The 144,179-nt window shown below is 47.2% G+C and overlaps 1 protein-coding gene across 5 annotated transcripts; it reads left to right on the top strand.

Moving 5' to 3' along the window:
* Positions 1–48,616: 48,616 nt before the first annotated feature.
* On the top strand, positions 48,617–142,071 carry HGH1 (HGH1 homolog). Of its 5 annotated transcripts, none has more exons than XM_069221048.1 (8): positions 49,265–49,375; positions 90,448–90,660; positions 94,550–95,127; positions 119,192–119,292; positions 124,506–124,604; positions 133,855–133,946; positions 135,747–135,869; positions 141,170–142,071. In XM_069221048.1, the coding sequence occupies exons 3-8, from the start codon at positions 94,589–94,591 to the stop codon at positions 141,380–141,382; spliced, it is 1,167 nt and encodes a 388-aa protein (XP_069077149.1). In that variant the 5' UTR covers positions 49,265–49,375; positions 90,448–90,660; positions 94,550–94,588; the 3' UTR covers positions 141,383–142,071. The 5 variants fall into 5 exon arrangements, with proteins under 5 accessions (XP_069077148.1, XP_069077149.1, XP_069077146.1 ...); XM_069221049.1 differs by lacking the exon at positions 90,448–90,660 and adding an exon at positions 91,831–91,884 and having other exon boundaries at positions 49,320–49,375; XM_069221047.1 differs by lacking the exons at positions 49,265–49,375; positions 90,448–90,660 and adding an exon at positions 48,617–48,989.
* The last annotated feature ends 2,108 nt before the right edge of the window (positions 142,072–144,179 follow it).

The following is a 144,179-nucleotide window of genomic DNA, read 5'->3' as shown; positions in this document are numbered from 1 at the left end:
AAAAATAGCTTTTCTTAGTTTATTTTAAGAACCACAGGTTCAAGATTTACATCAAACACTTTAAATGCAAGGTACTTCACATAGATACTTTAGGAACTTTGAATAAACACAATATCATGTACAGTTTTTGTAGAAATGGCAATAAGCTATTTTAAGTGGACACAGTGCAAAAATCAACAGTTCCTGGGGGAGGTAAGTAAAGGTTAGTTTTGGAGATAAGACAGACACTTACAAGTCTCAAGTTTGGGGCATAGGCAGCCCACCATTGCGGTTTCAAGGCAACCCCAAAGTTACCACACCAGCAGCTCAGGGCTAGTCACGTGCACAGGAAAGAGGTATCCAAAACACATAGGCGTCTATGGGGAACAGGGGTGCTCCGGTTCCAGTCTGCCAGCAGGTAAGTACCTGCGTCCTCTGGGGGGGCAGACCACGGGGGTTTTGTAGAGCACCGGGGGGGGGGGGGACACGAGAAGGCACACAAGGTACACCCTCAGCGGCACAGGGGCGGCCGGGTGCAGTGAGTAAAGCAGGCATCGGGTTTTAGGTTGAAAACAATGGAGGAACCGGGGGGGGTCACTCTAGCGTTGCAGGCAGGCACAGCAGGGGCTTCTCGGGACAGCCACCACCTGGGTGGGCTCGGCAGAGGGTCACCTGGGAGTCGCTCCTGCACTGAGGTTAGATTCCTTCAGGTCCTGGGGGCTGCGCGTGCAGTGTTGGTTCCAGGCGTCTGGTCCCTTGTTACAGGCAGTTGTGGTCAGAGGGAGCCTCTGTATTCTCTCTGCAGGGGTCACTGTGGGGGCTCAGGGGGGTCGTCTCTGGCTACTCACAGGTTTGCATTTGCCGGGGAGTCCTCTCTGTGGTGTTGGTTCTCTGCATCTCGAGCCGGGGACGTCTGGTCCAGAGTGTAGTGTCTCACGCTTCCGGCAGGAAATGTGCAATCTTTGGAAGTTGTTTCTTTGTTGCAAATAAGTAGCTGGTTTTGAACAGGGCTCCTGTTCACAGGAGGTTCTTGGTCCTTAGGTTCAGGGCAGTCCTCTGAGGCTTCAGAGGTCGCTGGTCCCTGTCGGATGCGTCGCTGTTGCAGTTTTCTTTGAGTCAGGCGACAGGCCGGTAGGGCTGGGTCGAACGCAGTTGTCGTCTCCGTCTTGTCTGCAGGGCTTCAGGTCAGCAGTCCTTCTTGGTTTAGGTTGCAGGAATCTAGTTTCCTAGGTTCTGGGGAGCCCCTAAATACTGAATTTAGGGGTGTGTTTAGGTCTGGGAGGGCAGTAGCCAATGGCTACTGTCCTGGAGGGTGGCTACACCCTCTTTGTGCCTCCTCGCAGTGGGGAGGAGGGCACATCCCTAATCCTATTGGGGAATCCTCCAAACTCAAGATGGAGGATTTCTAAAGGCAGGAGTCACCTCAGCTCAGGACACCTTAGGGGCTGTCCTGACTGGTGGGTGGCTCCTCCTTGTTTTCCTCATTATCTCCTCCAGCCTTGCCGCCAAAAGTAGGGGCAGTGGCCGGAGGGGCGGGCATCTCCACTAGTTGGGATGCCCTGTGGTGCTGTAACAAAAGGGGTGAGCCTTTGAGGCTCACCTCCAGGTGTTAACAGTTCCTGCAGGGGGAAGTGAGAAGCACTTCCACCCAGTACAGGCTTTGTTCCTGGCCAGCAACATGTCTGGTCTGTCGCAGGCTGGCAAAAACTAGTCCGCCTACACTAGAATTCTGCTTGGCATTCAGGGGGCATCTCTAAGATGCCCTCTGGGTGTATGTTACAATAAATTGCACACTGGCATCAGTGTGCATTTATTGTGCTGATAAGTTTGATACCAAACTTCCCAGATTTCAGTGTAACCATTATGGAACTGTGGAGTTCATGTTTGACCAACTCCCAGACCATATACTCTTATGGCTACCCTGCACTTAGAATGTCTAAGGTTTTGCTTGGCCACTGTATGGGCATAGTACTTATGCCCTCACCTGTGGTAGAGTGCACCCTGCCTTAGGGCTGTAAGGCCTGATAGAGGGGTGACTTACCTATGCCACAGGCAGTGGGAGGTAGGCATGGCACTCTGAGGGGAGTCCTATGTCGACTTAGTCATTTTCTCCCCACCAGCACACAAGCTGTGAAGCAATGGGCATTAGGGGCAATAGGATTAGGGATGTGCCCTCCTCCCCACAGGCAGGAGGCACAAAGAGGGTGTAGCCACCCTCCAGGACAGTAGCCATCGGCTACTGCCCTCCCAGACCTAAACACACCCCTAAATTTAGTATTTAGGGGCACTCCAGAACCTAGGAAACTAGATTCCTGCAACCTGAAGAAACGAGGAGGACCGCTGACCTACAAGCCTGCAGAGAAGACTGGCGACCACAACTGCTTTATCCCCAGTCCTACCGGCCTGTCTCCAACTTCGAAAACCTACAACCAGCGGCGCATCCATCAGGAACCAGCGACCTCTGAAGCCTCAAAGGACTGCCCTGGATTAAAGGACCAAGACACTCCCTTGAACAACTGCCCTGTTCAAAACCAGCTACTTCTTTGCAACAAAGAAGCAACTTTCAAAGACTTCACATTTCCCGCCGGAAGTGTAAGACTTCACACTCTGCACCCGACGCCCCCGGCTCAAGATCCAGAGAACAAAAACTACAGGGAGGACTACCCAGTGTCTGCGAGCCAGTGAGTGACAAGAGACGACCCCTCCCTGAGCCCCCACAGCGATGCCTGCAGAGAATCCAGAAGCGCCCCCTGACCGCGACCTCCAACAAGGGTCCGGCGCCTGGAACCAACACTGCACCCTCAGCACCCAGGACCTGAAGGAACCAAACTTCAGCGCAGGAGTGACCCCCAGGTGACCCTCTCCCTTGTCTAGGTGGTGGCTGTCCCAAGAACCACCCCCTGTGCCTGCCTGCACCACTAGAGTGACCCCCAGGTCCCTCCATTGAAACCAGACGCCTGCTTTGCACACTGCACCCGGCTGGCCCTGTGCTGCCGAGGGTGTATTTTGTATGCCTACTTGTGCGCCCAATCCTCCCTCCCTTCCCTCCCTCCATCCCCTCCCCCCCAGTCTGCCCCTAAGGACGCAGGTACTAAATTGCTGGCAGACTGGAACCGGAGCACCCCTGTTCTCCATAGGCACCTATGTGTTTTGGGCACCACTTTGACCTCTGCACCTGACTGGCCCTGAGCTGCTGGTGTGGTAACTTTGGGGTTGCCTTGAACCCCCCAACGGTGGGCTGCCTATGCCCCAGAACTGAGACTTGAAAGTGTTTTACTTTCCTCCTAATCTAACCTTTACTTACCTCCCCCAGGAACTGTTGATTTTTGCACTGTCCATTTTGAAAATAGCTTATTGCCATTTTTGCAAACACTGTATATGATGGTGCTTTTATTCAAAGTTCCTAAAGTATCTAAGTGAAGTACCTTACATTTAAAGTGTTAACTGTAAATCTTGAAACTGTGGTTCTTAAAATAAACTAAGAAAATATTTTTCAATATAAAAACCTATTGGACTGGAGTAAGTCTTTGTTCCTCATTTATTGCCTGTGTGTGTACAACAAATGCTTAGGAGTACTCTCTGATAAGCCTACTGCTCGACCACACTTCCACAAATAGTGCATTAGTATTATCTGATTTTGCCACCATCTTACCTGTAAGGGGAAACCTTGGAATTTGTGCAGACTATTTCATACTTTGAAATAGTATACACAGAGCCAACTTCCTACACATGGCCCCAGAGGTTCACACTCCTACTAAAGTCTTCTGCCCACCTCAAGGACCGATAGGTTTTGTGAATCCTAAGGACTTGCGGTTCTTACTCCCTATCAGTTGGTGGATACTGCTCAGAACTCCGAGGCTACAGCTCACTGTTAGGTGCCTTTGGATTCCAGCTCATCTTCTGATCACCTGATTTCATTGGACGGACTGGATAAGAACCAGTTTTTTCATCCATACAATGTGAGTCATAAAACTTCTTGGTACTAGAAATTGTTTATCCTCCAAATCCAGAGGGTAAAGTACATTGCGTATTTTGTTCCTCATCAGACAACCACATGAAGTCTTGTGTTTTTCCTTCACTTTCTTTTGCCTGTTATTGAAAGTCTTACTGTTACAGAAGCGGCAGCCTCCACTTCATATGTTCTGGAGAACGTAGCAAGGGTGAAAAGGACACTTTGTGATTTCATACCTGAAATGCCCAAAAAAGGCTCAACCATGTTGTGCTTCTAAAGTCTGACCTAAGCAGGGGAAAAGGCTGTAGAGTGTTGTTTGCTGCCCCCAGTTCCCATCTCAACCAGACCTGTATTTTCCTACTTGTATCTTGTTGTATCATACAAAAGTTAAGTACTTCGAAATTGACTGAGGTTTACCTTCCATTAGAGAAACCTTTCAAAAGTCTGTGTATGGATACCTACCTTCCATAAGCCACTACTTTGCCATGCAATCATCCACAACATTTTAGTTCCACTACTTGAGGAAATCGGCGTAGTGACGTCCGTTCTTTTCTGTGCCACACGCTGATGTGGAGAAGAGATACCCTGTTAATTTTTTAAGTGTATTGAACCCTTTTGTCTGTTTTTTGTGTTGACCCTTGGTGCCTCATGATGTCCCCGAAGAACGGGTTCAAGCCTTGCGAGGCCTGTCACCATATGATGTCGGGGACAGATCGGCATCCAGTCCGTTTGTGTTTGTAGTGCAACCCGAAGTTGTGCTTTGAGTGCCAGGCCATGCACCCGAAGGCTTTGAGGGAGCGGTCCCTAAAGCTCATGAAGGCCCGACGCTCGACTCTGCATCGTTCATGGTGTCACTCATGAGGAGTGTCTTGAGACTGTTCGCGGAGTCACCACCACTCATCATCATAATATTCATGTCATTCAGGTCAGAGAAAGAAGTCGTCAAAGAAGGCCAGGCGTTTTCCAACTTCACCGCATCGCTCAGCCGATGCGACGTGGGAGGAGTGTCCTTGCTGTGCTCCGCACCTCCCCAGTTTTCCGTGAGCCAGGGCGACCCTTGCCAAACTCAATGTGTTTTGAGACCATGCGCCTCATATTTGGTCATTCTGACCCTTTTGTGGCACCTTCGAGGCCTAGGGGTTCATATGAGGGCCCTTTTGGTTCCACGCCAGCGTCTTTGGCCTCTGCCCCCAGTGGTCTCTCCGGATCCTTGCTGACCCTGGTCGTGCCATCGCGACCTTCCCCGACACCAGCTAGGTCATCAGTGCTTCTGACATTGGTGGTGCACACGATCGACGTTGACCCAATTCTTACCCACGATGACCCGGAGAAAGAACGGCGCCTGCCGACGCTGCTTCTGACTTCGATGTGGTTCTCACCCCAGATTGGGTTTGGACCCTTATTACTATGGGTACAAATACAAGGAAGGATAGGAGGGGACGCTGGACCCTTTAGAATACCAGCTAGATAACCCTGATTTGGACTGGGCACAGGAATAGGGTGAAGCTAATGGTCTGGATACTTCTCCAGATGCTGGCATGCATTCTCCTCCTACCGTGGCTACGGCGGAGGGAACCTCTTATTCTGTTGTGGTCAGTAGGGTGGCTGAGGTCATTGACATGGAGCTGTCCACTGTAGCGGTCAGGACGAATCTCCTGACGGAGGTGCTTCAAGCTGGGGCTTCTACCGCCGAGCCTCCCCTTCAATGAAGCCCTTATTGATGTCCTTCCGGGTACTTGGTCCAGACCCAGAACATGGGCTCCTGTAAACAGTAGAATTGCTCGCCCCCATCAGCCTGCTCCAAACGACCCTAAATTCCTGGCCCAACACCCCTCACCTGAGAGCCTTTTCATCCAGGCATCATTGTCATCTGGTGCATTACTTTCCACTCCCCCGGATAGAGAATCAAAGACCAACTTGGTAAGAAGATGAGGTTTTCTTCCTCCAGTCTGGCGTTGCGGTCGGTGAGCACTGCATGCCTTTTGTGCTGCTTTAACCACTGCTTGTGGGATACGGTCGTGCAAGTTCTGCCGCAGATCCTGGAGAAGACCCGGGCTAACATCTCCCAAGCCTTTGCTGATGGGAGAGATGCAGCTAAGTTCACCATTCCCTGTGAAATGGACACAACCAATTCTACAGGTAAATGGGATGCGTTGACGGTGGCCTTGAGGAGCCATGCCTGGTTGAGGGCATCTGTTTTTCCAGGAAATGTCCAACAGACCCTCATGGACATGCCCTTTGATGGCACCTGTCTCTTTGGGGACAAGGCGGACTCAGCGCATGAGAGGTTTGAGTGCCGGGCTATGGCTCGATCCCTTGGCCTCTCTGTTTCACCTCACCACCAACAGTCCATATTTTGCCCCTTTCGTGGCAACGGAACGGGCTTCCTGTTGGGTCCCTTTTACAGCCACTGGGGATGCAGAATCCTGCAGGTCTATGGGACAGGAAAACACAGGTTTGCCCACTCCACCCTGGTGCAGCCTCCAAACGTTCCTAGTCAGTACCCAACCTCATATACCAGTTGGTGGCAGGATTCGCATTCACCTGCCCCACTAGGAGACCATCACGACAGACAGGTGGGTTTTGCATATCATACAAAGGGGGTAATCCCCACCGGCCATGCCTCCATCTTACGGCCCCTTACCAGATGATCATCTGGCAATTCTCTGCTAGAAAGTCACGGCTCTCTTCGCCAAAGGTGCCATAGAGAGGGTCCCTGTGCCAGAAGTAGGTTGTAGTTGTTGTTCCTGCTACTTTCTGGTGCCCAAAAAAGGCAAAGACTTATGTCCTATCCTAGACCTTCGGGCCCTCATTCTGTTCTGCAAGAAGAAGTTCAAAATGCTCACTCTGGCTCAAGTCTTGTCTGCCTTAGACCCAGGAGACTGGATGGTAGTGTTATACTTGCAGGGTGCTTGTTTCCATATTCCCATCCTGCCTGCCCACGGGTACTGTCTACGATTCCTAGTAGATCACGAGCACTTTCAATTTACTGTGATCCCTTTGGGCCTTACCAGCACCCCTCGGGTGTTCACGAAAGTGATGGCGGTGGTTGCAGCTCATCTGTGCAGGTTAGGGGTTTCGGTCTTCCCCTATCTCGATGACTGGCTGTTGAAGGAAGACACGCCCCAGAAAGTTGTCTCCCACCTTCAGACTAAGGCGAACCTCCTGCATACATTGAGGTTCACTATAAACATGCCAAAGTCATACCTGACTTCCTATCAGATGCTCCGTTTAATCGGGGCTGTTCTGGACACAGTGCAGTTTCGGACCTATCCTCCCAAAAAGCAAATCAAGAATATTCATGCTATGATTCTGATGTTTCAGCCTCTATCCTGGCTTTCGGTGAAAACAACTCAGAGGCTGCAGGGCCTCATGGCGTCCTGCATCCTGCTAGTGACACATGCCAGATGGCATATGCGGGCTCTTCAATGGGACTTAAGTTCCAGTGGGCACAGCATCAGTGTAATCTCTCCGACATGGTCTAGATCTCAGAGGGGACTGTGAAAGATATGCTGTGGTGGCTTTGGAATCTGGAACTCTTGCTTCCCCCAACCAGATATCTCAGTAGTGACAGATGCCTCACTACTGGGATTGGGCGGCCACATAGGAGAGTCGTAGATCATAGGCCTCTGGTCTCATGCGGATTCTGGGCCCAACATCAACCTTCTGGAGCTCCAGGGAATCACGCTTGCATTGAAATCCTTCCCTCTCTCAAAGGGAAAGTAGTGCAAGTGTTCACAGACGGCACTACTGGCATGTGGTACTGCAACAAACAGGGTGGAGTAGGGTCCTAGACCCTTTATAAAGAGGCTCTGTGATTCTGGACATGGCTGGCACATCAGGGCATATCGCTGGTGGTTCAACATCTGGTGTGATCCCCAAGCGTCAGAGCAGACAAATGCAGTCATTGAGTCAGTCGATCTAGAATGGCGTCTACATCTAGAAAAGGTGCAAGGTCTCTTTCACAAATGGGGAGAGCTTTGGTTATCTGTTCGGCTCTGTAGAGAGCACTCAATGTCAGCTGTTTTGCATGTTGAAGTTTTCATGACTGCACTCGCTCTGCAACGCTTTTAGCCTTGAGTGGATCTCGGGCTTCCTTTACGCCTTCCTGCCAATACCACTTCTGGCCCAAGTAATCTTTGTGGCTCCAGACTGGGCACGGAGAGTACGGTATCCAGAGCTATTGAGCATGGCCACCGATCTTCCAGTCAGACTGCAAATTAGGGAGGCACTTCTGGTGCAGCAGCAGGGGATGGTTCTCCATCTGAAGCTGTCCAATCTTCGCCTTCCATGTGGCGCTAGAGCGGCGGCAGTTGACGGCTTTTGACCTTCCACACGAAGTCTGTGAGTTTATCTTGGCAACCAGGAGTCCCTCCACCAAAATGGTATACGCTTGTCGGCATCAATTTGTGTCATGGTGTAGAAGCAAGTCTCTTGATTTCCTCCACCGACCCTTTTCTGTTACCTGTATCATTAGCTCTTCGGAAGGTATGTATTTCCAGGATGTCGGCTCTGAAAAAGTCGGGGTTCAAGCCTTGCAGGGAATGTGGAGGTTGCATGTCTGTGACTGATCCGCACAACGATTGTCTTTGGTGCCTCAGTTCCGATCACGACTTCCAAGAAGGCGGATCCTGCCAAAAGATGAATACGAAGGCATTGAAGGAACGCGAGGCAAAGCTTTTCTTGGCAAGGTCCAAGAAGGAGAGGAAGCGGCACCATCGGTCCTCTTCTGGAAAGTCATCCCATAAGAAGTGACGTCATTGTGACTCCCGACGTCAGTCCAGAAGTCGGTCGAGGTCTCCATCGTCCCGGCATCAAAGGTCTTGGGAAGTGAGTCTGACTGTGTCCTCCTCAACCTGCGACGCCGCAAACGTCCCCGGCCCTGTCAGTCTTTGAAGTTGTGGATCCTCAGTCATCTGGCTTCGCCGGTGCATCCTTAACCTGAAGAGTCCAGCCCGGCACCGGCCCCACAGGCTTATCCTTCGTTTCCGGGTACGGATCCTGCGGCATTCCTTAATGCCATGTTCCAGATTTTTCAAAATCTCCACGGGAGGTGGTGCGCCGGCTGGCCCCACTGGTCCCCTGGCTTTCAATCTCGTTCCAGCTCCATATAAACCGATGCCGTTTATACCATTTTGTTTGGCTGGAGATTCAAGTCAGGCCCCTCTGCCGACAGTGCAGCCCTCGACGTCGAAGGAGAGACCTTTGATGCTGGTGTTGGAGGTGATGGGGTCAGATGTCGGCATCGGATGTGGGTGCCTTCTCCATGGCGCTTATGGATCCATCTGCGGCGTCGGTGGATCCGGAGAACCTGTCATGACGCCTTCCCGGCGCCATTCACCGACGTTGCTCTGCTCCATGACTTAGACTTTTAGAGGAGAGGGAATATCAGCAGCAATTCCTCGACGAAGGGGAGATCACTGACCCCCAGGGTGATTTCCCTGGGTTGGACACAGCAAGTGGTCTTGAAACCTCTCAAATATGATCTGCCATCCCCTGATGAATATACAGAGGAGGCAGCCTCTTACCAATCTTATTAGGAAGGCCGCAGCATTTCTGGATCTTCCTATACCGACGGCGCAGGTGAAGACCAACCTTTCGACTGAGGATTTGCATTCTGCTACAGCCGTGGTGGATCCTCTTTTACCATTTAATGAAGCGCTGATGGATCCGATCGAAGAGGTTTGGAAGAAGCCTGTTTTTTTCTTTGGCTGATAGTAGGTCGGTGGCCAGGCATTATAGATCTGCGCCTGGGGACCCGGAGTTTTTATCCAAACACCCTTCACCAGAGAGCTTGGTGGTGCAAGCATCCTGCTCTTCGAGGTCGGCCCCTGGTTCGTTTCCGTGAGTACCCTCGGACCGGGAATCCAAATGGATGGACCAATCGGCCAGGAAGGTGTGTTCTTTTTGCAGCATGGCTCTAAAATTGCCAATGCAACATGTATTCTGGGCTGGTATATCCATGCCATAATGGATGCGACGAAGACTGTACTTCCGGACATGTGCCAGGACTTGTGTAGTCTTCTTTCGGACGCTCGGGTGGCGGCTACACAGGTTATTCAGACAGGGCTGGATACCACGGACTCTATTGCAAGAGCCATGGGGACTTCCGTTGCCTCCAGACGGCATGCGTGGTTACGCACTTCCGGATTTTCGACAGACGTCCAGTCTATGTTGCTGGATCTGCCCTTTGATGGGGCAAAACTGTTTGGTTCAAAAGCGGACTCTTCGCTAGAGCGCTTTAAAGAATGTAGGGCCACAGCTAGATCTTTGGGTCTGCAGGCTGCTGCTACCCCATTTCGATCTCTTAGACGGCTGCATGTTTTTGGAAGAGGTTCTTCCTTTCGTGGGAGATCGCAGTAGTCCTCCAGCCTCCCTTATCGCTCATACAGGGGGCGGGGTAGAGTCGGCACAAGAAGTGCCACCCAGCAGCAGCACCCTTCCTCTTCCGCTGGAGGGTTACCTCAAGGAAAGAAGCCCTAGTCCTCTCACCATTGTTTCTTATACCTCTCCGGTAGGGGGAGGCTTTCACTCTTTCTTCCCATATGGGAGTCCATAACAACAGACTTCATCAGTTTGGTGAGAAGAGGTTACGCCCTTCCCTTTCGGGAGATTCCGCCTCACTTCCCTCCCCGTCTTTCCTTTTTGTTCAGAAGATCATCTCTTGCTGTTACAACAGGAGGTTCTCTCCCTATTATTGAAAGGTGCAGTGGGGTTGGTTCCAGAGTAAGAAAGGGGTCAGGGCTGTTATTCCAGGTACTTCCTGATCCCCAAGAAGGATGGTCATCTGAGGCCTATTTTGGACCTGAGGATTTTGAATTGGTTCCTCAAACAGGAGAAATTAAAAATGCTGACTCTATCACAGGTGCTTTGGTGTTGGACAAGGAGGATTGGATGGTGTCGGTCGGCTTGCAGGATGCTTATTTTCACATTCCCATTCTCAAGTCGCACAGGAAGTATCTCCGGTTTGTGGTAGGATCGCAGCACTACCAGTTTGCGGTCCTTCCTTTTGGTCTTACTTCCGCACCACGGGTCTTCACAAAGGTGATTGCAGTTGTTGCAGCACACCTCACGAGAAAGGGAGTAGCAGTATTCCCTTACCTGGACGATTGGTTGATCAAAGCTGAGTCTCCGGGGCTTGTGCTGCGTCATCTGCAGCTGACAACCCAGTTGTTGTTCAGTCTGTGTTTTCCAATAAATGTGCCCAAGTCTCACCTAGAGCCCTCTCAACGTCTCCTGTTCATAGGGGCACTACTGGACACAACATTGAATCGAGCCTTTCCTCTGCCACAGCGGATACGGGACATTCAGGCGCTGGTTCCAATGTTTCAAGAAGGAGCAGTAGTTCCGGTCCTCAAGGTCCTTTGTTTGCTCGGTCTGTTCGCTTCTTGCATTCTGTTGGTCACGCATGCACACTGGCATATGAGGGCTCTTCAGTGGTGCTTCCGCAAGCAGTGGCTTCAGCACAGAGGAGATCTCGGGGAATCGATAAGGGTCTCCAGAGACACTGCAGCGGATCTCCGATGGTGGGCTGTGGAAGGCAACCTTTCTCAAGAGAAGCCGTTCTCGCAGCCAACTCTGGTGGCCACAGTGATAACGGATGCCTCCACCGTAGGGTGGGGAGCTCATCTGGAGGATCTGGAGATCAAGGATCGTTGGTCTCCAGTAGAGCAGAGGTTTCATATTAATCTGCTGGAACTGCGGGCGATTCGTTTGGCCCTCAAGGCCTTCCTCCCTTCCCTTTGCGGTCACTCAGTTCAGATTCTGATGGACAACACAACTGCGATTTGGTATATCAACAAACAGGGGGGTGTAGGGTCGTTCCTTCTTTGCAGAGAGGCTCTGCGACTCTGGTCCCGGGTGCGGGACCATCGGCTTTGTGTAGTGGCAAACCATTTGGCCGGGGTCCTAAACGTACATGCGGACAAGCTCAGTCGCTTCTTCTCGGACAACCACGAGTGGTGTCTGCATCCGGATCTAGTTCTTTACATCTTTCGGATGGGGGTTTTTCCCTTAATAGACCTCTTTGCCACTCGAGAATGCGCATTGTCAGTCGTTATGCAGCCTCCAGTATCCGATGCAAGGAGCGTTGGGGGGCGCGTTTCAGATGTCCTGGTGCGACCAGTTGCTTTACGCGTTTCCTCCCATACCCTTGATTCCTCGGGTTTTGAGGAAGATTCGGCAAGACCGGGCCCAAGTCATTCTGAAAGCTCTGGATTGGCCATGAAGGGTGTGGTATGCAGACCTTCTCCGACTCACTGTACCCTCCGCTCCGTCTCCCTCTCAGGGCAGACCTCCTTTCGCAGGGGCAGGTTCGACACACCACCTCCAAAGCCTGCAGCTTCATGCCTGGTGATCGAACGGGGCAACCGGAGTTCCTTTTCTCTCCCACCGAAGGTGGTGGACGTTCTTTTATCAGCCAGACGACACTCCACCAAGTTGGTCTAATTTTGTTCGTTGGTGTGGGGAGAAGAAAATGTATCCCTTAAGTGCCCATCTTTCTGATGTTTTGTTGTTCGCGTTGTCATTGGCTCTGCGTGGTTGTGCTTTGCCCACGGTTAAGGGCTATCTTTCGGCCCTTTCGACTTTTTTTATATCTTCCAGATCAGCCCTCCCTATTCAGATCTCCTTTGGTTGTTCGATTTTTGAGGGGGCTTACTAATAAATTTCCTCCCAGGCCTTTTATTATGCCGCAGTGGGACTTGAATTTGGTGTTGACTTCCTTGCTGCCCATTAGGATATTTGTTTTTCAAAACGGTGGCCATCACTTCGGCTAGACGTGTTAGCAAACTGCAGGCTCTTTCTGCTCACCCGCCTTTCACCACTTTTTATAAGGATTAGGTGGTTTTGAGGACCAGGGTGGCTTTCCTCCCCAAGGTGGTGTCTCCATTTCACTTGGGACAATCAATAACTCTCTTGACGTTCTACCCTCCTCCGCATCCATCTAAGGAGGAGGAAAGACTCCATCGTCTGGACCCTAAGAGGGCTCTCAGTTTTTATGTCGACAGGACGAGAGAGTTCCGGTTGGATGAACAACTCTATTGGATACGTGAGGAAGGGGAAGGCCGTCCACAAGAGAGCGATCTCCAGGTGGGCCGTTCTTTGTATTAAAATATGTTACTCATTGGCAAAGAAGGATTCTCCTGAGGGGATCAGGGCTCATTCCACCAGGGCCAAGTCAACCTCATCGGCTTTGGCCAGAGGTGTTCTGATGGTGGACATCTGCAAGGCTGTGACTTGGTCTTCCCTCTACACCTTTGTGAAGCATTATTGTTTGGATGCAGAGGTGCGAATGGATGGCAATTTTGCGCGGTCGGTGCTGCAGGATTTCCTGGTTTGACCAGACAGACACCCTCCGAGGTGGTACTGCTTTGGGACTCTATTCATTAGGTGAGGAATCCACAGGTAGTTGTATCCATCAGAAGAGCAAGTTACTTACCTTCGGTAACGCTTTTTCTGGTGGATATATTAGCTACCTGTGGATTCCTCACGGTCCCTCCCGCCTCCCCGTTGTCTGTCTGGTCATACCAGGATCGGCATGGGTGTGAAGAGACGAAGAAAGGGAAGGCGGTGCAGAAGTGTAACATCTCACGATGGGTGCTTCTTTGCATCAAAAAGTGCTACGCTTTGGCTAAGAAGTTTTTTTTTTTTTAAAATATGTATTTATTTTTATTTATATTTTTGCCAACTTCATAGGGATTCGAGAGGTACCCATAGTTTGTGGGTTCCCCTGGAGGAGAACAAGAATTTATCCCAGACGACTCGGAGAGGCATCGGTCGACTGCACCATCGGCTTCAATGGGGCCTATTCACCCAAGGTCTGATTCGGACCCTTTTTCCTATGGGGAGGAATTGGATGGATCCCTGGACCATTATGAATACCAGGATGACCATGCTGTGGACTGGGAACAGGATTTGGTTGAAGCCAGTGGTCTGGATACTTCTCCTGACGCTGGCATGCTGTCTCCTCCTAGTGTGGCTACGGCGGAGGAAGCAACTTACAGTATGGTGGTCAGTAGGGCAGCTGAGGTCCTCAGCCTTGAGCTACCTACTGTGGAAGTCAGGTCTAATCTCCTGACTGAGGTGCTTCAGCCTGGGGCTTCTACTTCAGAACCCCTTCTCTCATTCAATGAGGCCCTCACCGATGTCCTTTTGGGTACATGGTCCAAACCCAACACAGGGGCTCCTGTGAACAGGACTATTGCTAGCCGCCATTGGCCTGCACCGACCGACCGACCCAAAATTCCTGTCCCAACACCCCACTCCTGAGAGTCGTGTTATCCAGGCTTCCACTTCTTCAGGCGCATTCCCTTCCGTACCCCAGGATAGTGAATCCAAAAGGCTGGAACAATTTGCCAAGAAGTTGTTTTCTTCCTGCAGCCTCGCACTGCGGTCTGTGAACACTGCATGTTTTTTGTGACGTTATACCCACTCCCTGTGGGTTACAGTTGCGCAAGTCCTGCCACAGATACCGGAGGAGGCCCGTTCTATCGTCTCCCAAGCAGTGAAAGATGGGAGAGATGCAGAAAAGTTCACTATCCGTTGTGGGCGGAATACGAGAGACTTTCTGGGCAGATCGGTTGCAACAACAGTGGTCTTACGGCGCCATGCCTGGTTACGCACTTGTGGCTTCTCGGGGGATGTCAAACAGTCACTCATGGACATGCCCTTTGATGGCTACCGTCTCTTTGGAGACAAAGCGGACTCTGCCTTGGAGAGATTCAATGATTCTCAGTCTACGGCTCAGACCCTTGGTCTTTCCTCCGCCACTCGCCCACCGCATTCAGCTTTTCATCCATTTCGTGGAACACGGAAGGGGCACCCTGTCATGTCCTCAACCCAGCCATCGTGCCACGCACGCTGGGCAGCCTATGCATGGCCGAGGTCGTGGAATTCCACGTGGCTGTGAGACAGGGAACCATAGGTCTGTCCATTCCACCTCTGCCCCCCCCCGCTGCAGTCTCCAAACCCTCCTAGTCCGTGCCGTCACTCCTACCCAGTTAGGGGCAGGATCCGCCATCACCTGCCCCTCTGGGAACTTATCACCACTGATGGGTGGGTTTTGCAGATCATTCGGAAGGGCTACTCCTCCCCACCCTCCTTTGGAATCTGCAGCACCACACATGCCACCATCCTTCCATCATCTTCCGGAGGATCATTTTGTGCTTCTCCACCAGGAAGTCATGGCTCTCTTGGCCAAGGGAGCTATAGAAAGAGTCCCTGTGCCAGAAGTGGGTTGTGATTGTTATTCCTGCTACTTTCTTATACCAACGAAGGACAAGGGCTTACATCCAATCCTAGACTTTCGGGTCCTGAACTACTTCCTCAAGAAGGAGAAATTAAAAATGGTCACCCTGGCTCAGGTTCTTTCTGCCTTAGACCCATGAGACTGGATGGTAGCGTTGGACTTGCAGGACGCTTATTTTCACATCCCCATCCTGCCTGCCCACAGACGTTACCTACGATTCATGGTAGGTCACGAGCACTTTCAGTTTACCATGCTCCTTTTCGGCCTTACCACCGCCCCTCTGGTGTTCACAAAAATGATGGCGGTGGTTGCAGCTCATCTGTGCAGGTTAGGGGTCTCAGTTTTCCCCTACCTCAATGACTGGCTGTTGAAGGCGCCTTCTCCCCAGACAGTCGTCTCTCACCTTCAGACTATGGCGAACCTCCTGCACAAGCTGGGGTTCACTATAAACGTGCCGAAGTCACACCTGACTCCCTCTCAGACGCTCACTTTCATTGGAGCTGTTCTGGATACAGTGCAATTTCTCGCTTATTCTCCAGACAAGCGAGTCCAAGACCTTCAGGCTATGATTCAGATCTTTCTTTCAGCCTCGGTCTTGGGTTTCGGTGAGTGTGAGCCTGCTGGGCCTAATGGCCTCCTGTCTCCTGCTAGTACACATGCCAGATGGCATATGCACACTCTGCAGTGGGACCTAAAGTTCCAGTGGGCGTAGCATCAGGGAAATCGCTCAGACATGGTCCATATCTCGGAGGGGACTGCGAAAGACCTGCAGTGGTGGCTTTAGAATCCAAATTGTGTCAACAGCAGATCCCTCTCCCTTCCCCAACCAGATCTCTCTATAGTGACAGATGCGTCACTTGTGGGTTGGTGTGGCCACATGGGAGAAGCAGAGATCAGAGGCCCCTGGTTTCCGGCGGAGTCGGGCTCCACATAAAAATGCTGGAGCTCCGGGCTCCGGGCAATCAGGCTTAGGTCAAAAACATTCCTTCCCTCTCTCAAAGGGAAAGTGGTGCAGGTGTTCACAGACAACACTACCGCCATGTGGTACTCCAACAGACAATGCGGGGTAGGGTCCTGGACCCTTTGTCAGGAAGCACTACGCCTCTGGACATGGCTGGAATATCAGGGCATTACGCTGATGGTTGAACATCTGGCAGGCTCTCAACGCGAGAGCAGACAAACTCAGCCACCGACGCACAGTTGATCACGAATGGCGTCTCTGTCTGGAGGTGACGCAAGGTCTCAAGTGGGGAGAGCCTTGGTTAGATCTGTTTGCCTCCGCAGAGAACACGCAATGTCAGCTGTTTTGCACGTTGGAATTTTCGAAGACGGCACTCGCTCGGAGACGCTTTTCATCTCGAGTGGAGCTCCAGCCTCCTGTACGCCTTCCCGTCTAGCCCTCTTCTACCCAGAGTTCTCAAGAAAATCAAGTACGACCGGGCCCAAGTTATTTTGGTGGCTCCGGACTGGGCTTGAAGAGTGTGGTATCCAGAGCTATTGAGCATGTCCATCCATCCTCCACTCAGACTGCCACTTTGGGCGAATCTTCTGTCACAGCAGCAGGAGACGGTTCTCCACCAGCACCTGTCCAACCTCCACCTTCATGCGTGGAGATTGAGCTGCAACAGTTGAATGTATTTGCCCTTCCACCCAAAGTCTGCAATGTTTCTTGGCAGCCAGGCATCCATCGACTAAAACTGTATATGCCTGTCGTTGGAATAAATCTTGTGGCATGGTGTACCAACAAATCTGTTGATCACATTTGTGCCCCTCTGTCAGAGGTTCTTCTGTTCATTATTTAGCCCAGCAGGGCTCTGCTTTGGGCACCCTTAAAGGTTACCTGATCAGCCCTCACTCTTTAAATCTCCTATTGTCAGTAGGTTCTTAAAAGGGCTCACCCACTTATTATCTCCCACTCCATTTATTATGCCTCAGTGGGATCTTAATCTTGTACTTACTTATTTAATGTGTACCCCCTTTGAGCCAATGCATAATTGTCCCTTGCGGATCCTCGCATTCAAACTGTCTTTCTTTGTCGCTATCACCTCTGCTTGCAGGGTGAGTGAGCTCCAGGTGCTTTCTTCAATGCCTCAAAACTTGTCTGTACACCCTGACAAAGTGGTGTTACGCATTAGAGCTTCATTCCTTCCTAAGGTATTTACACCATTTTATGTAGGCCAGTCCATCACTTTGCCTACCTTCTACACACTCCCACACCCTTCCCATGAGAAGGGGAGAGACTCCACTGTCTGGACCCAAAAAGAGTGTTGGTGTTCTACCTCCATTGTACTAAAGATTTCCAGGTGGACAATCAACTCTTTGGCTATGTGGGTGCTAAGAAAGGGAAGGCGGTGCAAAAGCATATCATCTCTCGATGGGTGCTTCTTTGCATCAAAATGTGCTACACTTTGGCTAAAAAGCAACCTCCTGAAGGCTTGCGTGCTCATTCCAACAGAGAAATTGCAGCTTCCACTGCGTTAGCACGCGGAGTTCCTGTCCTGGATATCTGTCGGGCAGCTACATGGGCATCCCTGCACACGTTTGATAAGCATTACTGCCTGGATAGTCAGGTCCGTCGAGGCGGCTACTTTGGTCGTTCAGTCCTGCAAGACTTTCTAGTATGATCTTTGTTCGCAGCCCACCACATAGGATGGCATTGCTTGGGTATCAATTCTAAGGTAAGGAATCTGCAACTAGAAGTCTATCAAATGTACAGGTTAGTTGCCTTCGGTATTTGAAATATCTGGTGGGAGACACATTCTAGTTGCAGCTTCCTTACCGCCCACCCATCCTCCCCGCTTTGCGAAATTATTTCTGGGGACAGGTGTTCCACCCTTTAAGGTCCTTAGCTCTGTCACACCAATCTCAGTGTTCTTAGCGGCTCTGCGCTCTGGCGTGGAAAGTCGTTAAAAGAAACTGACATCACTGCGGGAGGGCGGCGTCAGTGTACTACTCCAGACGTCATCAAGGCATCAGTCGATGCCTGCGGAGTCGAACAACGCCACCTACAGACGCCCAAGGGTATTGCTCGAAGAAAAATCTCCAGATACAGTCTAACGCCTGGGGGGAAATTCTAAGGTAAGGAATCTGCAACTAGAATATGTGTCTACCAGATATTTCATTACCGAAGGTAAGTAATTTGTACTTTAGGCCATTTGGGAGCTTGCATAAGGGGTCGCACCCCTTATCAGTATAAAGGTTTAAAAAAAAAACCCTGGTTTCTAGTGGCTTCTGCACCCCACCCCCTGCCAAAAGGGGCAGATCGGCCTAATTAATAAAGGCCAATCTGCCCCCTGGGGGGGGCAGAAATGATCTTTTAAAAAAATTGCTTGAGGGGGGAACAACCCTTGCCTAAGGGGTCACTCCTGTTCTCAATATAAATAAAAGCATCCCTGGTGCCTAATGGCTTCTGCCCTCCCTGGGGGCAGATCAGCCTATTTCTGATGGATAAAACTACCTGTGGATTCCTCACCTAATGAATACTCCCATTGCGCCAGCGTTCAACGGAAATCTTCTTCCTAGCTTCTGCACGTCGACGAGGACGTCACAGTTGCCCACGCGACGCTGTCTGACGTCATACAGGCAATAAGAGGTCCTCGCCGACGTCAGTTCACTTTTTTCCGTGCCATTCGAAACGGTTATCTTAGAGGGAGCTACTGTTGCTGTTCGACAGTTACAGTGTGTTTTTTGGATCTATTTTTTTCTTTGAGATTACAATGTCGCAAAGAAAGTCAGGATTCAAGCCCTGCCGTGAGTGTGGGGGCAAAATGTCGGTAACTAACTAAGACTGTTTGTGGTGTCTTAGTTCCGATCATGATGTTGGCCTTCAACATGGGTGCTCCGGCTCCGCTTCGACCGGCACCCTTTATGCCCTTTCTCCCCCTGGGGAACGTGGGCTCGGCGCCGGTATCGGCTCCGGTGGCTCCTAAGACTTTGGCTCCGGCGGCTTCGATGTTTCAACCAGTGGCGCCGTCTAGACCTCCTGCAACTCCGAAGCAGTCTTCTCTCCATGCGACTCCTCGATCGGCGTCGTTCTTCAACATCAGCTGACGCCATGTCGACGCCGAGGATAGAGGAGAGGCTGCACTCGAGGAGGCTTGCTCTCCGCCTCCTTGAAGAGCAGGAGTACCAGAGACAAAACATGGAGGAAGGAGAGATTGAGGACTCTTGTGAGGGTCTCCATGGGCTGGACACTGCTAGTGGCCTAGATACTTCCCCCGAGTGGGACTTGTCATCTCCTGGGGAGTATACAGAAGAGGCAGCCACTTTTTATTCTGTTATCAGGAAGGCAGCTAGCTTCTTGGATCTTCCTTTGCCGGTAACTGAAGGCAAGCAGAATTTGTTGACAGAGGTGTTGCACCCGGCCTCTACATCGGCAGAACCACTTTTGCCGTTCAATGAGGCTTTGCTGGACCCTGTTTTGGAAGTCTGGAAGAAGCCGGGGTCTTCTTCAGCTGTCAATAGATCTGTGGCTAGGAGGTATCGGGCTGCACCGGCTGACCCTGGTTTTCTTACCAGACATCCAACACCTGAAAGCTTGGTGGTCCAGGCTTCCTGCTCGGCAAGGTCTGCTCCTGGCTCTTTTCCATCTGTGCCCTCGGATAGAGACTCCAAGAAGATGGACATGGCATCCAAAAAAGGTGTTCTCTTCATGTAGCATGGCATTGAAGTCCACCAATGCTACATGTATTTTAGGAAGATACATTTATGCCCTGATGGACGAGATTGCATCAACGCATACGGAGGTCCCTCAGGGGCTGTTAAATCTAGTATTGGACGCTCAGGCAGCTGCAACTCTGGTTATCCAATCTGGGTTGGATACAACTGACTCCATTGCTAGGGCAATGGGCACTGCTGTAGTTACGAGGAGGCAGGCTTGGCTTCGTAACTCATGATTTTCCTCTGATGTGCAGTCGACCCTACTGGACCTTCCTTTTGTTGGGGACAAGCTCTTTGGTGCCAAGGCGGATTCGGCCTTCGAGAGGTTCAAGGAGAGCAGGGCCACGACCAAGTCGCTGGGCTTGCAGGCCACTTCTTCTGCCTCCTCCAGATTTTTTAGGAGGTTTTGAGGATTTGATTGTGGCTCCTCCTCCTCCTCCTCCTTTCGAGGGAAATTCCAGAAGCCTACCTCTGCTCTCTCCTATAGATCTTTTAGAGGGAGGGGTAGGGTCCGTACCAGGGGAGCCTCTCAGCAGCACTCTGCCTCTTCCTCTTCCTCTGGAGGGGTGCAGCAGGGGAAGCAGCCTTAGGCTTCCACCAATTCCCACTCACTCCACTCCTATAGGGGGGAGGTTACTGAATTTTCTCCACAAGTGGGAGGTCATAACTTCAGACTCCTGGGTTACCAGCATTGTGAGAAAAGGCTACACCCTTCCCTTTTGGGAGTTTCCGCCCCCCATCCCGCCCCGCCCATCTTCTTGTTCAGAAGAACACCTCCTGTTGTTGGAACAGGAGGTTCAAGTCCTCCTTTCAAAGGGCTCGGTGGAGTTGGTTCCAGAGCAGGAAAGGGGTCAAGGTTGTTATTCAAGGTACTTCCTGATTCCCAAGAAGGATGGTCTTTTGAGACCAATCCTGGACCTAAGGATCTTGAATTGGTTCCTCAAGCAGGAAAAGTTCAAGATGCTGACCCTAGCTCAGGTGCTTTTGGCGCTGAACAATGGAGATTGGATGGTGTCTGTCGACTTGCAGGATGCTTACTTTAATATCCCGATACTCAGGTCGCACAGGAAGTATCTCCGTTTTGTGGTGGGGTCGCAGCACTATCAGTTTGCGGTCCTCCCGTTTGGTCTTACTTCAGCACCTCGAGTCTTCACGAAGGTGATGTCGGTGGTTGCGGCAGAGCTCAGAAGGAATGGGATAGCAGTATTTCCTTATCTAGACGAGTGGTTGATCAGAGCCAGGTCTCCGGAGCTCGTGTTGCATCCCCTGCAGTCGACAACCCAGTTGTTGTTCGACCTGGGCTTTTGGGTGAACATGCCCAAATCTCACCTAGAGCCCTCTCAGCGCCCCCTGTTCATAGGGGCAGTACTGGATACAACATTGAACCGAGCCTTTCCTCCGCCTCAGCGGATTTAGGACATTCAGGCGTTGGTTCCAATGTTTCAAAGTGGAGCAGTCATTCCAGTCCTCAAGGTCGTACATCTGCTCGGTCTGTTTGCTTCTTGCATACTGTTGGTCATGCATGTTCGCTGGCACATGAGGGCTCTTCAGTGGTGCCTCTGAAGGCAGTGATCTCAACACAAAGGGGATCTCGAAGGCTCGGTGAGAATCTCCAGAGATGCTGCCATGGATTTGAAATGGTGGATTGCGGACAGCAATCTTTCCAGAGGAAGGCCGTTCTCGCAAGCTACGCCTGTGGCCACAGTAATAACGGATGCTTCCACTCTAGGGTGGGGAGCTCATCTGTGGGACCTGGAGATCAAGGGACTTTGGTCTCCAGTAGAACAGGTGTTTCATATCAATCTGTTGGAGTTATGGGCTGTACGTCTGGCTCTCAAGGCCTTCCTCCCGTCCCTTCGTGGTCAGTCGGTTCAGGTCCTGACGGACAACACTACTGCGATGTGGTATATAAACAAACAGGGAGGGGTAGGGTCGTACCTTTTCTGCAGAGAAGCTCTACGGCTATGGTCCTGGGCAAAGGACCATCAGATTTGCTTGGTAGCAAATCATCTGGCCGGAGTCTTGAACGTACGTGCGGACAATCTCAGTCGCCATTTCTCGGCCGATCACGAGTGGCGTCTCCATCCAGATCAAGTCTGGTTAATCTTCCAGATGTGGGGGTTTCCTCGGATAGATCTGTTTGCCACCCGGGAGAACTCGCACTGCCCGTTATTCTGCAGCCTCCAGTATCCGGTACAAGGAGCTTTGGGGGATGCGTTTCAGATGACCTGGTGCGACCAGTTGCTTTACGCGTTTCCCCCCATACCCTTGATTCCTTGTGTGTTGAGTAAAATTCGCCAAGACCGGGCTCAAGTCATCTTAATTGCTCCGGATTGGCCAAGGAGGGTGTGGTACTCGGACCTTCTCCAACTCTCACTGTGCCCTCCGCTCTGTCTCCCTCTCAGGGCAGACCTCCTCTCGCAGTCGCAGGGGCAGGTTTTACACCCCCACCTCCAGAGCCTGCACCTTCATGCCTGGAGATTGAACGGGGCAACCTGAGTTCTTTCTCTCTCCTGCCTGATGTAGTGGATGTTATCTTATCGGCCAGGCGACACTCCACTAAATCTATCTACACTAATAGGTGGTCTAAATTTGTGGTTTGGTGTGGAGAGAGGCAGATTGATCCATTACGTGCTCATTTGTCAGATGTTTTATCTTTTGCTTTGTCTTTAGCACAGAGGGGTTGTGCAGTGGCTACTGTTAAGGGTTACTTGTCTGCCTTGTCAGCCTTTCTTTGTCTTCCAGACCAGCCTTCTTTATTTAAATCACCAATAGTACTTAGATTCTTGAAGGGCCTTATGAATAAAATCCCTCCAACTCCTTTCGTTATGGCTCAATGGGATTTGACTGTGGTTCTAACTTTCCTTATGGGGGTCCCCTTTTGAGCCTATGCATTCTTGCCCCATAAGATTATTGGTTCTTAAAACGGTTTTCCTGGTTGCAATTACCTCTGCAAGGAGAGTGAGTGAGTTGCAGGCTCTATCGGTAAAACCCCCTTATACATCTTTTTATGGGGATAAGGTGGTGTTGAGGACGAAGGCTGCTTTCCTTCCGAAGGTTGTTTCACCCTTTCATTTGGCCCAGACAATTACTCTATCCACGTTTTATCCTCCGCCTCATCCGTCAAAGGAAGAAGAGAGACTACACCGCTTGGACCCAAAGAGGGCGCTAAGCTTTTATATAGACAGGACAAAGGATTTCAGGCTGGAGGATCAGCTTTTCATCGGATACGTGGGAAAGAGGAGAGGAAAGGCAGTCCACAAGAGAACACTCTCCAGGTGGGTTGCTCTTTGCATTAAAATGTGTTGCTCTTTAGCAAAGAAGGATCCTCCTGATGGTATAAGAGCTCATTCCACCAGAGCTAAGTCGGCCTCTTCGACCTTGGCTAGGGGTGTTCCTGTGGTCGACATCTGCAAGGCCGCAACTTGGTCATCCCTTCATACTTTTGCGAAGCATTACTGCTTGGACTCTGAGGTCAGAAGGGATGGCCATTTTGCACGGTCAGTGCTGCAGGATTTCTTGGTTTGACCATTCAGGCACCCACCACCGAGTGCGGTACTGCTTTGGGACTCTATTCATTAGTTGAGGAATCCACAGATAGTTGTATCCATCAGAAGAATGAGTTACTTACCTTCGGTAGCGACTTTTCTGGTGGATACATTAGCTACCTGTGGATTCCTCGCAGTCCCACCAGCCTCCCCGTTGCCTGTTTGGTCTAACCAAGTAATTCTTGAGTGTGCTCCTCTTGGTTTTGAGGATTTGTATATATTATGTATATATGTTTATATCTATATATATAGTTAATATATTTATTTACTTGTTTAAAACAAAAAAATGGTAGGTTGAATTCTCAGACTGATGTGTTTGTTTGGAATATCATTAAATATTACTATTGTTCTTTCATCTCAATGGCCTATTATTCTCAGGCACGTAAAAAGTTTTGGTACTGACGTCGGCACGTCGGTGAGGACCTCTTATTGCCTGTATGACGTCAGACGGCATCGCGTGGGCAACTGCTCGTCGACGTGCAGAAGCTAGGAAGAAGATTTCCGCTGAATGCTGGCGCAATGGGAGTATTCATTAGGTGAGGAATCCACAGGAAGCTAATGTATCCACCAGAAAAGTCGCTACCAAAGGTAAGTAACTCGTTCTTTAATAGCATTATGTCCATGGCAGTGAAGGGGTTAAGGACATGAAGACAACACCCGCTTTAGCAAGAGGTTTCTGTTGACCCGGTGACAAAGTTGATGCAGGATACATTTGGGACTTTCCTATGGTAGTAGTATGACTATTTTGCCATTATCATGCTTTTGAATACTGTATTTGAGATTTAAGGTGACATTGCTATTTGCGTGCCCTCCACTTGAACGTCATATTGGTTCTGCATGGAATAGTTACAAGGTGTATTTTCTCTTCTAGGGAATGACGGCTCCAAACGGGAATGAACAAGAAGGAACTGACCATTTTTATCTCACGAAGAAAGAGGGGACATAAATATGGACTATGTTATGAATTTAGAGTTTGATAGGTTATGTGGAATACCCCTTCCCTAAGATGTCTGTGAAATAAAGGTTTTTTTTTCTAATTGTAAAGGCTGCTGATTAATAAAATGGACAAAGGAAATGCATAATCCATGGCTCCGGTTTTGAGATTGAATCATAGTTCATAATTTCAATAATTATCAAAAGTAAATGTGCTTTGCTAATGTGTCCCTCATTAGTGCTGACCTACCATTAGTATTTTTTAGTGAAAGCTAACTACCCAACTGCATCTCCAATAACTTTTTTTTCACCAGTTTTAAATTGCATTTTCAATATCACAATCTTGAATAAATTACATCTATGAAAGTTACATCATCATTAGTAAAATCCGCAATCCAGCTACATCGTCATTAATAAAATAGTTTCACATCAGTATCAGCAGGAGTCCTTGGTTCAGTCCTTAAACAGCAACATTGGAAAAAACAAGTCATGTGTTGATGTTAACTCACATTCTGCCATTACCATAAGTGCTATTCAATCTTCCTATCTCAAGCAGGTACTGCAAACATTGAAAATCAACAGTGACATCCATGAAGCTATAATGGCCACTAGGAAGCTATTCGGGGACATCAAAGGGTGTAACAGAAGGGTGTTGTCACTCACCCATGGACAGGCTGGAAGGGGTTATGATGGAGGTGTGGGAATGTGGATAAAAGGGGATGGGGGAGGAGGGGGTTATGTCCCCGCCAGGGTAGGTTTAAGTACGGGCCACCAACTCTTGAATGTGTGCAAGTCAAGTAATAGTGCTTCCCATTCCACATTTCTGGGGTATTTGCGTAGTCCTCATATTTCTTGCCTCCTGAGCTCCTCTCCCTGTCCCCACTTCAGTATTGCCGCACACCAGTGGGCTATATCTAACAATACCTGGGCTTTCCAGTGCATGGCAATTAGTCTGCATGCTATCAGCAATGCTTGGTTTATAAACCGGTTTGCAGCTTTATCTGTTTTTGAGCACCTGAACAATCCCAACAATCCCAACAGTGCAACTTCCATTGTGAACACATCCAGTCACCTCTCAGCAAGTTGGACACTGACACCCATAAGGTTACAGACTGAGCAACTCCAGAATACGTGCATCGTGTCAGCACCTGCATGTTGGCATCTCGGGCAAACAGAGGAGGACCCAAACATTTAGGACAGAGTTGCAGGAGTGAGGTAAGCTATATGAAATATATTATGCAGGATCTACTGAACTTGGTATTCTGCATCATCCTGGGGTATGTAAGTACTGTTTCCAGTATTTCCTTGTCGACTCGCCACCTAAGCCCCACTCCCTAAGGACTACATTTAACAGGTTGTGTGCGGTGTATGCTAGTGCACAAACAAACCAGGTGACAAGTCTACAGCCTCAACCCATTATATACAGTGTGTGTATGAGAGGGTGTTTATGGGGTTGCCATGGAGCCAAAGATGGCAGCCGTGGAGTAACTTTGCTCCAGGACCTGAATGCCGCAATCAACATTAATCCTGTCATTACACACACGACACACACAGAGACAGACACAGTGCTGCATCAAACTGTCGACTGGCCAGAACCAACCTTGCATACCATACCGGGGCATGCCCGGCACAGGGGGAGGGGGAGGGTGTAGGGAGCTGGCTACTACAAAGACCACAGCTGACACTAGCAGACTTTTACCCCACGGAACATTATTTTAGTCATCCTGCATACAGTGATCCAGCAACGTATTGGCGCGGTAGACTGGGAACACACCATGGGTAAACCGAAATCACCAAAACCTCACCCCCGTCCACCCTATCCCACACTCCATCATGGGGAGGAGCCTTGACACGGGGCAAAGACCTCCAGCTCTCCACAGGATGAAAAACAGGCCACCATCCTACTTACCAATAAATCCTCTTGCTCATCAGTAGAAGCGCACATAAAGGAGATATGTGTGGAATTTGGTCTCCTTCAGAAGGACCTGCGAAAATTGGCTTCCCGGTTCACCAACACAGAACGTAATATCACAGAGATGGTACCACAGCTGAAGACCCAAAAACAGACCACCCAAGACCTTCTGGACAAAGTGCACTTGTTAGGTACATGCTGAGTCATGCCAGGCTAACGCCAAGTGAAGCATGCCAATGAAACTCATGACCAGGTTGTGACCCTGCCATTAGCAGACAACCTGTAAAAACCAAAGACCATGGGCCAGCCCATCCACTTCTTTCTTCAACACTGTAGGCGCCTTTTTAATCAGTCTGCTCCACACTATTAACGAGGGCTTCCTGAGGCACCGTACTGCAGTATCTCTCGGATTGCCAGCCTAACTCTAGCAAATACACAGCTCAAATCCACTCATAAGGGGACAAACCTTGATAACTGCTGGTGTGGTGGTCCCCTACAAGAACAGAAATGACCCTGCCTACAGGCTGGATATTACAATTGCAATCTGCCATTCTTCAGTATGTATCACTCTGACCTACACAGCTAACTGGCCACCCCTATAATATCCGTCGCCTATTCAGTGTAATAGACCAGGCATCCCCACTATATACTAGATCAGCCTAATAGTCTGTATTGATTGACTCTTATGGAGCACCTGTTTGCGACCCTATCATCCTTCGTTCTAGGTCCATGCCTCCTAGCTTACAACAAGCTACTAAACATAAACCTCTCTTCAAGGGTCCAAGAGGGCTGCCTAATATTGCCCCCCTTTCCTGTTGGTCGTGGTTAAACAGGGTTGTCCCATCTCCCCAATCCTGTTCTCCATATCCATGTAGCCAATGGCGCACTGCCTCAGTTGGAAGAGCCCCGTTTGTGGGGGGAGGGGGGGAATACAGCAGCACGGAGGAACTTAGTGTTCCTTTACGCAAATTATGTTCTACTTTACATCTGAGACATGAAAATCGACACCTCGTGTTCGACATCTGCCTTTCAGGACTTCGAAGCGGTGACTGGGCTCCAAGTTAACTAGGGAAAATTCTATACTTGTTCCGAGGTGAAACCCCACACCGCCAACATTGCCCCTACACTCTTAGCTTGGAAGTCCACAGCCTTCCGTTACCTGGGGTTCCACTTCACCACTTGCAGGAAGACAAATTTGAGGGCAACTCTGTCAGCAGCTCCCCAGAGCCCTCACCGGCAAGATTGCATTCTCAAAGATGATAATCCTTCCCCAATTGCAGTATTTTGTCAACGTACCAGCCTTTCCACCATACCACTTCTGTGATCTAGATCATTTGATGGGGGATACAATGTGGAATGATGGGTTGATAGTGGTTCAGGGAGGTTTGAGGGGACCCATGTTTCGAGTCTTACTACCTGGTGGCACAGCTTGATTGGGTGGCTCGATGGCTGGTGGGCAAAAACACATTCAAGATCACCACTGATGATGCCCTGCTCCTTTCCTGGATGGTTGTCGTGGAAATGTCTAACCAGAAACTTTCGCCTAACAAACAAACCAGATTGTTCCATATGCCCCTAACATTGCAATACAGGGCCTCACCAGCGTGTAGGGCTCATTGACAAGAGAGCAGCTACCAGACTGGCAGGCACACTCATTTGACACAGTGGAAGACCTCTTCCGGGACGGCCAGCTTTTGACCAGGACTATGCCATCTCCCAGGACAATTCATCACATACTGATGCCTGCTGCCTCAATGGACTCCCTATGGTAAATTCTTACAGAAAAAACTAGACACAAAGTTGTTTGTATAATATATCAAATGGTACACAGGTGACATCTTATCATTTGGCTTTGTAAAGCCATTGGAACACTTCGACATACCCCTGATGCAACTTAGGCAGTTCTGTACGGAGAACCACAGGAGGCATTTTCATGATCATCAATATGCCAGGGCCCTGGAATCACATAAGATGGTAAGACATAAAGCATGCTACAAGAATAACCAATAAGTGCTTCTACATAAGGGCAACCTCAACCCCTCCCCCCCCCCTTAACAGAATATTCCTAGTGGCACACCTCACCTGCCTGAGATGCTGTTTCCCAGTGGTGCACCATCAACACATGCTCTAGTTCTGCTCCACATTGGCACACTTTTGGGACAAGCTGCATAGCACTTTGGCCACAGTCCCATAACTTAATGCCACCGCACTAGGATTATTCCCATTGATGGAACTAACACAAAGTACAAGCCAAATTTGATAAGCTGGCCCTCTTATTGGCCAAATGCCTCCTCTCTTTGTATTGAAAGGCCCCGCAACCGCATCGCAGGCCCATGGCAATTGGCAGTGTCCTGCTAGGATGAGGCAGATAGGCTTGCACTACACTGGTTGTAGGCCGGCTGTATCAGACAGTGCCCCATCGCAGCAGCATGGGATGTGATGTTGCTACAATATAAGGCCCTTACAGCAGGTGCTTCCCCTTGAAAAACCCATAACTCACTAAACCACAGCCTTACCCAATGACAAAGTGGAACCTTACCCATGCCAACGGGAGGCCCCATATTGATGAAGGCATCACGATTTCATCAGTTTACCCACACAACACCTCTCAATTCCCCAGTCAGATGAGAACTTCTCTTGCAATGCCCCTATGCAGGTGTACACATCACAAAGGAGAACCGCCACCTTTCTCCTCAATCCACCCATCCCCTCCTGTTAAAGCAACCTCTCATGTAATTACCCTTTATGTGCTCACTGTCACCAGGAACTTCATACAATTAAGAGGCCTGAAGGACAACCGACACATGGCCAAAGTTTGCCTTTCTGCTCCCAATTAGAGAGTTCAGCTCTTTTCAAAATAATTATTTTTGTTTATTTCCCAACACAGCACTTATTACATACAGCGTAACTCTGAGTGCTCCTGAATTCCTTGACCAGCAGCCTTCCACCATAGTTAGCCGCCCTCAAATTGCAAATCGTACCAGGCAATTTCCACTGCCCCAACCAGACAGCCCTCACAATGCAGTGCACATGATACCCCAAGCTGGAGTACGGCCACCCTCGAGTGACGTTCCCATGCACACGAGATTGCAAGGTACCTACATAGCTGATAGCTATGTATTGCATGATGTAATTCACTGCCAAATTTCCTTTTCCACTGTATAAACTATGTGTAATGTGTTGTTTGTCGCTGTACTGGCATATTGTCTGTGATGGCCCAGAGTATTTCTACGGTGGCCCAGCAAGCGCCCGTATGCCAAGAAATGACCTGCTGGAAGGGCATGTTCCTCCTGTAAGCATTTATAAGAAAATAATGTACCCCCCTGATACAAAGCAACTAGTGTACTTATGCCTGCCTCTACCCAGGCCCTTGTGGCCACGCTACCAAACATTTTGCTGAATGAGGTTATGTAGCTCAGTGGTATCTCAAGCAAAGAATCTGCGTGATGTATCGCAAGCTCTGATTAAAACTCTCATGTGATCAGCAATAATCCATTAGCATCATGTGAAACCTTGTCCTGGGGGAGGAAGATCCGCTAGACCACAAAGTGTGCTCGGGCTGCTGTGGGAGATTCAAGTTCTTCTGTGTGATGACCTGACAAACAACTTGCCGACCAATGCACCTGGGCCGCCAACTAGTAATGTTCAAAATCTGGAGCCCCAAATACCCCTTAGTCTAGGGACAACTGTAGTTTACGGAGTGCAATGTGGCAACTCCCCTTGTTTTGAATGAAACTCCTTATGGCCAAGTGTAATGGATGGGATGTGCCTCTGGGTGACAGACCAGGAGGTTATAGGAAAAGTAAAGTAGCAGAGGGAGCATTACCATCTTAGATAGGGACACTCTACCTTGCAAAGTGCTCCAAAAAGCCATGTGGGGATGCGGGTTGCTATGCTTCTTATAAGGTTGTCATCTATTAGATACTTTGTCTCGTGATAGATGTTTATGCCAAGGTATCAAAACGTGCGGGGCTCCTAACACAAAGGATTGGAATCCACAATGAAATGCTGCTGGGGACAGTTCGGGTGCAGCATAAACAGGCATGATTTGGCACAGGTCACCCCCAGGCCAGAAGCAACATGAAACTCCAGGGGTATGTCTTGGATATCAGCTATGCCCTACTGTATGTTTCGGATGTAGAATAATGCATCATCTGCATATAACAAGACTACATGGATCTCCCCAGACAATGGGATACTCCAGGAACGCCCCTGCTGTTGGAGCCTCAGGGATAAGGGCTCCATTGCGAGGGCAAAGAGCAGAGGGGACAGCGGACAGACTTGCCACATTCCTCTGCTCACTCAGAAACAGGGGAAGATACACTGGCCAATATTCACCCGCACTGTGCGTTCAATGTATATGAGTAAAATTAACGCATCTAGTCATCCCTTGATGCCAAAAGTAGTCATGGTCAAAAACGGGCAATTTCAATCCACTATATCAAATGCTTCATGCAAGTCCAGCACCAAGCATGCAGCAAATGGCAACTGGACCAGAGGAAGCTTCATTACCCTGTGCAGAAGGTGTATATTTAAAGTGGTGGTGGACCTACCTGTGTGCACCAGACGTGGCATGTGTTCACACAGCCTGCCCGCTATAACCTTGTTCAGGATTTTATAATCAGACCTCAACATAGAATGCGGGTATTAAGAGGCAAGCTCCATGGGGTCTTTCACAGGCTTGGAAAAGGATACTAAGATTTGCGGAGGGTGGGCAGAAGTCAACCGTCCGTTTGGAACTCTTGTTAAGGTTTGAGGAGTTTCAGGGCTAAAAGGTGCTTGTAGGCTTTGTAGAATTAGATTTGGAATTCATACCCAGTGTTTTATGAGTTGCTGTGCCCCGCCTGACACCGTCTCTTTCTCTCATGAAAGGGGTGCGTTAAGATCTTCCCTATCTAGTGGACGACGGACTACTAAGTTGACAGACGCAAGAAAGTGACATATTGCAACCTGACTGTCCATAATAGAGGGTCATATGCGGTCTGATAATGCATAGTAAATGCCTTGTGAATCTGACTGATTTGTGACAATTGCTGGTGAATCCCTGATTATCGTGATCTGTGTGGGCAGGTTCATGCTGCGCAGGAGCCAGGACAATAAACATCTGCATACTGCTTCGCATGGTACGCACGGATGTCGAGGTGTTGTAGTTGCTCACTCATTTGAGCATGTCTATGCAGTGCCTTAATCATTGCACCCAGCATTGTACAGTCAGCTTGGGCCGTAGTTTGCAGTGCACCCAGGGATGTCTAAATACAGGACATGTCACTGTGTGGGCCTGCCTTCACCCCTACAACCGCATGGATGCAGTGACCTCTGAGGATAACTTTCATCGCTTCCCAGTCAATTACCTTGGACACAGATGTTCCCCAGTTGTCGAGTAGGCTATGGGAGAGTGTCTCTGCTGTTGTGTCACAGAATACCTTATCTCCAAGCATGGTGGGCTGTAAATGCCTAGTGGGAACCTGTGACTATGACACACCCCACTAAAACTACCTGGAGTGGGTCTTCCCCCAGATATTCTGCCCTTGATGCCAATAGCCTAGTAGCTGTGACACAGAGTATCCAATCGAATCAGATACGCAAAGCATGTGGGGGGGGGGGGCGGGAGAATTAAAGGAACATTCCCTAGAGTCTGAGTTCAGCAATCTCCTTCAGTCCAACAAAGTCCAGTGTTGAAGCCTACACCGGGGAGTATGGGAGTTGTAGGTGGGATCAATCACGCTGTGGGTCAACTAAACACCTAAAGTCAATGATACAGGGGATGTGGGCCCATTTAGTGAATATGGAGAACAAACGTGAGAAGTAGGCCTGCTATGTTGAATGGAGGGCCCTAAAAACAAGACCGTCCTCCCATCTAGTTGCCCCTCGACCAGCATGGGACCGCCCTTCAGGTCAATTTTGATTACTGTGAGCCTTAAGAGAACACCTGGTCTAAGCAAGATTATGGCTCTGCAAGCAAAGCCAGACTATGTGGTACAAAACATTTCCTTAAAGCATTTTTTAAAACGGGTACCCTCCCCTCCCATGATATGAGTCTCTTATAGCAGTGCAATTTGAACACCCCATCACCTAAGATACTGCTGAACCGCATGTCTGTTACGTGTGGAGCCCATACCATGGACATTCTACCAGATTATGCTAAGTTTAGACATGTCAGTATCCTAAGTGGGGAGAGTGTGGGCTCTGTAGCGGATCATAAGCCACATCAAAAAAAAATCCCTAACGTGGATAGCCCTCAAACATTATGATCACCTAAACAGTAAAAAAAAAAAAAAAAAAGGCCCATGGATGAAAAGGTCCTGCATGTTACCAGCATGCATCATGTTTGCTAGGCAAGGGGGGTAGCCCGGCTGTCTTCAGTTTCCACAGTGTGTAAGCAGTCTGCAGTTCTACTCTCTCTGGGTCAGTTGGGACGACCTGTTACTACAATCTGATGAATACAGATTACTTCACCTGAGGTTCTTGTTGTGATATAAGCTCCTCTGCTGTTTCCCTTGTCAGCTCCTGCAGGGTTGCTGAGACCATGCTTTGACATCGGCTATGCCATCGTCTGAACAGTAAACAAGGGGTGAATGCAGTCTGCCCACAATGTAACCTCCAACCTCAAGTCTGGGTTTGTCCCTCCATTGCCTGTTCTGGGGTAGATGCCCCTTTGAATCCAGCACCACCATGTTTGCGTGCCCAGTGCTTCTGGCGATGCGATGTTTGTGCCTCATGTTGTCGGCATGGCAGTGAAGGGAAAGCGGATGTCTCAACCCAGTCCCAGGCATCCATGGGCTTGGTAAAGCAGTAACTTTTAATTCAAACCATGGCCTTCAGTTTAACTTGAAAAAGGAGGGAATAGTGGAGGTCAGCCTGCCTCAATCTGCACGTCACCCCCAAAAAGGGAGCCCTGCGGCACTGCACTGATATAATCCGGGAAGAGGAATACTGGCATTTTTGTAACGGAATGGCTTTGCTGTTCTAGCTGAGAGCCTGTGCACACCACTTGACCAGCAGCAATGTCAGCCCCTGCTGCACTCTACACCCAGTAATATATGTTGTAAGACCCGAATTACCCCACGTAGCAGAGGGGGACAGGCAGTCCCAGTGCTGCACTGGCAAATACTCAAGTGTGGTCACTATAGGCCCTGGGGAAAAAATGGGTGGTAGCCCACACCCACTTTCAGTCTGCACTCCTTCGTGAAGCCCGCAGTGGGGTTGTTGGTCGAAGTTCAGGCCCACTGGGTAGCCGGGATTCTCAGTAACTGGTATCAACCAAAGTCTGTTCACTGATGTGTGGTGCAAGCTCCTATGCTACGGCAGTTCAATGTAAGATGCTATCTAAGGTCGCCTATGCCCTGAACTCCCCCGGTATCAGGCCTTGCTGTGGCCAAGAGTTTTGTGGTGGCGGGTGGGTCGCAAAAGGGAAGCGGCCTGCTTGGTCAGTTAGCATGACACCAGCACACTCTGATCCCCAAACATTCCAATTCCTGCTTGGGGGTCAACAGCAGATTTGTCAATAATCTCCCACAACTAGTCTGCTTTACCAGCAGAAAAAAGATGTGGAGAGGTAAGCCAGTGTATAATACCATTGAAAGTGGGATAAGCTTTCTTAAGTTTTAGGTATGTCTCGCCAAAGGGGTTCCAATTGCTTAGACAAAATGCCATCTGCAGTGGTAGTCTGCCTGGAAGTTTGAAATGTGTGGGTTTGAAGAGGTGTAGAGTGTTGAATGGTCCGGTATGTATTGGAGATTAGTCCTTTAGACCCGTCATATGCGCTCACTAATTTTTCAAGTCAGTATAGGATATGGTAGCCCCAGAATAATTGGAGGGGTGCAATGCCCAATGATGCAGCTGGCAGTACTGTAGCCTTGTTGTTTCAGGGAGAGAGTAATAAGCCTTACACTGTTCTAATGACTTAATGGAGGCTCCCGCAAAGAGGTCTGTTAATTTCCTACACTCCTCTGCCTCCAAGCTAGTAAATAATGGAGGCAGTAGCACAAGAGTGAAATCCGGGTTGCGTGCAATTGGAGTGTTGGAGGAGGGGAAGGTAGTAAGCCCTCACCTGAATCCCAATCTGTCTCATATGTCAAGTGCTGTCCTAATGGGGGGTAGCTATGTAGGTGCTGAACAATGAAACGTGCTTGGGTAGCCAGCCTAGAACCAAGAGGGGCTAGCAGTCCACTGACAAATCCATGTGGAACCAGTGTTGCGGCCAACTGGCCTGCGTCCAAGGTGGCAGTGTGGGAGTTAGGTTAATACCCCAATATCTTATTGTGTTAAGAGCCCATTGGATCTACTAGGGCTTGCATATCAGGGAGGTCCTTGGGTATAGTTAAATTGAGCAGTATTCCATGTAGGGGGTGTGCATGGATCCAGCCCCCCTCCATATACGCAAGACTCCATGTTCTCATAATTTACTCAATGATGGGTTGGCCACTAATTAAACCGGGCACTTAGTTGAGTGAAACAAGTCCAGTGCAGAGTTTCTTAGCAACATAAAAACTCCAGTTGTCTGCACATAGGATTTATTCTGCAATCTCATTTTGCACTTATCAGATACAATCTGTGACAGATGACTAGCCCTATAATAAAAACACATTTTAGGAGACGCAGGCCTTCAGCCTCTGTGTGAGCCTACAGTTTAGTCCTCCGGGTCCTAGGTTTAGTTGACCCCCAATACGAATTGTTTTATCATTCTTTCAACACTCGTCAATAAAGATTTAGCAATTGTAAGCCACAGCATACCATGGACATAACTGAACCTTGATGAAAAGGTAATTTTTATAATCCTTCCATGAGTTATTCTTTCCGGGGGGAGGGGGGCGGTCTTGATTTCTCTTTGCCATGTTCTAGCAACAGGGCATCAAAAACTCAACCTAGACCTTTTCTGCCAGAGCGTCCATGTAATGTTAGGTAATAGGACGTTTGAGTATTGCAGATTTAGAATTTCAGAGGGCTCACACAATAAGGCTCTGTAATGTACCCTGGCAGTCAGACTCACCGAAGAACAAAATAGCCATCTGACATGACATCATCATGTCAGAAATATTTTACAGATTGCCCGAAAAAGTGAGGCCTATTAATATAGGATGGACATAATATGTATATCTCCACGGACTTTCAAATTGGTTAACTTCTACTGTAACCTGGCAATATCTGTACCCCAATCAGGCGGTTGACTATAGACATGATATATTTCATCTATACTTTTATTAGTGTTATCTACATGTTGATGAATAAAAATCAGTTCTAATATGAAATATTTTACATTGGGTGCCATGTCTAGTAGAGTAGTGTTAAAGGTTGAGATCTTCATATATAATTAACTTCCTTAAGAATCGTGGCAAGTGTGTCTGTTTCTGCCCTTGAAAACACTAGACCACCTTCAGCCATATTTCCAACACCTGTATTGACGTATGAAAGTTTACGGTTAGCCTCTAATCTGACATGTATATTTTGCTCCACAACAAGTTAAACTCTGATTTAACTTAAAAAGAGAACAAATAAAAACATTTAAAATGATATGACGCAAACACATGTTCACCAATAAATGAAAATTAATACACAGTCTCAGCATCAGTTGCTGCGAATACAGTTATCAATGATATTGGAGGATTACCCACAGTCCAACCGTCATGATCTCTGGAGGTGGGGGCATGAGGGGTGGTTAAAAACCCATTGCACTCAAAGATGTATCTAAAAATATGAAAGTAAAATATGTTTGGAGACCGCCCGCCTCAGACCAGAATTCCAGCCCCTTGGACTCTAATGGTCCTTCTCACTCACCCATGGGAAAGACTGGAAGATCTGCCCTCATTATACCTCCAGGGAACACAAAGATTACGGGACGCCAAAGGTGTTGCAAAACAAGCATTGGCAAAATCAATCGATCTCACATATGCAGGGGTGGAACCTCTGTTAGGTCGGAGGAGCATCGTCCCCGCCAGCAGCGGCAGCTGCCAAACCTCTACAATACAGCAATAATGAACTATGTTTATTATTGTTGTATTGTAGAAGGGGTGGGGCCACGGGCCCTGACGAGCACAGAGGGGGAATACTCAGTACTCCCCCTCAGTACGCATGTATGTTAGCCGGCCGTCTCAGGCTGGGCAAACATACATGCGCACTAAGCTCTGTCCAATCCAGCAATGCAGTGCTGGGTTGGAGAGAACAGGCAGACTCTCACAGTCTGCCTAGGAGCACCCTGGCTTGGCACTCCCCCAAATCTGAACACTTGTGTCATGATGGTAACATTTAGATTGGCCGCAGGGCAGGCTGGGAGCCTGTGCCTGTTGCCAAGGAAAGAGGTGATGCTTGGTGGTGGTGATGGCGGCAGCGCATTCAGGTAAGTTTTTTTTCTTCAATTATTAATTTTTCTTCACCCCCGCACCAGCCGCCCCCGCCACGCACCTCTCCTGCACATATGTAAACTATATTGATTTAGAAGGAGTGGAGTGGCATTGTGTTGCATGGCACTGTGTGGAGTGGAGTGTAGAGGAGTGAAATTTTATTAAGTGGACTTATGTTATGTTGCAATAAGTATAGTGCACTGACTGAAGTGGAGTGCCTTGGCTTGGGGGAAGTGTCATTTTGTGGCCTGGAGTGTAGTGTATTGCCATTTAGTGGACTGGCATGGTTTGAAGTAGCATTGTGCAACATGTAAAAGAGTAGCATTGTGTGGATTAGAGTAGTGTGGTACATTGTGGGATGGAGTGGCACTGTGTGGCTTGGAGTGTACTGGAGTGGCATTAAGTAGTGTGAAGTTGCACTTAGAGGAGTGAAGTACGGAGCCATTGTGTATAACAGGGGGCCTTTAAACTGGGAGGTGGGTTCCCCTGGGGGGGCCTCAAATGATCCCAGGGAGGTGAGGCACCAGGCTATGGCCAAGAGAAGCATTATGGTGAGAACCGTGCTGTGTCTTAAGCTGAAGAAAATGAGCAGTACATGCCTGACCAGAATAGTATGGTTGGCATCATGTATTTGATTGCATTTTTTATAACAGTAACACAAGTTATCTGCAATATTTAAAAAAGTTTAAACATTGCACATTTAATAGAATAATTGTGAAAAATTTGGTGTGGGTGTGTGTGTCTGTGTGGGTGTATGTGTCTGTGTGGGCCTGGGGTTAAAAAGTTTGAAGATCAGTGGTGGAGGGTGGAGTGGCTTAGTGCTGGTGGAGTGGAGTTGGTATTGTGTGGTGTGGTATTAAGAGCGGTGTAATTGTGTGGTGTAGGGTGGCATTGTGTGGCTTGGAGTATAGTGGCATGGAGTGTAGTCATTATGTGGTGTGAGGTGTGAAGTGGTGAGGCACTGAGTATAGTGAAGTGGCACTGTGTGGCTTGCAGTTGCATTGAGTGGAGTGGAGCCATACTGGAACCCACAGATATACATGGACTTATGAGAAAAAGAGGAATAGCAATATTCCGGCCATAGACACAGAGGAGTACACCAAGTACAAAAGAGGACTACATGTTGGAATTTGAATAAGACACTATTAAGTCAATGCAGTAGCAGTAGGACAACAATAAAAGGGCAAAATAAAATGCAAAGAGTGCAAAAGAAACACACAGACCCACCAGCCAAGACATAACCGACAACAAGCATCGAGTAACAGTGCCTAGGGGCCGAGCTGAGCAATGAAAAGAGCAACTGCAGACCAAAAACGGTGCTAGGAGATGGTGGGGCAGAGAAGGAACCCTGCTAAACAACAAATAACAAGGCGTCAACTGGACTAGCAAGAACAGCTAAGGTCACACAACCAAGGGCAAAAAGAGGCCTACCTCTCTATGTCAAGAAAGTTACATAAACACAAACCAGGCTTGGCTACTATTGAGTCTCCAACAAGGTAAGTGCAAGAAATGCATCCCTGCAAGAGTGAGCTACACACTAATGAAATATACTATCATGAGGTGTGAATAAACTGTCATACAGCATGAGCATTGATACATTAAGACAACAGCTCAGCTATATAAGTAAAGATAGATGCAAATGAAGCACCTTGCAGCTGATGCACGTCTCAAAGGAATAAGTCTGTGTTGATTGCGGTAGATAGGATTGAGGTATATCCGGGTAGGCTGCAGTAGAGTGGACTGAGATACACTGGAATGGGGTAAATTGGGGAATAGTGGATTGGGGTATACTGGAGTAGATTGGAGTGGAGTAGTTTGAAGTGGGTTAGATTATAGTGGAATAGTGTAGGTTGGAGTGGAGAAGAATAGGGTATAGTGGAGTAGATTGAGGTGAAGTAGATTGTAGTGGAGTATACTGCACTAGACTGTAATGCCGTAGATTGGGGTGGAGTGGGTTAGATTGCAGTGGTGTGTGGTACATTTTTAGTGGGATTGATTGGAGTGAAGTGGGGTAGATTGGGGTTAAATACAGAGTGGTAAAGGGGATTAGAGTGGAGTGGGCTAAACTGTAGTGGAGTACAGTGGGGTGGATTGGACTGAAGTAGAGTGGGGGTAGGTTAACATGGAGTGTGATACACTGGAGCAGAGTAGATTGGGTAATTTAGAGTATGGTAGATTGAAATGGAAGGTTTGAGTGGAGTGGCATAGATTGTAGTGCAGTGGAGTGGGGTAGATTGGGTTGTATTGAATTGGAGTGGAGTGGGGTAGAATGGAGTATAGCGGTGTGGAGTGGAGTGGCGAGCCGTGTCATAGAAAGTCTTACAGTGGAGTGTCTTGGAGTGGAGTAGCACGGTATGAAGTGAGGCTTGCATGGAGTAGAAGGGCATAGAGTGGAGCAGAGTGTTGCAGAGTGAAGTGATGTAGAGTGTTGTAGGGAGGAGTAGTGTAAAGTGGAGTGGTGTGGTGTTGCCCTACGTAGGAAGCTTATGCCCAGATGTTTATCCTGTGGTCACTGTGCCACTGAATTCAAGCTAGCCTGGCCCATAGGTGGTAATACCCTAAAAACGGTCCCAGAATGCTTGTTTATGGTCCAGGGAGGATCTGGCCTGGCATTTCAGGCTGGACTGTTCCTTGAGCAGTAGGGTAAAAACTGCTTTGCATATGGCAGGTTCCAAACTGGGGTGATATGGTGGCATGGTGGGCAAAAGAAATGTTGTAATGGGATGCTGCCCGAGCAATTTCCATGGGCCGGGATTTATTCAAGCATTCCATCCATCACCTTGTCGTTTTTGCGTCCGGTCCAACAGCAAGCAATGAATAGGCTACAAACCCCAAAAGGTAAGCTGTATATATTGCAGAGGCAGTAAATGCACTGTGGGTAGTGCAGACCTAAGAATGGAGAGGAGGTGACCCCTAAGACATCAGACGTACGTACACTCCTAAATCCCATACATTCTTCCAGGCACCTGTGGAATTCAGCTTCCCAGAGTCCCAATAAAAACATAAAAAGAAAATGTAACGGGATATGTATAGTCTAACACACTAGCTTTGGTCCAGGGGTCCCCCTGGGACCCCACCAGGGCTTAAAGGTATTTTGTTTTTAAATATCTGCAAAATCTGCGGCTGGATCAGTAGATTTTGCAGAGGTTTAAAAAAATGGTCTCCCAAGTTTCACAGTTATTTTGCCCGAGGGTTGGCCAGGTCCTCAGGGCATTATGGCTTAAAAATAGGATGGGGGCACACAGGATCCCCCCTACTAGTGCTTTTAGAAGCCCCAGAGACCACCACCTCCCCAGGGCTAAGCTTAGTAACTATGCAAGGGATGCGCCTAGCCCCCACACCCTGGAGACCACCACTTCCGCAGGGCTAAAAGTAAAATAATATGATAGAGGTTAAATATAACTTGTGCACTCGCCGTGCGCTGATAATTAACCCATATATTAGAGCACTCATTACATCTGTTATAACAAAATTGATGTGTAGCCATAACATTTGTAGGAAAATATTCGATGACATAACTGCATGGCGGGCAGAGGTTCTAGTTACTGTAGCACGGCTGGGTGCGTCGCGCTGACTGTGGACTGTACGGCCTAATGGGGGAACAAAACCTTGTTGCAGCAAGCTGTACAGTTAACTAGTGCGCCAATACCGCGCAGGCCGGGCACCTCTTTATTTTATAACCTCCGCCCCGGACAACGTATGGTGTCACAGAGCAGGCAACAATGTAGGGGAGAGCCCGGGTGATTGTCTACTTCCCCCACATGTTTTAGTGAACTACTACAAAAACATTCACCCTCGAACAAGGCATATGAATAACAATAACAACCAGAGATACAAAAGAAAAGAGAGAGAAAGGAAAAGAAGATAACAGCAGGAGTTATTGGCTGTACATGCACACCAGTCACTTTTCTTTTAAACACATGAAGTCTCTTAAGACTTTGGATGGGTTCAGGGTTGGGCAGCAGGTCGTACCTTTCACTTCTCCCGCTCTGCTTCAGCCCTCGTGCGGGTCCCCGATATGGGGAACAGGACCCTTCGAGATCTCTGCTGGGACCTCCGTCACTTCCTGGTCAGCATTCATCTGGAGAACTTGGCTGTGAAACGTAGCCTCCTTCAAGCTCTTCGCCACTCTCCTCCAGCGGGTCAGCTCCTGAATCGCCATCCCGAGGCTCCACCCTCAAGAACCAAGACACATTCCGGGTCTCCTGACGCCCCACTTTTGTGGCAGCAGCGATGGCCCCAGCGTTCTTCTCGACTATCTAGATGTCAGGTTCAAAAGGGGTACGGAACTTCCAACCTGGGTGGCGATCCTTCAGAATGACGGATTCCCCCACTTTTAGGTCAGAATGTTTCGCCCTTCTCCTCTTGCTGGGCTAGACATTGGTCTGTTTTCGCTTCTCCTGCGTCTTGAGTATATCCAATTCAGTAGGTTGCCACTGCTCATCAGCGTATCTGCAGTCCTGTGGTGGCGAACGAAACATCAACGCTGCCGGGGCACACCCCGTCGTGCTATGGGGTGTCTGCCGGTATACCCTCAGGAACGCATGCAGGCATATCTTGGCGTTCTCTTGTTGACTTACTCCAGTTCGTAAAGCAGGGTTCAAGGTCCACATGAAGTGCTCAACATCCCCGTTTGCCTGGGGATATTGAGGGGTAATTCACCAGTGTGATATGGCGAACAAAACCTGAAACTCCTGGCCGTGAAATGGAGGACCATTGTCCATTGTTATGTCCTCCAGCAGACCCAGGAGAGCGAAAACCTTCTCCAAGACAGGATGGACATGCTCAAATGCCGTGGACGTCACCAGTTCCACCATCGGGAACCGGGCGCACAAGTCAGTCATGACAGCCGTCAGCCATCCATCAGGAAAACTACCAAAATCCAGGCTTACCCGGGGCCATGGTCGAGTGCTGGGAGGTTTGGTCATCACTGGAGCAAGGACGGGATCTCGAGCGGTGATCGCACAGGGATCACCTGTTGGTATCAGGTCATCTACCATGGCGTTCATCCTGGGGAACCACACCTTCTCACGCAAACAGTCTTCGCTGTCCCCTGATGACCCTGGTAAGCTAATTCTACAACTCTAAGGTGTAGACTGCGGGGTATTACTAAGCACTGGCCCTGGAGAGGAAGACCTTCTGGACTCACAGAGAGCTCCAGCCCTCACATTCCAAATCCACTGCATCGTCTTGCGCTCCTCAGAGTCAAAATCGTACTTCTTGTCAAGGAAACATTTCCATGACCGATTGGCTCAGCCGATGACTGCATCTCGGATTGAGGCATCAATGATCTCCGTCACCATCAGCGCTGTGGGACATGCTAGGTTCACAATCATGTTTACGAAACTCTCTGTCCGTCCATCCTCCTCCTCTTCTTCTACCTGCGAGCGTGGCCGCAACGGATGGCGTGATAAGTAATCTGCAGGATTGTTGACTACAGGCCAGTAGACAATGTAAAACCGGTAGGGCTGGAGGAGCACCGCCCACCTTTCAATTCTTGGCGGGGCAATTCGGGCCGTGCCCGCAAAGAGGGATACCAGTGGTTTGTGGTTGGTAACCATCATAAATTTGTGCCCTCAAAAATACAAGTTGAAATGCTGACAGGCCCGTCGTATGGCCAGCGCTTCCAGCTCAATTTGCGCATACCGGGCATCCGTTGCCGAGAGGGCCATGTTGGCATACGCCACTGGCGTCCACTGCTGGTGGCTCTGTCCTGCAGCAATACGGCTCCGAGCCCAATGGGGCTGTAGTCCACCATGACTTCCGTTTTCTTGTGCGGGTGGAAGTATACCATGACCACAGAGTCCAACAGTGAACTTTTGACTGCTTGGAACGCCTTGTCCACTTCTATGCCCCACTCCCACGGGGTGTTGGCCTTCGTGAGCTGTCGAAGAGGTTCGGAAAGTGTGGCCAGATTGGGGATGAACCTCCCATAGTACGTTGCCATACCGAGGAAGCTCCTGACTTCAGTGGCGTTGCGAGGTAAGGCTGCTCCTTGGATGGCCTCTACTTTCTTGGGTCAACCTTCAGAAGTTCCCTTGAAAAGATGTAACCAAAAAAATTCAATGGAGTTGTGGTACAAGGCGCATTTCTTCCGGTGCAACGTTAGTCCTGCTTCTGCTAACCTCTGGAGAGTGGCTCTCAGCTGTTTTTGATGTTCCTCTAACATGTTGGAGAAAATTAAGATGTCGATTAATGACGCGGTCAAACCGGACAGTGTCTCCCGTATGGCATTGTGGAAGATATGCACGGCCGAAGAGCCCCCAAAGCTAAGGCACTTGTAACATCGCAGCACCACCTGGTTTGAGAATGTGGTGACGTTACGGCTTTCTGGGGTTAGCTCCCGCTGATGGTATCCCGAGTATAGGTCCAACTTAGAGAACCACTGGGCCCTGTTAAGATCCACAACAATATCATCCATGGTGGGTGTGATGTGGCGTTCTCAATTTATGGCAATGTTGGGAAGGCGCATGTCCACACACAGGCGAATGGTGTCAGGCTGCTTAGGCTTTGGGGCGATGACGAGTGGCGACACCCAGGGCGTCGGGCCGGTCACCTTCTCTATGACCCCCACTCCTCAATTGTCTGTAGTTCACTCTCCACCTGGGGTCGTAAGTGGAAAGTCACCCGCCGGTGCCTTAGGGCAATGGGTCATACTGCAGGATCAACATGTAACTGGAACTACTTTCCTTTCAGTTTTCCTAGCCCCTGAAACAACTCCGGGAAATGGGCCAGCACCGCCTCAGCCAGGGAGTCGTGGACTTGCCAGGCGAAAAACACTAGCTCCAGGTCTTCCACCGTGTGGCATCGGAGAAGAGTTCCTTTCTTGCCTTCCAACACATGGCATTTGGCATGTGTCGAACGGCGCTCACTACTAACAGTAACCTCTATCGCCCCTCACCGGGGTAAAGGGTCCACGCCCCTATGGGCATATATCTTGGTCCAGCATGGTGTGAGCTCTGGTGGGGGAGATATCTTGCTGTATTGTTCCACATGCATAACGTTTACTGACGCCCCAGTGTCTATGAGCACTGTCGTGCCATTTACCGTTAGGTACACATGGGGGGTGGTCTCCACCTCTGGTCCAACCTGTCAGCAAACGAAACAACAAATATCTCCTTATCTTCATCATCCTCGTAGGGTTTTTTGCCTGGGTATGCATCAACCGCCACCATCCCAGTGCCATCGTCTGGCGTAACTTGCTTTATTGCCGCCTTCCGGGCCAACATGGTCACGGATCTGGGCCACCTCCCTCGGAAAACTTTGGCAAAATCGTTGGGCTTATCACATTTGGAGAAGTTCTTTCCCTTGGCAGGGCATATTCCTGGTATCCTGTGCTCTAGACCACAGCTACCGTACCTCTTTTCCTCCAGTCTCGGTGGTCGAGCCACATGCGGCTGATTGTAGCATCCTTGGACGGCGTCAACCCGTTCTTCCTTTACTGGGCCCAATTTGGCCTGGCCTGGTGCCGGAGCAGATCGCGCTAGGGCAGCATCCATGTCCTCTGCGACTATTGGACAGATTGTGTGACCTTGCAAGGATAAGTATTTCATCCAGCGATAAGCCTGTATAACATCACGTTTGGGGAGGCACCGACAGACGTACAAGCTCAAACATACAGGCAGCAGCGGTATTCCTGAGCACCCTCTGACATCAGGGGGAGCGAAGACAGACGGGGATGCGCAGACAGACGGGAATGCGCAGACAGCTAGAACACCGGAAGAGAAATGCTTTTGCATTTCTCTTCCGACCGGGAGGTGGGGCGGGAGGGACAAGAAAGGAAAGGAAAGACCTTACCTTTCTTGTCTCTCACAGCATTTCTGCTGTTTGATCGCAATGCGATTGGGCAGCCGAAATGACCACTAGACACCAGGGAATTTTTATTTTAGGTACTGTCAATAAGGGGAGCAGCCCCTTGGGAAAGGATCGCTCCCTAGGGGTCCATATTATTTTGAGGGCATTTCTGCCGCCCCTGGTGGCAGACAGATCTAATATAATTAGGCCGATCTGCCCCCGGGGGCAGAAAGCCCCTAGACACCAGGGATAATTATTTTTTTTATTTTATTTTTTTATGTGTGGGGAGCAACCCCTTAGGCAAGGGTCACTCCCCGGGAGCCAAATTATTTTTAGGCCAATTCTGCCCCACCTGGGGGCAGAAACCACTAGACACCAGGGAATTTTATTTTTTTAGCATGCTGACACATAAGGGGAGCGGCCCCTTGGGCAAGGGTCGCTCCCTAGGGGCCCGTAATATTTTTAGGCCATTTCTGCCCAGTCCCACCAACCCCATGGGGGCAGATCGGCCTAATATAAGCCCCTAGACACCAGGGATATATATATTTTTTTTTTTTTTTTTTTTTTTTTATATGTGGGGAGTGACTCCTTAGGCAAGGGTCACCCCCTGGGGGGGGGGGGGGAATTATTTTTAGGCCATTACTGCCCACAGGGAGGCAGAAACCACTAGACACCAGGGAATTTTTATTGTTTTTATAGTTACTCAGAAGGGGAGTGGCCCCTTGGGCAAGAGCCGCTCCCAAGGAGGGGCAAAACATTTGTAGGCCATTTCTGCCCCCACGGTGGCAGATCGGCCTAATATAATTAGGACGATCTGCCCCCAGGGTGGGCAGAAAACCCCTAGAGACCAGGGATAACTTATTTTTGTGTTTCTTTTTTACTTTTTATATGTGGGGAGCCACGCCTTAGTCAAGGGTCACTCCCGGTGGGGCCTAATTACTTTTAGGCCATTCCTGCCCCCCCCCCCCAATTATTTTGGGTCTTGGTTTTACGTTTGGGCCATGAGAGCTTGGTAACTCTCAAAAGTGTGCCACTTGGAATGTTGAGGGCTGCGCTTTTTGGACTTTGGGACGCTGCCATTTAGAAACATCCACAACACCTAGACACATCTGAAAACTTAACATCTAGTTGATTCCAGGATAGTGTGCTTCACATACACCCCACACCATTTTCTTTCCCACAATGCCTTGCAAACCTCCAACTTTGCTGGGAATCACACATTTCTACTACATTTTTGTGATGGAACCTTCCGGAATCTGCAGGAATACACAAACCTCCTACCTCTCAACATTGTCTCATCTATACCGATAAAAATTATGCTGCATTTGTCAGACAACATTTTTTTTATTTCAAACTGCCTTTTTGGACCCGCTTTGTTTCCCCCTCGATTTCCACATGTTTTTGGCTCTTCCCTATAACAGGCACTTGGCCCACCTACACAAGTGAGGTATCATTTTTAACGAGAGACTGAGGGGAACATTGGGTGGTAGGAAATTTGTCCCTGTGGGGTGATCCCAAACAGAAATGTTGGAAAATTTAGATTTTTTAGCTAAATGTGAGGTTTGCTGAGGATTCTGGATAAGAAAACATTGGAGGATCCACGCAAGTCAAACCTCCCTGCACTCCCTCTAGTGTCTATTTTTCAGAAATGTCTGGGTTTGGTAGGTTTTCCTAGATGGCTGCTGAATCCAGGAACAAAAACGCAGGTGCCCCCCTCCCCACCAAAACAGGTAGTTTTGTATTTAATAATTTTGATGTGTCCAGATAGTGTTTTGTGGCTTTTTCTGTCGCAAGACCTAGGAGTACCCACACAAGTGAGGTACCATTTTTATCGGGAGACTTGGGGGAAATGCACAGGTTTGGTAGGCTTCCCTAGGTGCCGGCTGAGCTTGAAGACAAAATCCACAGCTAGGCACTTTGCTAAAAACAGCTCTGTTTGCTTTAGGAAAATGTGAAGTGTCCACGTTGTGTTTTGGGGCATTTCCTGTTGCAGGTGCTAGGCCTACTCACACAAGTGAAGTACCATTTTTATCAGGACACTTGGGGGAACGCTGGGTGGAAGGAAATTTGTGTCTCCTCTCAGATTACAGAACTTTCTGTCACTGAAATGAGAGGAAAATGTTTTTTTTGGGACAAATTGTGAGGTTTGCAAAGGATTCTGGGTAAAGGAACTTGGTGAGTGCCCCACAAGCCAACCCATTCTGTAATCCCATAGGTGTCTAGTTTTAAGAAATGTCCTGGTTTGCTAGGTTTTCTTAGGTGCTGAATGAGGTAGGGGCCCAAATCCACAAGTAGGCACTTTGCAAAAAAGACGTCAAATTTCAATGTAAAAATGTGATGTGTCCATGTTACGTTTCCTGTCGCAGGCACTTGGCCTACCCACGCAAGTGAGGTACCATTTTTATCAGGAGACTTGTGGGAAAACAGAATAGAAGAACAAGTGTTATTGGCCTTTGTCTTATTCAACATTTTTTCTTTCCAAATGTAAGACAGTGTGTAAAAAAGACATCTATTTGAGAAATGACCTGTAATTCACATGCTAGTATGGGACCCCGGAATTCAGAGATGTGCAAATAACCACTGCTTCTCAACACCTTATCTTGTGCCCATTTTGGAAATACAAAGGTTTTCTTGAATCCTATCTTTCAATCTTTATATTTCAGCAAATGAATTGATGTACGACCGGAATAGAATGAAAACCCATTGCAAGGTGCAGCTCATTTATTGGCTCTGGGTACCTAGGGTTATTGATGAACCGACAAGCCCAATATATCCCCGCAACCAGAAGAGTCCAGCAGACGTAACAGTATATTGCTTTAAAAAATCTAATTTCGCAGAAAAAAGTTACAGAGTAAAACGTGGAGAAAAACAGTTGGGTTTTTTTTAAGTCAATTTTATTATTTTTTATTTATGTTGTTATTTCAGTAGGAAAACACTGTAGGATCTACACAAATGACCCCTTGGTGAATAATAAATTTTGTCTACATTAAAATGGGGTATGTCCCAGTAAAATGCCAAAATTGGGTTGAAAAACTGCGTTTTCTGATTCAAGTCTGCCCATTCCTGAAAGCTGGGAAGATGGTTATTTTAGCACCGCGAACCCTTTCTTGATGCCATTTTCAAGGAAAAAACACGAGCCCTCATCTTCAGCCCTTTTTTCCCTTGTTTGAAAAAACGAAATTTTTGCTGCATTTTGGCAAATTTCTTTGTCTCCTTCAGGGGAACCCACAAAGTCTGGGAACCTGTAGAATCCCTGGGATGTGGGGAAAAAAGGACTACAATTTGGCTTGCGTAGCTTATGTGGACAAAAAGTTATAAGGGCCTAAAAGCGAAGATCCCCAAATAGACCAAAAAATCCCTGGCGCCTGAGAAGGAAAAGTCCTGGCAGCGACGGGGTTAAACATTGGCAGCGAAGGGGTTAAACATTGGCAGCGAAGGGGTTAAACATTGGCAGCGAAGGGGTTAAACATTGGCAGCGAAGGGGTTAAACATTGGCAGCGACGGGGTTAAACATTGGCAGCGACGGGGTTAAACATTGGCAGCGAAGGGGTTAAACATTGGCAGCGACGGGGTTAAACATTGGCAGCGACGGGGTTAAACATTGGCAGCGAAGGGGTTAAACATTGGCAGCGAAGGGGTTAAACATTGGCAGCGACGGGGTGAAACATTGGCAGCGACGGGGTTAAACATTGGCAGCGACGGGGTTAAACATTGGCAGCGAAGGGGTGAAACATTGGCAGCGACGGGGTGAAACATTGGCAGCGACGGGGTTAAACATTGGCAGCGAAGGGGTGAAACATTGGCAGCGACGGGGTGAAACATTGGCAGCGACGGGGTTAAACATTGGCAGCGAAGGGGTGAAACATTGGCAGCGAAGGGGTGAAACATTGGCAGCGAAGGGGTTAAACATTGGCAGCGAAGGGGTTAAACATTGGCAGCGACGGGGTGAAACATTGGCAGCGAAGGGGTTAAACATTGGCAGCGACGGGGTTAAACATTGGCAGCGAAGGGGTTAAACAATGGCAGCGAAGGGGTTAAACATTGGCAGCGACGGGGTTAAACATTGGCAGCGAAGGGGTTAAACATTGGCAGCGACGGGGTTAAACATTGGCAGCGAAGGGGTTAAACTCCTCGTTTGAATCTGTGTTGCTGTGAGCCCTCGCGCATGCGCAACATCGCGCTGGGGGAGCGGAGACGGGCACCTGAGCTGAAACATTCAGAAAGCAGCTGAATGAACAAGCCCCCTCTGACGTAGGGGGGGCAGATTCGGACGGGGGAGCGTCAAGCGTCAGAACACCGGCCGCAGTCACACGGCAGCTCGTAAACAACTTGTTGCGGTCTTCCTGCCGGGAGGTGCAAGTACTCACTCAAGATGCCAGTTTAGCCTTAGTTGTATATAGTGAAGCAAAGGTTGGAGCCGGTTTTTGTTGGTATTTATTGGTGCGGTTTTATCATAATAATAACCTGTTCGGGTGCCTGCAGCTCGCGCGCTGCCTACGTGACGTCATCTGACAGGCTGTCCCGCCCTCCGGGCTGGGCCTCGTGCAACTAGGGAAGCACGTGGGATACGACCCTTCCGAAAAGAAACAGCCGCTGTGAGAGAACACAGGCGTACAGATAATTTCACGTGAGTGTTAAAATAATAAAAACGAATTTAAGATTCTTATTTTCTGTGGTTTCTTTATATGAAGCATAGATATATATGCTTATATTAACTGTACATAAAATATTACTTCAAAATGCGTATGTCTTTTACAAATAAAAAGACTTTTAAAAACATTTCTTAGAAAATCGGTTGACGAGCCTCTCCAAACAGTTACAAAAGACGTCCTTCAATCATGGCCGTCAGGCGCCCCGGCGCCGCGCCGTTAGTCCTTTCTCAGTCTCCGCCGCTGTCACTCGGCGCGCGTCACGTGACCCGGACGTGTTCTGGGCTCGCGAGCCAGTGGCTCGGCTGTTTGAAGGGTGGCGGCGGCGGCAGATGCGGGAGCGCGTGACCCGCGGAGGAGCGAGGTGAGCGGCGGCGGCGGACGGGGACGGGGGCGGAGGTGGCACCGGAGGGGGGAGTTATGTGAGAGTGTCAATCAGGGGAGGGACTGCTCAAACGGAGGAGGGCGACCATGTAGTCGAAGAGGTAGAGAGACGGGAGGGGAGAGGTATCTTAACCCCTTCGCTGCCAGGCCTTTCCCCCCCCAGTGCTGAGCCCTTTTTTGGCTATTTGGGGCAGTTCGCGCTTAGGCCCTCATAACTTTCTGTTCACATAAGCTAACCACGCCAAATTTGCGTCCTTTTTTTCCAACATCCTAGGGATTCTAGAGGTACCCAGACTTTGTGGGTCCCCCTGAAGGAGGCCAAGAAATTGGCCAAAATACAGTGAAAATGTTGTTTTTTCAAACAAATTGGAAATAAGGGCTGCAGAAGGCAGCTCGTGGTTTTTCCTCTGAAAATGGCACCAACAATGGGTTTGTGGTGGCAAGATTACCATCTTCCCAGCTTTCAGGAACAGGCAGACTTGAATCAGAAAACCCAATTTTTCAACACAATTTTTACATTTTACTGGGACATTCCCCATTTTCACTATTTTTTGTGCTTTCAGCCTCCTTCAAGTTGGTGACCAAAATGGGTGAGAAACCAATCCTGGATCCCAGAAAGCTAAAATAAACATTTCTGTAAAGTAGACAAAATTCTGATTTCAGCAAGGGGTCATTTGTGTAGATCCTACAAGTGTTTCCTACAGAAAATAACTGAAATAAAAACATATTGAAATTGAGGTGAAAAAAACAGCCATTTTTATCCACGTTTTACTCTGTAACTTTTTCCTGCGATCTCAGATTTTTGAAAGCAATATACCGTTACGTCTGCTGGACTCTTCTGGTTGCGGGGATATATAGAGATTGTAGGTTCATCAAGAACCCTAGGTAAATGAGCTGCACCCTGCAGTTGGTTTTCATTCTATACTGGGTATACAGCAATTCATTTGCTGAAATATAAAAAGTGAAAAATAGGTATCAAGAAAACCTTTGTATTTCCAAAATGGCCACAAGATAAGGTGTTGAGTAGCAGTGGTTATTTGCACATCTCTGAATTTCGGGGTGCCCATACTAGCATGTGAATTACAGGGCATTTCTCAAATAGACGTCTTTTTTACACACTATCTTACATTTGGAAGGAAAAAATGTAGAGAAAGACAAGGGGCAATAACACTTGTTTTGCTATTCTGTGTTTTTTCCCCACATCTCCCAATAAAAATAGTACCTCACTTGCGTGGGTAGGCCTAGCACCCGCGACAGGAAATGCCCCAAAACATAACGTGGACACATCACATTTTCACAAAGAAAACGGAGGTGTTTTTTGCAGAGTGCCTAGCTGTGGATTTTGGCCTCTATCTCAGCCGGCACCTAGGGAAACCTAGCAAACCTGCGCAGTTTTGAAAACTAGACACCTAGGGGAATCCAAGATGGGGTGACTTGTGTGGCTCTGACCAGGTTCTGTTACCCAGAATCCTTTGCAAACCTCAAAATTTGGCCGAAAAACACCTTTTCCTCTCATTCCGGTGACAGAAAGTTCTGGAATCTGAGAGGAGCCACAAATTTCCTTCCACCCAGCGTTCCCCCAAGTCTCCCGATAAAAATTGTACCTCACTTGTGGGGGTGGGCCAGGTGCCTGCAACAGAAAAAGGCCAAAAACTTGTAGAGATTGAGGGGATAGCACAGCGAGTTGATAAGCAAATATTTTTCTTTTATACATCTTTTAGGCTGACTCTGCTTTAGGGACCCATGCAAGTGAGGTATCATTTTACTTGGGGGACTGAGGGGGAATGCTGGGTGGTAGGAAATGTGTGCCGCAGCAGTGATCCTACAAAGAAAAGTGAGGAAAAAAATGTTTTTTTTAATGCAGATTGTGAGGTTTTCCGAGAAGTCTGGGTAAGAAAATGTTGGGGGATCCAGGCAAGCCACACCTCCTTGGACTCCTTGGGGTGTCTATTTTTAAAACATGTCTGGGTTTGGTAGGTTTCCCAAGATGAAGGCCGCACCCGGGACCAAAACCATAGGTCCCCCCCCCCCCTCCTCCCCCAAAACATAGGTAGTTTTACAATAGATCATTTTGGTGTGTCCACATACTTATGTGATGTTCCAAACACTAAAATTGTAAAAAGAAACAGACTTAGGTTATGTTAAAAAGACCCCTCACCCACCAACTAAGTTGGTGGCATGCTTCATCATCGGGGTCCCACCCGAGGCACCTAGCGTGTCACAGGTGTGCTGTGACGCCTGATTGCAGAGGAGCAGGTTTTGTCATTTTTACCACACATACTGGTTGGATTTGGCACGAGGGTGAGTGATGGTTCAGTGGATCAAATGTTATTAACAAGAGATTTCGCAAAAATGAAATGCACTGTTAATAACTGGAAGGCCAAAAAACTGAACCAATGACTCACAGTTCGTGAGCTGTAAAGCCACGGCAAGGCACCAACCGCTTTACAGTCCATTCACACACCTTTCATACATGACATGCACAAGACCATTCATGCCGCCAGCCACGGGCCCAGCACATTTCAACACTCGCATCGACAGACAGCGCCACTCAAGGGCCCATCACTTACATACGCCCACATGCCTGATACAGCTATCACACCAGCTGATGGGAGTGTGTGGACTGGTGTTTGGCTGGCAGTGTGTTATAGTAGCCAACAGCAAGTCAATATGTACACCGTCAGCCAAGCGCCACTCCACACACAATGGCATCTCTTTTTTTTTAATTTTTATTAAACAAAGAAACCACTAACTAATTAGAAATAATTACAAAACTACAAACACAAAAGCTCTAACTAAGTACATGACAGAAATGCCAACCATGAAACTGAACACATGAAAATACAAAACGGGCATTTTACACTCATGGTTGTTCCCAGTAATTCTTCTGGGTGTGGTAATTCTTGAAACAACCACACACAGCCCAGGCTTTGAAGCGCGCTCTCTCTCTCTCTCTCTCTCTCTCTCTCTCTCTCTCTCTCTCTCTCTCTCTCTCTCTCTCTCTCTCTCTCTCCATGGCCAACAGTTCGATGCCCCCCTCGGCGGGGGGCCGCCCTTTGCCCAAGGGGACACCCCCCACATAAATAAACATTCACAAAAAAATCCCTGGCGTTCTAGTGGTTTCTGCCCCCCTTGGGGGCAGATCAGCCTAAAAATAATAGGCTGATCTGCCCCCAAGGGGGGGCAGAAATGGCCACAGGTAACATGCCCCCAAAGTGGTAGTGACCCTTGCCCAAGAGGCCGTTCCCCGACGCAAAACATTAGAAATATACACAAAACAAAAATCCCTGGCGTGTAGTGGATTCTGCCCCCCTTGGGGGAAGATTGGCCTAAAAATGATAGACCGATCTGCTCCCAAGGGGGGCAGAAATGGCCACAACAAACATGCCCCCAAATGGGAGCGACCCTTGCCCAAATCAAATCAAATCATTAACATTTATAAAGCGCGCTACTCACCCGTGCGGGTCTCAAGGCGCTAGGGGGGAAAGGGGGGGTTATCGCTGCTCGAACAGCCAAGTCTTTAGGAGTCTCCAGAAAGCGGAGTGGTCCTGAGGCTGGTGGGGAGGGAGTTCCAGGTCTTGGCCGCCAGGAAGGAGAAGGATCTCCCACCCGCCGTGGAGCGGCGGGTGCGAGGGACGGCAGCAAGTGCGAGGCCAGCGGAGCGGAGGGGGCGGGTGGGGACGTAGAAGCTGAGGCGTCTGTTGAGGTATTCCGGTCCCTTGTTGTGGAGGGCTTTGTGTGCGTGGGTGAGAAGACGGAAGGTGATCCTTTTGCTGACTGGGAGCCAATGCAGGTGTCTCAGGTGTGCGGAGATGTGGCTGTTGCGGGGTACGTCGAGGATGAGGCGGGCCGAGGCGTTTTGGATGCGTTGCAGACGGTTTTGGAGTTTGGCGGTGGTCCCGGCGTAGAGGGTGTTGCCGTAGTCCAGGCGACTCGTGACAAGGGCGTGGGTCACGGTTTTTCTGGTGTCGGCGGGGATCCAGCGGAAGATCTTGCGGAGCATGCGGAGAGTGAGGAAGCAGGCGGAGGACACGGCGTTGACTTGCTTGGTCATGGTGAGAAGAGGGTCCAAGATGAAGCCGAGGTTGCGGGCGTGGTCTGCGGGGGTCGGTGCGGTGCCGAGGGCCGTGGGCCACCAGGAGTCGTCCCAGGCGGACGGGGTGTTGCCGAGGATGAGGACTTCCGTTTTTTCAGAGTTCAGCTTTAGGCGGCTGAGCCTCATCCAATCTGCGACGTCCTTCATACCCTCTTGTAGGTTGGTCTTGGCGCTGGCGGGGTCCTTGGTGAGGGAGAGTACAAGTTGGGTGTCGTCGGCGTAGGAGGTGATGATGATGTCGTGCTTGCGTACGATGTCGGCGAGGGGGCTCATGTAGACATTGAAGAGTGTCGGGCTGAGCGATGAGCCTTGAGGTACGCCGCAGATGATCTTGGTGGGTTCTGAGCGAAACGGAGGGAGGTAAACTCTTTGGGAGCGGTTAGCGAGGAAGGAGGCGATCCAGTCCAGGGCCTGGCCTTGGATCCCGGTGGAGCGTAGGCGGGTGATTAGGGTGCGGTGACAGACGGTGTCAAAGGCAGCCGAGAGGTCGAGGAGAATGAGGGCGACTGTTTCACCGTTGTCCATCAGGGTTCTGATGTCGTCTGTGACTGAGATGAGGGCGGTTTCCGTGCTGTGGTTGGTTCGGAATCCGGTTTGTGAAGGGTCGAGCAGGTTGTTGTCTTCCAGGAAGGTGGTCAGCTGTTTGTTGACGGTCTTTTCTATTACCTTGGCTGGGAAAGGTAGAAGAGAGATGGGGCGGAAGTTTTTCAGGTCGCTTGGGTCAGCCGTAGGTTTCTTTAGTAGGGCGTTGACTTCAGCGTGCTTCCAGCATTCGGGGAAGGTAGCAGAAGAAAAAGAAGAGTTGATGACGGTCTGGAGGTGCGGGGCGATGATGTCGTCGGCTTTGTTAAAGATGAAGTGCGGGCAGGGGTCCGAAGGGGCGCCGGAGTGGATAGAGTTCATGATGGATTTGGTTTCTTCCGTGTTGATGTGGGTCCAGTTGTTGAGGGTGATGTCCGGGGAAGCGGGTTCAGTGGTGTATGGTTGGGTCTGGCGTCCGAAGCTGTCGTGGAGGTCGCTGATCTTGCGATGGAAGAAAGGGGCCCAAGGGGCTGCTCCCCGATGCAAAACATAAGAAATATAAAAAAATAATAAACCCGGGCGTCTAGTGGATCCTGCCCCCCTTGGGGGCAGATCAGCCTAAAAATAATAGGCCGATCTGCCCCCAAGGGGGGCAGAAATGGCCACAACAAACATGCCCCCAAATGGGAGCGACCCTTGCCCAAGGGGCCGCTCCCCGAAGCAAAACATAAGAAATATAAAAAAAAATAAAATAATCCCTGACATCTAGTGGGCATTCCTGCTGCCCCATCGCAATGCAATGGGACAGCAGGAATACTCAGAGACACCAGGGGAAAGGAAATGCCTTTCCTTTCCCCGGTGCCTCTTTGTTCCAAACCCCCCACCCTCCAGCAGAGAAACTCACCTGTTTCTCTCTACTCGCACTGGAAGCGCGCTGATGTCACTACGTGGGGGGTTGGGGTGGCAGGGGAAGGACTTCCCCTTCCATCCCTACCTTGGGGGGGGTAGCGCTCCGTCTGGGCTCTGTGTCCAGGACGTAATGGGTACTTCTTGGGCACACGAGCACTGTGCCGCAGGATGTAACCATTACGTCCACTGCACAGAAGGGGTTAAAGAGCAGAGGGTGCCGGTTTGATTGAGGCATTAAGTGCATCTGAAAAAAGAGTGCCTTTCAGCAGAGGTGTGGCCCTAGGACACTGGTTCTTAAACCCCGGGGGTCTGTGAAACCTTATGAGGGGGTTTGTGGCTGCTTAGAAAAATAAATAACAAGTTAATTAAGTGCATTTAAATAAAAAAAGCAAAACGTAAAATCAATACACTTAAAACTTTCTTTAAACGTGAAGGAGTTTGAAACTGGAGGCTATACATTGTTAGCATCCTCAGATTAATGGGAGCAGTGCAAGTACTTCAGACAGAATATAGAACCGAGTGTCCTCAATTGAATTTAGAAACGCTCCAACCCTCCCATTAAGATTTAGATTTAATTATTTGTTTGTGAAATAAGTAAAATATTTCGTTGCATATTTGACGAATGCTTGTTTTTATATGTTTATTGTTTAGTGTGTGTGGCCGGGGAAATGGAGGAGAATTGCATCATTGAAGCAATCCACTAAAGCCAGTCCTGCTTCATTGTCTGGTCTTAGTCTACCTTCGTGACTCGCCCCAATTCATCCTACCTGCTTCTGGTGGTAGAGGAAAACAAAATATGATCGAGTGCTAGGTGGAGCATAGTTGAGGCAAGATGGATATGGGGTGAAAGGGGAACCTGTTGTGTAATTTTAAGCTTTGATAGTCAGAATCAAGAATTGTCATTGGGGATTAATCTGTCTCTGCTCCCTTGCTGGCATGCGTTCATTTGGTTTGCTCTTTTGACATTCTGAAGAGTAAGTGAAGAATATAATGAAACAGAGGTTTATGTTCAGTTTCTCAGAAATGCTGTATTATGACTACCAGAGAAAGCTGCAATAAACATGGCTAGAGAAAGACTTATTAGGATTATTTAGAAGTTGTCTATTATATTGTAGTGTTTGCTTCTGTTGACATTTTCAGCTTTCCTTTTCATTCAGTGCTTTGCATTTGATAGATGTTTTACAGGCTACTTGTTCATAAAGCCTCACATTTTTGTTTTCCTTAGAAAATGTAAACTCTTGTTTTTCTATTAATTTCACTAACTTGGCTTTAATGATTGCAAAGAGTATCTCAGAGGTGGGAGAAGCTTGTCTCCCTCTGCCCGTGCAGTGCGCTGCCCGGTGTATCGAGCCTGGAGTGCGGACGTGCCTGCATGTTTGCTGGAGCTCAGGGGCCAGTCGAGTGGAGGGGCATAGCCCGGCCGAGCTTGGAGCTCCCCGGGTTCTGCGGCGGAGGATGCAGTGCGCCAGGGCCCCTGAGGTGAGCGTGATAGGGGCAGACCCTGGCTTTGGGGCCTGAAGATTGACGAGGGCCCTAAGCTGAGGCAGGGCTGGCCCTCAGGACCTGGAGCTTGGAACGCTTCCAGGAGCGGACACTGAAGGTGACTGGATTTAATCTAGGGTGCCTCCGTGTGGTGTGGCATTACTGACAGTGGAGAGGGGACACTGGGCCCTGAAGGTGTGCTGGGACCCGGGTCCCCGATAGACCCCATGAAAGGTGGAAGAGTCCTTGTTAGACTAGAGCTGAGTGGGTGAAACTACGTGACTTGGCCCAGGGTACAAGGTATCTTTTTCTAATATGGTCGTAAGCGCCCCAGGAACCTCCCTCAAAACTCGGTCAGCGTCAGGCATGTCCACAGCATATGTAGCAAGTTCGCATGAAGTTCTCCACAACGCTGACAGGCTGCATCAGTTACCTGAAAATATCTATGGATGCGCTCAGGGGTTAGATCTGCTCAGTGTAATATTTAAAAGTTTATTAGTTTAAACATGTGTTCCTTGACACTTTAGGGTTTATATGCACTACCTTGTTCCTATCACTCCTGCATATCGGATCGCCCAAGTTGTCTCCCCATCTATTTCTCCAGAGGATGGTGTACTTCTGCTCCAATGGCTCTGTAGAGGCATGTAACCGTCTCAAAGGCTCCAAAGGAAAGGACTATATATCAGCAACTGGTAAAAGGCGGAGGTTCAACTGTGCCATTTTGACAGTGTTTTCAGATTGCTGCTGAAATCCCTGTATGCATCAGGAAGTGCCCTTGGGGCAGTCCGAATTCATCCCAGAATTCCTCAAAGGGGAAAAGTTCCCTAGCACGATAGAGGTGGCCGACAGTGGTCACCCAGCAGCCCCCCACTCCTCCAGGGCCCTGCAGTCGCCACCGTGAGGGAGTTCCACTTATTCAGCATGGGGCAAGTTGGGCAAATAAGGAGTCTTGGCATTTGTTTTGCACAGGCAACGTTTCCAGCACTGTGTAACCCCTCTGAGAACCGATGGCTTTATCTGCCAAGGCTGTTTCACTTGGAGCAACACCTGCACAAGCTCCCTACACGTTCGCCCAAAGGGTCCACTTCCTGCCCGGGTATGCGCCTACAAGCCAGCCAGACTAGACCACCAACCACTGGAGTTGCAATGCTAAATAATATGAGTTGAAGTTCGGCACCACCAGGCCGCATTCCAGCACTGGGTGCCTCAAAGTGCTGATAGCAACTCTGCGGCGACCCGAACCCCAGATGAGGGCAGTTGACAAAGTGGCAAGGTCCCTGAAGACTGCCCAGGGGTGCCAAGATGAGGAGCCTCCCAAAGAAATATAGGAGCTGCAGAAGGGTCATTATCTTCAATAAGGCTATTCTGTCCATCACCGACAACAACGGTGTCTTCCAAAAGTAAATGCAGCTTCTTAGAGACCGAATTGCTGCTCCAACATTCCCTTCCAGGATGTCTGATCAATCATGACAGATTTGGACTCCTAAGTAGGGCAGACATCTTGGCTCCCACTGAAGTAGCCAGGTATCCCCTGGAGGACGACCCTCCGTGGCCAGGAGGAAGAGACGGGATTTCTGCCAATTTTCTCGGAGGCCCAACATGGAGCCAAACCGCTCCATCATTGCCCTAGCCCTGTCCAGATCCTCCCATCTGTTCTGCAGAAACACCAGTAGGTCATCCCCATATAGGGAGATTCAATGCCAGTGCTCGACATCACTGATGCTCCAATAAGCATTGTCTGCCTCCGATGCCAGTGGCTCTATAGCCAAGGCAAAAAGCAAAGGGGACAAAGGGCACCCCTGTCGGGTTCCCCTTGCTACCAGAGATGTATCAGAGATCATGTGGCCCGTTCTGACCCATGCCCTGGGGTTGGTATAGAGCAACTTGTTCCACTTAAGGAAATTCGGCCCCAACTTCATATGGTACAGAACTTCATAGCGATACCCCTGCTCCAGACTGTCAAAGGCCTTCTCGAAGTCAACCACGAACACTGTACCTGTTGTCGGATCTTATGCCCATATTTCCATGAGTTAGCAATCTCCTTGTATTAAGGGCTGTGTTACGCTCCGGAATGAAGCCAGCTTGATCAGCATGAACAAGCTTCTTCATGTGTGGGAGGAGGCTGGTTACCAAGATCTTACTTAGAATTTTGTAGTCCACGTTCAACATGGACAGTTCTGGCTTCAGCAAGGGGATGATAACTGCCTCAGTTGTTGAGAGTGGAGGGCTTCTGACGCCCTTGCAGCATTGTACAAGGTCTCCAGCTTTGAGGCTAATTCATTTGGGTAGGTGGCATAGAATTTGGCTGGGAGGCCCCCCCGACCCCCCAAAAGCTCATCCACCTCCTCCAGAGATAAGCTTGGTATTGGTAAACCAGATAGGAAGGCCTGGACCCGCAGCAGGTTTACCATTACCCGCCCTGAGTACTATCGGTAAAACACATTGTTGACTCCATCCTGGCTATATATGCAATTATCCTCTCCGTCCCCATCTCCAGTATGGGAGTCCCACGCTTTATTGGGTTTGCCAGCCAGGCCAACAGTGAGCCTGCACGATCCTGCTTGGCATGTGTGCTGACCATATAGCCCCAGTAATCAAAGCATTGCAGGTTCTCTACTTGGACTGCTACCTCCTCTCTCTGCACCAGTAGAGACTGGTGCAGATCAGGATGGTTGGGGCGGCGCCTTACAAGGTCTCGAAGATGCAATTCTGCCATCAGGATTTCGATCAACAAGATCTGCCTAATTCCCATTGAGCACACCATGCAGTGTCCCCGTATCACTATTTTAAAGGCACCCCATTCTAGTTGTAAGGATGAATCAGTTCCTGTGTTTTCCGCAAAATGCTGCACTGTCTATGTCCGGTTGCCCTCTCTACTTGGAAATCCTGGTTAGGGGCTGATACCAGGTTAAGTTTAGAAGAAATTGATTATGGTCGGAGATCGTGCTGCCAGATATTCAGAGTATGAGACCTGTGTTTGCACACCTGGGAAAGTGTCCAGTCTAACATGTAGCTCGTGAAGCAAGAGTATTCTCTATCTCGTGGTTGCGTCTTCTCAAGGTGTTTACTAGTACCCATTGTGTCTGCCACTCTAAGACCGCATTAACCAGACTAAACGTTGATGAGTCAAGTAATGGGGGATGAGATCTATCTAGGTGTGGATCCACTATGCAACTAAAGTCCCCTCCGATTTAATGTTGACTGTGTGAAGTATGGCTCAAAAGTGCCTAAGAGGCCTGCAAGAAAGGACCTCTGATCAGAGTTAAGTGCATAGACATTAATTATGGTAAGGTCCTGACCCTCCAGCCTACCCGTTATTCGTACATATCGACCTTCAGGGTCAGTCAGTTGTTTGGTTAACTGAAAGGGTACGCCTACTCTTACCCAGATGAGGACCCCACTGGCAAAGGCCAAATACTTAGTATTATAAAGCTGGCCTCACCAACGCCTTTGCAGGGCCTGTCCTTCTTTTTCTGTTAAATGGGTCCCTTAAAGGAGTGCCAGTTGTATGCGTTGCATATTAAGGTAGGCTAGCACTTTATACCTTTTAAACATGGTATGCATTCCCCTAATGTTCTATTAGAGGAATCTAGATGTGTAGGTGCCGGCATTAGCAGTGTTTCGTAAGTAGTGGCCCCCTCCCATTCACGTCTCCATATCTGGTAGGGTGCTTAGATAGGACTATTTGTACGATACTTAAATGGCTGTGACTCTCTGGGTCTCCACTATAACTATAGTCCAACTTTCAATGCCCAGGACAAGCGGAATTCGTCCCCTCATCAGAACATCAAAAGAAATTAAAAAAATCTTCTGCAGGTGTCCTACAGAGTATTACACAGTCGAGGCAAGTTCAGGTGGTGTGAGAACGTCTGCCTTCAGGCCTCCCGCCCAGCCCTTTCAATGAAGTTGGTAACCCAGGTACCACAGGGTGCCTATCCACTTACTTTGTTTACCCCCGATGCTCAGTGATTATCTTGCTAAGCCTATATCTCCCACTGGAGTCCCCTGCCTACCCCCCCCCCCCCCAAATATAAGTTAGATAATATCATCTGATGTCCCAGGTGTAACGTGGGGTCATTGCAGGATGGGCGTTTTCGAGTCGCTAGGGAGGCTGTCCTAGTCGGAGCCTTCTGCAGGCCCATGATCCAGATGGGATGACTGGGCCGTGCCGGAGCCACTGTGGGAAGCCACCCCCTCCATCACTCGTCTTCATTCTAGTTGGGCTTTTTCATGGGTTGGGGCGGCTGAATTGGTAAACTTCTTGCTGCAGTCTCTTGGGTCTGCGATTTTTTTTTTTTTTTTTTTTTTTTTGGGTGGACTGCGTTCACTTTTTGGGCCTGGCTGTTGGTGGAGGTCAAGCCGTTCCTAGACCTCTTGTGTGTAGTTGAAAAAGCAGGTGCCTTCTACAGTGACCTGTACTGTATTTCACTGAAGAAGTCTGGGTATATGTGCACCTCGCTGTTGTTCACCAACTTGGCCCCTTTCTTGCGTGCTTGGCCCGGGATGTAGTCTCTGACTTCATCGAAAAGTACTCTGGCTATCACCATTTGACCGGGGTGGGGGGGTGATGATCATCCTGGAGTAGGTTCAAATCCACCCTAGTGAGTCAATTTTGGTTCAAGGACTTCACAAGTAGCTGTTATGGCTTGGAAAATGTCCTGGAGTGTTGGATGCCTGGGCGGGCCCAGGGTGGCACCCAGGGAGGCGTATCCATGCAGTCTCTCCAAGGAGTTACCCCCGCACTAGCAGCTGTTACTTGCAGCCTCCTTATCCCGCTTCTTCCCAGCTTTGCCCATGATAAATTTCCTCATCTAGTTGGTCAGTGTGGGCATTGTTTGCTCTGGTGCCGCAGGACGTTCCCAGTAGCTTCACAGGGATGGTAGTGTCCCACAGTGGAATGTCGCCATATATGGGTGTGTGGTATGGCCCCAAAGCGGACACCGCCCAGTTTTCGTACCCTTGCAGTGGCCTGGAGAGGAGGGGCCCTATCAGTGCCTCTCGCCCATCAGGCCCCACCAGCCTCCAAATGATCTGCTCAGTGAAAGAGGGGCGTCACTCTCCGGGGTGGGGGTTTGAGCCAGCCCTTATGAAGCCACCTCTTGGACCATTCCCCAACCTGGTTGCAGGTGTGTTCTGCCGGGGCTGGCAGGCAGAGATTCCTGTGGTGCAATTAGGTGTCTCTGCGGTGCCAGCAGGGCGTATCCGTTAAGGCCGGGACATGGAGCGCTTGTCTGCCATCTTACCGAACCACGCAGGCTCCAAGCCTCATCAACTCTGCATCTTCTCGGACCTTGATGAGTGCTGTTCACTTATATATGTTGCTTCAGGGGTTTATGTGCATACTATTTCCCCCCTGGTTTTGGTGTTTGGGCGACAGGATAGGGCTGGATAGGTTCGAGGTGCGCAGAGCTGTCCTCTGCTGCCTACTCCATTGTGTGCAAGGCACGCCCCCCCTTGTATTTTCATCCCTTGATGATCCAAACAACTGGAAATATTTATTTAGTGAGCTAAAAATACAATATGCCACCATTGCATTAGTGGAAAACTGCCTAATTCAAGATGACCATTCTAAATCGATGTGTCTGCAGAGTACCCAAACAAGAACCTTGGGCAGCATTTTAGCATGAAAAGCATGTCCTAGTTAAGCAATAGTGTATCCAGGTATTATCTTAATCCCAGACATTAACATTAAACGAAGGATTACGATTATAGAGTAGGACAATATAGGTAACTGCTTCCGAGAAAACTGTGGGAAGAATAACCTCATTACTGTCCTTTTGGAATGGCTGTGTCTTTACTGACTAGTTAACTCTTTACAGTTGAATATTTGGAAATGTGCACAAGACCAAAGATGTTTCTGCTTGTCTCGGGCTCTGTTAGAATGTGCACCGAGGAATATGCCCATTGAAGTGAAGCAGAATCTTTTAAAATAACCTGAACTGTGAAAATCCAAATCAGATGCCAAGAATAGGGCATGACAAGCAATATGAATTGCTGTTCCATCCAACACTTTTACTCCTGCCACCAAAAACGCTTTCACTATTCATTTGGCCAGACCTAATACTTTTCTTATTATTGTTCATATTTTGTTGTTATCCGTGAACAATAATTTTCATTTCCCTACTTTACCTCCCTGTTCGTTCACCCAGTTGTTAACCCCGGTTTGTGCAGTAATGTCAACTGCATGATGTACAGTTGTGTCACCTGCACTAGGTGCCATAACTGTGAGAATCTGTGATCCTGTTTTTGGATTCTGGCCTCGTGGCACACTAATCTAGTATGTGCGCAAAGCTTTAGGCCTGCTCTTGATTATGGTAGGTTCTGGACTTGTTTTAAAACTGGAGGGGCGCACAAAGCGACTTTTCATAATGACAGAAGGGCTACTGTTCTGGTCACAGGCTCCACATCTGCACTATGGTGGTGGAAGCATACAGTGCTTTTTAAATGGTTATACTGATCTTGCCTTTTTACTGGAGTCCTGTGAATGTGAGGCTACTGGCCCATTGATCTTAAAGTTTCACTGCCCCCAGTAAACCTAAAACCCCAACCCCGAGATACTGAGCATGTGCTAGTATGCAGTGTGTGTTCCTGAGCCAGAGTGATACAGGCCTGTGAGTTCCATTTTGGAATCCCCTTGCCAGGCCATGATACAAGAAGAAGGTGGGGTTGCTTTCTCCAGACAACCTGAAGTTTGTTGCTGACATTAATGGGGCAGAAGGGGTGATAATCGAAAACTTCAGTGAGGGAAGAGGACATAGACGTTCTCTTAGAAGTTGTTTACGGTCAGTACTGATATTTGGTGGGTGGTAAGACAGGTGAATGAGGAGGACTGTGCAGTGTCTGTTATCAGGGAGAAAGGCTTCCTTTGAAGGGAGCCACCCTTTGTTCCTGATCTCTTTTGGGGGGTGGTTGTAAATAACCACAGTTCAGCCTGTTCGCACCTATTTTGTTCCTCAGTGGTTGGTGTTCTACCTGGAGAATGCCCTGCTGTGAAAAGCATCGCTTGATATAAAAACTGGGTCAGGTTGATTGGCTTGACTGGGACACATGAAAGAGAAATCAATCCAAAAAAGTTCCATAAAACTAGCTTTGGATTCCACACCCTCCGTGAAAAACATTTAAAAGTGGGTTCTGCTGATCCCCTTTTTTTAGTTCTAAGTTATCTTTGACCACGGATGGGGTATTCCGCGGAGTATTTGGAGGACTACTGCACAACCAAAGGTTGGTGTCTGCATGAAAGCCAGCTCCTCACATGTGAGGGAACATCACCTAGATTCTGATCTGAAGAAGTAATTGCTGAACCTGTCCTTGGAATCATGGAGTACTTCCTGTGTGAGAGTAGAGGAAAGGAAGTGGCACTGCAGGACGGGAAGCAGTAATTGACCGTGCAGTGAGGGTTTAGTCAGCAGAGTCTCCATCTCTACTGGGAGTGCCGATCTGTCTATGCAGGTTCATCAAAGGAACCCCATTTCTGTAGAAGTGTGTAGGGCGGTCTCACATGATCTCTGCCAAGGCACCAAGAGCCGTGTGCCCGATTGGTAGGCCCAGCAGAAGCTAGGGTAAGAGCCTGGCTGTGGCACTTGCTATGTGTGTCCTCAACATGGATAGTGTGAACATGGCACTGCCAGTCTGTACTTTGTGGTCCCAACCTATTCCTCAGAAGCAAAGACTACCTGTCCTGAAGGGACCTGTAATGAGTAGAGTACGCTGTATTATCCAGAAGTGTCACAGGACGATGATGCAAAGTCATCTCCCCGTGGCACTACGTTCTGAAGACTACAGTGCCCAGTTAGGAGACTGTTGTCTTATCTGAGGACTGTACCTGGAAGTATCACTATGTCTGAAATCCTACACCAGCAGAAGAGAACTTCTAGCTGTCTCTAACTGGGGAGTCCTTAATGCAGCTGATCCCAAGACTCACCAGAATGCCGGGACTGGACCAACTGAAGCCTTGGGCCTGCCCACATTGACCAACATACACACCTGTAAGCATCTGCTTCTGCTGCGGCCTTCCCGAGGACATCTTGCTCCACTGGCAGCTGCTCTCATCCAGCTGAATTGTCATGTACTGTGTGGGGAAGGCCCTGCCTAATGCCAGTGAGCCCCACCAGTACCACGTGCTGCTCCAACCAAGGACAGGTGCAAGAGACTCCAGTGGACCCCGTGTCCTGGAGACTGTGTGTGCTAAGAGTAGTGGGAAGGTGCGTGCTGCACCTTATTAGAAGCTAAACCACAAACCCTGAGGTAGAGACAGAGGTAGAATGGGATGTAGCACGTAGAGGGTGTAGATCCACTCAATCAGCTAGGACTCACCCCCATGTCAGGCATTTTACCTTTGTGTGCAATAAAGTTCTTGTCTTTTCCTCTGAGGAGCATTGGGCTGGAAATCTTTCTAAATCTGCTGCTGGGGAGCACTGGGCTGGACATTGATCTTATTGTGCTGCTATGCGTGATGTTAAGTGCTAACCCAGAGCAGTCCCACACAATCCTTCCTGAGAAGCATGTGGCTGCTCACCATCTCTACCACTAAGTCAAGTATTGAAGAGGTTGTAGGTGGCCTAGTTTGCAGAACCATAATAGGACAGGCCGCAGGACATTAGAGGCAAATGACCCCAAGGCTATAGCCCAGTGACTCCTGCCTTGTGTGTTTTCTCCAGAACAGAGTCTGTAATCTTTAAAGCTACAGACCCTGTACCTAGTATATTTTTGTATTATAGTTTACCGCAAAGACTAGTGTGCTGGAACAAAACTTGAGCTTAACTTGAGGAAAGAGAGATCATAATCTTTATGGAGCTCAATGAGTCTGTTAACCTTTTGTTCTTTATGGTTGGCACACCCTCACTCTAGCTATATTTCTCTACTGCCTGAATTTTCAGGTTGAGCATAGTGATCATATTGCATTTTCCCTGAAAGTTTCACAAAGACCATGATGCATACCACAGTTCCTTCCTGCTTAGACCAAGAAATATTTCTCAAATTTAGTCTGCCTATGTAGGAAGCTGTCTCTCTATATAGTGCACTAAAATGAAGTACAAAGTGCAGAGAGTCCAATTGGTATTGCAGAGGCAAAAGTAAATAGGGCTAATGCTCTATATTGTGATAGTGTGGGCGAGCAGTTAGGCTTATCAGAGGGTAGAGCTAAGCATTTGTTGTACTCGCAGAGGCAATAAATGAGACACACACTCAAAGAATAAATCCAAGACCAATTTAGAAAAATAACACTTCTTTTTATATGTTTCAAAGCCAGGAACTTTGTAATCAGTTATGTAGACGTTTAAGCATAAATACTTTGCAGTTTCAGAAATAGACACTTAGTGCAATTTTCAGAGTTCTCTCAATGGTATCCTATAGGGGAAAACACTGTTCAGGGTTACAACAACTTAAGAAGACAATCTCCGAGAGTTAAGGTACGTATTGGGCACTGATCAGAACAACACCAACCGGTCACACAGGGCAGCACTGGGGCGGCCGGGTGCAGAGGTGCAGTGAGGCGATTGGTGCCCAATGGCTTTCTATGGAAGTTTGGTCCTAAATGCTTTGGCTAGCCAGTCGGGGACAACACAGGTAGGTAGTAGACGTGGGGTGCACGGGGACATGGATTCACCTTTGGTTCTCTTCTCCTGTGCCCAGGGGTGACAGATGCAGAGGTCTCTTTAGGCATTGGGTTTTCACATCCAGGAGCACTCACCGTCTGGGCGTCCTGTGTGTTGAGGCTGCAAGTGTTGTGGGGGAGTCCAGCAGGGTTGGAGCCAGGGTGGACTCGAGCTCTTAGGAGCCCGGGAATTTGTTAGCACCGGTGACCCACCTCAGCTGGGGTTGCTGGAGATGTCGGATATTCTATCTCCACAAGCCTCTGGGTGAGGGGCCTGCGTGCAGAGGCTGTAGGCATCTCTGGAGAGTCCAAGATAGGTGAGACCACACTGGACTTGGTCTCTGAGGAGCTGGGGACCTATGTTGATACCGTTAGTTAGCTTCACCTCAGGTCGTGGATATCTGGGGAAAGTGGTCACTTCTGGTGTCTGGTTTCTGGGAATCCAGTAGCTGCAGAGTCTTTTCTTTGGAGTTTCTTTTTAAAAGACAAGTCTGCTGCCCATAGGAGACGTGAGTCCTTATTAAAGGCTGGACGAGTGCAGGATCCTTTGAGGTTAGCAGGCAGGCCAGAGGTCAGCTGCTGCTTCTTTTCCTCTTCTGCAGGTGCAGCTTTTGTTTGTCCAGGTCTTCTTAGGTTGTTGAACTTTGATTTCAAGGGTTCAGGGTTGCCATCTAAATACTCTATTTAGGGGTGTTACAGGGAGTGCAAGGTGGTAGCCGATAGGCTGGCCACCTTTAGGGTGACTACACCCTTCTTATGAGCACGTTCGCTGGAATGTGGGCATAACCTTAACCCTAGCGGCATAATTCCTTCCAAGAAAAATGGAGGAATTTGAAAAGTAGCGTCCACTTCAGCTCGCCCACCTTAGGGGTGAGACTGGCATGAAATGGGCGCTCCTCCTAATTTAATTAATTTTCCCGCCTGTGGTGCCGGTAACCATGGGGTCAGGACAGGGGAGTTTGCAATCTCTGACATTTGGAGAGGCCTGGGTTTTATTACATAAGTGCCAAGCCCTTTGAAGGTACCTCCTGGAATGTCCATCCTACCTGGGCGAGGAGGTCACACCTCTGCCCAGAGCAGGCTTTTGTCTCAGGCCCTTGAGAGCGCTGGCTCTCACCTTGGAAGGCCAGAAACGCATCTGTGGTGAACTGGTCAGGAAAAGTCAGTCAACACACATAGTTGGTAGGTTTTCAAGGGGCACCTCTAAGGTGCCCTCTGTGTGCATTTATTAATAAATACATCACTGAGATCAGTGTGGGTTTATTATTCTGAGATGTTTGATACCAAACATCCCAGGATTCAGAGAGCTGGGGAACTCGTAATGACCAGTGTCCACCACATGTATTTAAAATGGCTACCCTGTGCACTTACTATGTCTCAGAATAGAAGAATATAGCAGGGGCAGATCTGCTCATGTGTATATATGCCCTCCCATGTGCCTGGATGCACCCTGATTTAAGGGTGACTTACACCTGGCACATTCAGTGATAGGGGGCCTGGCACACAAGGGTGTGTGATAGGTCGTGTTTTCAATTTAGCCTGCACTAGCACATGCAGTCTGCACTGGTGAGGGGTACCGGAGGGTCTCACAATTGGTGCTGCAGCCTTTAGAGACTTCCTTAGTACCCCGGGCGCTAGGTACCAGGGGTACCATTTACTAGGGACTTACAGTGGTAGCTAGAGAGTTTGACAATTGTGCAAAACAGCTGTGCAGTTTTGGGTGAAGAGATCTGGCCCTGGGGACCTAATTAGCAAGCCCAGTGCACAAACAGTCAAAGCGACTTTATAAACCAGACCAAATGTGGGGGCTATCCATGTAAAAAAGGATGCTTTCCTACAGCCTACGTATCTGATTTGGCAACTTAATGTGCAGCCTGGTTAGTTATGGGTTGAAGATGCCAGTTGTGGGAAAAGCTGAACATCCCCTTTTCAGAAATTAATCCTTTGCACTGTGCTCTTTGAGTTCGGCATCCTTTCCCTTTTCCAGGTGTTAGGAAGCTAAGAGGATGCTCATTTTGGTAGTTTCTGGTTAAAATATGCAATTGTGTGGTTTTTTTGTTTGTTTTTTTTTTATCTTGGACAATACTTGAATTTGCAAAGGGCAAAAAAAAAAAAAACGTTTTCCTCCGTTCCTGATCTTCTTTGTTTCTGGCCTTCAGTGTTTCACAAGTTATGTGGTTTTATTAGTGCCAGGTAATAGTTATGGGCATCTGCATGCTTTACGAACTTGTCACAGTGACTTAAGTTGAAGCTAGACAGTCTCTTCGTTTTATGCATAAACATTTAATCAGATTGCACCCCCTTAAGATATAGTTTCTGCACCTTCTGTTCTTCATGCATAGTGTCTCAAGGTAGAATGCTTGTATAGAGAGGAACGTATCAGAGTATTTAGGGGTGGTTCAGTTGTTATTCCCTTTTTTGTTTGTTTATTTTACAAGTACCTCTTTCAAGTGAAAGTATTACTCGTGCTGTTCCATGAGCTAGGCCTATACTGTTATTTAACCTGTCTGTGCACCCTAGATTATGTGAAAAAGGAAAACCGCCTGTTCAAAGAAATCGTACACTGTGAAGCTTTTTGTACTGTAATTTAGGATGTTCTGCTAGATTTTTATGTTTTTTTTTTATTAGATGATGCAGGTGACATCATGGAGATTACATTGTTCTAAGCTTTTTTTAATCAATGAAGAGTCCGAGATCACAGTTGCACATTTTCGACAGTGAGCTCTACTTTTTCAGATTTACTTGCCTTCACCCCTTTACCCCACTCAGAACCAGGGATGTTGATGTGAGCTGACCTGCAATCTTAAGGCTCTTTCATGTTAGTAACCATGATTTTTTTTTCTTGCATCCTTCCTATTTTGTTGGAACAGGCTAAAAGTTACACAGTGCGGTAAACAACTTCAGTGGTATTTCATCTGATGTTTGAAGGCTGTGTGCCACTAATTGAACTAGGATATGCATTCCAGTATCTTATTTGTATGTGTAATTTCATATCCATATTACCACGTGTAGCTCACCCCAGACCATGGCCAGAGATATACCCACCATGTATTGTTGACTCTCCGGAAAAGTCTTTACAAAATGTCTGTCCACCCCAGTTACTGTCCCGTCCTTTCCCTCCAACCTGCTGATTTGAGGATGTGTATTCTGTTACTCCAATAATTATATTCATAAGCATGCGCTGTAATGCATGATGTCAGTCTTTGTATTACCAACCCAAAACACAGGCTATTCTCTATTAAGTAAGAACTGTCCTTCCTCCACTACACCCCCCGCCCCCATGAGTGTCTGAGCTGTTGTCCTACCTTTAATTTTCCTGTAGAGTGTGTTGCCATTTCACACATGCCACAGCCTTGTCCTCTGCGCTTCACAATCTACTTTCCTGGTTAGGAGGTGTGGATCTGTTTGTTAGTTGCATGTTTGTTTTTTATTTTTTGTATTTAAAAAAAAAAAAATGTACACATAGCATTTTCAGGTCGGTGAGTAGTTCTCTACTTTTCTGCACACTTTAGGAACATTCCACAGCTTTGGATTCTAGGGTCTCTGTTTACTGTTCCTGTCACCTTCTGCTACCCCATATCTGTTCCTAGGGTGGTAACGTTAGTCGCCATATAGTGAACCCCCATGCCTTCTATAAATGGGCAGCTCCTTCCACTATAGCAGGGTCAGCATGGCTGTCACTGTCGAATGCCTTTCTTAATGCTATCACTCCTCTCAGATCTGTGTAATTCTGGCCCCTGGTTGTTAGATTAGCAGTATTACCAACCTCTCCATTGCTCAAGATCCTGTCTGTGGTCACACGTGTTTCATCTGACTGCTTGAGAAAGCATCACGTCACTTGATCTGCTGAACTGTGCTGTGGCTCTAGAGCTAAAGTGAGTGAAATTAGCGAAAGATCTAGCATGTGCCAATGACGTGGCACACTCGTGCCAACTCTGTACATTTAGAAGGAGGGCTTCCTCCTCTTTTAGGCAAAATTGTAGTATTTCTTTTTCACTTCACCCATTAGAAGTCTCACTTTTTGCAATTCATCAGTGACCTTTTCAGTCTTTTGCTGCTGAATTTCCCTTTTGCATGTTTCCAAATGTCAGTTTTGTCTTGCCACTGTAGTGTTGTTAAATAATGTTTATTCCTCTATAATGCTCTTCTCTACCATCTGTAGGTTCTGTGAAACACCATTTTGAATTTGGTAATGTGTTTTCTACTCATTTTTGCAAGGTGCTATTTCTTAATCTTAGTGCCATATTAATTCATCACTCTGCCGTTAGACATGGATCATTCAGGGGTTGCATCTGTTAACTCTTTAGAAGCTGAGGAACTTTGTCTGTTTTGCTCCTCCAGCGTGTGCTCTAAGGAAATGCTTGGACACAGGCCATGTAACTTTCATTATAGATTCTTTTTAGATAACGCAGTTATCTCATGGTCTTCTCTTTTATGCCTGAACCTACATGGTCAGGTTTTAAGCAATGGGGTAGTTCTGAACATTCACTAGTGTAAAATTGTTCTGAGGCGTGGCCAAGGACCCGGAGATGGCGCACGCCGGAATTTCTCGCTCCGGAGGGGCCGGCGAGAAAATGTCCAAAAGCGCGCCTTCTCCGGGCCTGTCGAGATCCGAGCGGAGGGGCTGAGCCGGAGGAAGTGGCCGAGCGAGTGTGGGCCCACGCGGCGACCCCAGAGAGTGCCGGGGGGCGAAATCGGCCCGTTGGTGAGCTCGGGAGCCGGAGGCCTGGGCATGCGGCCGAGGCCGCGGCCTCGCGTCGGGCCGCGATCTGACGCGGCATGAGGGCAGACGGATTAGGGCGGCGGGGGACCCCGGACGAGCCCCCCCCCCCGTGGCTGCGGAAGTGCCGGAAGGAGCCCGAGAGTGGTTGCGCCCAGTCGGGGTGCGGCGAGGCAGCGCTCCTGGAGGCGGGCGACCCCAGGAGAATACGGGAGCTGGCCCGCGATCGAGGTCGTGGCTCCGGGCGGGGCTGCGGACCGAGGCGGCTCGAGGGCGGTCGGCCCGAGGACAGCGGGGGACGCCAGAGGAGTCCCCCCCGCTGCAGCGGAGTTGCCGGTTGGGGGCCGCGATCCGACACGGCGTGAGGGCAGATGGAGCGGGCGGCGGGGGACCCCGGACGAGTCCCCCCGCGGCTGCGGAAGTGCCGGAAGGGGCCCGAGAGTGGTTGCGCCCAGTCGGGGTGCGGCGAGGCAGCGCTCCTGGAGGCGGGCGGCCCCAGGAGAATACGGGGGCCAGCCCGCGATCGGGGTTGTGGCCCCGGGCGGGGCTGCGGACCGAGGCGGCTCGAGGGCGGTCGGCCCGAGGACAGCGGGGGACGCCAGAGGAGTCCCGCCGCTGCGGCGGAGTTGCCGGTTGGGGCCCCATGGCCCAACTGTAGACACGTCCTGTGGTGCTATTCTTGGACACGGGCGTGGCCCCCCTGAAAGGATTGGGGACGGCGCGACGCCGGGGTGAGGGTGAGTCCCGGGAGCAAACCGCGAGGCTGTTTGATTGGAGGTGGAGCTCTGGGCCCTGGCAAACACGGAAGAAGCGGAGTGAGTAGAGGAAAACGTACCCTGGTGAACCCCTGTAGACTTTGGTGAGACTGTAGAGGGACTGATGGTCCGTTGGAGTTGGGTGCCGGAGTGGAGCGGCCCTGGTCTGCGCCGACCTGAGACCCCTGGGTGCTGTATTGGAGTCCGGGGCAGGTGGATATAACTGACAGGAGCAAGCCAGCGGGGCAAAAGGATCAGTCGGTGGAACCGGTGAGTGGCAGATGGCGCCCTGGAGAGCCGGAGACCCCTAAACGAGTAGGACTGGGAACAGTCCAAGGGGAATAGCCCCAGAGGGGTGACTTAGGGTGCCCAGAAGTGTCTTTGGTGCAACAAGGAAAGCAAGTGGGAGGCAAAACGGAGCCACGAAGAAGGGTGACAGACGCGAGCCTACGACGTACTATAGAGCCCGGAGCTGAAGAGACTAGTAGCTAAACAGAAAGTGTCGTCGCGGAGCCCCCGGCGCCACGGCCCGAAAACTGCGGGTCCTGATAGGGTGCAGGGATGCAGCTGAGGATCAACCGGGAACAAAGGTGCGGCCAATGGTGAGTGGGGAGTGACGTCCCGGAGAGGAACTATAGACACCGCTGTGGCCGCTGCCGGGACCCCTGGGGCGAGGCCCGCTGCCGGTCTGATGTCCCCCAAGAGCCGCCACAAGACCAGAATCATGGACACGGCGGCTCCGGCGGGGAGCCGGGCACACAGGACCACACGCAGGTCAAAGTCCAGGACACTCTAGATAAAATACTCGGAGCGATTGAGGACACAAAAGCAATGTTGCAGCGGGAGATCAGCCAGGTCGCGGTTGAGGTGAGCCTACTGAGAGCGGACCACCACAAACTGGTAGACAGAGTCAAAGAGACAGAAACCGCACTGGCGGACATTGCACCAAAACAGAAAGACCTGGCGGCCGAAGTGACCTCCCTGGTTGACAGAGTGACGCGCCTCGAAAAGAGAGCTGAAGACGCGGAGGGGAGGAATAGAAGGAACAATGTACGCGTGGTGGGCCTCCCGGAGGGGGCCGAGGGGGCGAACATTGTTGAATTCCTGGAAAGGTGGTTCAGTACGACAGTGGCGCCCGGGCGCCTGACTCCTTTCTACACGCTGGAGCGGGCACACCGGGTGCCGGCGAGACCCCTTGCTCCGGGCAGGCCCCCCCGGGCCGTGATAGCTAAACTGTTACACTACAGAGACAGGGACACCCTCCTGCAGAGGGCCAGGGAATCGGGCCCATTGAAAGTCGCAAACGGGGAGGTGACACTATTCCCGGACTTCACCATGGAGGTACAAAATAAACGAGCTTCGTTTCTGACAGTCAAAAGAGCCCTAAGGGAAGAAGGAATCCAGTACTCGCTACTCTACCCAGCCAGATTAAGGGTGATGCTGGAAGGGAAGAGAACGTTCCTCCAATCCCCTGAGGAGGCGTGGGAATGGCTGGAGTCACATAGCTCCCAGGCGGGAGACACGTTGACATGAAGACAATCAGCTGATGACCCATACATCAAATAATCCTGTAGTCTCAAAACACCTTCGATCTCTTTCAAATTAGGTCACTACCAAAACAAATATCAGCCATAGTTATTATATCAGATTACCCTCAGCAGATTTCTGAACGGCTTCGAGAGCTCCTCTTAATTAAATTGTGACTGCCACACAAATGTTGACTTTACAAAAGCACCAGTCAGACCTACATCTACAGAATATGTACCCCTGTGATAGTGTGATTCACGGACACACAGAACAGCCACCTGAGTGCTAACCTACATTCATCAGAGGAGGTCTGCCCCAGACTGTGATTGTTGTATCAGCAGTGCAAACGAGGAAGAGCAAGCATCTGATTACTGTGGGGAGCAAAGAATGTTGTCAAACCAGTCTTGCTTTGTGGTATCCGGCACCACTGTACTCTTTGGAGGTGCAGCAGATCCTCATTAGAGCTTATTTTAACTAATTTCAGAGGTCCTGAACTGATGAAGGTTACCTGCGTCTAACCAAATGATCACCTCTGTGGCTTTTATGTTTTATAAATATTGACATGGACTTACAAATAATGAGTGTTTCATTTATCAGACCTGTACCTTTGGCACCTCATATGGAGAAGGAGATGCATAGCAGGTTAGAAGCCTAGGTACTGACGTAGGGGGTTCTCGAGCTGAAAAATAAGAATTCAGGGTCCATTCTAGACCACGGGACACAGTGCCAGCCTCAACAGAGGTTTTAACCTCCTTAATAGTAACATAAAGATCCACAGAAACACAATCCTACCAGTGAGCAGGACTGTCAAGAGATTGGGAAGGCCAACAGCCATTGACCTCAGCAGGGAAGTCCCCTGCCCTAACATGTCAGTGACACTCCCCTTTTCTGTATTTCACTTGAGTAGCAAGAGGTATCACATAATAGTGCAGAATGGCAAAACATAACCAGATATATACACATGAAAGTGGCAAAACGTACCAAGAGATATACAGGTGTTGGAATGGTGTCACCTGGCTAATCCTTATGCCTGAAGAAGTCACTGTGCTTCCACCAAATAAAGGAGGACAGTGCTTGAATTCCATCTCGAGCCTTTAAGTGCAGAAACCTACACTCTTCTGCAGAAGCAGGCCATTCAGATTGAAAGACTGCAAACTAATGAACAAGGAATGAAAATTGTGGGGTGTTGCCTTTACATCAGATACATTTCCAACTTCTTTTGAGAGATTGGGTATGTGCCATATTCTGTGGAACACATATTTTCACATCTTGATAGCAAATAAGCACAAACTGTTCCTGAGATTTTTGGTAGTTAAATCCAACTATCAGTGCAAAGTCCTTCAATCTGCCTTCAATGAGACTAACCTTTCCCAAGAGAGTCTTCATTTTCTAAGTGGAAGAACCTGGAAAGGCCATCTGCATTGGCATGGGCAGTCCCAGGTCTGTGTTCCACTATAAAGTCCATTCCCTGTAGGGAGGTGGACCACCTCAACAGTTTTGGATTTTCACCTTTCATTTGCATCAGCCATCTGAGAGGTCTGTGGTCAGTTTGAACTAGGAAGTGAGTACCAAAGAGGTATGGTCTCAACTTCTTCAGGGACCAAACCACATCAAAGGCCTCCCTCTCAATGGCACTCCAACGCTGCTCCCTGGGGAGTAACCTCCTGCTAATGAAAGCAACAGGCTGGTCAAGGCCATCATCATTTGTTTGGGACAAAACTGCCCCTATCCCATGTTCAGAGGCATCTGTTTGCACAATGAATTGCTTGGAGTAATCTGGAGCTTTTAGAACTGGTGCTGTGCACATAGCTTGCTTCAGGGTGTCAAAGGCCTGTTGGCATTCTACAGTCCAGTTTACTTTCTTGGGCATTTTCTTGGAGGTGAGTTCTGTGAGGGCTGTCACAATGGATCCATATCCCTTCACAAACCTCCTATAGTACCCAGTCAAGCCAACGAATGCCCTGACTTGAGTCTGGGTTTTTGGAGCTACCCAGTCCAGAATAGTCTGGATCTTGGGTTGGAGTGGCTGAACTTGGCCTCCACCTACAAGGTGTCCCAAGTAAACCACAGTTCCCTGCCCTATCTGGCATTTGGATGCCTTGATAGAGAGGCCTGCAGATTGCAGGGCCTTCAAAACCTTCAGGTGGACCAGGTGATCCTGCCAGGTGGAGCTGAAGACATTAATGTCATCAAGATAAGCTGCACTAAAGGATTCCAACCCAGCAAGGACTTGATTCACCAACCTTTGGAAGGTGGCAGGGGCATTCTTTAAACCAAAGGGCATAACAGTGAACTGATAATGCCCATCAGGTGTGGAGAATGCTGTCTTTTCTTTTGCGCCAGGGGCCATTTTGATTTGCCAGTACCCTGCTGTTAAGTCAAAGGTACTTAAGAATTTGGCAGCCCCTAATTTGTCTATTAGCTCATCAGCTCTAGGAATGGGATGAGCATCTGTCTTGGTGACAGAGTTGAGACCTCTGTAGTCCACACAAAACCTCATCTCTCTCTTTCCTTCTTTGGTGTGAGGTTTGGGGACTTAAGACCACTGGGCTAGCCCAGGGGCTGTCAGAGTACTCAATTACTCCCAATTCCAGCATCTTGTGGACTTCCACCTTGATGCTTTCCTTAACTTGGTCAGACTGTCTAAATATTTTTTTTTTGACAGGCATGCTGTCTCCTGTGTCCACATCATGGGTACACAGGTGTGTCTGACCAGGGGTTAGGGAAAAGAGTTCAGCAAACTGCTGCAGGACCTTCCTACAGTCAGCCTGCTGTTGGCTAGAGAGGGTGTCTGAGTAGATCACTCCATCCACTGAGCCATCTTTAGGGTCTGATGAGAGGAGATCAGGGAGAGGTTCACTCTCAGCTTCCTGGTCCTCATCTGTTACCATCAACAGATTTACATCAGCCCTGTCATGGAAGAGCTTAAGGCGGTTCACATGGATCACCCTCTTGGGGCTCCTGCTTGTGCCCAGGTCTACCAAGTAGGTGACCTGACTCTTCCTCTCTAGTACTGGGTAAGGGCCACTCCATTTGTCCTGAAGTGCCCTGGGAGCCACAGGCTCCAGAACCCAGACTTTCTGCCCTGGTTGAAATTCAACCAGTGCAGCCTTTTGGTCATACCACAACTTCTGGAGTTGTTGGTTGGCCTCAAGGTTTTTACTTGCCTTTTCCATGTACTCTGCCATCCTTGAGCGAAGGCCAAGTACATAGTCCACTATGTCTTGTTTAGGCTCATGAAGAGGTCTCTCCCAGCCTTCTTTAACAAGAGCAAGTGGTCCCCTTACAGGGTGGCCAAACAGAAGTTCAAAGGGTGAGAATCCTACTCCCTTCTGAGGCACCTCTCTGTAAGCGAAAAGCAGACATGGCAGGAGGACATCCCATCTCCTTTTGAGTTTTTCTGGGAGCCCCATGATCATGCCCTTTAATGTCTTGTTGAATCTCTCAACAAGGCCATTAGTTTGTGGATGATATGGTGTAGTGAACTTATAAGTCACTCCACACTCATTCCACATGTGTTTTAGGTATGCTGACATGAAGTTGGTACCTCTGTCAGACACCACCTCCTTAGGGAAGCCCACTCTGGTAAAGATACCAATGAGGGCCTTGGCTACTGCAGGGGCAGTAGTCGACCTAAGGGGAATAGCTTCAGGATACCTAGTAGCATGATCCACTACTACTAGGATGTACATATTTCCTGAGGCTGTGGGAGGTTCTAGTGGACCAACTATGTCCACACCCACTCTTTCAAAGGGGACCCCCACCACTGGAAGTGGAATGAGGGGGGCCTTTGGATGCCCACCTGTCTTACCACTGGCTTGACAGGTGGGGCAGGAGAGGCAAAACTCCTTAACCTTCTGGGACATATTGGGCCAGTAGAAGTGGTTGACTAACCTCTCCCACGTCTTGGTTTGTCCCAAATGCCCAGCAAGGGGAATATCATGGGCTAAGGTCAGAATAAACTCTCTGAAACCCTGAGGCACTACCACTCTCCTAGTGGCACCAGGTTTGGGATCTCTTGCCTCAGTGTACAGGAGTCCATCTTCCCAATAGACCCTATGTGTTCCATTTTTCTTGCCTTTGGACTCTTCAGCAGCTTGCTGCCTAAGGCCTTCAAGAGAGGGACAGGTTTCTTGTCCCTTACACAAATCTTCCCTTGAGGGTCCCCCTGGGCCCAAGAGATCAACCTGATAAGGTTCCAGCTCCATAGGCTCAGTTCCCTCAGAGGGCAGAACTTCTTCCTGAGAAGAGAGGTTCTCTTTTTGGTGTTGTGTTGCAGCTGGTTTCCCAGCTGACTTTCCTTTTCTCTTGGTAGGCTGGGCCATTTTTCCAGACTCCATCTTCACCCTGAGCCTTGCACTGTGCCCTTGTCTTGACACACACCAGCTCAGGGATACCCAGCATGGCTGCATGGGTTTTCAGTTCTACCTCAGCCCATGCTGAGGACTCCAGGTCATTTCCAAGCAAACAGTCTACTGGGATATTTGAGGAGACCACCACCTGTTTCAGGCCATTGACCCCTCCCCACTCTAAAGTTACCATTGCCATGGGATGTACTTTAGTTTGATTGTCAGCATTGGTGACTGGATAGGTTTGTCCAGTCAGGTATTGGCCAGGGGAAACCAGTTTCTCTGTCACCATGGTGACACTGGCACCTGTATCCCTCAGGCCCTCTACACTTGTCCCATTAATTAAGAGCTGCTGCCTGTATTTTTGCATGTTAGGGGGCCGGGCAGCCAGTGTGGCTAAATCCACCCCACCCTCAGAGACTAATGTAGCTTCAGTGTGACACCTGATTTGCTCTGGGCACACTGTTGATCCCACTTGGAGACTGGCCATTCCAGTTTTAGCTGGATGGGAGTTAGAAGTGGTATCGTTCTTGGGACAGGCCTTGTCTCCAGTTTGGTGTCCAGACTGACTACAGCTACGACACCAGGCCTTTTTGGGATCAAAGTTTTTACCCTTGTACCCAGAATTGTTTTGTGAAGAGGCTCTGGGCCCACCCTCCTGTGCAGGTTTTTGGGGGCCTGTAGAAGACTCTTTACTATTTTTGTTTTTGGCTGTCTCACCACCTTTCCCCTGGGGAGGTTTTGTGACCCCTTTCTTTTGGTCACCCCCTGTGGAAGTTTTGGACACCCTAGTCTTGACCCAATGGTCCGCCGCCTTTCCCAATTCTTGGGGAAAAATTGGTCCTAGGTCCACCAGATGCTGATGCAGTTTATCATTGAAACAATTACTTAACAGGTGTTCTTTCACAAATAAATTGTGCAGCCCATCATAATTACTTACACCACTGCCTTGAATCCAACCATCTAGTGTTTTTACTGAGTAGTCTACAAAGTCAACCCAGGTCTGGCTCGAGGATTTTTGAGCCCCCCTGAATCTAATCCTATACTCCTCAGTGGAGAATCCAAAGCCCTCAATCAGGGTACCCTTCATGAGGTCATAAGATTCTGCATCTTTTCCAGAGAGTGTGAGGAGTCTATCCCTACACTTTCCTGTGAACATTTCCCAAAGGAGAGCACCCCAGTGAGATTTGTTCACTTTTCTGGTTACACAAGCCCTCTCAAAAGCTGTGAACCATTTGGTGATGTCATCACCATCTTCATATTTTGTTACAATCCCTTTGGGGATTTTCAACATGTCAGGAGAATCTCTGACCCTATTTATGTTGCTGCCACCATTGATGGGTCCTAGGCCCATCTCTTGTCTTTCCCTTTCTATGGCCAGGATCTGTCTTTCCAAAGCCAATCTTTTGGCCATCCTGGCTAACTGGATGTCCTCTTCACTGGAGTTATCCTCAGTGATTTCAGAGACGTTGGTCCCTCCTGTGAGGGAACCAGCATCTCTGACTAGTATTTGTGGAGTCAGGGCTTGAGAGGCCCTGTCCTCCCTAGATAGGACTGGTAGGGGGGAATCTTCCTCCAAGTCACTATCCTCATCCTCTGTGTTGCCATCCTCAGAGGGGTTGGCCTTTTCAAACTCTGCCAACAGCGCCTGGAGCTGTAGTTTGGAAGGTCTGGGGCCCATTACTATTTTCTTTATTTTACAGAGTGACCTTAGCTCCCTCATCTTAAGATGGAGGTAAGGTGTGGTGTCGAGTTCCACCACATTCATCTCTGCACTAGACATTATGCTTCTAAAAGTTGGAATACTTTTTAAGAATCTAAAACTAGTTCTAGAATCTAATTCAAACTTTTAACAAACTTTTAAACTCTAAAAGAAATGCTAACAGGGACTAACACAAGGCCCTAGCAGGACTTTAAAGAATTTAGAAAAATTTCAAATTGCAAAAATCTATTTCTAATGACAATTTTTGGAATTTGTCGTGTGATCAGGTATTGGCTGAGTAGTCCAGCAAATGCAAAGTCTTGTACCCCACCGCTGATCCACCAATGTAGGAAGTTGGCTCTGTATGTGCTATTTCAAAGTAAGGAATAGCATGCACAGAGTCCAAGGGTTCCCCTTAGAGGTAAGATAGTGGCAAAAAGAGATAATACTAATGCTCTATTTTGTGGTAGTGTGGTCGAGCAGTAGGCTTATCCAAAGAGTAGTGTTAAGCATTTGTTGTACATACACATAGACAATAAATGAGGTACACACACTCAGAGACCAATCCAGCCAATAGGTTTTGTTATAGAAAAATATATTTTCTTAGTTTATTTTAAGAACCACAGGTTCAAATTTTACATGTAATATCTCATTTGGAAGGTATTGCAGGTAAGTACTCTAGGAACTTTGAATCATTACTTTAGCATGTATACTTTTCACATAAAACACAATAAGCTGTTTTAAAAGTGGACACAGTGCAATTTTCACAGTTCCTGGGGGAGGTAAGTTTTTGTTAGTTTTGTCAGGTAAGTAAATCACTTACAAGTCTCAGGTTTGGGTCCAAGGTAGCCCACCGTTGGGGGTTCAGAGCAACCCCAAAGTTATCACACCAGCAGCTCAGGGCCGGTCAGGTGCAAAGGTCAAAGAGGTGCCCAAAACACATAGTCTTCAATGGAGAGAAGGGGGTGCCCCGGTTCCAGTCTGCCAGCAGGTAAGTACCCGCGTCTTCGGAGGGCAGACCAGGGGGGTTTTGTAAGGCACCGGGGGGGGGACACAAGTCAGCACAAAAAGTACACCCTCAGCAGCGCGGGGGCGGCCGGGTGCAGTGTGCAAACACGCGTCGGGTTTTCAATGGAAGTCAATGAGAGTTCAAGGGATCTCTTCAGTGTTGCAGGCAGGCAAGGGGGGGGCTCCTCGGGGTAGCCACCACCTGGGCAAGGGAGAGGGCTTCCTGGCGGTCACTCCTGCACTGGAGTTCCGTTTCTTTAGGTGCTGGGGGCTGCGGGTGCAGGGTCTTTTCCAGCCGTCGGGAAATGGAGTTCAGACAGTCGCGGTCAGGGGGAGCCTGGGGATTCCCTCTGCAGGCGTCGCTGTGGGGGATCAGGGGGGACAACTTTGGTTACTCACAGTCGTAGAGTCGCCGGAGGGTCCTCCCTGAGTTGTTTGTTCTCCACCAGTCGAGTCGGGGTCGCCGGGTGCAGTGTTGCAAGTCTCACGCTTCTTGCGGGGAGTTGCAGGGGTCTTTAAATCTGCTCCTTGTAACAAAGTTGCAGTTCTTTTGGAGCAGTGCCGCTGTCCTCAGGAGTTTCTTGTCTTTTTCGAAGCAGGGCATTCCTCAGAGGATTCAGAGGTCGCTGGTCCCTTGGAAAGCGTCGCTGGAGCAGGTTTCTTTGGAAGGCAGGAGACAGGCCGGTAAGTCTGGGGCCAAGGCAGTTGGGGTCTTCTGTTCTTCCTCTGCAGGGGTTTTTCAGCTCAGCAGTCCTTCTTCTTGTTAGTTGTAGGAATCTGTTTTTCTAGGTTCAGGGGAGCCCTTAAATACTAAATTTAAGGGCGTGTTTAGGTCTGGGGGGGTAGTAGCCAATGGCTACTAGCCCTGAGGGTGAGTACACCCTCTTTGTGCCTCCTCCCAAGGGGAGGGGGCCACATCCCTAATCCTATTGGGGGAATCCTCCATCTGCAAGATGGAGGATTTCTAAAAGTTAGTCACTTCAGCTCAGGACACCTTAGGGGCTGTCTTGACTGGCCAGTGACTCCTCCTTGTTGTTTTCTTTGTTTCCTCCAGCCTTGCCGCCAAAAGTGGGGCCCGTGGCCGGAGGGGGCGGGCAACTCCACTAAGCTGGAGTGTCCTGCGGTGCTGTGACAAAGGGGTGAGCCTTTGAGGCTCACCGCCAGGTGTTACAGCTCCTGCCTGGGGGAGGTGTTAGCATCTCCACCCAGTGCAGGCTTTGTTACTGGCCTCAGAGTGACAAAGGCACTCTCCCCATGGGGCCAGCAACATGTCTCTAGTGTGGCAGGCTGCTGGAACCAGTCAGCCTACACAGATAGTCGGTTAGGTTTCAGGGGGCACCTCTAAGGTGCCCTCTGTGGTGTATTTTACAATAAAATGTACACTGGCATCAGTGTGCATTTATTGTGCTGAGAAGTTTGATACCAAACTTCCCAGTTTTCAGTGTAGCCATTATGGTGCTGTGGAGTTCGTGTTTGACAGACTCCCAGACCATATACTCTTATGGCTACCCTGCACTTACAATGTCTAAGGTTTTGCTTAGACACTGTAGGGGCACAGTGCTCATGCACTGGTGCCCTCACCTATGGTATAGTGCACCCTGCCTTAGGGCTGTAAGGCCTGCTAGAGGGGTGTCTTACCTATACTGCATAGGCAGTGAGAGGCTGGCATGGCACCCTGAGGGGAGTGCCATGTCGACTTACTCATTTTGTTCTCACTAGCGCACACAAGCTGGTAAGCAGTGTGTCTGTGCTGAGTGAGGGGTCTCTAGGGTGGCATAAGACATGCTGCAGCCCTTAGAGACCTTCCCTGGCATCAGGGCCCTTGGTACCAGGGGTACCAGTTACAAGGGACTTATCTGGGTGCCAGGGTGTGCCAATTGTGGAATAAAAAGTACAGGTTAGGGAAAGAACACTGGTGCTGGGGCCTGGTTAGCAGGCCTCAGCACACTTTCAATTCAAAACATAGCATCAGCAAAGGCAAAAAGTCAGGGGGTAACCATGCCAAGGAGGCATTTCCTTACAATGCCCCTAGGTTTTCCCAAAGACACTAACAGTTTAAATAAAAATACAATTGGAAATTAATGGGGGAAAAATTTCAATTTGTGACCATGTTTTCATTTGTAAATTTTCGTCATGATGGCCTATTGACGAAAGCAAAATACCATAACATCTCCTAGACTCTTCTGGTTTTGGTGGTAATGGGGTTTGTGGGTTTTCCAAGAACTCGAGGTACCAAGAGCCAGTAACTGCGCTGTTCCTTTCATTGTGTACCAGGGATAGAGCAATTCATGTGGTAAAATATAAAGTGTGAAAAAAAAGAGTTGAAAGGATGCCTGTGTATTTGGGCATAAGGTATCACGTTTAGAAGCAGTGGTTATTTGCACATCTCTGAATTTGTGGGTACCCATACTAGCATGTGAATTAGAAGGCATTTCTCAAAATGTCTTCTTTCTTACTTACTAGCTTGCATTCCGAATGCAAAAATGCAGAGGAATAGAATTGATAATAATGATTGTTCTACTAGTCTGTGTTTACCTAAGTCTCTCTATATGTAAAAATGGTACCACACTTCTGTGGGTAGGCTTAATGCCCGTGATAAGAAAGGGAAACACAAAAAGAACAGTTGATGGACGTTATAAGAAAGGGCCCAAATTGCAACATTGACACATCACATTTTTCCACTGAAAACTGACCCTTTTTTGCCCTGTGGCTAGCTGTAGATTTTTTATCCCCAGCTCAGCAGGGAAACGTAGCAAACCTGAACATTTCTGAAAACTAGACACCTGGGGGAATCCATGGTGGGGTGACTTACATGGCTCTCATCAAGTTATCTTACCCAGAAGCCCTTGCAAACCTCAAACTTTGACTAAATAAAACACAACACATTTTCCTCACATTTCTGTGATGGAAAGTCCTGAAATTTGCAAGGAGCCACACATTTCCTACTATTTCCCCAAGTCTTGCAATAATAATAGTATCTCACTTGTGTGGGTAGGCCTAGTGCCCGCAGTAGGAAAGGCCCAAAAACACAATATGGAAACATCAGCATTTCCTGTCACAAAAATGATCTGTTTTGGCAATTGGGGTAGCAGTGTTTTCCGGGTATCGACGGACACCCTGAGAAACCTACCAAACCTAGATATTTTTGAAAGCTAGACGCTTAGCGGAGTCCATGGTGGTATGCCGCGCGTGGATCCCAAAACGTTTTTTTTACCTACAGTGCCCTGCAAACGGTGCCTAAAATTGCACATTTTCCCTTGCATTCTGTGACGTAATCTTCTGGAATCAACAGTAATCCACAACATTTCTACCACCCAGCGTTCTCCCACTAGTTAAGATAAAAATGATACCTTACTTGCGCGACTGAGCCTAGTGCACTCAACATGCGAGCATTAATTATTGGCAGTATTGTGGAGTGACTCATTTTCCCAGAAAAACTGTTAAGGTCATATTCAAGGTAGAGGCTAGGCCCGATGTGTGAACAGGTCTAAAGCCCACCCCCACACTTTGAAGCAATAAAAAAAAACTCCCGGGTATCTGGTGCGCTATTTACTCCTCCCACTGGGACAGATTGGAGGTAAAGACCTCTTGTGTGCCCACTAGTGTGGCAGAAAGACTGTTGTGGGTCATTTGAGGTGTGGTGCTAGGCGAGTCGCCCCAACCTATTTCTCCTTAAAAACAAAAGATCCCTATTGTCTTGTGGGCTTTCTGACGTAACAACCTCCAATCTGTCCCCAGGGGCAGAAAGAAATCCCTGCTTGGGGATCGCCTTCCTATGGCATTCCTCAAGAAGGGATAAAATAGGGAAAAGTACCATTGGAAAGGGAAGATTCTTCATTGTTTGGAGGACTGAGATATGCCCTCGAGCTTCAAAGCATTGAAAGTGAAACAAGCTGGTTGGCTAATTTCACTTTCCCTGAAATGATGGCAGCGCGCCACGCACGTCAATCATCCTTTCAGATAAAAAAACATAGCCTCAGGAGCTGGAAGTTCTTCCCAGCTCTTGAGGCTAAAATAAATGAATGGAAATCCCTCTGGTGCTGGCACCAGAGTGATTCCCTACCTCTTCTGCCAGGACGTCCTGACCCATCACTGGTGCGGAGGATGGCATCCAGCATGTCCATAACATGCAAGAGTTTAATCCACTCTTACTTCGTAAAGACCCACAGTTTGAGTGCTTTGCTAAACTGACCAAGATCTGGTAACTCTATTAATGAGGTTGGTAGGTTATTCAACAAACAAGCTGCCTACTGGTAGCCAATGCAACTTTTTAAGCACAAGTGAAGCAGAGGACGTTCTTGGGGGAATCCAAGGCTAAATGAGCTGGTGCATTTTTTATGTGTCAGTTGTATAATCAACAAATCAGATGCACCCAAAGGCAGCATATTACCATAATTTAACTGGCTAAGAAAAGTAGTTGGAACAATAAGAGGTCTCTGTTCTGCTGGAATAAATTGTAATAGTTTGTTTCAGGTAGAGCAAAACAAGTTGATGATAGTCTATTAACAGTAGAGGGCAGGGATAGTTAGCTGTCAAAGACACCAAGATTTTGGACCTCCAAGGATACTGACTGTAAAAAGAAATTGGTCTGATGTGGTAAAAAATCATCCGGCAATAACTGTATTACCTTATTTGCTACAAAATCCTTCTGTTTTTGCTTCATTGAATTCGAAAAGTTTGATGTCAGCCTCCGGGTGACATCCCTCATGCAGTAATGGAAACTACCATATGGGATGGAGGTTTTAGGGTCAACCGATATTATAAACTGTGTGTCATCAGCATAATTCATAAGCACAACCCCTCTATGAAAGAGTGGCTTTGCCAGTGGCCTCAAATATTTGTTAAATGAGGTTGACTTAATGCTGAGCCCTAAGGTACCCCTTGTACTAAATTGTAGATATTCAAACAGATGAATGCGCAGAAGAGATCAAAGGGGGAGTGCAAGAACCCCTGACAGGCAATTTTCTGAGATGCCTATAGAATGGGGAGGGAGCAGCCTGGAATATACACTGTAGGCAGTGCCTATTCTATTTATACATCCCTACGCTCTAGCAGTAGAGCGTCAAGGGAGCACAGAGGACCAAAAATAAGGGGCACTGATTCTCAGTCGCGTCGCAGTGAAACAAGCCGGCTTCTTCAAGAAATTGAAGGGGTAAGACGCTGGCTCACACACGACGCAAGAAATAGAAATAGGACTACGCGAATGACACATAAGTCCGTTCCCGCTCCACCAGGCATTAAGACAGCCAGACGGCCAATATTGAAATTCAGAGCTATAACAATAAAAAAGCGAGCAGAAACGCTACGCTAGTGCCAAGACACAATACAAGATTAAGAGCACAAAATAACGATGCTGTACTTATCTGACTGTGGAGCAGCAAAGAAAGATGAAGTGGCTTTTGGGGGTCATGGCTTTAATGGGTTAAGATCCTGTGCTATGATCAAAGAAAGAGAAAGCTTAATCGGAGCCTCCGGTCCTGTCATAGAATAAAAAAAAATAAAAAAAAAAAACATGTAGTACTAGTTTGTGAACTCAACTTCCCACAAGCCTCCGGGTGACGGTGTATTATTTTATTACCACAAACAGTTTACGCGGTTATCGTCATGCAAAGGTTTCTAGGTTAGATTGGAGTGACTAGAGTGCACGTCAGTCATCGTACAGATTTTCAACTTGTCCTTTTGGGTTGGATGGGGCGGTGCTCTGGGCGGTGCATGGAAGGCCAAGACGGTCTTGGTGCGGATAAACTTAACGGCCATCTTGAAGAGAATGCTGTCTCCTGCTATGACCCATGAAGACAAGAGACATAGTTCTTATTCGCAGTATACCTACACCGATTCTTGTTAATAATTAAGTGTTTTGATTATAAATATCTATATTCCTATTATTGGTCTGTCCGTAAAAGTGTATTTTGATATTTTTGTAAGTTATTGCGTTTTGGCAATTCTCCATTCTTCCAAAGCAGTAGTATGCGGAGGAACTGCCCGCTACTCCCCACACGATTGTCACTGTGTGCCGAGCTATGGAGGACTCCCTCCCCGATTCCGTCTTCAGTGTCTATGGCTGGGGCTACCTGCTACATGGCCGCGTGCTAGGGATCGAGCCGGTGTGTCGGTGAAACACCCAGTCCCCAGGGCTCCGGGACCGCCCACAAGGAGAGGCTGCGGGGTGCTGCTTCCGCTGTAAGGGGCCCCTATTTCACTCCTCCAACCCCTGTAATTATCATTCGACTGTTGACCCACTTTATAGCATTCAGAGAGAGAGGTCGCTTCAGGTTGCGTTGAATTCTGTGCTTTCCAGTTCCACATTTACTGGAAAAACAGTCTAAAAGCATGCAGTAGCACACCACACCTTCGTCTGGAAACTTGCAGTTTTAATGAGCAGGCTGTGTGTGAATGCATGTAATAGAGCCTCGTGTCCTGTGCATGCCAGCTCACATGGCACTCCGAGGGCTGCCTTCTCCTAGTATTCCGGGTGCATGTTCCGCACCAGACCCCCTAATATGTGTGGTAGCCCATGGTGAGGCCCCCCATTTAACACCATCAACCAGTGCTGACTTAAGGCAGCAGCACGGTGGCTGCTGGTACTTGTAGTTTCACTGGTAACATTGTAAGCTTGTGCCGCTGTTTGAAGTGACACGACTTTCCCAAGGTGTCGCGCGTGACACGGGCCACCTGGCAGCAATGTCATGTGAGTTTGTAAAGCGTGCTGATTTCCTTTGAGGGTATCCAGGCGCTTTGTAGGTGGACAGGGAGCGGTCTCCTGGGTGAGGTTAATCAAAGATCGAGGTCTTCAGCTTCTGTAGAAGCGATGAGAAGACTCTGGTGTGGGAAGTCGTTCAGTGCTTTGGGGGAGATGTGAGGAGGCGCTGCCTCTGGCTTCGTGGGTATGTGTGCCAGTGGGAGCCCTGAGTGGAGGTGCCTGGGAGGTGTGTAGAAGTGAAAGCAGCTGTTAACCACTTTGGTGTGGGCGTCGGCCACTGGCCGACGCCCACACACCCTCCCTGGTGTGGGTCACGACCAGTGGCCGACACCAAGAAGGGCATTAATAAATCCTCGGGTGCGTCGCACCCGAGGATTTTTTTTTTTTTTTTTTTTTTTTTTTACTCCCCTGGGAGACACGGAAGCTACCGTGTCTCCCCCCGCCCCCCACCCGCCCCTTTGTGACGTCAGCGAGGCGCGCTGACGTTTCAAAGGTGTTTTCCCCATCAAAGCAGGAAGCAGCCTTGCGGCCGCTTCCTGCTTTGATGGGGAAAACGGCCTTTTCCACGTTCGGGAAGGCCTCGTAAGAAAGGGGAGTGTCTCCCCTTTCTTACGAGGCCTTTTTGAAAGTGTTTCCTGGCCCCCGATCGCAGCACAGCACAGACTGTGACGAATGGTATGTGACAAGGTGTTTTTTGAGTGTCTTGAAAGTACGTGCTGATTGAGGGAAGAAGTGCAGGTAAGGTGGCCTCTACTGTTGCACGTATCTCACACACACCATTGATTTTGTGACTGTCTACGTAGGCTAGTGTTTTAGAGCAACAGTTTAGCCAATAGCAGAGATGGCATCTTGATGGATGACTGCTGCCTGCACTCGGGTTATAGAGGACCTCTCTGACATAGGATCAGAGACTGAGACATCAGATACTGAGACAGCATCTGAGGGATAGGACAATGGCGCAGACTCTGGGAGTGATTTTTCAGTCAGAGGAGTCCCATTCGAAAACTCCTCTTCCAGTACATTATGAGGGAGGTGATGAGGACAGTCCTGCTGTCCCTTCGCAAGCTGTTCGTGCAACTGGGTAATAGTGGGTTAGGCCAACCCAGAGAGCAGGTGAATGCGGCGGTAAGCAGAGAGAGAGTGCTCTCTTGGGAGCTCCCCAATTTAGTTCAGCCCCAAATTCCACCACCCAAATCATATTGTGGAGACATCAAAATTGTCTATGGCAAAACAAACTGGTTTTGTAAGGCAGGCACCTGTGTTTTTGGTCCTGGATTCGGCGGCCATATAGAGAAACACACTAAACCCAAACATTTCTGGGAACTAGACATTCGGGGGAGTCCACAGAGGTGTGACTTGTGTGGATTCCCCAAAGTTTTCTTACCCAGAATACCCTGCAAAGCTGAAATGTTGAAAAAAACCTCTCTTTTTCTCGCATTTCTGTCACACAAACTACAGGAATATGCTGGGATCCACAACATTCCTACCACCCAGTGACTCCTCACCTGTCCTGATAAAAACACTACCCCACTTGAGTGCCTACACCTAGTGCCTGTGTCAGGAATGGATCACCCCAGGGTCAACAGCTGCCTCACGTAAGGACCAACATTGACCGTTGTGTGATCTATTCCTGTCGCAGGCACCAGGCCTAACCACACAAGTGAGGTATCATATTTATCGGGAGACTTGGGGGAACGCTGGGTGGAAGGAAATTTGTGGCTCCTCTCAGATTCCAGAACTTTCTGTCACCGAAATGTGAGGAAAACGTGTTATTTTAGCCACATTTTGAGGTTTGCAAAGGATTCTGGGTAACAGAACCTGGTCCGAGCCCCACAAGTCACCTCATCTTGGATTCCCCTGGGTTTCTAGTTTTCAAAAATGTGCTGGTTTGCTAGGTTTCCCCAGGTGCCGGCTGAGCTAGAGGCCAAAATCCACAGGTAGGCACTGTTTTCTATGAAAAAATGTGATGTGTCAACGTTCTGTTTTGGGGCATTTCCTGTCGCGGGCGCTAGGCCTACTCACACAAGTGAGGTATCATTTTTATCGGGAGACTTGGGGGAACGCCGGGTGGAAGGAAATTTGTGGCTCCTCTCAGATTCCAGAACTTTCTGTCACCGAAATGTGAGGAAAACTTGTTTTTTGAGCCACTTTTTGAGGTTTGCAAAGGATTCTGGGTAACAGAACCTGGTCCGAGCCCTGCAAGTCACCCCTCCTTGGATTCCCCTAGGTCTCTAGTTTTCAGAAATGCACAGGTTTGGTAGGTTTCCCTAGGTGCCGGCTGAGCTAGAGGCCAAAATCTACAGGTAGGCACTTTGGAAAAAACAGCTGTTTTTTCTATAAAAAAAAATAGGATGTGTCCATGTTGTGTTTTGGGGCATTTCCTGTCGCGGGCACTAGGCCTACCCACACAAGTGAGGTATCATTTTTATCGGGAGACTTGGGGGAACATAGAATAGCAAAACAAGTGTTATTGCCCCTTATCTTTCTCTACAATTTTTCCTTCCAAATATAAGAGAGTGTGTAAAAAAGACGTCTATTTGAGAAATGCCCTGCAATTCACATGCTAGTATGGGCACCTCGGAATTCAGCGATGTGCAAATAACCACTGCTCCTCAAAACCTTATCTTGATCCCATTTTGGAAATGCAAAGGTTTTCTTGATACCTCTTTTTCACTCTTCATATTTCAGCAAATGAATTGCTGTATACCCAGTATAGAATGAAAACCAACTGCAGGGTGCAGCTCATTTATTGGCTCTGGGTACCTAGGGTTCTTGATGAACCTACAAGCCCTTTATATCCCCACAACCAGAAGAGTCCAGCAGACAAAACGGTATATTGCTTTCAGAAATCTGACATCGCAGGAAAAAGTTACAGAGTAAAACATAAAGAAAAATGGCTGTTGTTTTCAGCTCAATTTCAATATTTTTTATTTCAGCTGTTATTTTCTGTAGGAAAACCTTGTAGGATCTACACAAATGACCCCTTGCTGAATTCAGAATTTTGTCTAGTTTTCAGAAATGTTTAGCATTCCGGGATCCAGCATTGGTTTCACACCCATTCCTGTCACTAACTGGAAGGAGGCTGAAAGCACCAAATATAGTAGAAATGGGGTATGTCCCAGTAAAATGCCAAATTTGTGTTGAAAAATTTGGTTTTCTGATTCAAGTCTGCCCGTTCCTGAAAGGTGGGAAGATAGTGATTTCAGCACCAGAAACCCTTTGTTGATGGCATTTTCAGGGGAAAAAACCACAAGCCTTCTTCGGCAGCCCTTTTTTCCCATTTTTTGGGAAAAAACAAAATTTTCACTGTTTTTTGGCTATTTTCTTGGTCTCCTCCAGGGGGAACCACCAACTCTGGGTACCATTAGAATCCCTAGGATGTTGGAAAAAAGGACGCAAATTTGGCGTGGTTAGCTTATGTGGACAAAAAGTTATGAAGCCCTAAGCGCGAACTACCCCAAATAGCCAAAAAAGGGCCTGGCACAGGAGGGGGAAAAGGCCCAGCAGCTAAGGGGTTAAGCTTTGCAGGGCCGGTGCTGTGCATTGTTTTGTGTGTGTCTGAGCAGTTTGAACTGGTTTTGATTGTGGATTGGCCGGAAGCGCAAATTTCTAAGACGATGAGTGTAACATGCTGCTTGTATTCTATGTTTTATTATTACTGTATTGTGTTCTTTATTTACTGTTTTTCAGTTGCTTAGATTTAACTCTCGCGCAGTGATAGCGTTAGCTAACATTCTAAGTTCGAGAAGCCTGGCCTTTGGCAGTTACCTTCTGACTCTCGTCTTGGATGTTTGTTTGCTGATGCCGTCGTGGGTCCTCATCTTGGAAATAAACTAATTGGAAACCTTTCTCTGTTTTTGGGACATTTGTTGTTCCTGAACCTCCCGTACCTCCTACAATGAGGTAGGTTGAGTGTGAGTCTTGTTGTGGAGTTATTAATGGACTGGGGGCCTGTTCAGCAGCTTCTTACTGATTCCTTTGTAGAGTGTGTTTCCTTAATCATCTCTGCTGGTGATCAAGCCCTGTGTAACTGTTTTCCTGATGTTTTCTGGTAGTAATTTGAAGATCTTTCGTATTATCCTAAGGATGTAGAAGCAGGTGGTGGTCATTGCGTTTATTTAGGCTGTCATGTTGAGCTTGTCATCCAGGATAATGCTGTGGGTTTACAAGGTTAATTGGCCATCAGGTGGAGCCCCAGGCGGAGGCTTTCCTTCCGAAGATCACAACTTCTGTTGTGTCTGTGTTTAGTTTGAGTCAGTTAGTTTTCATCCACTTGGTTACTGCTGTCATACAAGTAGCAACATTTTGTGTTTATTTTGTAGAGCTTTTTGTTTATGTTTTTTTTTCATAACCTTGGCTGCCCGGTAGGGTAATGAATTGTGTGGCCTACTTTGTTTCAAATCCTTGTATTTCTTGTGGCCATAAAGTGCATTTTGCGAGTTAAAGACATGGTTGTTTACAGTGAACTAATTGTATTATTTGGTTTGTACTTAATGTCCCTTTTTACTGATTTTTACAGATGTATACAGACAGAAAATAGTGTGTTTCCTGTTGGTATTTATTTTTAAAAGCGGAAAAATACAGAAACTTGAGCTTCTTTTGAGGGACTCTTCATACTGCAGTTAAGACATTGCCCGACAGTAACTGTACATATTGGCAGCATGGGAGTTAAAGAATGACATTTTCTTAAATCACTACATATCTCAACATTTATTTGTGCTATTATGCTATGTATTTCATGCAAGGGTATTGTTTTATCATTATGGATGTGTAACATGCTAAAACCTGACAGGCGTCAAGTATGAGCGCATGTTTATCAATTAAATAAATAGAGAAATATGCAAGCTGTCACTTCATTTGTTGACAAAATAAAAATGGATAAATACCAATAAGGTGGCCAAAATATAAATATGGATAAATACAGATGGAAATGTTCAAAAGTAAATACCATAAAACGGGGATCAATATTTATAATGTAAAAGATTCAGACTGGATTAGTGGTGTCCTGGCAAGATTGAGCTAGGTGGTAATGCTTCCTGTAAAACATTTTAAAAAGTTTGCCTTTTTTTTTAGACTATTTGTAATGCATTCTTGTGGCTCTCTACAACCTCAGCTTCCAAAGCTCAGGTCAGTAGTTCTTCATTAACCATGTTTGTAGTGTTTTCTAGAATTTGTAGATCTCCCTTGTAGCATGCTCTTCTCTGATTCACTAGAAAATAGACAAGTAGCTCTCAAACATATCAAGGCAGTGCAGAGACCCAGGATACATGAAAAGTCACAATCATCACCACTGTAAAAGATTGTTTAAGCTGTAACGAGGCTGCACACAGTTCTTGAAGCCTCAACTTCACTTTTGGTGCAAGATGTGAAATATACAGTAGACAGCCATATATAATGGTTATTGACAACTGGCAATAGCGAGCCTGTGGGGGTAGCACACCGTAGATGGAACTCTAATCTCCCACGCCCATTAACATAACCGAAATGGTCAAAGGCTCTGGAACAAGTGAAGTTGGTGACCAGCAATCCTAGATTCCGCTTAACTCAGTTCAACTAAATACATCAAGCATTTTTGTCCTTGCAGCAAATTAAGCGCATGTTCCCCTCCTCTGCCTGTGAATGTCCGAGGCATGGTTTGATCAAAGCGAAATTCTATCACATGGTTTTGAAGTGCCCCCTGCATATGTGGCATGTTATCATCACACTAACATCTGAAATAACAGCACACACTGAGCCCCACCCAGGGATCCTGCTTGCTAGGGATCCGTCATCGAGCTACGTAAGACCTGCACCTATACAGATTTGTAGATCTTGCATTTATATTGTTCAAACAACAAATATCCATGCAATGGAAGGTGCCCCTGCCGCCTGACACCTCTAAATGGCTTCAGACAGCACTGTAATGGGCAAAGGCAGAGGCAAGCGTATTGCAAACATTGAAAGACAGAGGCCAGCTGCGCGCAGGGAGTGAAATCTGGGATATTTTCATGGCAAGAACAGAGGTAAACAAGCATTTGCAATGCAACGGGTCTCGCGTTTGCTCATGTTAGAGCTGATAGCGTTGTAAACTCCTAACCCGACTTTTCACCTATCGGGCAAAAGTGCACTTATATACGTAACCCGAAAAAGTGCAATTAACTATGTAAAGCGCTCGACTTCTGCCAAGCGAGATCGCGCTCGTAAATTAGAGAAAAAGAAGTCCACGAGCCCAATGGAAAACAGCGAGCCTCACATGTTTTCTGTACTTGGTTGCTGCGCTCGAGGAGGGCTAGCCACCAAAAAAGGCATGACGTATGCGTGCCTTCGACTAATGAAAGGAAGCAGATTTTATTGGGCAAGCCCACGAACCAATAAAAAACACTGAAGTGAAGTTGACAGGGCTCCAAGCCCTTTTCTGAACACTAAAGAGTCTCGCTGCGATACGCATGCGCGACCCTAAAAATGATCACCGACCACCATATTAACTGTACACCACAACACTTGCATTCGCTGACAACACACAATTGGCCCACCAAGTAGATACATACCACCGCTGAAAGCAGATCCCAATGGAGAATGATGCACAACAATTGTCAGCCGGCTGTGCTAGGGCTCATTACCTGCTCAATGTGGACACCATACCTGACCACTGGCTTCTTCCCTTTTTCTTGTTAGCTCGACCACCCACACCCTTCAACACTTCTAAACGTTATTGCTGCTCACACTGTGCGTATACTTCTCTCTCCCCAACAAAACCATTGCTGTTTTCCTTTTAGTTGTACTTAGTATACTTGAAACGTGTATTAATGTTGTATACCGTGTATCATCACATTTGCACCTACGATACTCATATAGTCTAATTGCAAGATTATGCTTTTCATCTCCGTAAAACCTTTTGTATATATGTTTGTCCTAAACCCCATCTATCTGGCTGCTCAATGTTAATATGTTATAAATTAATAATATGGATATAAAATAATACTCCTGGTTATGTACACACAACATCAGAGGTGGGTCTTTAGGTGCAAATAAGGCTCTCTCATGTGTAATACCTTCAGCCAGCCTTGGCTTTTTAGTCGTCATCTTTTTGCACGGTGATTGAGCCCAGGCTTAGGGTTAAAAGCGCAACTTCAAGTCCTAGATTGCAGCCTGTGCCAACTTAAGTATAAGGGCTGGCTAAAGCTGTCACACATGACATGGGCTTGTGTACGTGGATGCTGCATGGGCGAGCCAGGTTCAATGGGGTAGGGAATCTCTCGAACAAGGGACCTCGAATAGGACCTGTTGGAGTCAGAAGCAACACATATAGGAATGGTGGCATGTATATGAAGCCATCATGCACCATAGGTGGAGCAGCAACCTTATTAATAACATTTCACAGGTCTTTGGCCTATGTAATCGTAGTGTACAGGGAAAGATTAAGCAGAGGGGTTTAGGAGAGGGCAGTGTGTCCGGTGTAATGGCCCTGGCTCATATTTCCATTTATGAGTGCATGGTATTATATAACTCTGATTGTGTGGGTGTCCGTTCCAACACATTGTCCTGTTCACCCCGCATGGCAAGATCCACAGTGTTGGTTCCAGAAGGTACGAAATGTTGCCAAGCAGAGGTATAACAGGTCTTTTTTCATTCTGTCACAATTTTACCTGTGGAAATTGTGCATCCTCAAGTACTTCGAGGTGCCCAGAAAAGTGTAAATTTCATATCTGAAGTCTGTGTCTGTTACAATGCTTTGGCTAGATAATTCTTACACTTGGATTTCAGCAGTCCCAGGGTATCCAGTCTAAACTTATCTTCCTTTCTTTTCCCATAGGAAAGCAATTGCTGGGTTTTGCCAACTCAAGTAATAGCCATGGATGCGATGCAAGCAAAGGAGCTGTTGCCTTTCCTCAGCCTCAACACCAGGCCAGATTTGAAGGGTCAGGCAACTGAGTACATCCTAGGATTGACTGGGGATGCAGAGGGCCGGAGGTGCCTCATTGCCCACCTCGACCTTCTCAGGGCACTCCTGACTTTGACCTCTGACCTCTCCTTGGCTATTGTGAAGGACAGCTATCACTCCCTCATCAACCTTTCAGCAGATCCTGCTGCTCACCAGCCTCTCACTGAAGAGGTGAAGCTTTTGCCCGTGTTCTTGAAGCGCCTGCTGGACCCTGATTTTGACTTCGCTGACCAGATCTGCACGCTGCTGTCCAATCTGTCACGGGAGGAGCGCACTTGCCGCCGTGTGTTTCAGGCCATGCAGGAGGAAGGCGTGGGGTTGGCCAAGGTGGTAGAGGTATTCTGCACCGAGGGGTATAACCATAAAGCCTCACTGCACTACCTCGGGCCTTTCCTGTCCAACCTGACACAACTCCCAGAGACACGGGAATTTATACTGGACAGGGAGAGGTGAGTGTGAACTTGTCATGACCACAAGCACATGCTACTGTAATGGCTTGTAGGTTTTGAAAGGTAGGCAAGCCATTGTAGTAGCTAGTCATCTGTTACTTATCAGTGAACATTGAAGGCTATCGACGATAATCCAGATTCCTTAGCTCTTGCGCCTGTAACTTTCTTTTAACGTTATGACTATCAAATAACAGAATTGGTCACATGAGCTATTTTGTACAATAGACTAAATATGCCTGGTTGGTTGCTGCATTCTGCACATCTACCACCTTGTGTTAATTTTGTGAATAACGCTGTGGAAAAAGATTCCCTGTTGAAAAAATGCATATTAAAACAGGCATTGGTAAAACCAGTTGGTCTGGTGTTTAATATCCTTCTGCAGAGCTAATGACTTTACCAATGCTTGTTTGCTTTGGCATACATTTAGTAAACCAAATAGGAGCTATGTAAAAAAATAAAAAAAAATACAAAACAGGCAGACGTAAGTGTCTACCTTGGAATGTTTTTCAGATCAAACAGGATTTATGAAGCACTGCTAATCGCCTGCAGGGGTATCCAGATGCTGAGGGATATGATGCTTAGTCCATGGGTTCTTACTGTGTTGGCCAAGGGGGTTATGTAGGTGTTGAACAGAGTGAGGTTGTGGGATGAACCTTGAGGGACACCGCAGGTGATGATCTTGTGTTGCGAGGTGAACAGTGGTAGGCAGATTCTCTGGGTTCTTCCAGTGAGCAAGGAGGCGATCAATTTGAGGGCATCTCCTCGGATTCCAATGTGATGAAGCCTTTTGGTAACGCTGTGATGGAATATAGTGCCAAACGCTGGTGAGAGGTCAAGGAGTTTCAGGATGTCCGTTTCTCCCCGAACCAGGAAGGTTCTGATGTCAGTGGCAGTGACCAGGGCGGTTTGGGTGCTGTGGGTTGGTGTTTATAATTCCTAACTATTCTGGATTTGCAGACTCTTTTAAAAGCAATGCACCAACCATGTTGGGACAGAAACAAATAATAAATAAGCATTGGCAAAGCCAATCGGTCTGGCATTGGCTACCAGCCTGTTGTGTATGGCAATGTCAGTTTTATTTGTAATGGTACTAAAGCAGCACCTTCTCTACTCCTTATTAACTGATCCACAGAGTAGTAGAGTGCAAAGCACCGAACTTCACATCAGGCAGATTCTGGGAGCCTGCTGTCCTACTTGTGGTGGCACACTGTTTGTCTGTCAGCAGCAAAATGCACACGTGCAGAACAATTTGCTGCGAGTCTGACATATACAAAGGGCCACTGGAATTTTTTTCGGCAGTCCGGTGAGAGCGATGTAGGTACACAGGCAGACGTTGCTCCTTGGTGAATGTGTGGCTGCAGGAGCCCGCACTCCATCACCCCGCCGACCGCCCTTGACTATGTCATACAGCATTCACCCATGATGGGTTGTTACCTCCATGCAAGTAAGGTAGGAAGGCCTCATTTCACCTACATGTAGAGGTGTTACTTTAGTTCAGGAAGGATATTATATATCTACTTTTTTCAGCCCTGATGAATGCCCAAGACTGTATGTTAGACTAGTACATGGGGGTAGAATAGTGCCTAGAAACGTTCCTTCTTTTCTTTTAACCATATCTAGGGTACCTATTAATAAAAAGATATCCTGTAGGTTTACCCTAAGGTATTTTTAGCTGAATCTTTGCAGTTACCTAGGAATGATAATGTATCCCCTCACCAGGGTGGGATGAGGAAACGTATGATGAAGTATGCCACATTATGTGAGTGAGACTTCCTTATCCAGAACTGCTGGATATGGTGTCTCACCTTAGGGATATTTAACTCGGGATACTGTGCTCTTGCAGTTTCTCTTTTGATGCCCCACACTTTTTGTGATTAGGTGTGTTAACTTTCTGGAGGACGTACGGTGTGTGTTTTATTTTCCTCTTGATCTCCATGTGTGATTACATAAGTAACATTTCTTGGTAGCAACAGAATGCACAGATACAGAACAATTTGCTGAGAGCCTGAAATATAGACGGGGCACTGGAATTCTGCTGCTGCAGCGTTTTCTGCCTAATTGTGGATACCTCTCACACGCCTTACAATGCATCATCTACTGTATGATTTGCAGATTTAAAAGAAAAAAATTGTTTCGAGATCAAAAGCCTCTAAAAACACTGCCACGAGTGTTGCCGCTCAATGGAAGATCCTTTGCAAAGATTAACTGGTCTTCTTTTAGATGCTGATTATTCTATTTGTGAGTTAACCTGATACTAACGAGTTGTAACTTTTCTGAAGACAGTATTGACGTGTAAAAAATAGTGAATTTGTACTACCATGAATTATGCTGCATTGCAGCACATAATTTGCATTTTCTTGCCAATGAATTTGGCCAACTGTGCCACATGATTCGGCCCTCTTCCTCACATAATTCCCCGTGCCCATGATTATAAACAATATTCATAAAAAAACGCAACACAAATACCTGATTAGTATGGTGAACGAGACACGTTTGCAGCAGATGTACAAATCCACCGTATGAAACGTACATTTAGTAACTTGTGTACTGCTGTGCGTGGGCGGTTTTTGTGGTTCGACACATCGTGAACCGGGCGGGGGGCGTTACCCTTGTTGAAATGAGCATCTAGATATGTCAGTTTTTGGGACGGAGAGGTTAGTCACTTGGCCAGAGTCACAGGATGTTGAGCTGAGCCAGGATTGCAGCCTGGCTTCCAGTTCCAGAGTCAGCAGCTCTAGTCACAAGGCCACGTCTGCACCCCGTGCCAGTGAGTGGAGGGCACAGCGCGCCTGGGCGAGATCAGCATCGTGCCAGTGCCAGTGCCCCAGCCACCTGCACGAGCTCGCACTGAAATACTCAATGTGCCGAGGCCATAATGCCTTCCGTGCAAACTAAATGCGTTCAGTTAATCAACGTTTAAATGCAGGCGTTGAAGGTTAATTTAAAAAATATGAAAAGTAAGCACATGCTCCCAGTATTTCCTGCACTATCGCTCATCAGAGGAAGCACGGAATCGTGTCGCACTGAGTGCCTCTACTGAGCACAGCCAGATGCCTCAACATTAGACTTGGGTTCAAGGGGTGCTCACTGAAAGCTCCACGAAGGAAGACAGCTGTGTTTTGGAAAAATAAAACAAAAGCAGAACCTTTAGCCTCCCTCGAGCGCGTCAGGCGTCGCTTTCAGTTGGCGGCAATTTTAAAGAGCACCCTCCAGGGCCATTGCGGTTACGCATCCCGATGGCGCTGGCTGTTTACCTTCTTTCCAGTAAGAAAATAACATTTTAAAAAACCGTGAAAGAACTCCATATTTCCAAAAACAAAAAAGAGCACCGTGCCCCATTCACGAGGAAAGCTGGTTTCCAGTAGAGCCTCACTCAAGGGGACTACTTTTTAAGCGGATTCGGACCCGTGCAAGGGCCGGGTGACATCACTCGGCCACTAAGTGAAGTGAACCTGCCGGTGCCCGACGTCGTTTGACCCTTTGCTCCGTGGGGCAGTGAATGGCACAACCATGAACGGTAGCCGGAGAGGGCTGCCTGGAAACTGCCGGACGGCAGTAAAGTCCTATATGTACTTCAATGTGGTAAAACCACAAGCTGTGGTCCCCTCAGTTTGTCCTTTATACGACCAGAATGAAATAAGCACCGGGATGTGCACCCACAGTGTCCCGACGGAAAAGCAAGCCGTTGTTTACGGCGCGTTGCTGTTAAGCAGACTGTAACACCGTTTTATATGTTCATGTAGCGCTGCGAGTGCAGAATATCGAGAACACAGTGGTCCTTACCAAACTCTTTGGAACTTACCCAATCACGGGACACCACCGGTGCAGAAAATTCAACGTGTGCTGTTACATTAAAAAGCCACTGGAATTATCCCGGGTTTACCAACTCTTTGGGAACATACGAACTGTAAATCCAACTATGTAGTGTGTATCATCATCATCTGCCCATGTGTCCTCAAATACATAGGAAGGATGTCCAGGAAAGTGCGAATACGGACAAATGATCATCGCAGTAGTACTTTGTAGTAATGACAAACCACCATTCTGATTTAAGTCACACCCAAAATAAAATAAAATAGTTTGTAAAAGAAAGGCTGTCACCACAAAACAATGACATGCCAACTGCCCTGTTCGTTTCTGTGAACACACATAGATTTATTGACTGGCAGACATCCTGGGACTGAACAATGACATTGGTTAGTTTCAAGTTATCTGATATGTAAAACTGTATTGCCATTAGTCATTGCTATTTTAATTCACAGACAACAAACAACTTATCCCTCTGTAGTACTTCTGATTTCCAGGCTAGCAGGGCTGAATAATGGCCTTACTAATCAACAAGGATCCACCATTAAGTATAAAAGCATTCATGTTGTGATGATTCTAATAATAACGAGAAACTCCTATAACGAATTTTGAATATTGAGACACCTTATGCTTAACATTTCGGAACATATTAGAAGAACCTATCTTGATGCAAATATTCACTTTCACATGGTAATAATTTTACAAGAAAATATACTCTTTTTTTATTTTTTATGTTTTCTTATTTTTTTATTGCGTACAAACTAATGCCAAACAAATAAGTTCCTACGGCCTGTTTGGACATTTCACACGGAGGTGGCGTTATTGTTTGCCACAGAGGGTAGTTTTTATTTCCCTACATCCTCTCACATAGCCACATTGGTGAACTGTGACCATTAAAACACCGATGGTTGTGATTTGGAAGAGTTTCAAGACTAGAATACAATTGGCCCAAAAATTGGGTGGTTGTTAGGTTGACTTGAAAACATACTTTTCCCCTGGGACCAAAGAGCTTTTGCCAATGGAAACCTCCTAAAGTGAATCAAAATGTGAATCTAGTATTATTACTTTTCTCCTAGTCATCAAAATGATCATCCAGTTTTTTGGCCAGTTGTAAGTCCATTCTTGAAACTCTTCCAAATCATCAACATTGGAGTTTTAGAATGAAACTCTAAGCATCGTCTTGCCGATCATCACACATAAAAATTATCACAGAGGCTGAAATGTCCACGATTTTCCCTTTCTTTCTACCTTACAAACAAGATTGTATTAATTATTGATTGTGTAATACTCACCAACATGCCTACTACGTGACAGACTTCTGCTTGCAACAGTGGATCAGCACAACTGTGACTCCTATGATTAGGTTGAGCATAGCTGCGCGCAAGCGCTGCTTTTCCAACATGTTGGTATCAATGTGGGCTTTTAACCACGCCCACCTCACACCCATCACCGTGACTCGTTCGTGGGCTTGCCTTTAAAAAATCCTTTATCATTGGTAAATGCTTTACGTTTGTCCTTCCTTGGGACAGTTTTGTTACCACCGTGGCCATTGACCCTTTTACATGGGTAGTTGCACATTTGCCAGTATGCTTGACTGCAAGAGAACTTATTTTTCCTTTTGTCTCTCCTTTGCTCTCATGCTCATAGTGTCCATGGTACTTTGAATTGACTTGTTTTTTTGTGCAATGCTAATAAAGACGAGCATGCGGTTTACTGCATGAGAATTTTACACAAGGGACACTGCAAAACTGTGCATGTGAACAATTGCAACCGGGTAAATCGCGTAGTATGTGTAATTTCTTGGTAAAGAAAACATTGCACATGAGGTGATCCCACAAATTTCCTTTTGCCCATTGTTTACAATAGCTTGTGAATGGGATTTCCTGCAGAGTCAGGTTGTGCTAGAATAGTACATTTTAGTTTGCTTGGATGTCTAACGATATTTGAGCTGGTCCAACATCGATTCTCCTCGTTTGCATATATTTACAAGGAGTTGGGGCTAAGCAATATAAAGCCATTTGCAGTGCCCTTGTGTCAACTTTTCGCACACAAAAAATGCACGCAAGAGCTGATCCAGCTTGCAGTGCGTGCCATATTGTGTTTTTAAGCACCGCTTTGTGGCATGCGAGCATGGGCACAGAAGGCTAGTAAAACCAGGCAAATATTGCTGCAAAATGACCATTCCATACAATATGATTTTCAGTGCCCAGCGCATCTGCAGGACTTGTTAGCAAATTAAATCTAGTACATGGCAATAATCAATGCTAACTTTTGAAACTATTCTGTTATTTAAATAGCCCCTGACTGACATTTCATTGTTTTTTGATGCTAGTGAGATGCATTACTTCAGCTCTGCAAAAATCCTCATTATGCACTGATTCTCTCGCTCTGCTTGTAGCGTTAATAATTAATTAAGGCATATGGCACCTTCGCAACGCGATAACCCTCTGGCTTGCAATGGGGCAAATATTTTAGATTAGTCTGCATGCAGGTTGGCATGTCACCATTAATAAAAATGTCCTTAGTATCCTAGTTCGTTGAAGGCAGGAGTGGAGGGGGCAGGTGGAAAAAAGAAAAATACAGAGCAAAGTATGAACAAGGGGAACTCTTTTACGGCTTGTATCCAGTGGCGGAGTAGGACAGAAAGTCGATGTGCCCACATTAGTGAATCACATGGGTAAATAAATGGGCCACGTTTTATAGGTGTTTTGAAAGATATGGAAGAATGTATTTGTGCTTGTTGTGTCCATGCGTGTGGTAATAATATCTGGGAAATCAACAGTAAAATCCAGCCCAGCAGACCATAAAACCAGCCAACAAACAACCAAAACACCGCCCCACACACAGACATGTCAGATCAGCCCTTGGGACACTGACGGTTTGCCCTGTAGGTGAGTCCAACCCTGCTTGTATTTTTAGGTCGAGCACACAACCACTTTAACCTGTTGTAGTTTATCTGTGGTCTTTTAACCACACCCACCGCATGCCCATCACTGTCACTCGTTCATGGGCTTGCCTTGCAAAAATCCTTTATCATTGGTAAATGCTTAACGTTTGTCCCTCCTTGGGGTGGTTTTGTTACCGCCTTAGACACCGACCCTGTTACATGGATAGTTGCACTTTTGTCGATACGTTTGACTGCGAGAAAACTTGTTTTTCCTTTTGTGTCTCTCCTTGGCGCTCATGCTCATGGCGGCCGTGGTGCTTTGAGTCAGCATGCTTATGTCAACCGTTTTATTTTTCATTTTCAGTTTATGTGGAAAGAACAGTCCAGGTAGGAATTTACAACGCTAATAGCCCTAACTCAAGCAAACACGAGACCCATTGCATTGCAAATGCTTGTTTTACTTTGTCTCCCGCTTGGATTATACCAGTGCTGTGTGTTAGAATATCCAACCCCTCCCATTTATCTACGGGTTATTAGTGCATGCTGCATGCCATGTTGCTGTTTCTGCACCAAAAAAAAGAGCTGGGATGGTTGAGGGGGGTCAAGCAACATGAGGGAGGAAGGTTGGAAAGTCATCGGGGGTGGGGAGGGTGTTTGGGTGAAACACCAGGGAGCTTCTCTGCTTCTTTGCTTGACCAAAAAGTTTGACCTTATTTCAAGGTGCCTCTTTCCCTTTATCATCACATTTGAGAGGACCTTGAAATATACAACTCTGGAGTTGTGCAGTATAAAGCCACTCTTGCAGATTTTTTTGACTTTAATATTGTTCATCCATATGAGCAAACTAGGTCACCCTTAGAATACACACAGTTGACTTGCCGCTTGATTAACTAATAGCATCATGATAAGGACAGAGATGGGGGCATGAACATTTCTAAAGGCATGTTGAGAGACGATCAATTCTTAAAAAAAAAAAAAATACTACTCAACACAGTGATACATCCTAATGCTCTTAAGTTAAATTCTTCCGTAAGTTAAATACTTTTTGAACATCTTTATTGTAGTTTTATTTGGCATTTGTTTCGTTAGTTACGTGCCAAATATGCTGACAGCTCAGCTCCTGTAATGGCTCTTGGAGCAATGCCAGGCCCTTATCTCTGCCCTGACTCGGATTTCTTTGTTAATTTGCGTATTTGCCCACCTTTACAACTCTGCTTTTATACACATATAAGATGAAAACAATCAGTTTTGCTTGCAGTCAATATTTACAGCGCTTAGAATAGGCAAACACAACAGTGTTATATGCTAAAGAAAACAAGGTATTACTATTAAGTGCAATGGAAGGGCATATAATGCCACGCTTCTGACCAGCACACGCACCCCTTAACTTTTGTCAGATATTCTCCCCAGGAAAAAGCTCAGCAAATACAACCCAACTCTTGTGTCCTTTTCTTCAGAGGGACGCCCCTCAGTTCATAATCTTACATGGTGACACAGCGCGCTGTTAACCCCTCCTCTGCCAGCATTACTGTCACAGCCTTTTGTCACACTCTCACAGCTTCACCAACTTCACCGCTTCATCCGAAGGGCCTGCCATTGATCAGTTGTCCAGTGAGGCTCCTGCTCATAGAAGACTAGACGCAAGCTCCAACAACCAATTTCTAAATAACTACCTGTACGGAACATTAATTTATTCAATCACGTCTAAGGGTTATTATCATTTTTAAAAAAAATGATGCGGGGAAGTTGGGGGATCAAGCAACACAAGAGAAGGGGTGGGAAAGACATCGGCAGGTGGGGAGAGGGTTTAGGTTAAACCACAGGGTGCAGGAGGAGTGCAAAGGATGAGAGGGAGGGCGGGCGGGGGCAAAGGAGAGGTTCTGCTGCTATATGCACGCTCTAAGAGTTTGTGCAGGAAAAGAAAGAATAGTACCTGCTGGAGATTGCGGCCAGTGGAAGGACCCTGAGCACAAGGAAGCTGTACTTGGTCCATGCACCTTGATAGGGACAAAGACTCGAAGCCCAGGAGGAAGCCGGAGGCGAGGAGTAGGTACTGACCAATAGGAAGCAACGAGTCAAAGACGATGAGCAGGCTTTTTTTTTTTCCTTACAAATTTATTTATTGGTATTTTTCTCTTTTGTTTTCGGTTTTGGTTTAAACAATACAACAACATAAGAAGTATAACAATCAGTGCATAGTAATAAGTCAATGAAGGGGCGATTTCACAGTTATGTTCATGGCAGCATATTCACAAACGGGAAGAAGAGAAAGGCAGTACATACATCCAGGGTCACATTGTCGACCAGGCAGAAGGCACTCCAATGATGAGCAGGCTTTTTAAAAAATGTATTTATTTATTTTATTTTACAAGAGTTTTTGCAAGCGCTGTGAGGTGAAACCTAAAAAGGGAAACCACTTCGACTCTGTTCTGCTATGTTTAACAACCAATATTTTTCGGTGAAAGTACAGTTTTGAAGCTTACCCCATTCCCACTGTCTGCCCTTTTACGATACAGATGGCCAGTATCAGCCTATGCAATGTGTATAATAGTAGCAAGAGCTGAAATACTCCATATGCAGCGTGAAAATCTTGGTAACAATAAATGTACTTTGCTTTCAAGGTGGGAAGGGAATCTCAGCCTCTGCCCTAGGCTGTTCCTTTAGTACATCTGTCTAAGACTGAGGAGGACTCCTACTGTTACTGACACAGAAAGGAGAATCGGTTAGCCCTGGAACAAGGTTCAGGCAGCTTCAATTTCTTTCTGAGCAGTGAATGCTTTTTGTTTATTTTGATTAAAGTAGCTGGAAAACGAAGTATGCTATTTTTTAAAGTTAAGAATGATGATGCATTTTGACCCTTTCTGTACATTTCACAACAATTAGAAGGGAGTGTTCCTTTAAATCATAAGGCAAAGCTGGAGGTGCAGTTTTCTTTGCATGCCTCCATTTTCTTTTTTTAATTTATATTTTATTTTATTGCAATACAAGAAAATAAACAGCGATACATATCTGAATACATTGAAATAACTCCTCTCCCCCTTGGTAAATTTCCTTATATGTGCAAATCAATACATATGAGGTTCTGGAGCTATGGACATTTAATATCTGTGAGCCTGTGATTCCTTAAGACCTTCAGTATTCTTTGGGTGCCCCTTGGGCCATCACTGCTCCCTCCTGTTCTGGGCACTTTCATCACATCCCGTAGTCCAGCTGTGGTCCTGATGTTTCACCTATCCTGCCTCCCATCCACCCCATATTTTCTCATACTTGTTTTCCTTGCCTCTACCCCGGTAAACTTTCTTTTCTAAGATCCGGCGTCTGTCCATTTCTTTCCACCATTCTTTGCATCCCGGTGGTTTCCCAGGTCCCCATTTTCTAGCTATGTCTTGTTTAGCCACCATGAAACCAAGATTGATCAATACCTTTTTGATACCTAGTGTGATCAGTGTGTCCCCAGATTCCCAGGAGTGCTGTTTCTGGTTTCAGTTCTGGGGGTTCCCTGTGGCATCCTCCAAGGCCTATCCCACCTCTCTCCTGGGCCGTTCTCAGCTGGGCGTGCTGCAGCCATTGTGTAGCTGACATTTGGTATTCTTTTTGCAGATGTGAGTATGGCACCACCCCGTCCCACACCTCTGCATCCCAGCCCCGAAACCCACGCGGAGCGAACATCGTGAGCAGCTGTATGCCCTCCCAGATAGATGTTTTCGGTTGGCCCACCCCATTTTTCTGATGAGTGACCACCATGTCTGATTAACCGTCTCGGTTGCCGGGCAGAATACAGGTCCCAGTTTTCTGCCGTAGAGCCAGTGTAGGTAACTGTTATTCATGGATTCCCTGTCCACCCGAAACTCCGGGTCCTCCCATGAGGCAAAGGACCAGTGTTTGACTATACTCACTTGTGCCGCTTCATAGTATTTCCGAATGTTTGGGAGAGCGATTTTCCCCCTCATATTATGACCTCTGTAATGTGAGAAGGGCCACTCTAGGCTGCCCACCTGACCAAACAAGTGTGCAGACTAGGGCTTTGACTTTAATGACGAATGAGTATGGAATAGGGTGTGGTGAATTCTGGAGGGCATAGAGGAAGCGGGGGAGGTTACCATCTTGAATAAGGCGGACCTCCCCATTAACGAGACCGGCCAGTGTTTAACATCTTTCTCAAAGCTTTTTAGTAGGGGGGCATACATTTGCGTCGTGGGTGGACTGTCTAGTGATCCAAATCTCTAAATATTTGAACCTGTTTAACTTGATCCTCAGAGGTAACTCCAGTGTTTGGCTGCATGCCTCATTTTCAAACACTTTTAGCTTGCACACTTTTGCATTCTTTCAAATTACATAGAAGTTGTGGTGGCATACTTTTTATCCCCCACAATCATCAACTGAAAGCACTTCGATTCATGTGCAACAGGAAATTCTTTTCCCACAAATGTCAACATATTTAACACAAAATCCTGGTCTGGTTAACCCTTTGGTTGTTGGCCGTGTTCTCTGGCATGAGAACATAGCAAGTCGTCCAGCTTTTACAAACCAGATATCTCTGATTCATTGTATGTCATCCCCAGACGTTTCAAAAGAAGGGTCTAGCTTCTGCCTCTAAATGAACTCTGATTTCTGGAAACCATAATAGGTCGATATGTGCTGGTTTACGACTGTACTTAATTCATCATCATAACATCGTGGGACAATATACAATTAACAAATCGTGATAATTTCACAGTTTGCAATAATTGTTGCGTGGTGCTTAAATAGAGAATGTCTAATATATGTTCAGTTTCCTTCAGCCAGTTATGCAAATTTACACTTACTTGAAAGTTGGTGTTTCCTATACTAGTTCCTTTGAGTGTCTGATCCATGCTCACCTTATCTTTGAACACCAAGCCATATAACCGCTAATTGCAGTCCCATTCGATTCAAAGGCTGCTTTGGTAATTGTTGAAGGAGAGCACACAGGCTTCAGTAACCAGAGCCTTCTAGCTGAGTTACACTTATCTAATTTCACATAATTCGAGGCTGAATATAAAAAGTATGCATTTGTTGCAAATTAGAGGCCAATTGTGTACAGCCAGGGAATATTTAATAGAAAGAGCCTGGAATATTTTTGGGGGTAGTAGATCGCTGGTAGGTACAGCAGATTTCAGAAATGAAGTCAAGTACGTCATTGGCACCTTCATCTTTGCATGCTCCTCCATAGTTTATACAATACCATGTGAATCTCTAACGTCTCCTACTTGTCAACATTTACCTGACCTCACTGTTGAGAATCAACACTTACGGGCGGTGTCTTTTTAATTACTTCAAGCACATCGCTGGCTATTGTGGTTCACGCAATTCCTGTGGACTGTGATGGATACAAATAGCTGTGTTAACGTGAACAAAATGGAGACTCTTGTGCTATATTAGATGTAGGTTGGACCAGTCCTGAAATAACTAGGTCACCCCCTCGGAGGAGGTGGGGTGGAGACGCCTCACAGCCAGCCTCGGTCTGCCCATGCGGAGTCTCCACCCTCGAAGCTGGAAGAAATCATTGATTGTATTGTCCTAGTCTTCCTACTCAAATATTTAGATCATCAGGAGAAAGAACAGAGCTAATTGGCACCCATCTCCACATGTATATTGATACTAGTAGGAGGCTGGTTAATATGATCCTGAGTTGCATTGACTGATGTGATGACACAACAGACTATATGGGTAACTGAATATACTTTCTTACTACAAACAAATAATTGAACAACTCTAGCATGAAACGCATTTCTAGATGGTCTACATACACCTATTCTCAACTTCCTGATATGTGTGGCTTCTGGTGGTTGCCGAACAAATGGGGAGACTGTTTTGAGTGCTTTTAGGAACTGAGTATAGGGATGGATTACTACTGTTTGAAGATGGCAGCAAAAGTATTAAATATTTGAGTATAATTGAGTAAATTAGCTGAAATTAAAACTAGTATATACAGTGCAGTTACATTTTGGAGCTGTAGTCTGTGAGTAAACGGAAGGCTAGTTATGGGCAGAGAAAATGTTTTCTGTCAGCTTCTGAAGAAGGCCGTGTGGTCTTCCAGGTTTTGAGGGGAACAAAACTGGTTGTTTTATTTTAGGACAAATTCGTGCTTTTGTAGAGAAAACATCTACATCTGTAGATCTTAGCTTGATAAAACAAGGATTCTTCTTACGTTTCCAGGATCAGAATACTCTATTTCTAAAAGTAGGGTTGAACATGATAGAAAGGCTTAAAAGGGCAGGGACTAAACTGGTAGTGTGCTGCTCTGTTTATGAGCCCGCTCGGCAATAATTTTGCCTCAATTACTAGCTTCATTTAGTTTTTCTCACCTTCTCATTTCAGCTGGAACAAAGACTGTGAGCAGAGTTGAGGACAGCTGAACTTTTTCCCACTTGTTCAGTTCATTAAGTTGTCTAGCACTGATGAGGGATGTGAACTGCCCAGAAGTGCTTTGTGCCTTTGCATTAGTGCTTTGAGAATTTAGAAAAAATCTGAGAGGTGTTTTATCTGGAGTGTAAGCAGTTAGGGGGTCATTCTGACCCTGGCGGCCGGTGACCGCCAGGGTCACCGACCACGGGAGCACCGCCAACAGGCTGGCGGTGCTCCCGAGGGCATTCTGACCGCGGCGGTTCCGCTGCGATCAGAAAGGGTAAACCGGCGGTCTCCCGCCGGTTTACCGCTGCCCCATTGAATCCTCCATGGCGGCGGAGCGCTCTCCGCCGCCATGGGGATTCAGACACCCCCTACCGCCATCCTGTTCATGGCGGGAAACCCGCCATGAACAGGATGGCGGTAGGGGGTGCCGCGGGGCCCCTGGGGGCCCCTGCAGTGCCCATGCCCATGGCATGGGCACTGCAGGGGCCCCCGTAAGAGGGCCCCGCAAAGTATTTCAGTGCGTGTGCAACTGCACCCGTCGCACCCCTGCAACTACGCCGGCTCAATTCTGAGCCGGCGTCCTCGTTGCAGGGGCATTTCTGCTGGGCCGGCGGGCGCTCTTTCGGAGAGCGCCCGCCGGCCCAGTGGAAATGTTTAAATGGCCGCCGCGGTCTTTTGACCGCGGTGCGGTCATTTCACGGCGGTACCTTGGCGGACGGCGTCTGCCGTCCGCCAAGGTTAAAATCACCCCCTTAGTCTTTTTAAGTCCGACTGAGAGACAGGTTTCTCTGTTTCTCCAGCTTCACCCAATAAAAGAAATTCATAGATAAAAATACATAGACACATGCAGTCATAAAGGATTTTTGGGTCCGCTCTCCTTGGTCATTGGTCCGTTCCGCTGTCACTCACATTCTGCTTTTGCCCACCACAGCATACAGCAGGGGTCAGTGAGACAGCCTGCTGTTGCCATGGCTCTTGCCCTATGAGTGACGGAGCACATCTGCCTCAAAGGAATTTCACTGCAATGCCAGGTCTTTGCGTTAGTTTCTCCTTCCATTCTTTCTCCTTTTTAGGGTTGAGACTGCGTCGCATGCACTTGTGCATGCGTATCGCTTGAGAGACGCTTTAGGAATTAGAAAAGGGCTCAGAGCCACATCCACGTCATGTCCGTGTCTGTCATTGGTTCTTGGGCTTGCCTGTTAAAATCTGCTTGCTTTCATTAGTGGTTAGCCCTCCTGGAGCGCAGCGACCAAGTACAGAAAACATGCAAGGCTCGCTGTTTCCTGTCAGGTTTGTGGACTACTTTTTCTCTATTTTCGCAGCGCGATCTCGTTTGTATTTCCTTTCATTAGAAAAACGACTGACTTTGTGAACGTTTGCTTAGAGAGGCGATCTCGAGAAGGAACAGGAACAATAGTTGTTTAACTTCCCTGGACCACCAGTAAACCTTGAAAAATGGTTGGTAGAAAGGAAACTGAATTTACTTGGGCATTCTGCATTAGTTTACAGTATGCAAATCTTTTCTTAAGAAAGAAATTTTGAATGTGCACTACTTAGAGTAAAACAATTAAGTCCAATTAGTCCATATTATTAATAGAAAATCTTCTCTTTATTGGGGATTCCTTGGATATAAAAACAAAACAGCCAACGCGTTTCGTCCTAACCAAAGGACTTCTTCAGGGCTGAAATGTAGTAAAGAGACATACATAGCCTAAGTATATATACAAAAATACATAAAAAATCCATACAAAAAATACACATATAAAAATACATACACCTATATACAAACTAATTTAAAGACATCTTTGACAAATGGAATATTATATAGAAGCAAGGGACAAAGACAAACTTTATTACATTATTTATATATATATATATATATACACACACACACACACACACACACACAACATCCATATTGAAGCAGCAAAGAAAAAAAAAAGAAGAAAATGGAAAAGAGAAAGAGGAAAAGAGAAAAGAGGGGGAAACGGACAAAGGACAAAAAGGGGGAAAAAAAAGGGAAATATATCTAGAAAAGCAAAAACGACAGTTAGTTATAAAAAACAATGTTATTGGTCCTAAACAATATCACAGAGAAAGAAAAGGAAGAAGGGGGGGGGGGAATATATATATATATATATATATATATATATATATATATATATATATATATTTATGCCAAAAACAAAGGAGAACTCTGGGAAGTTCCCAATTTTAGGTGGAGAGCTGCTCTAGTAAGGAGCACCCTGCAACACCAGCGACACTCTAGATTTGCTCACCTCAAATGTCTGCTTATCTAGCAAAGTCTTTAAGCATAAGATTAGCACAGTGCTATCCTCGCCGAGCTAGATAGTGACAAAGTCTTTTGCCATTCGTACAGCAAAATCTTTAAACATAGGATTGACATAGTGTCATCCTTGCCGAGCTGTAAAACGACAAAATTGGGAACTTCCCAGAGTTCTCCTTTGTTTTTTGCATAATTTATGCGTCACTCTATCCCTGAAAGGGCCTTGGTTTGACTTATACTGGGTGCTCCCTTGTGTCTGGACAATGCTATACCCCTCTGAAGAGCTCTAAAGAGAGCGAAACACGTGTCAGGGGTTGCTTTACTCATTCTAGGTTGGCTTGGACGGTATTTCACCAGTCCAAAGCTGTAATACTGTGCCTGGAGTGGTAAATGGCTTTTGTCGTTTTACAGCTCGGCAAGGATGACACTATGTCAATCCTATGTTTAAAGATTTTGCTGTACGAATGGCAAAAGACTTTCACTATCTAGCTCGGCGAGGATAGCACTGTGCTAATCCTATGCTTAAAGACTTTGCTAGATAAGCAGACATTTGAGGTGAGCAAATCTAGAGTGTCGCTGGTGTTGCAGGGTGCTCCTTACTAGAGCAGCTCTCCACCTAAAATTGGGAACTTCCCAGAGTTCTCCTTTGTTTTTTGCATAATTTATGCGTCACTCTATCCCTGAAAGGGCCTTGGTTTGATATATATATATATATATATATATATATATATATATATATATATATATATATATATATATACACACACAGGGAGTGCAGAAGTATTAGGCAAATGAGTATTTTGACCACATCATCCTCTTTATGCATGTTGTCTTACTCCAAGCTGTATAGGCTCGAAAGCCTACTACCAATTAAGCATATTAGGTGATGTGCATCTCTGTAATGAGAAGGGGTGTGGTCTAATGACATCAACACCCTATATCAGGTGTGCATAATTATTAGGCAACTTCCTTTCCTTTGGCAAAATGGGTCAAAAGAAGGACTTGACAGGCTCAGAAAAGTCAAAAATAGTGAGATATCTTGCAGAGGGATGCAGCACTCTTAAAATTGCAAAGCTTCTGAAGCGTGATCATCGAACAATCAAGCGTTGCATTCAAAATAGTCAACAGGGTCGCAAGAAGCGTGTGGAAAAACCAAGGCGCAAAATAACTGCCCATGAACTGAGAAAAGTCAAGCGTGCAGCTGCCACGATGCCACTTGCCACCAGTTTGGCCATATTTCAGAGCTGCAACATCACTGGAGTGCCCAAAAGCACAAGGTGTGCAATACTCAGAGACATGGCCAAGGTAAGAAAGGCTGAAAGACGACCACCACTGAACAAGACACACAAGCTGAAACGTCAAGACTGGGCCAAGAAATATCTCAAGACTGATTTTTCTAAGGTTTTATGGACTGATGAAATGAGAGTGAGTCTTGATGGGCCAGATGGAGGGGCCCGTGGCTGGATTGGTAAAGGGCAGAGAGCTCCAGTCCGACTCAGACGCCAGCAAGGTGGAGGTGGAGTACTGGTTTGGGCTGGTATCATCAAAGATGAGCTTGTGGGGCCTTTTCGGGTTGAGGATGGAGTCAAGCTCAACTCCCAGTCCTACTGCCAGTTCCTGGAAGACACCTTCTTCAAGCAGTGGTACAGGAAGAAGTCTGCATCCTTCAAGAAAAACATGATTTTCATGCAGGACAATGCTCCATCACACGCGTCCAAGTACTCCACAGCGTGGCTGGCAAGAAAGGGTATAAAAGAAGGAAATCTAATGACATGGCCTCCTTGTTCACCTGATCTGAACCCCATTGAGAACCTGTGGTCCATCATCAAATGTGAGATTTACAAGGAGGGAAAACAGTACACCTCTCTGAACAGTGTCTGGGAGGCTGTGGTTGCTGCTGCACGCAATGTTGATGGTGAACAGATCAAAACACTGACAGAATCCATGGATGGCAGGCTTTTGAGTGTCCTTGCAAAGAAAGGTGGCTATATTGGTCACTGATTTGTTTTTGTTTTGTTTTTGAATGTCAGAAATGTATATTTGTGAATGTTGAGATGTTATATTGGTTTCACTGGTAATAATAAATAATTGAAATGGGTATATATTTGTTTTTTGTTAAGTTGCCTAATAATTATGCACAGTAATAGTCACCTGCACACACAGATATCCCCCTAACATAGCTAAAACTAAAAACAAACTAAAAACTACTTCCTAAAATATTCAGCTTTGATATTAATGAGTTTTTTGGGTTCATTGAGAACATGGTTGTTGTTCAATAATAAAATTAATCCTCAAAAATACAACTTGCCTAATAATTCTGCACTCCCTGTATATATATATATATATATATATTCTTTTCTTAAGTCCTGCAGAAAATCCATGCACATAAGCCACTGGGACTTATGCTGGTCTTATGTCTGAATAGTTGGGCAGTGATATTTGTCTTTAGTTAAGTATGCCATACTCGCTTCAAGGCAGGTGGCACTTACCGGAGCGCGTCGCACCCGGAAGCGATTGTAGAACACGCTAACACAGTATAAAGCAAAAGAAAGTACAGCACCAGAACTGAGGCTTATACTGTGTGCAAGACAAAGGCAAACTCACGCCTTTGCAGTCTGAAACACTGGACACTCTGTGAATTCCATAGGCTGGGTATGTCCTGATCTCAAGGGAGAGATCTAAGAGAGAGGCACCCTCCTGGAGCATGTGATAGTGCCTGCTTTTATGTAGCACTAACATTTCAGTGGGGAATGAGTGCTACAGATGTAGGCGTATTTTTATTTGGGCAAATGAAGTGCGACTTGCCCAGTATTCTGAAGGTTAGTTGGGTAGATTGCCTGTGGATTGTTTGGGGGTTTATGGGGGTCATTCCGGAGTTACAGATTTTAGGAATGCGAGTCTTGTTCAGTAGTCTCTGCCTTTGTTTTGGAAAAGAGGGAGATTAGCACGTGGTTGTGGAGTCTGAGCACACAGGGCAGCAGACAGATATTCTGTCTAAAGCAGTGGTTCCCAACCTTTTGATTTCTGTAGACCCCCATTTTAACATTAATGGAACCCAGGGACCCCCACTGAATCATCATGGGAATCCGGGGATCCCCGCCTGAGTCATTACTGGAAGCTGGGGACCTAATTTGTCAATAATTGTTAATATTTTTTAATTTTCTAGGCTCTCGCGGACCCCCTGAGAAGGCTTCGCAGACCCCCAGGGGTCCCCGGACCACAGGTTGGGAACCACTGGTCTAAAGCATTGCTGTGGCGATATTGACTGCAGGGTTAGGTGTTTCTCTGTGGAAATGTGCAGTGTCCTTATGATGGCCAGTGGTGTCTGATGTACCCTCATTTGAGAGACAAAACTTGCAACATTTGCTTGATTTTTTTTTTTTTTTTTTTTTTTTACCAAGGTCAGATAATCTATCCATTTCCCAGGCCCTACAACAGAATATTGCGATAGCCTAACTTTCAACTTTATTTTCCAACAAAGACTGTCTTCGTTTTAGTACCTTGATGCAGATTTTGTGATGTTTAGACAGAGATAGTTACAGGGGAATTAAGCATTTCTTTATTTATTTTGGTCTTTTCTATGTATCAGATTTATTCAGTAAATAAACTTAACATAAGAGGAGTAATGTAGCTAGCAAAAATAGTACCAGTCATCAGTAAAAAAGTATGCTCCCAACACAAAAATTGCCCAAAGAAACAATATGGCCCACATCTCCCAGCACCCCCGCCTTCACTGACTGAGCACACCCGTAACCTAGGCATCATCCTCGACTCCTCCCTATCTATGACCGGGCAGGTAAACTCAGTCACCTCTTCCTGCTGGCACACCCTCTGCAAAATCCCAGCCGACTGCCGCAGGACAGTCACCCACGCCATAGTCACAAGCAAGCTTGACTACGGCAACACTCTCCATGCCGGCACCACGATGAGAAACATCAAAAAGCTGCACTGCATCCAGAACACCACTGCCAGACTTGTCCTTAACCTTCCACGCGAAGAACACATCTCCTAGCACCTGAGGACCCTCCACTGGCTCCCAGTAGAAATACAAATCACCTTCAAGCTACTCACCCACATGTACAAAGCCATACACATCGGACCTGCCTACCTGAACCACCGCATCTCCTTCCACACCCCGCCAGATTTCTCCGCTCCCCTCAACTGGCTGTGGCCACTATCCCTCGCATTTAAAAAAAACCACTGCCAGAGGACGATCCTTCACCTACATCGCAGCAAAAAGCTGGAACAACCTGCCCCTATACCTTCGACAAAGCCCATCGCTCACCATCTTCAGGAAGAACCTCTAGACGTGGCTCTTCGGATGAGGCTCCACCCGCTCCCCCGCACCCTCCAACCCCCTCAGCACCTTGAGGCCCTCACGGGTGAGTAGCCCGGCTTTACAAAAACTGATTGATTGATTGATACGGATATCAAATACATATGCATATTCAAATAGCCAAATCATAAGGCTGAGCAGTCTGAGTGCTCTGCTTGACAAGATCAAGGTGTGCTTAGTGCCCATAAAATGTGCTTCTCTAAAATGAACTGTAATAAAGTGAGCTACTTGCCAACACATTTGAGTGTTATTACAGGGTTTTGAACAATACAAAAAAATCATGAATACAAAACTAAAAATACAGGGTTGTGAACAATACAAAAAAATCATGAATACAAATCTAAAAATGATTGCCACACATTTAAGACATAACATTCTGTCAGCAACAGGAATCAAAATGTTACATGAAAATGAAAACATTTTCTATTGCGTTCTGTCCTGACAATTGTATCTTTAAAATATAAGTACACTATGATTCTCTGTGCAAGCATTCATTACATCCACGTAACTTTCCATCAGAAGGAAATAACTTCATGATATATTGCATTAGTTCATTTCTTTTACACAACATTTCTTACACATGTCAGGCTGGAAGGAAGCACTACAAAATATAACAATAATAGAACATTTGCACTTCTGCCAAAACTCGCTGCAGACTTTTTTCCTTGTAAGGTTACATCTATCTGTACATGGAAAGCTACACCAACTAGCAAGCCAGGCAGATTCAACTAATTCACAAAGGTATTTTATTTTACAGATAATGAAATGCAATCAATCACAAATTTTATTATTTTGATAAAGATATAATACTAAACATTTAGTACAGACATAACACAGCAGTTCAGTTTTTGTGTTGTTAACACTTGCACTAGAATATATGCTACTTTGACTAGGCACCTCCATGGGACGGCTGTACCTGTTCAGTCTATGACAACGCCCCTATCCAGGGGCCCCATATCTTATCATATTTCCGGGGACATCCCCTCGATTTGTGTACACTCTTCTCCTGATTTGCACACCAGTCCATTCCTGTTCTCCATTTCTGTAGGGACGGCCCAGAGGACGAGGCCCAAACTGCAGCGATATCTCGTTTTGCCACTAAAAAGGCAACCCAGACTAGGGCTCGCCTCGCCCTAGTGACCTCACCACGTCTTCCATTACTCCCAGCAGTACCATACCCACTGAGAGCTGCAATTCCATTCCCAATATCTTGTTTAGGTCATTTAGTATCTTCTCCCAATAGGTCTGCACAACCGGGCAGTCCCATACCATGTGAAAGAAATTGGCTGGGTCCCCCACACAGCGAGGGCATCGGCTATCCAACCTTAATCCGGCTCTGTAAAGTCTAGCTGGTGTTAGGTATGCTTTGTGGAGGTAGAAGAACTGTATGGTGCGCAATTTCACCGATATGGCTAGTGTCCTAAGGGCTCTCAGTGCTTCTTCCCACTCTGAGTCTTCCAGGGCACCCACCCGGGCCTCCCATCCCATCCTAGTCGGGTCTACGTCCTCTGATGCGGTGCTAACTAACATTTTGTAGATTTGTGAGACCCCTTTCCCTCCCAGGTTTCCCATAAGTAGTTTAGCTTTGGGTGGGTTGAATTTTGGTAGTAGATTTCTTGTAAAATGTGTTCCTATGGCGTGCCTAAGTTGGAGGTATCTAAAGAACTGTGTTTTGGTGATACACAAGTCTGATTGAAGTTCCTGGAAGGTCTTTAGTGTCTCTCCTTTCCACACATCCCCGACCAAAGAAATACCTAGTAAGTCCCATTCTGTAAATCCCTCCAGCGCAGCTGTGGCACTCCCCCACCTCCCCCTCCATAACTGGGTCTGCCGAGTGATCACATTGTTCCAGCGGGTGTGCCTCAGCGCCGCTTTCCAAGCCAGGAAAACCGCCTTGGTAGTCCCTTCCATGGATTGTAGGAGGGGTGTACCATATAGCATATCTAGGCCGCGCGGGAATCCCAAAATTCACAACTCCACCTGGTATGCCGGGTCTGACCAACCCTTGTTAAACCAATAGTGTATTACCAGTAACTGTGTCGCCAGATAGTCCAAGTATGGATCAGACGCTCCTAGTCCCCCTTCATATATCCCTTTCTTACAGTATCTTGCCGCCACTCTGTGTCTGGCTTCCCCCCAGAGAAATAATGGTGTGGCTGCCTCTAGGGACCGGAACCACGATTCGGAGATTGGAAAGGGGAAGTTCTGGAAAGCGTATAATAATCTGGGTAGTATTATCATCTTGTATAAAGCAACTCGTCCCATTACATTCAGCGGCAGTGTCTGCCATCTCTGCAGGTCAGTCTTGACTCGCTTCACTAGCGAATCTAGATTCCTTGCCCGTGTCAGTTCTGGTAGAAGAGTCACCCAGACCCCCAGATATTTGAAACTTAGTCTACGAAGCGGTATTGTGTCTTACCAGTCATAACAATCACGGCCGTTTACAAGGGGAACCAGTATAGATTTGGTGGGGTTAATTTTCAAGCCTGATGCCAGCGCTTAGCTTTTGAGGAGTAGGAGTCTGCGTGGGCCCAATACACTTGGCGTGCTCATATATTGCAGCACGTCCGGGGAAATTAAGCATTTATCCCACAAAAGGCATTGAGTTTGTGCTGTATTGGATTTTAGGCTGTAATTTAATCATTGAGTACATCATCTTCGTGGTTCTATAGCCAGTGAATAGAACTATTGAGAGTAAGGCTCCTGATCTAAAAGAAATCAAAGAGGTAATAGCCAGGGCTTTAAAAGCCTTCCTAATCTATTGTTATAGTTTTAAGAGTTTAGCTGAAGAGCAAGAGGATTAGCAATACTGGCAGCAGCCACAAAAAGCCTTTATCACCTAAGGGGCATACCTGAATTTGGGGAACATAAAGTAATGCAACTTTGGCAGACCTTAGAGCCTGCTGATGGATATACCACTTAACTTTAGACGCCAAAACATCAGCTTAGTTTACATAAACGACTTAGTGAACAGTGGTCATGGATGTGAGAGTAACTCTTTTGCAGACTTGTAGCCAATGGAGCGCAAGGAGGATTGAGGAAATATAATTTCTCTTGAGCAAATAGGTCACCACTCATTTCTAATGCAGCCAGATAACCTAATCTTCTTAAGTGAGGTGCGATTCAACCAACACGTTCACAACTGTTGTGTGGATGAAACTCTACATCTGTTTCAAAATATTTGTTTGGGTAAAAAACGCGGTGGGCACCCAGAGAGCGTTTTTGGTCAGTTTAGATTCCAGATTATCTAACTGTTTTAGCCAGATGAAGACCTGGGTCCATTGCTGAAAGTCAAATCTCAGAAGCCCCAAGGTCCACCGCTTTCTCCTTCCCTCTTTCATTTTTACATCTCTTCACCCCCCCCTCCCTTTTTTTTTTGTAGGGTCGAGGCTGCGTCGCTTGCGCATGCATATCGATTGTGAGAAGCTTTAGTAGTTAGAAAAGGGCTCGGAGCCCCCTCCACGTCACGTCAGTTTCTTTCATTGGTTCGTGGGCTTGCCTTTTAAAATTTGATTGCTTTCATTAGTGGAAGGCATGCATACCTTATGCCTTTTTGGGTGGTTAGTCGTCCTTGAGCGTAGCGGGCAAGTACTGAAAACATGCGAGGCTCGCTGTTTTCTGTCCGGTTTGTGGACTACTTTTTATCTTTTTTCGCAGCGCAATCTCGCTTGGCAGAAATTGAGTGCTTTACATGACATCGACCATGTTACATAGTTAATTGCACTTTTGGCAGGTACGTAGATAATTGCACTTTTGCCGATGGGTTTCACTACGAATGAACTGTAGCAGCGCGATTGCGCTCTTTTTTTCCATTTAATGTGGCAAGAAAAGTCCGGTTGAGAGTTTACAACTGCTAATAGCTCTAGCTCAGAGAAATGCAAGACCCGTTGCATTGCAAATGCTTATTTATTTATACATTTTCTTTTTAGTCCTGACAGGCTTGATTTATTTTTTTCCAGGGTAAAGTAATTCAAAACCAGTGTCAGTTTTTCTAATCTCCATTAAGATGTTTTTCTTGTGATGTGCCTTTAAGCATAAAAGCGGTTCTATATGTGGTGTGATCACATCTCCTGCTGGAATGTCCCTTACTCTTCTAAGCACTTGGTACTTTTATTTTTGTGACATATGCTTGAAATTAAGCAGAAGGCCCTGTCTATGGACTCTGCCATTGGTTTCTTCATTGTATCCCAGATGCTTTTTTAATGCAAACACATGTAATTGGCATCATGTGCCTAAGTCTATGGCTCTTCACAAAAAAAAGGTGCACAGATCACAGACATGTAGAGTGTATTGATTTCTCTGATGTACTTGCGAACAAAGTTGCTTCTGTTTCATACCTGGTCTCCGTGCTCCTTTCTTCTTGTCTTTTTCACAGGTGTGTGCTGCAGCGACTCCTGCCTTACACGCAGTACGAAGGCTCCACAGTCCGCAGAGGAGGCGTGATAGGAACACTCAGGAACTGTTGTTTCGAATACTGTAAGTGATTTGTTGGAAAGAAACCAAAGTTGTTAACTGCCATTGCTGCTTATCCTTGATTTCTGTTATTGAGATAAAACAGTGCAATTTCTTATAGAAAGTAATGCAGTCCTGGGGAGGAAAAGTAACAACACAATTAGCAGGTAAGTACTCGACTTACGATCCCAGTCTTTAGGGGTTAAGGTGTCCACAGGGCAAAGTTTAGGATGACACCAAGGATGCACCACTTGCAACATGGGATTGGGAAGGTGCAGAGTTCAAAGTTGGTGTTGGGCACCCAGTGTAATACTATGGAGACAGGGGGCACTTAGAAGAAAACAGCTTGCAGGTGAGTACCCGCGACTTCAAGGCACAGACCTGGGGGGTTAGATCATCACGGGGGAGGCTAGGAAAGGGCACAGGTCAGCACCAAACACACACCTTCAGCGGCACAGGGGCAGCCGGGAGCAGGGTGCAAACACAGCATTGGGTGTCCAATGCTTTTCATTGAGGGAAATTGGGGGTCACAAAGATGCTGTAAGCGTGGTCCAGGGAGTCAACTGAAGAAAACCAACTGTTGAGCAGGTAAGTCAAGAGCCCACTGTATGTTGAGGGACCGTCGGTTGGGTTACCCAAGGCCAGGGGTTTGCGGTTGCAGGGGTACCTTTAGGTGTCAGGAAATCTTCACCGGAGATTTCCAGCCCACTGGATGTTGATGGACCATCAGTTGGGTTACTCAATTGTACATGCTTCCTTTGCCTCTGGCGCCTCACTCATATCTGGCATGCCTGTCATCCACTGGGAATTTGCAGAGCTGGAACTGTTAAATAACAAAAGGTCTACCTTCCACTTTTACCCTTGACGTGACCCATATCCTGCTTGAGGGACCATCATAAAGTCTGCAACCACTGCCTCTCCGCCAATCATGTCAAGACTTCTATGAAACCTTCCTTGCCTTCAACTGCAAAAAAGTGAAGTTACCAGAGAGGAAATGAAGGAGGGCCAGTCACAAAAAGCAAAGGCACCCTTAGCAGAAATACCAGAGCCGAAGATATGGCAGGCGGAGAGGAAGAGGAGCTGGACCTTCTTGGTGGGGCAAGGAGAAAAGAGCCCAGAAGCCCTCTTTTCCAATGCTTCTGACATCGAGGAGTAGGTCAAGTTCCATATGTCGGGTCAAGGCCAAGGACCAAGTATACATCTCCCGCTTCTAATACACCTCTGGATCAGCTGTGAGCTGCAAAGCGCACATAGATGGAAGCAGAGCACCTGAAGGATCTTTGCATCAAGCCCTGAGTTGTGCTGCAAAGAGCACTAACCTTTGGCTATCACACCTCCAGTAGGTATGGCCTGAACTTGTGCACCTGCAAAAACCTCGTCTAAGAGCACTGAACCGCACCATTCTTCCTTTCCTTTTAGGCTTTGGCAGATATGCAGTCACATGTAATATAATGCACCCTGACGTAGGGCTGTAAGGCCTGCTGTAGGGGTGACTTACATATATTGCATGCAGTGTTTAGGGGACATAACTGACAAGCTGTGTGCCATGTTGTGTTTTCACTTTAGCTGCACCAAGACATGCAGCCTGTGATGGCAGTCTGCATGTGCTAGGTGAGATGTCTGAGGGTGGCACAATAAATGCAGCAGCCCTCGGGGGACTCTTTTGTACCCATTCCCTAGGTACCAGGTGTACCATTTAGTAGGCACTTATGGGGGAGGGATGGGTAAAGGTATTGCCAATTGGGGAACAATAGCACAGTTTCAAGGAAAGAGATCCGGCACTGGGGACCTGGTTAGCAGAAACGCAGTGCACTTTCAGTCAAAATTGCATCGAATACTAAACAAAAAGTGGGGGGTGACCATGTTAAAAAAGAGGCACTTTCCTACATACTCTGTTCCCACCACTACTACCCATACCTTTTTCCCCAGTACTACCACCACACTCTCCTCCACCTGAGTCACACAACACTGTCTTGGACCCAGGCATCCGCCACTACCCATAGGACCCCTTTAATGAGTCCTTTAGGCACTAGGAGGAAGATGACTGCTGGGAACTCTGTGGTGGAACCCCAAGTCGACCCTGATCTAGAGCCCTCCCCTGCCTAGCCATTGCCATCAGGTGGTACTGCTACATACAAAGGGCTGCATAGCAATCAAGTAAAACTGCACACAGTGGAGAAGGACTACCTAGTTGAAAACCTCTCTCAGACAGAGCTTGCAGTCTGTGACCCCTGCATGCTAAAGGGAATGATCACTCCTGGCTCGGACAACTTCAAGGAGCCAGTGAAAGTCAGGATGGCTACTCCCCTTGTGGAGAAAAAATATAAGCATTCCCCAGAGGATCCCGCTTATGTTTGTGGACAAATTGTCCCTGACTCCTTAGTTGTGCACACTACCCATAAAAGGCCTTCTGCACAGGCCACAGGAGGTGCCCCTCCACCTGACAAGGAGCCTAAGCAAATTAAAAGCACAGGAAAGTGGGTAGTGCTTGAGGCAGCCATACACTGACACATTGCCAAATCAGTGGCCCTCCTCTGCATGTACGGCCAGTACCGCTGAGATGAAATCGTGGAGTGTAATGCGGTTATCAGAGGCCCTTTGTAAAAGACTACAAAAGTTGGTTGCTGAGGAGAAGACCGTCAACAATGCCTATATTAGGCATGGGCAGTATTCGAGTTTTACTCCACGGAGTTACCCGAAAACTTCTCCAAATTCCGTGAATGGCGAAATTTCAGCTTTTCCAGTGCTGTAAAATCAACACGAATAGCATCGCCCGTCATGCCAGAGGGCGCTGCTGCTTCCCGCCGCTTGAGTGGATTTTCAGCTTGAGCGGCAGCTTTCTCGGTGTGAACGTTGTGACCTGCCACGACCACTCCCATTGAGAAATCGGACAGGAGGTGTTCTAGCACCTGTAAATTGAGCTAGGGGATGCAAATTCTGACTTGCCAACTTAACATTGGCATGCCGCACGCGAAAAAAACCCTGCCACACAACAGTTGGTGGAGTTTTGTTGGAATTGCATGTTCTGAGCGGAATGCAGAGTGGGCAAAACTCCGCCAACGGAGCAGAATCTTGTGCCCACCCCTAGCCAATATAAGATATGCTGTTAACACAGTGGATACGACTATAAGGATGCTTTATGGTCACGCTACATGACACCATCCTGCTGATACAGGAAGGCAATTTAAAGTCAGCGCTGGATCTGAAAGATGTGTACTTTCATATCCCGATCTGCCCAGTACATCAGAAATAGCTTTGGTTTGTGGTAAGTGGACAACACTACCAGTTCAGGGTGTTTGTTAGCTTTTGGATGCACTACAGCTTTAAGGGTGTTTACAAAGTAACTAGTGGTTGTAGCAGAGCACCTGCACAGAAAGGCCATACATTTCATTCCTTTTTTAGATGACTGGCTGATCAAGAGAAGCAGCAGATGACAATGCTTAGCATCCCCTACTTCACAGCCTATGATTGACCAGTGCGAAAAATTGCATTTTCAGATGTAGCTTATTGAGATGTTCCTCAGCTCAGTTCTAAATACAGTGACAATCACTACATACTCCAACCAACAGAGGGTGATGGCATTCCAGCAGTTACTACCTCTTTTTTAGATACACCATTGCATTACTGTTCGAACAGTCATAAAATTGTTGAGGGTGATGGCTACATGGATAGCAGTTTTAGTAAGCCAGGTTGCAGATGTGCCTGTACAAGAATGCCTCTTGAGGCAGGCGGCACAGCCATGGCCAAGTACATCTGCTTTGGTAGAACAGCAACAATCTATTGCTTGACAAGTTCTCTCTAGATTCGATGACTGTAACCATGGATGCCTCTTTCATAGCGTGGGGACCTCACCACCTCAACCCCACACAACCAGGAGTGTCACTTAACTACTTGGAACTTCAAGCCATCAGACTAGCACTCTTCCCATTTCTGTGGGAAATAAACAGAAGCACATATAGACAGACAACATGTCAGCCATGTTCTACATCCAGAAGCAGGGTTGGGCCCACTGACCCCAGCTTTCTACACTACCTCACTAGATTTGGAATGTAACCCACAACAACAGTCACCTGTTGGTGGGGCATTTGCTATGAGTGGAAAATTACTTTGTGGACCTGCTGTGCAGGACTCATCAATAAGTCCATAAGTGGGAACTCCTCCCACAAGTCTTTCACAAGTACTTTCACTGGCAAAAAACTCCATACTCCATCAGTAGACCTGGTCGCCACTCCCGAAAATGTAAAATGCTAATACTTTGCCCTGAGGTACCCGACCCACACAACTCAGGAATCCTCCTTTTGAAGCGCCTACACGTAGTTACTTTCAGTTATTGTCTTGGAAAGTGGCTCCATTGAGCTGCCAGTTTATTTTCCACAACCAGACTCTCTAGCAGAAAGGGCCCTTCACACTCTGTATGCCAACATAGCGCTTAAATAATACATTGATAGAACTAAGCCCTTTAGAAAGTCTAGCCAGCTTTTAGTAGCCTTTGTTAACCCGACATGGACAGTACCATTTTTAAAACTGCCATTGCCAAGTCGATAGTTAAGTGCATCCAACCCCATGTTGCAGGTGGCCAACCAGCACCTGCTGCGTATGGCCTTCATTGCAGGCCCTGCACCCGGCCCCCGCCAGTCACATACTTTTTAACAGTTAGGGATCTGACATGACAAACATAACTTTTTTTTTCTATTTTTATCCAGTCGAGGTGGTTCTAACAAAAACAATTATTCTAAACTTTTATTTTTTTCTGGAAATGTTCTTTTTGGGGATATTTACTAAAATAGCAAAGCATGGCATCAGATCTTGGGTACAAAGATTGTTTTGCTGGCGGCTCCGCGGACAGCCCCTGGTTATCATGAGCTGCAGCAGTTTGCTCGCTCACAGATTATTTTCGAAGACTGAATACGATGCAAGGCTAAAGTTGAATATAAAGAGAGGGTGGGAGTGTGATGTTGGGTGGCAAGGACTTGTGCTGGAACAGGATCACCATTACAGGCGAACTTTAGTGTCTTTTAGACTTTTAACTGTTAGGTGATGAAATGACATACAAACAAACGAAATGTCACTTTAACCTTTGTTTCAGTGAATATTTATTCAAAGTACAATTTAATATATGCGTAAGTGTCTGCGAGGTACCTTGCCACGATGTAAAAGTAATGAAAACCACCCTCACACTATTTACCTCCGATGTAACAACTGCGAAGTAACCTGCTCGTATTTGATTTTCTCGACAGCTTGCCATGAATGGTTGCTTAGTGATGCTGTGGACCTTCTTCCTTTCCTGTTGCTACCGATGGCTGGTCCAGAGGAGTTTTCAGAAGAGGAAATGGACAGTAAGGAGGCATGGGCTAGAAAACCTTTCACTTTCACTAAAACTAAACAGACCTGTTTAAATGTATTTCAAGCACTTCATCCTCGCCAAGTAGAACCTGCAGTACAAAGGCACTCCTAGGGCCGGTGTCCATTCTGTGGTCCTTTATAGTGGTGGATGTACAGGGAGAGGTCCCACATGTTGGAACTTTTGCTTCTTTTATCCATGTTTATGGGTCTCGGGTCTTAAACATTAGCAAAAACTTAACCGTTTTCTCCAATTACTCGGCTTGTACTTATCGTGTAAGACCAAAGGTTAAACATCAGGGATAGCTTTAAAATGACACAATAAATGGGTAATGGGTTCCGCAATGTATATTCAAACCTTTTCTCAGGATTGGCAAGGCTCATGAGCTTATGTCGGAAGCATCTGAAGCGTTCAGGTTGGAGGTAGTAAGAGCTCATAAATCAGCACCGGTGCGACTGCCTGTTTTTATCAATGTGTTGGATTCACATGCTTCAGATTAGAGACTGTAGAGTTTGTGATTACACATCTCATGGATTTCCTCATTAAATATTGGGGGCATTGGATATGTTCCGATATATACATTAGTCTTGTTGTTCACATTTTACGTAGGTCCGCGCACCATAGATCATAAAGATATCCTTCAAATCACAGATTGTGAGGGTGCACACAATAGACGTTAGCATTCCTGCTGATAGCAAGTAGTTCTGAAACATACACTGTAAGAATGAGTCTTTTCACTTTGAGGATGAAGCGGCCTCAAGAACATCGAGTGAATCAGTGGTGATCCTATATTTTACAGTTGGTTCATCTAGCAATGATTTCTGTACAAGTGGAACACAGCTTTGATTTTATGGCTTCTCGCTCCCTTTGCAGGACCATGGAAGAGGTTGAATAAACGGCTGGAGTTTGGTAGTTGGGTTCGTTACTTTGTCAATAGTTGACTAGTCTTGAAGTGTGAAGGCGTCAACAAGGGCCCTCTCTTACATGCAGAGGATCACATCCTTCAGTTTGGCTCAGATGAGCCACCTTTCCACTACTATCAACCTGACCTTGCTGGAGAGGGAGAAAATAATTCTCTCCTAAGCTGGTTGCAAGTAATGGGCATATGTTTCGGTATTTTAGCACTTGGTTTAATTTGGCAAACATCCATCATAAACAAACTTATACCACCTATGCCCATAGACTGACCTCTCCGATTGTACGTGGCCTCCTACAAGTAATTTAGCATAACATCGCAATACCAAAATACTTTAATACACCTCTATGTTGGCATGGATCTGGAACATATAAGGAATAATTAAGGGGTGCTTTACAACTGAATTAGCAGGACCTACTTACAGACCTGAAATGGGTGTTGTTGGCAGCTGTCATTGGTCCGTATATAAAGAGTTGTCTTTGGGCTAGTTATGTTGTAATCTCCAGTCAGTGTAGTTTTAAGAGGCACTTTCCAACTGGATAACTGGGACTTGTTTCAAGACTTGAGATGGATTGGGGTGGTGAGTTCATATTGGGATTTTTGTTTTGGCTGATTGTTTGGTGATCTTTTACCAGAGTGTTTTTAAGAGTTGTTTCTGACTAGACGGGAGTCTGGTTATCCAGCAGACAATGGGCTGTGCTGGATCATCTATGGGGGCTTAGAGGTGTGGCCACTGTGTTTCAATATCTTGTTCACAAAACATTCAGATTTGTTTTCTAACAGTTCTTTCAACATATAATTTACTCTATGGTCGGATTGCTGTAGGAATGTGGGTTTCTGCCATTGGGAAGGTATCGGACAGTATTGGATGCTATCTAAGGTTTCATCCTCATTTTACTCTGCTATGAACTCATTTTATGGACTAAGGGCCAGATACCCATTTTGCATTTGCAGTCCGTGTGAATCGGTAAAATTGACCATTTGTGAATGCAAAATATCATTTCGAGATGTATGAAAGGCATAGGCGGTGCAATTTTAGGGAAACACAATCTTTTGTGATTCTCTAAATAGGAAATTGCAAATAGGGATTTCCTATTTGCGATTCCCTAAGAACATTTAACAAGCATTTCCTAAATGGGCATTTAGGAAATGCTATTACCATCCGCTCCAAGCTGATGCTAACCATGTGCAATTTTAAAAAGTATGTTAAAATGCATTTTTAAAAGTGCCATGTAGTGTATATATGCCCCTAGGGCATGTGTGTGCTTTACATATGCACAGTTTATTTTAGGGGTGCATCAAAAGAGCCTTAGGCCCCTAGGCACCCTGGGTTTTGCATTTCCTAATTTGTGATTCCCTAATAGGGAATCGCAAATTAGGAAATGCAAACCATTCGCACCGATGGGCCTCCAGGCCCATAGGAACGAATAGTCGCAATCCCTAATAGCGATTCCCTAACAGTGATTGCAATTCTGTACGAATCGCTCCTAGGGACTCGCTATTTAGTTGCATACCATTTTGCATTACCTAAAAAGCGATTTCTTAAAATTCGCTATTTAGGGAAAGCAGAATGGGATTTTTATACATCTGGCCCTTTGGCTGTCAAATTTGAGGAAGTGATTTTGCTGCAAGTTGATGTTCCTTAAAGAAAGGCAATGTTCTTACTCAACTTGGTGGTTCAGCGACACTGAAGAGATGAAAAAATGAGTCAACTGTGCCAGGTTCAAGTAGTATCCATAACGTTACGACAGGTACCCCAGACAACTGATAAAGAGTGGGACAGGGTCAAACTAGCAAACAGAAAAATTAACCCACCTCTTAAAATTTCCAACAAAATCCTGAATAAAATATAATCAACGTTGAGCAGAAAGATTTTTTTTATATACAAACATGAAAAATCAAATTATATGCAAAAGAAGATAGAACGTTTTATTATTGTTAATCAAAAATATCTACTATATAAATATATATTCGAGCGCTTTTGAATCAAAAAATTGAAAAATCTGTCTCTACCTTCATTCATACCCAATTACACCTCACTTACCCATCAATAAAAAATAAGTTAAAAAAACAAGTATTTGCAATGCAATAGGTCTGTGTGTTATTCTAAGTGACAGTTATCAGATGGATGGACGTGAATAAAGATTGATTCTATGGATGGAAAATCTCTCTCTGTACATTTTATAAGCCATGGACAATATGTTTGTGCCCTGAGGAAGGTGTGTGACCTTTCTGATGGATCTGACTGTGGATTCCTCACCTAAAGAATTATCCCCCGCGCGCCAGCTTCGGCGAAAATTTTCTTCTAGCTCTGCACGTCGACGATGACGTCACAATTGCCCGACTCCACGCGACGCCGCATGACGTCATCCAGGCAATAAGAAGCCCTCGTTGACGTGCAGACATCAGTTCCCTTTTTTCTGTGCCTTCGAGTAACGGTTTTTCTTCGAGGCTAACAGGGAGCTACAGTTGCACTTCGGTGTTACTATGTCTCAGCTGAGAAAATCTGGCTTTAAACCTTGTAACCTGTGTGGGGGTCGGATGTCGGTCACAGACCCCCATGAAAATTGTTTGTGGTGCCTTAGTTCCGACCATGAGGTCAACGCATGAATCCTAAGGCACTTAAGGAGAGAGAGGCGAAGTTATTTCTGGCCCGTTCCAAGAAAAGGAAGGAAAGGCGTCATCGCAGAGAGTCTTCTTCGAAGACTCATCGACGCCACGGGGACTCTGTGTCATAACGAGTCTCTGCGCCGATCGAGCAGGGGCCGATCCAGATCTCCGTCAGCTCAGCGCCAACCGACGTGGGAGGTTAGCCCGACCGTCACACCTCCGCCTCCAACGACTCCGGCATCTCCGATTTCACCTTTGTTGGTGTTTGAAGTCGAGCCTCATCAGGAGCCGGCGGCTTCTCCGGGGCAGGAGATGCCTGGTCCATCATCAGCCTCTATTCCGGCGCAGGTTTCACAGACTTATTCGGCTTTTCCGGCGCCGGGTATGGATCCCGCTGCATTTTTAAATGCAGTGTTCAATATCTTTTCCACCATGGCACCTGGTGGAGGGCATGCGGGTCCGTCAGGCCGTTTGGCTTTTAACTTGGGTACTTCGGCTCCTTACAAGCCGACACCCTTTATGCCCTTTCTTCCTTCTGGAGCCTCTTCAGCGCCGATGCCTTTGCCGTCGCCCAGAAGACCTGTGACGCCGACGATGTCTGCTGTCCCGGCGCTGATGGATTCACCACGGATCCAGTCTACAGTGAAGTTGCCTGTGGCGCTGGAGGGTCCGGTGTCGGATGGATCCGAGGAGTGGCGCCGGCGAAGATCTTCGGCGTCGGCCGACGCCTTATCGACGCGGGACTCAAATCCAGACTCCCATCCAAGAGATTAGCTTTATGGCTCCTGGAAGAAGAGGAATACAGCAGACAACATTTGGAGGAAGGTGAGATCTTGGAGCCTTCGGGTGATTTCCAAGGCTTGGACACAGCAAGTGGCATTGACACTTCCCCTGAATGGGATTTGGCTTCCCCAGGGGAGTATACTGAGGAAGCTGCATCATTTCATGTGGTAGTAAGGAAGGCTGCAGACTTTTTGGACCTTCCTCTTCCTGCTGCAGAGGTGAAAACAAACCTTCTGACTGAAGTGCTGCATCCGGCGTCGGCGGTGGCAGAGCCTCTCTTGCCCTTCAATGAGGCTCTTTTGGACCCCATTAAAGATATCTGGAAGAAGCCAGTGACTTCAGCAGCCGTCAACAGGGCGGTAGCGAGACACTATCGTGCGGCTCCAGGTGACCCGGACTTTCTCTCCAAACATCCAACTCCGGAGAGTTTGGTTGTTCAGGCATCGTGCTCCTCCCGGTCAGCTCCTGGTTCGTTCCCCGGGACCCCTGCGGACAGGGAGTCTAAGAAAACGGACCAGGCAGCAAAGAAGGCCTTTTCTTCATGCAGCATGGCCTTGAAGTCGACCAATGCGACTTGCATTTTGAGGCGTTATATTAATGCCCTTATGGGGAGGCTAAGGGTCATCCTGGATTGCCACAGGAGGTGTTGCATCTATTAACGGACACTCAGGCGGCGGCGACCCAGGTGATTCAATCTGGGTTGGACACCTCGGATTCCGTGGCAAGAGCTATGGATACATCCAGAGTAGAGTACGAACTAGAGCGGCCACCCAGCAGCACTCTGCCTCTTCCTCAGGAGGGGTGCAGCAGGGAAAGCAGCCTTAGTCCTCCACCATTCCCTGCTCACGTGTCTCCGGTAGGGGGGAGACTTGCCCGATTTCTTCCCATGTGGGAGTTTATAACATCAGACTCCTGGGTCATCGACATCGTGAAGAAGGGGTATGCTCTTCTCTTTCGGGAATTCCCTCCTACCTTCCCTCCCCGTCCCTCCTTCTGTTCGGGCGACCATCTTCTGTTATTGCAGCAGGAGGTGATGTCCCTGTTGTCGAAAAACGCAGTGGAGTTGGTTCCCGAGCGGGAGAGGGGTCAGGGCTGTTATTCAAGGTACTTCCTGATCCCCAAAAAAGGATGGTCGGTTGAGGCCAATCCTGTACCTGAGGACTTTGAATTGGTTCCTCAAACAGGAAAAGTTCAAAATGCTGACCCTGTCACAGGTTCTTTTGGCATTGAACGAAGGAGATTGGATGGTGTTTGTCGAGTTGCAGGATGCGTACTTCCATATTCCGATCCTCAAGTCGCACAGGAAGTATCTCCGGTTGGTAGTGGGGAGCAGCATTATCAGTTTTGTGGTCCTCCCGTTTGGTCTTACTTCAGCACTTCGAGTCTTCACAAAGGTGATGGCGGTGGTTGCGGCAGAGCTCAGAAGAAGGGGGATAGTGGTATTTCCCTATCTGGACAATTGGTTGATCAAAGCCAAGTCCCCAGAGCTCGTGCAGCGTCACCGGCAGTCAACAACTCAGTTGTTGTTTGACCTGGGTTTTTCAATCAATGTGCCCAAATCTCACCTGGAGCCCTCTCAACACCTCCTGTTCATAGGGGCAGTACTGGACACAACATTGAATCGGGCCTTTCCTCCGCCCCAGCAGGTTCAGTACATTCAGGCGTTGATTCCAATGTTTCGGAGAGGTAGTTCCAGTCCTCAAGGTCCTTCATCTGCTTGGTCCGTTTGCTTCTTGCATACTGCTGGTCACTCATGCACGCTGGCACATGAGGGCTCTTCAGTGGTGCGTCCGCAGGCAGTGGTTTCAGCACAAAGGAGATCTTGAGGATTCAATCAGGATCTCCAGAGACACTGCTGTGGCTCTTCAATGGTGGGCTGCGGTCGGCAACCTGTCGCAAGGAAGGCCGTTCTCGCTGCCTCCGCCAGTGGCCACAGTTGTAACGGATGCTTCCATTCTAGGGTGGGGAGCTCATCTGGGGGACCTGGAGATCAAAGGCCTTTGGTCTCCAGTGGAACAGAGGTTTCACATCAATCGGTTGGAATTGCGGGCAGTACGTCTGGCTCTCAAGGCCTTTCTTCCTTTCCTTCGCGGTCGGTCGGTTCAGGTCCTGACAGACAACACTACCGCGATGTGGTATATAAACAAGCAGGGAAGAGTGGGGTCGTATCTTCTCTGCAGAGAAGCTCTTCGACCCTGGTCCTGGCTTCAGTACCAAGAGATTTGCTTGGTAGCAAATCATTTGGCCAGGGTTCTGAATGCATGTGCGGATGTTCTTAGTCGACGCATCTCGGTGGACCACGAGTGGCGTCTTCATCCGGATCTGGTGTTTTACATCTTCCAGATGTGGGGGTGTCCGCAGATAGATCTGCTTGCTACTCAGAAGAACGCGCAGTGCCCGTTGTTTTGCAGCCTCCAGTATCCGGTGCAAGGAGCTTTGGGGGGACACGTTTCAGATGTCCTGGAAGGGTCAGTTGCTTTACGTGTTTCCTCCCATACCCCTGATTCCTCGAGTTCTGAGGAAGATCCGTCAAGACCGGGCCCAGTTCATTTTGATAGCCCCGGATTGGCCAAGAAGGGTGTGGTATTCGGACCTTCTCCAACTCTGTCCGTGCCCTCCGCTCTGTCTCCCTTACAGGGTAGACCTCCTCTCGCAGTCGCTGGGGAAGATTCCACACCCCCACCTCCAGAATCTGCACCTTCATGCCTGGAGATTGAATGGGGCAATCTGAGTGCTTTTTCTCTCCCGCCGGAAGTGGTGGATGTTATTTTATCGGCCAGTGGTCACTCGACCAAATCGATCTATGCAAGCAGGTGGGCCAGATTTGTAGGTTGGTGTGGAGAGAACCAAATTAATCTCTTAAAGGCTCACTTGTCTGACATATTATTATTTGCTCTTTTCTTGGCACAGAAGGGTTGTGCAGTTGCCACAGTTAAGGGCTATTTATCAGCGCTGTCGGCTTTTCTGTGCCTCCCAGACCAACCCTCCTTGTTTAAATCACCACTTGTTTTGAGGTTCATTAAGGGTCTCACTAATAGGTTTCCGCCCACTCCGTTTGTTATGCCACAGTGGGATCTTAATTTAGTATTGACATTTCTGATGGGATCGCCATTTGAGCCGATGCACTCTTGTTCTTTGCATTTGCTGGTCCTAAAGACTGTATTCCTTGTAGCCATAACATCGGCCAGAAGAGTGAGTGAGCTCCAGGCTCTTAGTGTAAAGTCTCCATACCTTTCCTTCTTTAGAGACAATGTGGTGTTAAGGACCAAGGCGGCTTTGCTCCCGAAGGTTGTTACATCCTTTCATTTGGGGCAGTCTATTACTCTCTCTTCCTTTTACCCTCCGCCTCATCCATCCAAGGAGGAAGAGAGGCTCCACCGATTGGATCCACGAAGAGCATTGAGCTTCTTTGTCGACAGGACAAGGGAGTTCAGGCAAGACGATCAGCTCTTCGTTGGATACGTGGGGAAGAGGAAAGGCAGAGCAGTCCACAAGAGAACGCTGTCCAGGTGGGTCATTCTCTGTATCAAACTTTGTTATTCCTTAGCAAAGAAAGAACCACTTGTGGGGCTTCAAGCTCATTCCACCAGAGCTAAGGCTGCTTCATCGGCCTTGGCTAGGGGTGTTCCTGTGGTAGTACAGCTTTGGGACTCTATTCTTTAGGTGAGGAATCCACAGGTAGGTGTATCCATCAGAAGAATAAGTTACTTACCTTCGGTAACGCCTTTTCTGGTGGATACCTGTTGCCTGGCTGGTCTTACCACGAAATCCGTGGGTGAGCACTGTTTTCTTGTATATTTGTATATAATTAGGTCATGTATATAATGATGGCATGTATATATGTATTTCTTTCTCTATTTTATATATTTCAAGGAACCATGGTTGAATTTGACTATGTATATATGTTTCCATATGAAGGTGCTGTTGCCGTTAGTTTCTTTTTATTTTTATTGTAATAAATGTTGCGGTTTCACTTTACTTGATGAGATTATATTCTCTTCAAGGTCAATGTTCACCTGTTCGCCTCAAAGGCACGTAAAAAATTGTGATAACTGACGTCTGCACGTCGACGAGGGCTTCTTATTGCCTGGATGATGTCATATGGCGTTGCGTGGAGTCGGGCAATTGTGACGTCATCGTCGACGTGCTGAGCTAGAAGAAAATTTCCGTCGAAGCTGGCACGTGGGGGAAAATTCTCTAGGTGAGGAATCCACAGGTAGTTAATATATCCACCAGAAAAGGCGTTACCGAAGGTAAGAAACTTATTCCTTAGCCACTTTACACCGAAACGTACGTCGGCACGTTTGGTCATAAGGAGGAACCTGGAATTTCCTGGACTGTGAATTTAATTACTGGATAGCTAGAATCTACATAGTAAAGGAACATATAAGGAGCAAAATTGTAATAAGAACTTTTCAAGGAATATTTTGAATTGGAGATGCATCACAATTTACCTTATATATAAATGATTTGATGGACTTCAGTGTCTCCTCCTAAGAAATATTAGTTGACGTGCATTATTTATTTGTCTTTTTTTTAACTTATTTTTTTATTGATTTGAGTGAGGTGTAATTGGGTATGAATGAAGGTAGAGAGAGATTTTTCCATTTTTTTATTCAAGAGCGCTCTAATATATATTTATATAGTAGATATTTTTGATTAACATTAATAAAACTTTGTCGTCTTTTGCATATGATTTGATTTTTCATGTTTGTATATAAAAAATATTTCTGCTCAACGTTGATTATATTTTTTTCATTTTTGTTGTAACCTTTGTAGGAGGTGGGTTAATTTTTCTGTTTTCAAGTAGTATCCACATCATTGCACTGGATTCTTAATGTGTTTTACGAGTGAGCGATTGGAATTCAAAGTCCAGTTGTTTTGGAATCTTGTATTCATTGATAGCCACTTACCACAAGCTTTGTTTCTTATCCAGAGCTTCCGCTAGACTTACAGTACCTGCCAGAAGACAAGAAAAGGGAGAAGGACCCCGATATCCGCAAGATGCTGATCGAAGCTGTGATGCTGGTATGTGCATTTCTGTCCTGTGCTCCTGCTGCTGTAGCATGGACCATCTGTGTAATAGTTGATGGAGCGCTGAGGTCCCATGTGACTCGGCACTGCCAGATCCTGTGTGCTCCCACTCCGCTTGTGCTTGACATTGACATATGTACCTAATAGGGTCATGTGCCTTTCCCTGATGCAACCTTCAGCCAAATCTACCCTGATAATCTTGAAAGTGGATTTATTTTAAAGGGTTAAACATCTCCACTTCCTCAAACCTGTATCAGCGATTTGAAAGACATTTGTATATTTAGTTAGCTGAAGCCAGGTCACCAAACATTCTGAAAATAGATGTTTTAGGTCAAAATATAATAACTTATTTTTGAAGGGGCTAACACCAGTTTCTTTTAGTTTTCACTGCTGATAAGCGGTGTTGTGATTACTCTGTTCCCACTAGCGATGAACCTTGGTCCCAGAAGAGAATATTGTGAACATTGCTCTTTTGAAAACCTAGGCTTCAGAGCAGAGTAGGTTGGATATGGGACAGCCAGAGATAGCTTGAGTCTTTGCAGAGTCCTCAGTTGGTTTCGTAGTTGCAGGTCCACTTAGAGGAAAGTGCAGCAAGCCAGTAGAAATCCATTGGCGTCATTTTGTAGTCCAGTAGAGCTCAGAAGGCAGCCTAAAGGTACGCGAGTTGTACCACTTCCACCACAGGTGGAGATTCCATCTCCTCCGCATCACACTCCTTTTTGAAATCCACCACCTCAGAATCAGACTTCTTATTCCAACACAGTGCTCATATGAACGCCAGGAGCCACTTCACGGGCAAAATGTCCACGGCGGCCGGTGGCCATGCCGCGGCGACACGGTCGGCCTCCTTTTATGGGTGTGGGTACTCGAAATCTACTGTAAAGCAGGGGTACATCTCCACAGAGCATGAAAAAACAAGAGTGGTGTCAGAGCTGGCAGCCTTCTGTGTACTGGCTAAAGATATTTAAACTGTGATTTGAGAGTTAAGTAATATCTATTTCTAAGAGCACAAAAAGCCCTCATTCAAAAATGAATCCGCACACAGGGGTTTCTGTGGAGGGCTGTCATGATCCATGTGATGGTCTGAACAGGATGCTGGCCGGACACTGCTTTTAATCGCGCCATGGATACAAGAACAGCTGTCCGCGTGGCTCCACCATTGGGTGCAGCACTGTTTCCACCTCTGAATGAGGCAGAGTAGGCAGAGGGAACACCCCATGTTTGTTGGTGGTTGTCCAGGTACCGTCCACCTCTGTGGACCCGAGTAGAGGCGGAGCCGTATCACCAGGTGGCACATTGTTCCAACAGATCACAGGCGGCCCAATATTCCTGTACCCGTCCCTGATCTTAAGGGGGTGGAAATCCCAGTCAGTAAATTTGAGTGCACTGGGACACGAGCAGTCCTGCACCCCTCCCCCCTCCCCCTTCCACAGAATGAATGACTCTCCACAGTCAGATTTAGGTGCAAAGGTATTGCCAGAATTGTTCATTCTGGCCATCCAGTGTCCCTGCATGTAAATCCAGCTCACATGTAACAGAGCCCCCAATCTGGGCCTTGTAATAGTATCGTGGAGCAGTCTGTCTTATTAGAGGTCCAATACCTGCCACCCCTTTATGAAACGGAACAGACGCTGCATAGGTGTAGCCATAGCCACGAATGCCTAATACAGCTTTGAAAATGTTGTTCTCTATAGACTCCAGGTATTTGGCTTTTCCAGGGTTTCTGGGGAATAGTCTGTTGTGAAGTCGTTCTAAGCATTGACCTGTTTGGACTGTTTGGTTGCTCTTTTGCAGCTCACATCTACTAAGAGAGGGAGGCACCTGGTGAAGGAGAAGGGCACATACCTGATCATGAGGGAGTTCCACAAGTGGGAGAAGGAGCCAGATGTGCTTGCAGCCTGCGAGAAGCTGATCCAGGTAAATGTGTCCACACCTTTCTCCCCATCCTCGTCTTTCTTCCACTTGATCTATCCATGGTTGCTTGGGAGCTAGTGCTTTGCCTTGGATGCAAACGCAGTGTAGGCATTTCTCCATTCCCTCTGCATCCACTCATAGAACCCCCTTTCTTCGTCCACCCAGCTTTGCAGAGCGTGAAACAAGCTACCTCTTGGTCCATCCTAGGAAACAAGGCAGGTCATCCTCCGCCTTGAAGTATGGAGTTTAGTCACCTGAAGTTAGAATTACTGCGGTGCATCAAGGAGTGAGGGTTGTGTTAATCCAACATACTCGCTACTGTACCAAATTCTTAATAAACCTCATGGAATGGCTCAGTGAAGCAAGGCAATAAAAACCTCAGTCAGAAAGGACTCAGTTCCTGAATTAATACCGCATTTTCCGGTCCTCTGAGCTCTTTCTGATATTTGGACTTCCTGTACAAGCGTGCCAAGACGGATTGACCTGAGCCAGCCTACCCACATGGCTCTTCCAAGTTCCCAAAGATGGTATAATCATGCCAACCTGTTTCTGAGCTACATACCTCTTCCTTTCCTGGTACTCGGAAGCAGAATCGCCCTGGTGGGTACAGTCCGACATGCTGCAGTGCAGTGCTTAAAGGACCTTTGTTCACAGTTTGATGTTGATGGTACAAGGCCTTTCCTTGGGGTCCTGGCACAGTCACTGAGTTCTGAACATTGGAGGAGGTAGAAGCACACCCACACCCTTGCATATTAAATAATACACAATAAAATCTGGATCTCCGGCCACTGGTACACGTTTTAAGAGTCACCAGATACAGTCAGTATTCATACAAGAAATTTGAAAGTGTTACATCTTTGTACGATTACAATTCCAGCCTCTGTATAGCATCCATGTGCTAGGCACCATGGGCTCATACCCATTCACAACCAGAATATGCAGTTTGTACACCAGCTGCCTTCCAAATGGTTCTGCAGTGTGCACTGCGACCTATGGACAAATAGGTCGCTTCATATATTGTCCAGTAGCAGGAGGTTAAATGGCACACCAACCTAAAATTAATCAAGTCACACAGCCTCCTGTGATTGCTGAGAGTGCAGGCAGGAGGCCTGCAGACCTCAGTCCCTACATTGGCACTCCCAGATGGGAAATATACTTTTTTTTAAACAGATGTTAGTTCAACGGTCAGACGCGTGTTTTAAAAAATGCTTCTGGTTTCTGAAGATGTCGAGAAGAGGAGGTAGGGTGGCCCGGACACGATTCCCAAAAGACACAGGGACAGCTTCCTCTCTGTGGATCATGTATCTCTCTAAATCAGGGGTCAGAAACCATTGACAGCAGTCACCTCTTAACCTGGTAAGAGCTAGCAGTAGTCGCCCTGTGACTTATGGTGCAATGTTGGTCTACGCTCTTTCATCAGTGCGCCCCCCTGGAGGAGGGATATAGAGTTGGTTGGAAAAGGCATTCCGTATCTTCCCAGGCTTACAGGAGACATATGTCTCAACAAATGCAAAACTCTCATTTTTGGAATACAGTCTGTTGTTGGATTGATTGATTGATTGATGGTTGGTATTTCTGCCACCATTCTGTTCCTTCGGTGGAGGCAATTCCGCTTATGGATTCTGACATTAACACATCTTTCAGAAACTGAAGGAATTTCCTTTACCAGCCAACGCAACATCAAGGTCCCAGTCAGTGGAATTCCAACCTGCTCTCCAGTGCCACTGAAAATACTTCACGACCATTGTCCAGAAGTAGCTTGAGAAATCCCTGCTCCCTGCCTGACAGGCTCCAGTGCCAGTCACTCTACAGAGAGGAAACAACTGGACTGATACCTACAAAATGTCACAGAACAGGTATTGTCTCTCCACACATATAGCCCCTTGTGCTCTGATTCTGGTTAAATATATTACTTAATAACCTCTGCATTCTGATAAAAACAAAGAATAAAGCAAACACGCAGCAGTGCAGAGAGTAGAGTGCTATTTATTACAAATCTTCAAGGAGGGGAGGAGCAGAATCACCTACTCTAAGGGTACTTACACCTCTCATGCGTCGTGGCCCGCACTCATCGGTGTGTGAGATACTCTGCATGTGTGCTTATCTACTATAAATGGCTTTTCAATTTCAATGTATAGGATAACTTCTGAAAAACACATTCATTTTATTCACACTATTCTGTTGAGCAGCCACAAATCCGTTGTTTTGTATTGTAACATTAATATAGCGCTTAGTGCCCTTATGTGGGGAGCTTATCCTGCATACATGGCTCGCACACAACACGCAATGTAGAGTGCATGGTTGGAAGGGAGATGTCTTTGTTTCGATCCTAAATGCGCAATGTTTCACTGTGGTGCGGTTATCGGGTTATGGAGCACATCGCTTAGCAGTGTGATGGATGAAGAAGCGTGAGAGACGCCTTCAGCTCATGGTCTCCATTAAGATGGCAGCTTTGATCACTTCTGCAGTTTTCTCATTGGCATTTCATGGTATTAATTATTACACAGTCCAGAGAGCGGGTTACAGCACACGGTTCTTCGTTCTGAGATTTTTGTTTAGTTCATGGTTAATATCGGGCGTATGTTGGAGGGAGTGGTGGTCAGGAGATCTGCTGGGATGCTCCTCCATATAGTCATTCTTTATAGGATTGTCATTACCAAATGTTAATAAGCGGCCATCTGTAATTAGTTGGGGCCCACAATGATGGACTAAATTAGAGTCTGGTGGTGGCCAGCAGTATGAGACGTCTCTCCTCAGTTATTCTATGCCTGTTCAGTTCATGATGGGTGGTTTGCTGCTGTGGACCTAAACTACTCTTTTAAAGACATGATCTGCTGAGGTTCAATTTTACGTGACTGTAAGAGGGCCAAGCAGTATAAGGGAATTATTATGCAGCCTATTTGAACTACATTTAGCTGTATGGCCACTGAGTAAAGTAGCATTGGTGTTAGTGAGGGCCTGCAGGGTTATCTATGAGTTGACTTAAGTATATGATACCCTGGCTAGACGCAAGCGAGCCCTTCACATCTTACCCAGACAATAGAAAGTTGTTAGAGCATTTGCTAGCATAAACAGGGTTACTGACCCGGCTGTGCCATATCCGTGGGCAGTAGTTGTACTTGATGGAGATGACTCTTGCTCCAGGATTTGTGCCAGGGTTATGGCTGGGTTTATCAGCTGGGAAACATCCAGGTTACAGTGTACCTTTGTTTTGGCAGAATAGGCGATTCAAAGTGTTTGAGTATGATGTTGACTCCCTCCTGTAGTATGCAGATGGATTTGAAGATGGATGTATCCTTTAACACTTCTAGGAGCCTTACTGAGGCTCTGCCCATTGGGCCCTGTTCTCAGACTCCTAAATCCCTACATGCAAAGGCCTCTGAGGAACCTCCTGACCACGACTGCCTGGGACAAAGGTATTCAACGCCTGGAGAAGTACTGCACCTGCAGCCCTCAGACTCGAAAGACCACCGGTGGCCAGCAGGCGGCCCTCCACCCTATTCAGTCGGTGACTTGCCCAAGAAGCACCCCTGTGCCTTTCCTGCAGCGCCTAAGTGAGCCCCGTAGTCCCCTCGTAGAGTTTCATTGGAAACCTGATGCCCTGTTTGCACTCCGCACTCGGCTGCCCCTGTGCTGCTGAGGGTGTGGGATTGGTGCCTACTTTGGCCCCTCCAGTGCTCCTCTATACCCCCCTGGTGGGTGAAAAAGGCATGCTGTGCAATCAAGACACTGCAGACTTGGTGATAGGCACCCCGACATTCAATAGTCACAAATATGGGCCTGGCACCTATTCGTTTACAAATTACGCACTGACACCAAGCTGCCTACCCGGTAAAACAGAAAAATGTCACCCCAATCAGAACCCCAAAAATATAGTCCGAGAAAATTGTTTGGAAAGGCACAAAGACCACTTAAATCTAAAAGGTTTGGTTTCTGTGTAGTGCATGTACACAAAGGGGCTTCTGTGCGCATATATGCAGACGGAGAAGAGTTGCAGGTTTTCATGCCGGTGCACACAGTTCAGCACTATGGCAAATGTAAAGTTTTTTTATTTTTAACTCCTTTTGAAAAAGTTCAGTAAAGCAAATAGGGGTTACCTCGTATATTCCAGTTTACATTCACAAAGTCCCATCCTGCTTCCTGAAACAATAGTCGGATCAGTCTAGTCTTTTACTCATCTTTCCTTTAAACAGCAGGATAATTCAGCGTCTTCGGTTGCCCAAGGTGATGTTTCCACACTGCCCTCTTCACTAAGATAGTTGCCTCCCTCCCAGGGCAAATTAAACCTCTAAATACTGTGCAATTCGTGTGCAGTCAAGACGCTTGACAATTGCACTGGGCATTAAAAAAGTGATAAACAAATAGGAGCAGCGCAGTACAAGGTTAGCTTCTTTAGTAGAGATGGTACCAGTAAGTATTTCCTCTGAATGAGCTCTGTCTTCCAGCACTGCCTTCAGTTTTCTTGTAGATGTTTCTTTTCCTTGGACGTTTCCCCATCCACTGTGCCAACAAGGCATACCATTCCCCCCTCTTAAAACAAAAAACTTGGCCCCTATACTTCTTACGTTTCCCTACCCAGCCTTGGCGGCGTGGACGCTGATGGGCAGTTTTTGACCGTTTAATTGTACAAAGGGCTTAAGACGCTTTTCATAAGAATTCATTAGTAGACGGTTAGAGTATACATCTGCTGCAGTATTTCTCCAAAGCTTCTTCCTCTGGAAATTCTGTGCATGAGCCAATAATGCAAAATAATGTAAAATAGATACCTATTTATTCTCAACCTAGCCTTTATAACAGCTGTACCTCTGCACACAGTGAATGCACAGTTTTGTTCCAGAAAGGCATCTCCTCTGCTTAATAAAACTGCGCCCTAGATCACCCGGTAGTTGACACCCATATATAAGATAGCATTGAAGGTAGCATAGCTGGCAGAATTAAAGCCTGTCTTTTAAATGTGAGACCCACTGCTGCCGAAAAACCAGAAAAACCTTGCATTATGTAGAACCATCAAAGGAAACAGTACTGTGTATCAATAGATTGTAATTGAATAATACAATGAATTTCATTTAGTAATGTAAGTTCATTTTTGCCTTCTTGTTATGCCATACTGTAACCACTGATTTGCAGTTAATCCTGTGTTCAGGCTTGTAACACTTGTCGCTGTTTGCTGTTGTTCAGCCAAAGACTCATACGTCTTAATACTTCCTCTCTGCAATGACTATCATGTAGTGAAGTGCTCTAGCTAATTAAAGCTCTCTGTTTGACACGAATGTAAAACTCTGGAATCTGTGTCTTTCTAACAGGTGCTGATCGGTGACGAGCCAGAGACGGGGATGGAGAATCTTAACGAGGTGCAGATACCTGACGAGGTGGAAAAAAAGCTTCAGTGCCTTGACATGGACGAGGAGGCTCTTATTAAGGAAAAGCAGCTCCAAGGAGACCAGGAACTTTTGGCAGCAGAACCCTATGAGGAGCCTCCTTCTAGAGAAGAGCCGCAGACCGGTCTGCAGCGGTAACACAACCCCCGCTCTTACTTTAAAGCACTTTGGACAAAGCAAGTAGCAGCTGTGCAAGGAAGAGTAGTTAGAAGCTGGCCCGGGTCCTTGGTCCGGAGAGCATACGGAGACATCCCTTTACAAAGAAAACAACCTAGCCGGGCTGCAGTACTCGCCAACTGACCAGGGACAAAGGAACTGCAACCCCTTGCCTTGGATTGAGAGGGTTGTTGGATGCTAAGAGATTTCTCCAGGGTTATCCACCACAGCATGAATCTTGTACCCTCAACATCCAGTTCCATCATTTACCATCCTCATTCTCTTCTCAGTGACTGTCTGAAGAGCACATGCAACAGTTAAAAATTGTCCAGCTGACAAAAAGAGACTTGTCTTTTGTGCAGTCACTTTCATGAAACTGCTTGGGCCCCCCTGAAGTATGCTGTGACCAATATCATGGCTGCCTTTAATTAAGAACTTTTCAGGAATTTTACCTCATATTGGTTCCATGATGATTACTAGTTGTCACTTTGCTACACATTGCAAGGTCAGCATATTTCCTGCTATATGTTTTCCTTTTACACATGGCCATCTTGTGCCATAAATAACTGGTGTGAGGTGACTATCCTAGTCTTGTCACTTCTCAGAGGAGCCATCGGACAGATAGGAAAATGTGGCAGGTTTGTGACAATAAAGACTTGTTGGTATATAGATTCTTTTTTCAGCATGTTTTCTTATTTCTCTGGTTCTTTATCATGAAGGGAAATCTGATGTGGCCACTTCTGAAAGCAAGGCCACCCAGGATGGAAAACAGCAAATGATGAGAACAAAGTTGATCAGACTTCTTAGGGTTGAGAGTGGGTTTGATTTTTCTTCCAGTTCTCTTCACTTTTTATTATTGCAGGAAGACCAACTGAAGAAAACCAGACGATAAGACAGGACAGCCCAGTGACAAATAATGAGACATCTAATATTAGTCTTACTGACACTTTGCTCAGCCTTTATATAAGAGGTTAGCTGGTTAAGAACTCTTACATAAGGGCCAGGCCACGTATCTTTAATCTAAGAATATTTAAGCAATTGAGGACTGACAAATGAAATGAGAGCATAAATATGATCTTGTTAGTGGCAGGTGTAGCTGTAGACACACATATTATGCATACTCCTTCCGTCTAGTATTTGGCTCGGACATGTGCAGCTTGTTTTTTTTCTTAGAAGTCTTTCAAGTCACCAGGTATAGTGCCATGAAGGCATCTACAGCAGGGAGAAGAAATGCGATCCAGTGGACACTTTGGATGCAGCTCAATGACCTGGACTTTGCAGACTACCTGGCCCTACTCTTCCATACCTATCTGCAAATGCAAGAGAAGACCGACAAGTTGGCCTCCACATCTGCACAACTTGGCCTCAACATTGATTCAGCTAAAGAAGATCTGGATCTCCAACGACCTAATACTGCAAACCAAGATCAGGCTTTTTAACACCAACGAACTCGGTTCTTCTGTATGAAGCAGAAACTTGGAGGACAATAGTGACAACCACCACCAACAAAGTCCAGACCTTCATCCACACCTGTGTGAGGAAAATCCTCCTAATCCACTGGCCAAGCACCATCAGCAACAACGTACTAAAGTAGCAGTCTCTACAACTCCCTGCTCATGAAGAAATCATGAAATGACTCTGGGGCTAGATAGATCACACCTTCAGCAAGCCTGCATCAAACACCACCAGGCAAGCCCTGACCTGGAACCCTCGGGGAAAAGGAAAATAGGAAGGCCAAGAAACACCTGGTGTTGAAGCCTCAAGGCTTACTGCAAGGAGATTGGTTACACCTGGAGTCACTTTGAAAGAAAAGCTCAGGACAGAGAGCTAGAAAGTCCTGGTTGATGGTCTATACCCCAGGAGGGGTAGTATGTATAAGTAAGTAAAGTATAGTGACTCCTCCTGTTACTGGTAATGCAGATAGGCATCTTCATCATTGGATTGTTTTGCCTCCGCCATTGGGTTTGGCCGTGTCTCCACCGAGCTTCAGGTTGACGCCACGCCGTGATCGTCTTCATGCACATGAGTACTCTCTTTTCCATCAGTGAAAAAATCTGTGTTTGCAGTACCTTTCGGTGTTGCTGCACCCTTTTGTCAGACTCTGTAACCTGATTATTCTCGATTTGCCATTTTGGGCCTACTACCTATTTGTTTCCTTGAAAATGGTTGACTGTGTATTTGAAAAGAATCCATTCCAAAACTATCCACAGTGTTATGCAATGTATCTCTGGACAGATCTCCATCAGGTTTGCAACTTCTGTCTGTGCCCAGAAAAAAACCGAGGCCTCTTGCTTTTCCTGTCTCATCTTCCACAGTAAAAAAAGACCTTGCAGTATCAACACTATTGACGCCTCGATCAACAACCAGTGGTGTAGTGGCAGGAAGACAATACCCTGGTCGGCTTTGGGGACCGAGACAGCAAGGAGGACACAGCACTGGGGCCATCATGTGAACAGTACCTTCATCTCCGCCTAGGGCTGAGCTCACACTCTGAGTCCAAGACTCCCAGCTTCCCACAATTCAACCACAGAAGACTAACCATCAGTACTCAATTCCTCTCTCCACCACCTCCCTATCATCGAACCAAGGCCGAGCACCGCCCTCGGGGGGAGTGGGCGTTGAGCCCCAAAACCCAGTGTTGGGTTGCCAGTCCACAACTGACTCCGTGTCATGGTTGGCATCAAACACAAGCCTCAGATCTGACTGAGCCTTGCCACGAATAACTTTTTTGACTATGACCACTCCCTCAGTACCGGCATCAAAGACACCCTTAAGGCTA

The sequence above is a fragment of the Pleurodeles waltl genome, chromosome 2_2, assembly GCF_031143425.1.
Source record: "Pleurodeles waltl isolate 20211129_DDA chromosome 2_2, aPleWal1.hap1.20221129, whole genome shotgun sequence".
NCBI classification, from domain to species: Eukaryota; Metazoa; Chordata; class Amphibia; order Caudata; family Salamandridae; genus Pleurodeles; species Pleurodeles waltl.
Note: the sequence above shows the minus strand (reverse complement) of the source record. Positions and strands in the feature narration are given on the sequence as shown.

Coding starts and splice junctions, on each gene's coding strand:
- HGH1 (XM_069221047.1), top strand. CDS start 94,589: ATGGATGCGATGCAAGCAAAGGAGCTGTTGCCTTTCCTCAGCCTCAAC. Junction 95,128..119,191: donor TTTATACTGGACAGGGAGAG/GTGAGTGTGAAC, acceptor TCTTTTTCACAG/GTGTGTGCTGCAGCGACTCC. Junction 133,947..135,746: donor TGATCGAAGCTGTGATGCTG/GTATGTGCATTT, acceptor GCTCTTTTGCAG/CTCACATCTACTAAGAGAGG.